Source organism: Chanodichthys erythropterus, chromosome 18 (assembly GCF_024489055.1).
Source record: "Chanodichthys erythropterus isolate Z2021 chromosome 18, ASM2448905v1, whole genome shotgun sequence".
Classification (NCBI taxonomy): Eukaryota; Metazoa; Chordata; class Actinopteri; order Cypriniformes; family Xenocyprididae; genus Chanodichthys; species Chanodichthys erythropterus.
Window position 1 is genome coordinate 34,483,270 of NC_090238.1, and position 128,224 is coordinate 34,611,493.

Below are 128,224 nucleotides of genomic sequence, written 5' to 3' on the forward strand. Positions count from 1 at the left end.
TATAGTCCAATCAGCGTCGAGTCACGCTCTGTGGAGTACCGCCTCTTTTTGGGCAATTCAGTCTGGCGGAACTTTGCCCCGAGTGCTCCCATAGACTTCCATTCAAATAACTTTTTTTTTCGAACTGCAGGCACTGCAATTCAATCTCTATGGGTTCCGGGAGGGCTCGCACTAACGTGCTTTCGTCATCATACGTAACCTTAACTTGTGCAAGCGATTGGTGGAAACAACCATACCTCTGCTAATAATTTGTTTTAAGCTGAAGTGGCATTTAATAATTTCCTCAGTGCATAAGTTACATTTCACAGACAAATTCTCCATCTGTAAAAGTTAGAAAGTCGAGAAAATATTTCCATTTTGCAGTCAGGCGTGGACGAGCTTCAGCAAGCACAAACTTCCGTGAACGAGCGCCGCCGCGCGCCGAACAGACAGAGTGCAATCTGAGTAAAATACATTTTGCTCAAAATATTTGTTGAAAATTTGTTTCTGTTGGCGAACATAATTATGTCATATGTAGAATTTCGAAGTGTATTTGTACGATAGAAGTAACTGTGTAAAGTGACTATTCTAGGGTAATCAAAATAATAATAATTATTAGTCTGTTCTTTTGTTCTTATTTATTTTCATTTTTAGTTTAGTGTATTTAATTTCTGCTTCAAAAAAACATTTTGTTTTAGATTATAAAGGTACAATTTTAGAATGTAGCCTAGGCCTAATGTGATTTGACCCCTTTTTTAGACATGATTTATAGCATATAGTACAGTTACATTCATGTTTGTTTTTATAGCCTTCAATATGAACATTGTCTCTAAGACAATATTGGGCAGGATCTTAAATATTATATTTTTTTAATTAAATACAGATTTTTTTTTTTTAGATCTCAGCCCTATGGCATGCTTTAAATACTGAATTTTCCATGTTTTAGATAGATACATTATTATATCATTTGTTAAATGGATATTTAACAATTAGCCTATTCATTCCTGCATTTCTAAATAGTTTTTTTTTTTTTTGCGCCCCCCCAAATATTTTTGCACCAGCCGCCACTGACAATAAGGTCTCATTTATTAACATTAATGTATTAACCAACATGAACTAACAATGAGCAATATATGTGCTACAGTATTTATTCATCTTTGTTTATGTTAGTTAATAGTCATTCATTGTTAGTTCATGATAGTTCACAGTGCATTAACTAATGTTAACAAATGAAACCTTACTGTTTGTACTTAAGATTAAGAGAAAACTGTTATTCATTTTTTTTATGGTAACACTTTACAATAAGTGCAACCAAAGTGCAAATAAGACCAAATTTTTCTTTGATACAGAGATGAGAGATAGTTACAACTACACTGCCCAGACTAAGATAGCTTTCATATTGAGAGATATTTGCATTCATCAGGGAGCCGCTTTAAAAATGCGGGGAATTGACATCGCGTTTGAATGCGCGCTTATGTTTACTTTCACTTTCATGATCGCGCGTAACTCTGTAAATATGGAGCGGCGGCGACCGTTATCCAACTGAATTAAATGTTTTTTATTTAAATACAAAGCAAAACGACAGTGGAGGCGTAATGTAAACGTAGCGGTGGCATATTCTTTCCTAATCATCCTAACACTCTGTCATGGCAACAACATCCCGAGACTACTTTTCACCTGGACCAGAAATCTCGTCACATATTAGTCTCGCGAGATCTCATGTCCCATCCCTAATAATAATAATAATAATAATAATAATAATAATAATAATAATAATAATAATAATAATAATAATAATAATAATAATAATAAATATGATATATTATATATATATAAATCACCTTTAAATCACCATAATAAATAGTTATAACAATTATTTCTTTGATCTATGAATGGCTAATGTTAGGACGTCCAAAAACGTAAGTCTTTCATCAAAAAAAGGAATGAAAGAAAAAAATGGTAAAGGAAAACAAAAAGAAAAGAAATGCAATGAGAATTTTGACAGGAAGTTCATCCTCTTCAGATTGAAGTATAGCGATCTGAACACGGCAAAATAAAAGACGTTATTGGACTGCAGAAAGAAAAGCAACAGCTCTATACAGAGTAAGATGACGTAAGAGCACTAGTCATTTTTATGTCAGGAAGGGCTTAAAGATGCAGTCACTTAAATATTTTACACTTTTTCATTTTATAATATTTTAAAGAAATGTGTAAATATATTATATATATATTTTTATTATTATTATTATTTTTTTTTTTACAGGTTTGGAATGTCATGAGAGTGAGTATGGAAGCTTGTTTTCGCCACTGAGTAAGAAAAAATTAAAAAGAAAAAAGGTATAATTGCGATGATATATGCGTGAAATAAACTTGCAATTCTGAGGAAATTGGACTTTATTCCTCAGAATTGTGAAATATAAACTCACAATCGCTAGTTATGAAGTCGAATAGAGAGTTATAATGTCAGAGTAAATTATTTATATCTTATAAATTAAGATATAAATAAATATACAATTGAAAGAAAAGTCAGAATTGCAAGAAAAAAAGTCAGAATTTCTAGTTTACATCTCGCAATTCTGACTTTATAACTCACAATTCTTAGAAAAAGAGTCAGAATTGTGAGATATAAACTTGCAATTACCTTTTTAATTTTTATTTAGTGGCGGAAACAAGCTTCCATGGGGTGAGTAACTGATGATGCCAAACATATTTTAACTCCATGCCTTGACCCACCTCCTGTTTTTGGGCACAGCTGTACGTCTTCAGTCTGTTAGTGGCTTCTTCAAATGACAACTTAACTGGAAAACAGTTGATGTTATTACGCTTGCCCATCTCTGTGAATATTTCCTCAAGTGTGATTTGCTCTGGGAGTGTGAGCTCATTCTCAAAGATAAGGACAACATATTTCTCCTTTTCATCTGAGGAGAGAAAAGAAACCATTTTACATAATTTAAATCTCAAAGCAAGAACATCAGTCACACTTTATCACGGATAGACCGCTGCAAGTTCACATTTGCGACTCACTCCTGCTCTGGCAGTCACACCGCACACTTGAATCATCTTCAAACATGTCAAGCTGGACCTGCAGGTGAAGGCATATCTCAGGTGTTGTCTGTAGAAACAGGGCCGACAGCTTCTTCACGGTGCACCATTCACAAGCGATCACATTTGATGCTTCTATTCGTCCTGAAAATGTAATATTATTAACACCATGAATCATTGCATATTTGGAGTTTGCAGTTATTCAAATAAGTTCTCATCACTTTTAGTATATGTTGAAAAGTTAAAACCCACCCCAAATGTTAATTTCTGAGTGTCTAAACAAAGCCTGCTGTTTGGGAATGTGCACATGCTTTACCTTCATTCGCAAACTCAATGTAATCCACTGAAATCTGCAATAAAATATAGTATATGTGATTATATCACATGTTGAATTCTAATCCTCGAATTATGAATTTGGTAAACCTCTAATCAATATTACAGTGCATTGGGTGGTCAGAGCATCAGATCTTCTGAATGTCTTGGTCAATGTTCCAACTTTAAAACATCTGATGTTGAACGTAAGACTGTTCATTCTCTCTGCAACGGGTCTCTTTGGGCATTCTGGCGACATGGCCTTCTCGCCAGTTGGATTTTTCACTCCGACACGACGGATGAGTTTTCCAAACTGTTAGGGTAAAAAAAAAAATCTGTTTAAAACTAAAAACCAATAATAATCATCAAATCAAAATATTAAGAGCATATATTTTTATATCTTTTATACCTCATCTCTCATTCGATATTTTCGCTGGAGTTGTTTTTTCGGAGACGAGTCATCGATAAGTTCCTTAAAAGTGCTTTTCTTGAGATCCACAAAAGCATCTATTAGCAAATGAGACAAAAGTAAAATGTTTAAAGGGTTAGTTCACACTAAAATGAAAAGTCTGTCATTTATTACTCCTCATGTTGTTCCACACCCGTAAGACCTTCGTTCATCTTCAGAACACAAATTAAGATATTTTTGATAAAATCCGTTGGCTCAGTGAGGCCTGCATTGACAGCAAGATCATTTTCTTTTTTAAACACCCAGAAAGCTACTAAAGACATATTTAAAACGGTTCATGTGACTACAGTTCAACCTTAATATTATGAAGTGATGAGAATACTTTGTGTACAAAAAAAAAAAAACGAAATAACGACTGTATTCAACAATATCTAGTGATGAGAGATTTCAAAACACTGCTTCATGAAGCTTCAAAGCTTTAAGAATCTTTTGTTTTGAATCAGTGGTTCAGAGCATGTATCAAACTACCAAAGTCACACAAAACACTGAAATTTCAAAACACTTATGACGTAACAAAGCCTCGTTTACTGAAATCACGTGACTTTCACGCTCCGAACCACTGATTCGAAACAAAAGCTTCAAAGCTTCATGAAACAGTGTTTTAAAATCGCCCATCAATAGATATTGTTGAATAATAACATTGATTTGTTTTGTTTTTTGGCACACAAAATGTATTCTCTTCACTTCATAACATTAAGGTTGAATCACTGTAGTCACATGATCTGTTTTAAATCTGTCTTTAGTAGCTTTCTGGGCACTGAAAAAGGAAATGAGCTTCCTGTCGATGGAGGCCTCACTGAGCCATCGGATTTTATCAATAATATCTTAATTTGTGTTCCGAAGATAAACTAAGGTCTTACGGGTGTGGAACGGCATGAGGGTGAGTAATTAAATGACAGAAATTTCATTTCTGGGTGAAGTAACCCTTTGATAAGAAAAATTAAAATATTTGGAAAAAAAGTTGACAAAAAAAAAATCTTTGAAAAGTAATACATGTGACCCTGGACCACAAAACCAGTCATAAGTCACATGACTATAGTTGTAGCAATAGCCAACAACACATTGTATGGGTCAAAATTATAATTTTTTCCTTTTATGCCAAAAATCATTAGGATATTAAGTAAAGATCATGTTCTATGAAGATATTTTGTAAATTTCCAACCATATCAAAAATGTATTTTGCATTGCTAAGGACTTCATTTGGACAACTTCAAAAGGTGATTTTCTCATTATTTTGATTTTTTGCACCCTCAGATTCCAGATTTTCAAATAGTTATATATCAGCTAAATATTGTCCTATATTGTCTATCAATTTAAAAAAAATGACCCTTATGACTGGTTTTGTGGTCCAGGGTCATATACAGGTGCTGGTCATATAATTAGAATATTGTGAAAAAGTTCATTTTTTTATTGTAAATTATTAAAAAAAAAAAATGAAACTTTCATATATTCTAGATTCCCTACATGTAAAGTAAAACATTTCAAAAGTTTTTTTTGTTTTTTTTTTTTAAATTTTGATGATTAGAGTGTACAGCTCATGAAAGTCCAAAATCCAGTATCTCAAAATATTAGAATATTTCCTAAGATCAATAAAAAAATGGATTTTCAAAACAGAAAAGTTCAAGTTCTTTAAAGTATGTTCATTTGTGCACACAGTACTTGGTCGGCAGCACATATTACACCAAATGACTTGCTCCTAGCACAAATTACAGCATCAGTGAAGTGTGGCATGGAAGAGATCAGCCTGTGGCACTGCTGAGGCACTATTGAGCCTTCAGATCATCTGTATATTGTTGGATCGACTGTTTCTCATCTTTCTCTTGAAAATATCCCATAGATTCAGGGGTCAGGCATGTTGGCTGGCCAATAAAGCACATCATGGTCAAGGTCAGCAAACCATTTGGAAGTGGTTTTTGCACTGTGGGCAGGTGCTAAAGTCCTGCTGGAAAAGGAAATCAGCATCTCCATAAAGCTTGTCAGCAGATGGAAGCATAAAGTGCTCCAAAATCTCCTGGAAGATGGCAGCATTGACTTTGCACTTGATAAAACACAATGGACCAACACCAGCAGATGTCACGGCCCCCCAAATCATTACTGACTTCAGAAACGTCCCACTAGACTTCAAGCAGCTTGGATTTTGTGCCTCTCCAGTCTTCCTTCAGACTCTGGGACCATGATTTCAACATGAAATGCAAAATTTACTTTTATCTGAAAAGAGGACTTTCGAGCACTGTTCACTGTCCAGTTCTTTTTCTCCTTAGCCCAGGTAAGATGCTTCTGATGTGGTTTCTGTTTCAGAAGTGGCTTGGTAGTCCTTTTCCTGAAGATGTCTGAGTGTGGTGACTCTTGATGCGCTGACTCCGGCTTCATTTGACTCATTGTGAAGCTCTCCCAAGTGTTTGAATCGGCTTTACTTGACAGTATTCTCAAGCTTGTGGTCATCCCTGTTGCTTGTGCACCTTTGCCTACCCAATTTCTTCCTTCTAGTCAACTTTGCATTTAATATGCTTTGATACATCACTCTGTAAACAGCCACCCCATTCAGTAATGACCATCTGTGACTTACTCTCTTTGTGGAGGGTGTCAATGATTGTCTCCTGGACCATTGCCAAGTCAGCAGTCTTCTCCATTAGTGTGGTTTGAAAGAACAAGAGATACCTGGAATTTATACTGTAGGGATGGTCATTTAATGAAACTCAAATGTAAATTTTCTAATATTTTGAGATACTGGATTTTGGACTTTCATGAGCTGTATGCTCTAATCAACAAATTCAAAAAAAAAAATTTTTTGAAAGGTTTTACTTTACATGTAGGGAATCTAGTATAAATGAAAGTTTCATTTTTTTTTTAAATAATTTACAATAAAACTTTTTCACGATATTCTAATTATATGACCAGCACCTGTATATGCGTCCCGTGGGGTATAATCCATGTTTTTTTGGTAAAATTAGCATTCCAGGGGCTAAACATCACGCTATTGTTGTCGCTTCAACATGCAGACATGAAAAACAACCCACTGCAACACTGTTAAAGTAGCCGTGGGAAAACCACAAACTTTGCCAACACTGTTGCTGATATTTATATGGCCAAGAAGAAAGATGAAATTAGCTTGTAATGTAAATCAATGACAGCTTTATGGAAGGCATATAAATAGAATTTGTCACTCTATAACTCCCAATAATAGGCAAGTAAGATTATATTTAAATGCTTAGTTTTATGTAATTTTATTGTGGGGGGAAAAAATGTTCCTCAAAAGCATATTTGATATTTTTTAACTTGATTTTTCTGAGAAAAACAAAACAAACAAAAAAAAAGTATTTCTAATCAAATAAACCTAAGTTGCTTCAGTCCAGCAAGTGTTCATTACAACCAATATAAAAGTTTAAAAATAAAAATAAAAATATAAAAAAGGTAAAAGTCATGTGTACCATGTGTACCAGCAAAGTCACGTGTACCATGACATAAAGGAGAGACTATGTACAACAAACCTGTACAACAGCAAAGTTTTGATAATGTTGATCATTCGGAGGCCTTAGAAATGTGCCTATCAGTATTATTGATTCTGTGATGGTGCTTAACCTAAGCTACCTGTGTCAACAGATGAAAAAAGTCCTTCATATTCAGTGTCCATCAAGCTGTCTGCCAGTGTTTCTCTGGTCTCCTCGTCTGCATTACTGGATAATGCATCTGTACAGATCCAGTTGGGTTAGAATGACCACAACAAACAGCGATATGGGGGGAATATTACAACCAATGACAGGCAAAGCCGTCCTTACCTACAGAATGACTGTTGGTAATTTGTTTCCTGTTGGACAAAGAGTCAACATTCACATTAATCGTCTTCATCAAATCAATACAGTTCATTCCCTTGCCCTTGTCGATGATGTCAAACCTTGCGTCACTCCTCCAGCTGGACTGCAGCGCGAAGCTGAAGCGTTTGAATGGTTCAAAACATCGCGTGTAAGGTCGAGCTTTGCTCTTAATGTTGACCGTTGAGTGAGGCTGGACACTAAAATACACATGTATAGGATTAATTTGATGATTTATACGAATAAATCCGTGTTTGTAGTTTTAAAGATACGCACTTCAGTATTGTTCGCAGATTGAGTCCGATGGCGACTCCTTTCAGCGGTTTGATTTTACGGTCTTGGCCAAGTGTACGTACCTTATCCAAACACAAAAACGTGGAGATGGCATAATTTACAGTAGTTAAAGTGAATGTGAAGCTTACCTTGATAAAATAAAATACGTTAACTAGAAAAAGATGAAACATTTCGGTTTTGGCTTCGCTGTATCTTCAGTGATTCGCCTGAGAACTGGCGTATAGTAATTAACGAGTTTTCTAACACTCACCATTTTAGAGTATTTGTTCTTTAGGTTGATCCTCCGACCAACAAATTAAAAAAAAAAAAAAAAATTAACGTGACGTAAACGCATCAGTTGCTCTGATAGTTGACAGGTGTTTGCTGTAGCGGTAGGGATTTTGATTAAATCCAGTGAATCGAGACTTTTGAATCTGTTCAGTGGGCGAGTCATTGAATTCATTCGAGATGCAGACCGATCGGCGTATGACATCAAAGTACCGCGAGAGCGATTGGAGAGCAAACGAATCCTTATGATTTTGAATCGCTCTCGCGGTACTTTGATGTCGAACACTCGATTCTTTAAAAAGCGCCGAATCTTTTACGACAAAAACAAACATTTCCTTTAGGTCTACAGAAATAATGTTTAACCATGTGAAGCCCACTGTTGCAGAATTACAACATCACTTTCAACATTTTTTTTAAAAAAAAAGGCTTGCAAATGTTTTTTTCTCTCAGGACCACATTTACATAGTTAATGGGTTCTATTGTTTGTCCTCAAAATGCTATTGGATAGAATAAGTGTTTATAGGTCCAGTCATCTGGCCATGAAGTTACTCTACCTGCAGACTTCGCGTCAATCTCCTTTTTTTACATGACTGGATTTGTCAAGATTCAAGTAAGTAAATTTACTTACATATTTTTTTGTGTGTTTATTACAATGTCTAGAACACAGATATATTTAGTTATTTTGGAAAACTTGAAATTTGATTTAGAGCTTGTTAAGTCCATGTTGTAATTCTACAACGTTGGGCTAGAGTGGTAGTCAAAATAGCCTGCTCCTACATGTTACATAAGGACACTGCACTTCTCACATGGTCACAAATCGAAATTTAAACTGTTAGATTCATTGTAACTAAGTTCTAAATGTGCTTTTCTGTTGAATTTGTACTTAGTTTAGTTTAGACCATAATTAAACACAGGAATAAACTGTATGTGGGATTTAGAACTCCATCATCCAGAGCAGTGAAACTCCCTGTATCTATGTAGTTTATTTGTTCTTTAACTTCTAAATGATCCTGAGATTTTGTTTGAGTGTTGGCCAAGTAGCAGTTTATAGCATTAGGAGCTCTGAATGATTTTGGGGGGATGCCTTTTGCATTCTTCAGGGACAGGTGTGAATGGTCTTGAACATGAACCTGTAAGTGCTCTGGGGGGATGCATGTGTTCCTTTAGTATGATAAGTAGAGAGCATAATATGCCAGCCAGACAGTATTGTTTGAATGTAGTAGTGGAAATTTGATTAGCATTTGCATTGAAATTATAATACTTTGATGGATAATATACTTAGATCTCTACCCTCAACACACATGGTCTACCACCCTGTATTCTTTCAGTTTATCTACTACAATATAAGACCCATTTGTATTATTCACTCATTAATTTTTTTACTTTTTCCATTTCAGAATGCCAAGATGTCATCGGAATACCCCCCACTGGATGTACGCAATGACATGATTGCACATTTCCCAGTAAAGAAGAGAGGGCGCTGTAGACACTGCAATAATGGATACACAAATACATTGTAGCAAGTGCAATGTTTGCCTGTGCTTCTCAGATGAAAATAACTTAGGGACAGTCTTAGGGACTATCACTGTAAAACACAGACTTCATTCAAACCAAATTGAAAGTGATAGAAGAAAAAGTTTTATAAATACACATTTTTTAAAATATTTTTATTAATAAATGCTTATTCATAAAAAATGATTGTTGTGTGATTATTACTCATGATATATACTGTTATGGGGCTATGTAAGCAATCAACCCTGCAAATTAATGCTTAAATGCTCTGTATATCTGTTCAGACAAAGTGAGCACAAATACAGAAATTCTGCTCCTATCTAGGCCCAACGTTGCAATATTACAACATTTCCCTAAAAACTTACCAAAAAGTAAAAAAAAAAAAAATGAAAAATCTTTAATTTCTACATCAGAGGCCTCCTAAAACAATATCTGAGAGGTCAAAAAAAGTTTGCTTTTTTATATATATATTTGGGTTTTACAGGGTTAAGCATCAAATGTTTCCCCCTTAACTGAGAGCAAAGCAGATCTATGGATTTCCTTCATTTTGTCAACTTACTTTTATCAAGCTATGTAAAAAAGACATCAAAATAGTATGATTTTGCTAGTTCAGTCAGTGGATTCTCGTTTTGTGGCGAACCGAGTCTCGTTCAGATTCAAAATAGCGACTCACTCGTTCATTTAAGGGGGTGTTTAAGGTCCAACCGATGAAAATGCTCATTCGGAGCCAACATTGGATTTAAATAAATGAACAAATAAAAATTCCAGGGGGTACATTAGGATAACTAACTAACTAATTAAATAAATAAATAAAATAAAACATACAACTGCTAGTTGGTATATTAGGATAAACAAAAAAAAAAAAAAACTGTCAAAAGATAAATAAACAAGAGTTTAAAATTAAAAACATTAAAATGTTTACAAATACTGACACATTTTACATCTTTCCTTTTTAAACTTAGTTTTTAGAAATTTTTGAACAAAAAAAACAATGGTTCACTCTAAAAACAAACAAAAAAAGGGTGCTATATAGCACTAAAAGTGGTTTATAATCATAGGGGAACCACTTTCGGTGCTATGTAGCACCATATCTTTAAAGGCGCTCTACAGCACCGTTGTCAAATGGTATATGTACACTAGAACCTATAAGAGGTGCCATATCGCATTTTATTTCTTCAACAAAAATGGTGCTAAACAGCACCAACAGTGGTTCTTTGGCTCGTAAAGAACCTTTAAAAGGGTTTAACAGGTTCTCTGAACAGCAGTGGTGCTATATAGCACCTTAACCACCCCAAAGAACTGCTGAAGAACATACAGGGGCTTAACATGTTCTGTATATGGTAGTGGTGCTATATAACACCTCAGTCATCCCAAAGAACCAGTGAAGAACTGCTGAAGCACCAAGATTTTGTGCTATACAGCACTTAAAGTGGTTGATTACAAGCCAAATAACCACTTTTAGTACTAAATAGCACCAATTTACCAGATATTCAGATTTGTTAACTTAAATTTGTTCAGAACGTGAATTCGATTCCTCACCGAAGCAGCAGCCAAGCCATACAGGTTCGTTCACATCAGACAGGTGTCGACCATATGTTACGTGGTATCAGAGTGAACATTTATCACCTGTTAGGTCAGTGACCTCTGAAGTTTCCAGTTTTGCACAGCTAAGTTGCTTTTATGTGCGTGACCTCCTTGTTCCTGATGTTTTTTGGGTTGAGTGGATGTAGAGCTGAAGGTAGCAGGTGGTAAGTGTCCTTGTAGGTCAATGGTCTGTTGTACTTTTGCTTTGTATTCTGCAAAGTACAGTCTTATTGCTGGTAGTCAGCAAATCATTGTTTTCAAACAGATGGGCTAAAGTTCCCCCAGAAAATAAAATGTTAATTTGAAAAAAATTGGTTGAATCTCAAGAAATGCCCAGATCATATTTCACTCCAAAACAAACAATATTTTGCATAAAGATTGTTTACATTGTGACATTTTTTACATTTTTACCCTTATTAATAAGCAGTTTTATGAAATGCATAGACAAAAATGGTTTTCATTAATGTTTATTTACTCAAAACAATTTATGCAAACACAATTATGGCCATACTGAGACAATACAAGATGACAGGTTCTCTACACAGAGAGAAGCAGATTCAAACCAACGACTGGAAATCTAGCATCTCTGTTTAGTTTAATCAGGGCCTTTTACAAATCCGTTATCTTTTACAGTTAAGAATGCACAGCCCATATGCTATTCAATAGCTGAGCGAAATAAATACAAAACAAAACACATAAATGCAGCAACACTAGCAGCAAACGTCAGTTCAATTCGACATGACATCATCTGATCAGTAGTATCACGTGTTTGATTGCCACTAAAATAAAATATACACAGTAACAATGAGTCTGTCCCTCATGCTCAATGGTGTCATGAATATGACAGTAATACCACTTTCCATACTGAGTTTCTGTTTTTCAGTCTGAAGTGTCAGAATAACGTCACAATCAAGCCCAACAGAAAAATATAACAATCACTCAGTTGTCAATGTATAACATTCACATGCTCCCTGGTTATAAGCAAAACAACCTGTGCCATAAGTTATGTTGTCTCACATATTTTAAAGCCTTGTTGACACATTTTAATGTCTTTTTTATTTACCCTGTCACTGGCCCATCCATATTTAAAAGTATAAAAATCCTCTCTACAGCTCAGCATTTATCTCCATCACATCACTGACGAAATTGACATCAATATCTTTGCAGATACACTGTAAAATATTCATGAGTTTAATATTACCAGGATTCTTCCTGATGGTGCCTGCTTTAGTTCACCTAAAAATGAAATGTGCCATTATTTACTCACCTTCATGTTGTTCCAAACCTGTATGATATTTTGGTTGTACAATGAATGGTTATTAAAGCATTCAAGCTTCAAAAAGGATGCAAAAGCACCATACAAAAACTAAAAGTTCTATTTCAAGTCTTCTGAAGAATTGTTATTCAAAGAAAATTTTACAGCTCTCCTTGATGGAGAATGTAATGTTTGATTCTTAAATTAATCATTACTTTTAATGAATCAGTTTGAATGAATCTGACTGATCATTGACTTAATAATCCAGTCAAAGGTGTATTTGACACTTGGAAGAAGCTTTAGGAAGATGTATAATGTATTAATAGTATGGACTGCTTTAAAGGGTTAGTTCACCCAAAAATGAAAATTATGTCATTAATGACTCACCCTCATGTCGTTCCAAACCTGTAAGACCTCCGTTCATCTTCAGAACACAGTTTAAGATATTTTAGATTTAGTCCGAGACCTTTCTGTGAATTGATTCCATTGAACTGATTCCATTGAATTGATTCTATTGAATTGATTCCATTGAATTGATTCTATTGAATCGATTCATCTGTCGGTGTTGGTAATGCACTTTTATGTCGCTGTGGTTGTTTTTGGTGATTAGGACATCCACTACATGCACACTTACGCACCATTTTAAAAAATATATCAATACCAAAATACAAACAATGTAGAATAGCTTGAATACAGCGTGCGTCTCCCTCAGACTGTAAACGAAGCTCTGGCGCACCGGATAACACGTCAGCAGCGTCTTACATCAGCAGCCGAGCAGAAGGGGGCGGTAATGCGCCAATAAGCTGGATGCCAACCGGGAAACTCCAAAACAGGAAAGAAGAAGAAGAAGCGGAGTCGTGAACGCGGATTGACAACAGACACGGAAGAGAAGACAATGCTGAATAAAGCCGTAGTTTTTGTTATTTTTGGACCAAAATGTATTTTCGATGCTTCAACAAATTCTAACTGACCTTCTGATGTCACATGAACTACGTTGATGATGTTTTTATTATCTTTCTGGACATGGACAGTATACCATACAAACATTTTCAATGGAGGGACAGAAAGCTCTCGGACTAAATCTAAAATATCTTAAACTGTGTTCTGAAGATGAACGGAGGTCTTACGGGTTTGGAACGACATGAGGGTGAGTCATTAATGACAGAATTTTCATTTTTGGGTGAACTAACCCTTTAAGGTGCATTTGTGTTCTTTTTGAAGCCTTAAATGCCCATTCACACCAAGAATGATAACTATAAAGATAACGACAAAGACTTTATATAGAAAGACGGTGCACTCGTATTATTATGAATGGGAGACAGTGCAACGCGCAATATGGCGGAATAAGTCCCGCCTTCTAAATAAGAGCCAATCACCGATCAGTAAAGTCATCACTGCAACGGTCGTTATAAGCTCCGGTTCCTATAGAAACAGACGCGCACTTAGGACTGTGTATGTTCATTAGCTTGATCCAGCCTGAAAAATGCCTTTTTTGTCATGATTTGAGAGTTTAGAAACAAAATTCGAAAGCTGCTGTCAGATTTCTTTGGTGATTTTAAATATAAAATCTAATATTTTAAATATAAAATTTAATTAAAAGCTTTGGAGAATTTGATTTAAAGAGACTGCACTTGCATGTCCGAGAGGCGTTTCAAAGATGGCCGCCGAGTGAAATGACTTGTCTTAAAGGGACTTTGATAACGATATAGTTCTAAAAATCGTTCTAAATATAAAAGAATAGCAGTGTCTACACCGCAGCTATAATGATAAAGATAAAGTGAAACAATATCGTTGGGATCACTTTCAGATGGATTTGCTAGTGAACGATACTGACAGCCAATCAGAATCCATTATAATCGAAGGGCTCATGCATTTGGGTCCAGAAAAAGCCACAGCTGTTTGACAAGTCAAAAAATTAGATCATAATGCCAGGCTAGCAAACAGTGTAATATAAAATGATCTCAGGTATCCAGTGCTAGTTTCGACAACATTGTCTTGCTTCCTTTTAAGTTACAGTGAAAAAGACTAAGCGCTGTTTTTATTTCACTATATTGACTTTGTCAGCTAAATTCACAGTTAGATTAGAGTGAATCTCAACCGTTTTTGAGTAATGGACTCCTGTCGTATTTAGAACCGTCCTCAAGGACCCCAGAATAATATTGGCTCATTGGTATCATTAATGTCTTTGTGACGACCAAATCAAGCATAATTTACTACTACGTTAGTTGACTCGTCCAATATTAAGTCATATCGTCAGTTATATATTATCTTTTTTATGGGAACATGTCAAATGTCAAAATATACAAATATTCAATGCCAGGACCCTCTGGCATTACTTCAAGGACTGAGAAACACTTCGAAACATAGCATGCTGAGGACATCTGCTGGTTAAAGCCGTGTAAATGCAACAAGAAAAGGAAAAACATGTTGTAAACACTTTGAAACAGCAGCGCCTGAGCTTACAATAAACAGACTGTTATCGTTTGTTGGTGTGGACGCAAATATATTTTTCATTATAGTTATCGTTCTTGGTGTGAATAGGCTTTTATCCACATTCACTGGAATTGTATGGAAAAGTGTGACCTTTTTATACAAATTGTTATTTTTCATTTGTTCCACAGATGAAAGTCATACAGGTTTGGAACGATGTGAGAACGAGTAAATGATAACAGTGTACAGTCAGTGAGAGAGGCAGACTGAAGCTGGAGGCTCAAATGGATGGCGTGATACTGATCATTTCATACTGAATGGAGCCAAAACAGACCTCAAAGAAAATGCGTATGAAAATCTCACAATGAATAACTGCATTCCAGGAGACGATTTTCTTCCCTATTCCCGTCAAAATATTTACATTTTTTTTTCAGTCCGTTGTGCTACCCACAATCTATGATACCTTTTATTTTGTTCATTCTCTATGTCGATATGTAAAACATGCTGAGACGGCTAGGATGTGTCATTGTTGGTGCTACAGTCTGGATGGGGGTGAGAACGGCGAGTGTTTGTTGATACCTATGTAGTGCATAAATCAGCGTCGGAGGACAAACAGATAGAGTATATATGGTGAGCCCAAACATTTGTAGGAAACTGAGGGGATATTAACAGCGTGCGAGAGGGGGGGGGTCATTCAAAGTGGTGGGGAGAGGAAATGGTAAAGGATCACAACGATGTGGAAGAGAAAAGGAGGCTGCTCAGTATTCGTCCTGGTCCAAGTGGGCCTGCTCGTCTATTTCATCATCTTCTGGCGGTGCAAAGCCATCCTGTATGAAAAATTAGCATTTCTTTTAGAATGATCACTAAAATTGCGTCCCAAATAATGCACAATATGCTACAGTAATACACTATGTACTTATGCACTCAACTGTGTAGTGTATGAAAGGTGATTGTCGTCATCATCTGAGTCTGTTTGCTAATTAAAACTGAAACATCTGAGTGCATGAAGTGTCCAACATTACACACTTTTTTGGATAATTAAGTGCATAAGCATTTTTTCCCCCCAGTGTGAACACACTACTCACACTATTTATACTACAAAACAGCATAGAATAGTGCATAAGTACATACATTTGGGCGCACTTTATATTTAAACATTGAATTCTTCCATGCTTTCATAAATATACAAGAGGTCAACTGATGTTTTTTGTTTTGTTTGTTTGTTTTTTGCAATCTCTAATGAGAAGCAGGCCTGGGCGATATAGAATATAGGGTACTTTTACAAGACAACAAGGTAAAAAAACATCAAAGTTTTTCTTTGTAGTGATGACAACATTCACAACGATCCACAAAAACAACTAAAAATGATGTATTGTGCATGCCAGGCCAGTAGTTGGCAATGTCCCTTTGTAAAGAAACACATTCTTTTACAGAGCACTCGCTCCAAACACACATGCCTATAGAGTAAACATGTAATACGCATGTGCATGGCATCAGCGGTTTCACAGATGCGGGTTTTTTTACAGTAGTTTAATTCAATTCAATTCACATTTATTTGTATAGCGCTTTTCACGATACATATCCTTTCAAAGCAGCTTTACAGTGAATGCATGTCAACATTACAATTTAGAGAATGCAGTTAGCAAATAATTTAATAATTTAGGCAATTTAATTTAATTACAATCACTGTTAGCAGTTTAATTGAAGGTAGAAGCAATGAGCTCCTGGAAATAATGAATTACATATTAACAATAATTAGGATATATAGAAATTTGGGAATGTGCATGTTGATCCAGATATTGCGTCATCTGAAGTTTACAAGGAGAAGATAACGGTATCGTTTTTAAAAACTTGTACTTTGAAAAATTTCAAAACGCATAAAAAGTTTTCAGTTTTCAGCCCCATACTGAATATCAATGGCAGTATAAAATTAAGCAACATTTTGAATAATGCAAATGTTTTTAACTGCCCATTATGGTTTCTGAAGACTGTTATTAGACTAATTTTGTTAATTTTAGGTCACAATTTAATAGTGGCTCTAATGAAAACATAAGTAGCAACAGTAGCATTAGGACTGGTATGTTAATTTCCGAGAGTCATCTCGTGTCTGTTTCAATTCATTTAATCTGATTCTGAAGCCTCAGCTTGGCATTTTTCATATATTCATATACTGTTGGAACTGACAATAGCTTTTGCCTCATTTCAGATAGTTGAATCTCACTCAAATTCAAATTCCCAAGATGGCGACGACTAACAAGCATAATATATTACATATAATTTTGTGTTAAGATATCTGTTGGTCAATGCAGTGAATCTGTGTGACCTACTTGAAATCTGCATGGGGATATCTTTTGCCCTGACACAAAATTCCCAACAGCATTGATTCCTATTGAAATAACTGGATATTACGTGTAAAAACTGTAAACTGAACACGGTTAACATCCGTCAAATTACTATCAAAGAACATATAAGGAAATGTCATTGGCAGTACCTCTGTGGCATACAGAATGTCAATTATCCTACTGATAATGGGGTCGTTTTCGGTCTCGTGTTCTTGACAGATCAGTTCAATGTCTCGAAGTTTGCTGAAGTAGAAATCTCTCTCCTTTTCCAGACCGTCCACAGTTAACTTCAGCTCCATCAACTTCAAACAAACAAAGTAAAAGACAAAGAACAAAATGTAAGTCACTACTCATCAGAAGATGACCATTCCTTAATGGGAAAAAGTTAGTATGCTTATTATGACAAGACAATCTATATCCAGAATATTAAATCAAATGCGATTATCTGAACAGATGGGATAGGAGATCAGGAATGGTCTGAAGAAAATGAAAGAAAAGAAAGATAAAAACACTCTTCTTTCTATACAAATTTATATCTTCAATCCAAAGTATTCCAAGGTAGAGTAAGACTTCCTTACCCTCCCGGGGACTCTACCTGTTGATTAAGCTCCATGATTTCAGCATCGCTTGCCCCGTTTCGGGCATGTGTGGGGTTCTTCCTTATGGTGGTGGTCACCCTCTGTGGTGTGGGCATGTTTTTAGGTACTGTTGGCGATGTTCTCTGAGGACCTGAAATTGGTAATGTTTTATATTTAGCTACAATAGAAAGCTGTTCAGTGAAATCCATGCAATTTTAGGTTTTTGCCATTTCTTTCAGCTTCTTTAAACACATTTACTGAAGCTCTGTTCCAAACCATAGTGGGCCAAAATGGACCCTCATAAGTGACTGATCTGAAATGTTGTATAAAAAACTAATGGTTCCCACCATCTTGGGTGATTTTTTTTTGTCTTCGTGTGCTTTTCACATTGAATTTTGGAATTGCCTTCACATACTGTATAAGGAGATGTACAATAACTTGTTTTGGCAAGCGTTGCATACTCACCCCCATCATGTCATCCAAGATGTTTATGTCTTTCTTTCTTAAGTCGAAAAGAAATTAAGGTTTTTGAGGAAAACATTCCAGGATTTCTCTCCATATAGTGGACTTAACAACAGTTACCAACGGGTACCTACCTTCCTAGACGAGGAATAAGGGTCTTGTCTAGTGAAACGATTGGCCATTTTTTTTTTTTAAATAAAAAATTATATATTTTTTAACCACAAATGCTCATCTTGCACTAGCTCTGCAATGCGCCACGCATTACGCAATCACGTTGGAAAGGTCATGTGTCACGTGTAGGTTTTTTTTTAAAATGGCCAATTGTTTCGCTGGATAAGACCCTTATTCCTCGTCTGGGATCATTTAGAGCTCTTTGAAGCTGCACTGAAACTGACATTTGGACCTTCAGCCCACTGGTAACTGTTGAAGTCCACTATATGGAGAAAAATCCTGGAATGTTTTCATCAAAAACCTTCATTTCTTTTCGACTGAAGAAAGAAAGACAAACATCTTGGATGACATGTGGGTGAGTAAATTATCAGGAAATTTTAATTCTGAAGTGAACTAATCCTTTCAATGCGGTCTAGGGTGGCAGCGCACTAGGTTTTTGAACAGAGCTAATGATTCACTAAAATGAGTTAAGAGGTTCAGTAAGATCAGCCTTTAGTAAGCTCCAGCTTGGGCAGCTTGTTACCCCATTACTTTGGTTAAGCCTGTGTGTGTGTGTGATCAAACATTAACTGTTTCAAAAGCCTCTTTATATCTGGCAGGTTTAACCAAAGTCAGGGAAGTGTGACGAGATGTGACTACAAACTAAATGGAGGTCACATTCCCAATCCACCCCAACGATCAAAAAAGCAGTCGATTGTCAGCAAATTAGGACGCCACTTTTAATACCTCTCTGGGGACTGAATGTTTCCAGTCATTGGCTATTAACCCTCTATTGTGCACTGTTGCCTCAGGGTAACCAAACCTTTTTCGTCACTTTGCAAGCATAAAAGATCAATAAAGTGTTGTTGATGAAGGCATGATTTTGCTCTGCCTCTCCTATCAAAATATGATTCACATTTTTTAGAGAATAAAATGTATTTTAAAACAGTTATATAAGTTAGATAAATAACTAAACAGTTATATAAATTATTTTCTTTAAAAATTGGTGTTTTTGATGCTCACAGGCAGCATTTATTTGATCAAAAATACAGTAAAAACAGTAATATTGTGAAATATTATTACAATTTAAAATAACCATTTTCTATATGCGTGGGTCTTTTTTTAATGTAATATATTCCAGTGGTACTTTTTTTAGGATTCTTTGACAAAAATTTATTTGAAATAGAATGTAAATGTGTTTACTGTAATTTTTATTATTATTTTAATGCATCTTTGCTGAATAAAAGTAATAAATAAATAAAACTCGTACTGACCCCAAACGTTTGAATGGTACATTGAACGGGAAATTGCGGAATTTTTTTTTGTGTGTGTGTGTTTGTATAATGGATATATAGAAAATACTGCAGTGATGTATTATTAACTATTAAATACCTATCTTTTTTAATTTACATAAAATTTAAGTACATTTTAAATACAGTGCTAACTAAGGAGAAAGTTTTTTTAATCATATAAGTGTATTTTTGTCTTTTTATAGATTTTTTTGTTTTATCATTTTATTTCTTAAAAGATTTTAATTAAAAAATGTTTTTTTTAAATATATATATATATATTAGCTATTATTATTATTATTATTATTATTATTATTATTATTATTATTATATATTTGTAAGGAGATCCATTTTATGCAAAACAATTTAATTAATCATGTTTTTACTGCTTCTTAATGCATGCAATAGAGGGTTAAAATAAAATGCATGGCTTATGTAACTCATTCCGGGTGACCAACTTTACAATGACCAATAAAATTTTTTGGAGGGACTGGGGGATGAATAGGTCTGACCAAAGTCACACTTAGCAAGCAATGACCCTTTTAAGACAGCACATGAGAGAACACTGAGGAACTGATTTTGGAAAACTGTTTGTTAATACTGATATTAATAAAACAGTTCTTTAAGCAGTAACACAGAGCTTTTTCAGTACTGAATTCCTTGTTTTCTCATTAATGAAAGCTTGGGCATGGAGTAAATCATTCTGAGGCCCGTGCACAATCAGCTGCTTTGCAGAGCACGCGGTCAGTCACTAGAAGCTCAGCAATCAATGCAGCAAAAGGGGCGGCAGAATCTGGAGGTTACCTGAGGGACCAGTTCTCTTGGGTTTGTGGGAAAAGTGTTCACCTGGATTTGGTGGAGGTGCCACATCTTGGCCCTGTCTAGCTTGAAGGGGATCATACTCTTTTCCGTCATAGTTGGCATCAAAGAATTTTTTAAACCACTGGACAAATTCAAAGTTGTCCTGGAATTTTCCTTTCACTAATCTTTCCACAGGAATTATCTGGATAACAAAACAGAAAGAAAAAAAAAAAATCATTAGATCGATATTATACTGAGCTGTAATCTAGAGGTGTAATTTTTATGTTCAAATCACTGATCTAATATATATATATATATATATATATATATATATATATATATATATATATATATATATATATATATATATATATTAGATCAGTGATATATATATATAGAGAGAGAGAGAGAGAGAGAGAGAGAGAGAGAGAGAGAGAGAGAATTTATATAGATCAGTGAATCAAATCTTTTCTCCTATCCTAGGAATTTCTGATATATTTGATACATGAAAAAGAATATTAGAAACCTTCACTCGTTTCAGTAATATTTTCAGATAACCTGACAAGCGGCACCAAACACCAGCAGACCTGACTGATCACCTTATGAACATCTGATAAACAAAAATATACATTTAACACTTTAATAACTTCCAGTAGTTAACAAACATTATACAATGCATTTTACATACGTACATTATCAGCCAAGCTTGTAGAACTAGTTTTAATTTTAAAGGATTAGTTCACATTTCCTGATAATTTACTCACCCCCATGTCATCCAAGATGTTCATGTCGCATCACAGAGCAGTGCAAGATGAGCATTTGTGATTAAAAAGTATATAATTTTTTATTTTTTGTTTCACTAGATTAGACCCTTATTCCTCGCCTGGGATCATGTAGAGCTCTTTGAAGCTGCATTTAATTTGGACCTTCAACCTGTTGGTAACTGTTGAAGTCCACTATATGGAGAAAAATCCTGGAATATTTTCCTCAAAAAATGTAATTTCTTTTCGACTGAAGAAAGAAAGACATAAATATCTAAGATGACATGGGGGTGGGAAAATTACATGAAATTTTAATTCTGAAGTGAACTAATGCTTTAATAACTATTTTAAATAATGGTATGTAACGCATTATCTAGGCCTAATGTTCATGTTATTGCTGATAATAACATCTCATTTTTTATTAGAGATGTCTATATAAAAAAATAAATAATAAAAATAAATAAATAAGGTGAAGGACGTGCTCATGTAAAGGAATGGTTCATGAATATTAACTGATGGATGTTCAAACATCTAATTGGCCCAATTAATCACGCAATAATCTTAATTTTCATTACTACAGGATGCTTTTTGTTCAAAAACATAACTTAAATTACAAGCAAAAAATGCTGTATGTATTTTTTTCTTTAATCCTGCTGATTTCACTTTATTATATTTCTGTATAATTTTCCTTTTATTTTTTTTAAGTTTTTTGCTTCTCGTGTACCTTTTATGATTTTATGCAAAGCATTTTGAGTTTTCATTTCGTATAAAATGCCTTCTTTCAATCAACTGTCATTGTAGCTGATATTATTTTAATAAATGAGCTCATTTATACTTTCTATTTGAGTAAAGATAACTTTATTAACTTTTAGGTCAGTTATGAGATGTATATAAAAGCAAATGTGCAAAAGCTAAAGGACCCACTAACTTTATCGACGTTCATCCTCTTGAAAGCTGCCTGCAGTACTTTGAAGTTGTGTATAAACTCATGTTCCAGCTTTGCTTGAAATTTCACTTTCTTTAAAAGAATACACCCTGGGAACAACATGTCCATGAACTGACAATATGCCGCCCCTGAAGACAAACAGCAAAAGAGAGCATAGGTCAATAGAGCTCATTCATTGCATGATGAAAAAAGAAAAGAAAAAAGTCTTTGATCAGCATCCATCTGATTGGTTAACTTTATTAGTGTCAAGTGATAAAGAGTGCAATGTAAATGCTTTTCTTTGACTGATTACGCTGGAAGAGATAAAAACACTGAACATATGTGATCTCTCAATATGATCAAAAGCAAAGTAAAAGCCTTACTGTTGTGAAATTAACAGTGGTGCTGTATAATCTACAAGAGTATGCTAGGGCAGCTGAGTGCCATTCATGACATAAAAGACAGAAACCCTTTGTGAAATAAGGCAGTGTGACCCACCTGAACATAACTGCTCTATTTTGGTGTAGGTGAGCTGAAGCGAATCGTTCACCCATGCCAACATGTCATGTCGGCTCAGGTTCTCAATTGTTACTGACGTGGAGTAAACATTCACTGCCATCTCCTGCAAAGAGAAACAATAGGAACAAAGTCACTATGGATCTAAATGCACTTCATTCATTTCAATCTGTGACAGTGTATATTTTAAAATATCTGAATTTTCATCATTTCAAGTTATATATATTATATACATTTATATTAGGGCTGTCAAACGATTAATTGCGATTAATCCCATACAAAATAAAAGTTTGAGTTTGCATAATATATGTGTGAGTAATGTGTGTAAATAATATGTATAAATACACACAAATTAATGTATATATTTAAAAGAAATATGTTATTTATGTACAAAAAAATGTATTTATATATAATATAAATTATATAAAAATATAAATACATATACTTGTAAATATTTCTCAAATATTTACATGGATGTGTTTGTATTTATATATACATAATAATTACACACAGTACACCCACATATATTAGGCAAACTCAAACTTTTATTTTGTATGCGATTAATCGTTTGACAGTCCTAATTTACATTTTATACCCTGAAATTATATTTTATATAATTATATAATTTTATATATAATAAAACATATTTTATATTGTTGTATTTATTTTATATTGTTAAAATTATATTTATTTATTTTATATATTATTTATGTATTAATTTATATTATATTACATATATTATATTTTTTATATAATTTTTTTAACAATTTTAGGGCCACTTTTAGTATTTTATTTAAAATCTTTACAATTTCTTTACAATTTGTGAGGAGTTGACATCATGGCTGTGACACAGATAATATTAATATGATATTACCTGATCATAAATGTTTTTATAAATTGTAATATATTACAATTTATTATTATTTTTTAATCTAATTCATTTTTATATAATTTTATATAAAACATTAATTTTATAGCATAGCAGGTCACTGAGTTGTGTTATGTGATATTCAGTAGTCACTGCGTCAATGCAGAGCTCAAACTGTAATCACAATATAAGTTTTTCAATCCTCCAAAGATTATCCATCCAGATTAAAGTGTTTCTGAGATGTTGTTGACCATGCACATCTGCTGCGCCCTGCAGACTGCACGATGAAAATGATATTTGTAAACCTTTAGCATGCAGAAAACACACACACACACACACACACACACACACACACAGAAACAATATGTGTATATTTCACAGCATGACGTTTCTAAAACTCTGATTCTTAAGTACTGGAACAAAACAGCCAACAAAACTAGTTCTTCAGCTTCATGTCAGCACGATATAAAATACAGTGTTGTTGACTATCATGTTAAATGCATAATGAAGTTTGTTTTTGGTGTTCTACTAATAACTAATAATAACTTTTAGTGTTTTATTTAAAATGTATACATTTTAGAAATCAATGTACAATTTTATTTAGTTGACATGGCTGCGACAGAGAATATTAATATACCTTTTAAATGAATGATAATTTCCTTATAATTAATAATTATTCATTATATTTTTAATGATTATATTTTGAAAGAAATGAAAAATGCATTTAATCCATTTGTTTTACAGTATGAATTATAAACATGTAAACACATTACTCAAATTAATATTAACTCACATTAACTAAATTCTGAAGATTAAATTAATATTTCTTAACTTTATGAATGTTATTAATTCATAAAATTACTATTAATATTGAACATCAAACTGGTTTCTTAGCATTTTCTTTACACAAAACCCAAATCCAGTGCATTTTCTTGCCCTCTTTTGATTGACAGGATACATCGGCCCTGACTATTGGCTGTTTTTAAACTATAAACAAATACTCAATAGTATGAAAATTTGCTTCTGTTAATATTTATTAGAGATGCACCGAGATATCGGCCAATAATCGGATACATAGGTGCATCTCTAATAAATAACATATATTACTATATTATATAAATGTTTTATATCTGACTGTGTTGACAAAAATTAGAGTAAAAGCTTTGAAACTTCATAAAGGACACATTTTTATTAACCTCTTTATTTCTGTCAGGACATAATAGTAATGTTTAAATACTTTAAAAGATACATTTATATTACATACTTTAATCTATATGAAGTTACAGTCAGAGAACAGCTTGTTTTAGAGATATTTATCATTTTATAATAATTTAATTAAGCAAAAAGCAGTCATTTTGTTTTGTAACATTCCAGAACATTCTTAGGTCATCTCTGATTTATGTTGCTATGTTAAAAACTAATGAAAGATGTTTGGTTTTTTATTTGTTTTGTTTTTTTCACGTCCCCAAAAACGTGAAAGGCAAAAAAAAAAAAAAAAGTTTTTTAAATTTTTAAAAAAATATTATTGCCGCTAATAATGTCCATTTTCTAAATAAAGTTTTAAGGAGTGTAAATTATAGGCCAACGCATTGCATTACTTAAATATGAAGAAATGGCAGTGATTGACAGGTGACAGGCTTCGTTTACAGTCAGCTGCATAAATTGTAAACTGTCTCGTGCGCGTTTTACTGTCATATGACTGTCATATGTCTATCCTATAATATTCGTATTTATTACAAACAAATAATTTTTGTTTTACGCTTATTTATCGTTTGCTGCAAACGATGTCTTAAACTATATTACAGTGTCCTATAATGGGAGTCACAGGCCCTATAATAACGCGTTCTGTTTATCATTGAAATTGCTCCTTTACGCCTAAACGTGTAGATAAACTGTGCGTTTTACCCTATAAAACAGCATACTAGAGCCTGAAGTGATATGTAATACATGCGAGTTCGTTGAACAAACGGTCCATTATTGTGACAGTTTCTCTGCAGGCCCCGCAACACACACACGCTCGAGCCATAAACACACAACACACACACAAAAGACGCCTATTTAATGTCACACATTATGAAGAATTCCGATGAATTATGATATTTTAACAATGTTCTACTCACTGTATTTGGACTGCGTCCTTCCCAATGTTGATTTTACACTGGCAGAAGGCAATCTGCTGCTGGCCGCTGCTAATCTGGGTTGCCAGATATGCGCTGCTGCCTAGTTACGGGCAGCCCACGACAGCGCCACGCTCTCCTGCAACAAACTGGCCTTCTCTGCGCATGCGCCAAGCACCTACATTAGACGCATGTCTTTTTACTGTCATAATAGCACGTTATTTAAAGGGTTAGTTCACCTAAAAATGAAAATAATGTCATTTATTACTCACCCTCATGTCGTTCTAAACCTGTAAGACCTTTGTTCATCTTCAGAACACAAATTAAGATATTTTAGTTGAAATCTGATGGCTCAGTGAGGCCTGCATTCACAGCAATGACATTTCCTCTCTCAAGATCCATTAATGTACTAAAAACATATTTAAATCAGTTCATGTGAGTACAGTGGTTCAATATTAATATTATAAAGCGACGAGAATATTTTTGGTGCGCCAAAAAAACAAAATAACGACTTATAACACTTTCAAAACACTGCTTCATTAAAGGATTAGTTCACTTTCAAATAAAAATTTCCTGATTATTTACTCACCCCCATGTCATCCAAAATGTTCATGTCTTTCTTTCTTCAGTTGAAAAAGAAATGAAGGATTTTTCTAGTGGACTTCAATGGAGCCCAAATGTCAAAATTACTCAATTACAAAGTTTCAGTGCAGATTCAAAACGTTCTACATGATCCCAGACAAGGAATAAGGGTCTTATCTAGAGAAACGATCATTTTCAAAAATAAATAAATATATATATATATATCTATATATATATATATATATATATATATATATATATATATATATATATTTTTTTTTTTTTACCATAAATGTTCATCTTGAACCAGCTCTCTTCTTCTTCTTCTCTATTTGAATTCCGACAGTGTAGACGCTGCTAAGTGTATTACTGCCCTCCACAGGTCAAAGTTTGAACTAATTGTTATATACTTGCACCAGCATATTGTACATGACAATTTAGTTCAAACTTTGACCTGTGGAGGGCAGTAATAAACTTAGCAGCGTCTACACTGCTGGAATTCAAATAGAGAAGAAGAAGAAGAGAGCTAGTTCAAGATGAGCATTTATGGTTAAAATGTATAAAATTTTAATTTTTTTTAGAAAATGAGCGATGGTTTCTCTAATTTTTGGGTGAACTAACCCTTTAATAGTGTAATTATAAAGTGTGTTTGTTAAACATTATATGCATGCATATGAATATTCAGTGTCTAAACTTTATTCAATAATACACGTGGACATGAGGTTGAATGGGGTTTATTTGCACTTTTTCATGAGATAAACATAATACGTTAACACGTACAACTGTAGTGCATACACAGCTCATATTAAAAAATTGAAAAGCATACTGAAAATCCAGAATAAAAAATACATGAATATTTAGCACCAACAGAAATGTTCTTGCCATTCTACTGCTTGTGTCACTGGAACACTGAGTTGTACAGCTAAAGTTACTGTGTTTCAAATGGTCTCTACAGAAGGTCATCAAGTGCTTAGACATACATGTACATAAAGATCACATGCCTCAGTTAGCTGTCTTTCAACTAGGGTTGGTTAGTGGTTGTGGAGCTCATTGATCAGACGTGAAGCAGAATTTTTCTGACTAGCTTTGGACCATGCAGATCAATAGTCACTAATACACAGTGTTAATGTCAGTGAACAACCGATGAATTACACTGTCATTACAGTTCAGTGTTCAGCTAACAGTTCGTTCTAGAATAAACATGAAGCTATACTGCAAAATTATGGCATTGTTGTGGAGAATTACTCGTAAGTTCCAATAATGGTAAAAAGGGAATGTAAAAAAAAATCAAGTCAGTTAAAAATTAAAAATCAATAAAGTTTTAGATTGGTTACACAACTTAATTTGATATGTAACAAAGTAAACAATATTATTCTTAATTCACATTTTAGGAGGTCAGGTACGTGTGCTTATAAACGACATTAAGAAAATTGAAAACGCTTTATATAAATTATTTTTTAAATGCTTAAGCAATACAACTGGCCTGTGTCATGACAGAAACAATTAAATATCTTGTATTGCCTTATTATCTGTGTGTCAAACAATATGAACACCTCAAAACAAAGCAAAAATGTCTTTTTTTTAAACTGTACCTGCGGTCAGAAAGTGTTGTCAAATGGTCACTGTAAGAGTGTAAAGAGGCAGAGAGCTAAGTGTAACTCGAGAGATAAACACTGAGGTAAATGTATAGTCATCCGCCAACACATAAAAACAGGTCAAATATTAAATAACTTTACAATGGTTCACATTTTCAAGCCATGACCAACTACACAAACTAATAATGTTCCCATTCTCAAACAAATTTCCAGTTGCTATCTTTAAAATGGTTCAAACGCCAACATATGTAAAACGTACTGTATATGCGATAACAAAAACAGTCAGTAAAAGGGTCTGTCATGTATTTAGAACTACAACAGTGTTTTATTTGAACACAACCTTCACCAATTCATTTCACTGAATATGAAGAGCAAAACACCCTGTAACATTTTGTATAACCAAATCTCTTACAAGCGTTTCCAACGCATACCTTGTTTTCCAATTTCCACACAAATATATTGTTTTTTTCCCTCGTACACACACATATAAAAACACTGGAGTTTAGGTGCAAGTGATTAAAATTAAATAATGTTCATCAGATGTGAGAGGTTGTCAAAAACGTAGGTGTTTAGTTTCAGACTTCTATAAGTGTTGATCCAGAATGTTACCAGATTCCACTAGAACGACCACCAGGTGGCGCCAGAATCCGTGCGGAGGCTCTCTTTGGAACATTATCATCAATTTGGGCACCTATAAAAAAATAAAAAATAAATTTGAGCTACACACGTTACATATACTATAAATATATATATATAAAATTATACCTAAATTATATGTATATTTAATATAATAATATATAAATTAAAAGCATTATTTATAATCATCATAACATATTTTTATTATATTAAATTGTTTATGTAAATTTTAATTATTGAAATGTATATATATATATATATATATATATATATATATATATATATATATATATATATTTGTGTGTGTGTGTGTAATATGTATATATATATATTTGTTTTCCTGAATTATTATGTAATTTTAATAAAATAATTAAAACAATTTTTATGTACTTAAAAAACATTGTGTCCAGACAGAATGAGAATTACATTTTTCATAATTAAGTATTAAGACATTTGACAATTAAATTGTCAATTAAAAATATTTTTAATAAAACAATTTTTAATAAAATTGTACTGGCCTTAACACTCTGGTGCTCCTCACGTGGTGGTCAGAAATTACCAAATAAAAATAAAAAATTAAATGAAGTGAATGTACTATATTTTAATTCAATAATGTTTTTTTTTTTTATTTAATATGTTGTATCTTTAGGGGATTTTTATGGTACTAAATTATATTTAGTAGTTATAATATCCATTTATTACCACTTTAACCACTGAACCTGAAAATGAAATTTCCAACTTAAACTCATAAATCTTGAATGCTTTGGAGCAATGACAACACTTGGCAGATTATTACTGAAGTAAAAAAAGGAAAAGAGAAAAAAAAAAGGGTGAACTTAAAAAAAGTTATAGAAGTTTAAATTTATTGTTATAAAAATGCACAAAAATAATACTTTTGATTTTTTTTTTAAATATTTATTTGTTGGCGTTTTTGCCTTTTATTATGACAGGACAGTAAGTTGACAGGAAGCGAAGTTGGAGAGAGAAAGGGGGATGGGATCGGGAAAGGTCCACAAGCTGGAACTCAAACTCGGGACGCCCAACTCTGCTGTATGTCAGTGTGCTGCCCACGAGGCTATTGGCACCAACATATTTTCACATTTTCACCAACATGAAATACATATAAAACATGTTTTACTTTAAAACTGTGAGAAAAACAAACCCATAAATCTAGTTGTGTTCCAAATTTGAGTTTGATAGCTCCAAAAATTAGCTTTCAGTAAGAATTTGTTTGAGCGCAGTACCAAATGTTTCCACTAGGTGTAATTTGTTTCCCATTTGTTAAGCGGTCATGTTTGACTATTTTTGAGTGTGACTATTTTTTCTAGACTAATTAACCTTTTCAAATCACGTCCATGATTTTGTTTTTTGTGATCACAGCCATTCAGATGAAGTACAAAAAAGACTTTTTTTCTGTCAAAAATGAGCACCAGAGGGTTAAATATTATTTTCTTAATGCATTTTTTTTTTTTTTTTCTGAAAGATTTACCCATACAGTCTTTAGTATGGGTTAAGGCAGGCTACTGTACCAGACAAGCTAAAGCTGGACTCATGTAGGTCTCTCATTCCCCCATGGCGCGTGCAGGGTCGTGGATTCATGTCTCCATCTGAAGGGCCCAGGTCCTTCTTTCCTGAATTTTGCACTGCTGCTACATCTCCAGTGTACGGGGTACGCTCCACCCCCTTGAGTGCTTGACACTGAGGGTAGAGGGTCACAAACAAACTCAGTCGAGGCACTGCAATACACTGTCATAAAAACATGATACAATAATGGCGAGAGTACCTTCTCCCGCTGCACCATTTTCTTGTAGAGGTAGTCAGGAAAGGTTCGGAGAGGGTAGAACTTTCCCGAGCCCTCAGCACAAGTGAAGATGCCATTTTCATAGACCACGCGACCACGACTGATGGTTACCAGGGGGACACCGTGACAGCGTAGGTTCTCGTACAGATTTACATCACCACCCTGCCATTGAGTTGTCACAGAGACGGTCCTACAGACACACAAATCCAGGTCAAAAACTAAGTGCACTTTCATCAGTTCTCAGCCGATTTGAATTCAATCCATAATTTTTCATACCTTGTTGATTCTGGATCCCAGACTACCACATCCGCATCAGCTCCAGGGATGATCCTGCCCTTCCTAGGGTAAAGATTATAGATCTTTGCAGCATTGGAGCTTGTGACAGCAACAAAACGATTCTCATCCATCTTGCCTCCAACCTATTAATAAAGATAGATAGAATGAGCTAGAAAAGGTTTATTTTAAACTTTCTTCTCAATTATATTTTGTCCTTTTTGCAACATAACTGTCTATAATATGAATTATTTTATTTTTATATCAATATAAGTATAATGTTGTTATATCATTTATATATTATTTGTATACACTACCATTCAAAAATTTGGGGAAGATTATTTTATTTATTTTTTTTAGAAAGAAATTAATACTTGTATTCAGAAAGCATGCATTAAATTGATCAAAAGTGACAATTAAGACATTTATATTACAAGAGATTCATATTTTAAATAAGTGCTCCTCTTTCTTGAGCAGCAAATCAGCATATTAGAATGATTTCTGAAGGATCATGTGACACTGATTACTGGAGTAATGGTGCTGAAAATTCCGCTTTGCATCATTCCAAGTCACATAATGTAACTAATATTCATGACCTACACTTTCAGCATGTGTGAATATTAATGAATATCATGAATATTAATTATGTTACATGACTTTCACCCACTTTATCTGCCTAATTTAAAACCGATTTTAAGAATCCTAGGTTCTCTCTTAATGTGCATACGATCCGTACTATCCCATTAGTGCAAATATTATTTTTTTAAAAATGGTACATTCCGAAGTATTCAATCATGCATAAATTTTGGCCTAATATTACCCACAACCATTAAGGAAGAGATTTATGAAAAAGTTCTAGCCAATTCATAAGATAAGTAATTATTCACTTATTATTAATCAAAATGTATTAAAAATGTAATCATTAAATTAATTATTACTCTTTGACATGAGTAACTTTTAGGTATTTGAACAAAGCAACTTTTCATAACAGAGACCGGGAATTACAGTATTTTTATGGACAATATTAGGCCAAAATGTGCAAATTAATTCTTAAACACTATTGACATGCCTTTTTATGATACTTGCACTAATGAATTAGTATGGATCTTATACAAATGTGTCTGAAATTTGGTGACAAGAAGAAGACACAAACTCGGTTACGGGTATCTGTGTCAGTTTCTGTTTTGTCAAGTCAAGTCAAGTCACCCTCATTTATATAGCGCTTTTTACAATGCAGATTGTGTCAAAGCAGCTTTAAATTGATAATTGGTATATAATTTTTCCTTTTAAAGAATAGTGTCAATGCAGGCGGATCAGAAGCACTGTTGAATAAATGTCAAGGATACTGTTGAATATCAAATGTCAAGTCAAATTAAATTAAATTAGGGCTGCACGATTAATCGTATTTTATCACGATAACGATATCTGCTTCTCTCGATTGATTTTAAATAATCGTCACGATATTGGCCCGCTCTATGAAAATGAACATAATTTGGAAATATTGGAAGTAATATTAGGAATTTCACTGTTTTATCTTTTGAAGTTCCTAAAGGTTTTACCAGTTTTCATAATGTTGATCAGCTAGAAATGATTTTTCTTTGCTTTACAAATTTGCCGGGCAATTTGAATCTGGTTTGTCTTATTGCAAACGAATTGTGTTGCTTTAAAATCTAATGTGAATACATATTACAAAGCGCTCATCAAAACCATGTTTTGTATTGATTTACCATCTAACGAAGTTATCATACCGGTAGTTGGTTAAATTTAAGTCTTTGTGCCACCTACAGGCCTTTTGGGTGAAGTGTAGGTTGGTAAAGAACTTGCAAAATAGCCATAGTTACATTACTCTTTTGATAGAATAAACATGATTAATAATCGATTAATAATAATTTTGTGTGGGTTTGTCATGTGTAGTTCAGATTCCTGTGTTTCAGTTTGTTTCTCTTTGATTTGATCATCATGTGCAGCTGTTATTCATCTAGTTGATTAGCTTGCCTTGTGTATTTAAACCCTGTCTTTCTTCAGTTCATTGTTCGTTCTCGTCTAGTTAAGTTGGTTGTTTTGTTCCTGTGTTTTTAAGATATATTGCCTGTGTATTGTTTCTTCTCAATTTTATAAATGAAACTAACCACCGCGACTAAATTCTGGACTTTATTTTCATTGTTTGCAAACACACACAGACAATTACTACTGTATTTCACAAATAAGTGCAGTTACTAATAATATTACATAAGTTGTGACTAGGGCTGGGTACTGAACTCGATACTTTTTAGGTACCGATCGAACTGCCTCGATACTATCGAGTATCGAAAAGTGTCTTGTCATTCGGTACCAAATTTCGGTACCTCAGAATGGAGCCGAGGAGAGGGGCAGAGAAATGCTTTCGCTGTCTCGTTGAGGAGCAAGTAACGTTGCGCTACATTATTATATCTAAATATATAAAACTATACGCGCGAGAGAGACCCTATGTACGAGAGGGCGAGTGAATCAACGGTTTCGTTTTTAGTTTATCTCCGAATGGACGGGTGAGAAACGGCTGTTTATCTGAGCAGCCGGTTCACTACAGATACTGTTAACAGGAAACAAAAGTGTCGCACTGCCTGCAGAAACAGCGGAACGCGCGATGTTTTTTAGAATAGTTATGGACAGGTACAACACACAGCAGCTTTACAGCTTTCGTCCCTCAAGTCTATGGAAACACGCGACCAGTTCGTGACAGGCTCGTTCGCCTGCACGAGCACAGGCTCTGCCTCTGGCTCCAGAACGCAAACAATTCTGCTGAAAAAGGGGTATCAGCGTACTCCTGATACTGCGGATAATCTGCGGGTCGGGCCAAGTGATACAAAAATAACATTCAAATTAATTGCGGGTGGATGAGAGATGAATCATTAATGTGTTGATTTTAATAAAGACACAGAACTCTTATTTCACGGTAAGACGCAACGAACTTGCGTCACTCTTACTTCCGCTTTGATCTTGTTAATAATAATTAATTTTTTGAAGAAGAACATTTGCTGAGTGATTTAAAAAGAGCCTCACATACTGAATGTTTGCACTGAAAACTAAACTTTATTAAAACTATTTGCACTGATTTATTGTGTTGGGTAAATTTTGTTAATTTGTGCTTTTTTATTATTCCCCGCAGTGGCTCAGGAGATGAGTCTTTGAGTCTGAAAAAAAGTCAACAAAGTTAAAATATAAAACCAAAGATTTTTTTTGAGGTTATGTAATCTTGTTTAAACAGATTTTATAAAATTGGTATCGTTTAGGTATCGGTATCGAAGTCAAGGTATCGGTATCGTCTCGGTATCGAAAATTTTTTAACGATACCCAGCCCTAGTTGTGACAGTAAAGATATGTAAGAAGTGTAAAAAAAAAACTAATTTTTAAAGGGAAAAAATTAAATGTTCTGACAGTGTGGCTGAGTTGGGACTCTACAGCTTTTGATTTTTACTTTGTATTTGCTCATTAAAATTCACCACTGTTCTTTCATATATCATACATTTGTGGGTCATGGTAACCGCAAGTAAAACAATGCATGGCTTATCAATTTGACTGTAAAAAGTTATAAAGTTTAGTTATAAAACTAGGCCATATGTTACAAAAAATAACATATTACTGTAATATTCCACTATTCCTGTAATACATTTAATATATTATACATGACTATGTTCATATAACAACATTAATTACAAATATACCACATTTCGCCAAAATACCATGGTTACAGTTAGTAAATCCATGGTAAATGTTGGTGATTTATGGATAGAAAAGCCTTCTAACTGGATCATAGTGGATAGTTTTCCACGTTAGTGTTGTTCATAAGCTGATAAAGCTGATAAATTGTCCGTGTGGAGCTGTTCAAACGAGTAGCGCTGTTAGGTTCTGCTATGTTTCTCAATAAAAAAAATCAGTTCAACCTTCAATTTTAGTCGCACTGGCAGGTAAAAAGTTTCCCTGGTCAAGACTGTGACTTAAGAACTAGGCTGACCAACTAGAAATTAGTTAGGGCTAATCACTCTTCTTTTCATGTAACTGATGTAAAAAAGTTATGACCAATCTTGAAGAAAAAAAAAATAGATGACTAACCTGTAAGACCATTTATGCCATTTATGCAATCAGCCACTTGGTTGATGTTAATTTTTTTTATATTTATGCAAACAAATGGAGGTAATTAATGGACATTCTATTTACAATTCATAATTTCTATTTCACAAGTACCGGCTACAGAAATGTTAGTATTGTAACAACGCTAGTCAGCAGTGTAGCTTCCGTCATGAAATAAAACCTACCACTCCCCGCTCCCACATAACACTCATGCGATCCTGCACCCCGGGAACACCGTGAGGGATTTTAGTGAAGTCGTCTTTGCCCATCGCCTTCTGTTTAGTGGTGAAAGGTCGGTGGTCCGATGTCACGACGTTCAGAGTGTCACTACATCACAGAAAAAAAAACTGTTATGTGCCTGCACAGGTATATGACTAAATGAAACTACTCAAATAGCGAAGCCACTTACTTTCCTAGAAGGCTGAGCAGGTAATTGGGTGTGTTGGGGTCAAGTCTGAGTGGTGGCACAGTGACGAAAGCAGCTGCATGGGCCCAGTCCTGGTGGTAGTACTGCATCCCATTTAAGACAGCGTGAGCAGTGGTGGTCTCTCCATGCACCACTTTCCCTGCCGACCATTCACATATTCAGAGTCACCTTATGTCAGTATTCAGAGTCACCTTATGTAATTCACTTATGAAGATTCAGGTGTCATATAGAAGTTCAAATAAAGGTTTATAAGTAAGATGCAGGGTTTTGTGCTTACCCTGCATTTTAGCCGATGCTAAAACATCCCCTGCTGACATGCTGGACACATTCACAAGGTATATGGGACAATGGGCCTATGAGACAAAAACCAGAAACACTGATTATGAACACATTTAGAGATCTTAAAAGTAGTTAATCTGTAACTAAACTGTATGTTTCTTCGCAGAGTAATGCTGGGGAAATCATGTTTCCATCTAGACATTCTTTTTCAGACATGTTTACGTCAGAACGCCAGCTCAGTATTGGCCGATGCTGTACACGTGTGCAGTACGACACATGCGTGTGATGCTGATGCAGGAGCCGGCCAATAATGAGTCAGCGTACAAGGAAGCCTGCACTGCGTTCACTACATCAATTGCGTATGACAACAGTTCAAATTGTTAAATAAAGTTTTGTTTTTGCGCACAAAAATTATTCTCGTCGCTTCACAACATTAAGGTTGAACCTCTGTAGTCACATGGACTATTTTAACAATGTCTTTAAAGGTGCCCTAGAATAAAAAATTGAATTTATCTTGGCATTGCTGAATAACAAGAGTTCAGTACATGGAAATGACATACAGTGAGTGCTAATGTACTGTTAAATGTGGTTAAAGTTACCATCGTTTCTTACTGTATTTACGGAGACAAGACTGTCATTATTTTCATTTTTAAACACTTGCAGTCTGTATAATGCATAAACACAACTTCATTCTTTATAAATCTCTCCAACAGTGTGTAATGTTAGCTTTAGCCACGAAGCACTATCAAACTCATTCAGAATCAAATGTAAACATCCAAATAAATACCATACTTACGTGATTAGATATGTTGCATGACGAACACTTTGTAAAGATCCATTTTGAGGGTTATATTAGCTGTGTGAACTTTGTTTACGCACTGTTTTAGACAAGCGTGAGCTCCAGGGGCGGGGAGCAGGAGAATTTAAAGGTGCCGCAGCCTGAATCGGCACATATTTAATGATGCCCCAAAATAGGCAGTTAAAAAAATTAATTAAAAAAAAGCTATGGGGTATTTTGAGCTGAAACTTCACAGACACATTCTGGGGACACCTTAGACTTATATTACATCTTTTAAAAAGATGTTCTACAGCACCTTTATTACCTCTCTGGACTTCAAAATGTGCAATGACGTTGCTGCCTATGTGTCATTCAGAAACACTTGCATTTCATCAAAAATATCTCAATTTGTGCTCCAAAGATAAACAAAGGTCTTGCGGGTTTGGGACGACATGAGGGTGAGTAATTCATGACAGAAATTTAATTTTTGGTTGAAATAACCCTTTAAGTGCATCATACTCACTCTGTTAGCGATGGTGATGGCTCGGTGGACGGCCTCTGCTTCCAGCTGTACATGGAAAATTCCCAAGGCAAGTGAGAAAACACAAATGTCACCAGTGAAACCTAATGATAAACAGACGCTTAAGAGTATTAATAATCCATGGAAATGCAATATGGAGACGGGAAAGACTAGGAGTTGGAGAGACAGTGGCAGTGTGACTGATCGTAAAAGAAAACCATTTCATGGTTACAGGATTTGAATGGTTATTTTACCTCCTCAGGTCTGCTTATCTCAATGCCCTCCGGTCCACTAATACCTAGATCCAATGCTTCTCTGGCACCCTTGTGTGAATAAATACAATAAAAACATGAGATAACATGATAAATAACGAATATGCAGGAAGGAAGACATGATCTTACCTAAACAGCATTTTTAAGTCACTGTAATAACATTATGCCATGATTATTATGAATAATATTTGAGGCATCATGTGAAGTTGCTGCCTATGTGCTGCTCACTAAGTTATGGAGCAGATATAACCCCTCCTTCTCTGGCATGGGAGTCGGGCACTCTAACAAGGAGGCTGAAGACCGCAGTCTCAGCTACTAAAGCGCCTCTTGAGATCAGGGGAGTGAGGCTTACACGCACAGCTCTTATCAGCCTACATCCATTACACTCACCCCCCTAAACCTCACTCCAATCCGGGTCACGGCACCAATGTAACCCCTCCTGTTCAAACCGCACGCTCTAAGCAGGACTTTATCCCATTACACAGAACTTATTTCTATGGTACATTATACCTCAGCAACCAGCTCTCCGTTCTCCGCATGGACACGGGCGACAGCACCGATGTCTTTACAGTTCTGCAGGGCCTGGAACAGCTCACTGTCCCTCAGCATGTACATGTCCTTATATGCCATGAACATCTGGAAGGAGTTCACCCCCTTGTCCCGCACCAGCGTTTCCATTTGAGCCCTAACCTGTGATGCAAAAGGGACATCTGTCTCAGAATGAAGACGAAAGGTGTAATAGGACAGTAAATTCAATTGAAATTGTTTAGCACATTTTTCCTGTTCCTGTTCTTGTTATACAAAGTTTCAAACTCAGCAAACACAGATTCTGTACCTTTGGTCCCCACCAGGTCACTCCAACATGAAGAGCGTAGTCACAGCAGGCCTTGGCATCAGCGTGAGAGCGACACTTTTCATAAGCATCCAGCAATGATTCATTCTTCTCTGGCAGCACGTGACCAATCACCATAGTGGTGCCACCAGCCAGAGCAGCCTGGAAATAAACAAACAACAGACTCACTGCTGTGGGATCCATGCAGCATCAATACCAATCACTTGGTTTAATGGGCCGACAACAACATAACAGAATAGCGACATGTTCTCAAAAGCCATGCATGAAATGAAACGTTACATAACAGCACTCAGAAAACATTAATCAAGGTTAAATTACACTTGTATTCGAGAACTGTATTCAAAGGTATTCTGAATGGTTTCTAAGCCATCCCTGCATGGTTGCTAGGGTGTTTGTTAGGCTTTTATAGGATGTTCTGTTCATTATTATGGTGTTGCTAGGGAGTTCTAGGTGGTTGCTAGGATGTTTTGGTGTTTGCTATGATGTTTTGATTGTTTCTAGGTCTTTGCTAGGGTGTTCCAGGAGTTGCTAGGGAATTGCTGTTTAACGCTCTGGTGGTTGCTAGGATGCTCTGATTGTTGCTAGGGTGTGCTAGTGATTGCAAGAGAATTCCTATGCTGATTTAAGGAGGTCTGCTGGTTGCTAAGGCAAAACTGTGCTATTTGGGTGTTATGGGAGGTTGCTAAGCATTTAAAGAATATTATGATCATTACTAAAGCATTGGTTGGGTGTTCTGGGTGGTTGTGAGGGTGTTGCTATGTCACTTCTAGGATTATGTGGTTGTTGCTTGAGAATTATGCTGTTTGTAATGTTCTGATGGTTGCTAGGATGCTCTGATTGTTACTAGGGTGTGCTGGTGATTGCTAGAGAATTCCTATGCTGATTTAAGGTGGTCTGCAGGTTGCTAAGGCAAATCTGTGCTATTTGGGTGTTATGGGAGGTTGCTAGGCATTTAAAGAATATTACGATCATTACTAAAGCATTGTTTGGGTGTTCTGGGTGGTTGTGAGGGTGTTGCTATGTCACTTCTAGGATTATCTGGTTGTTGCTTGAGAATTATGCTGTTTGTAATGTTCTGGTGGTTGCTAGGATGCTCTGATTGTTACTAGGGTGTGCTGGTGGTTGCTAGGGAATTGACAGAGTGATTTAAGGTCTTCTGATGGTTCCTAGCGCATAGCTAGGCCGTTTGTAACATGTTTTGGGTGGTCTCTACTCATTTAAATTATGTTCTGGTTACTACTAAGGCATCACTAGAGTATTCTGGGTGGTTTCTAGAGTGTTGCTAGGATAATCTGATTGTTTCTGGATCATTGCTAGGGTGATCTTGTGGTAGGTTATTCTAGCAGTTGCCGGGATGTTGTGAATGTTGCTAGGATGATTTGGTTGTTTCTAAGGCATTATAGACATTACTAGTGTGTTCTGGGATGCTCTGATTGTTGCGATGTGAATTGCTAGAGTGTTGTTAAGATGTTCTTCTGGTTGTTAGAACTAGTTGTTTCTAGGCCCTTGCTAGGGGTGTTCTGGTGGTTTCTAGGGAATTGCTAGGCTGTTTTTACTGTGTTCTGGTGGTTGCTAGGATTCTCCGATTGTTGCTATTGAATTGCTAGGCTGTTGTTAAGGATTTCTTCTGGTTGTTAGGACTTGTTGTTTTTAGGTCTTTGCAAGAAATGATCTGATGGTTTCTAGGGAATTGCTAGGCTGTTTTTACTGTGTTCTGGTAGTTGCTAGGATTCTCTGATTGTTGCTATTGAATTGCTAGGCTGCTGTTAATGATTTCTTCTGGTTGTTAGGGCTTGTTGTTTCTAGGTCTTTGCAAGGAATGATCTGATGGTTGCTAGGGAATTGCTAGGCTGTTTTTACTGTGTTCTGGTGGTTGCTAGGATTCTCTGATTGTTGTTATTGAATTGCTAGGCTGTTGTTAAGGATTTCTTCTGGTTGTTAGGACTTGTAGTTTCTAGGTCTTTACAAGGAATGATCTGATGGTTGCTAGGGAATTGCTAGGCTGTTTTTACTGTGTTCTGGTTGTTGCTAGGATTCTCTGATTGTTGCTACAGTAGGGTGTTCTAGTGGTTTCTAGGGAATAATGAACATTACTAAAGTGTTCTGGTGGCTGCTGGGATGCTCTTATTGTTGCTAGTGAATTGCAAGGCTGTTGCTAGGATGTTCTGATCATTGCTGGGGTCTTCTGGTGATTGCTAAGGCATTGTTAGGCTGTTTGCTAGGCTTTTCTGGTGGTTGCTAGGAAGACTTGATTGCTTCCAGGGTGTTTTGGTGGTTTCTAGGCAATAAAGGGCATTATTAGTGTGTTCTGGTGGTTGCTGGGATGCTCTGATTGTTGGTAGGATGTTCTGATCATTGCTGGGGTCTTCTGGTGATTGCTAAGGCATTGTTAGGCTGTTCTGGTGGTTGCTGGGATGCTCTGATTGTTGGTAGGAAATTGCAAGGCTGTTTTTAAAGTGTTCTGCTTGTTGCTTGGATGTTCTGATTGTTTCTGGGTCATTGCTAAGGTGATCTGGTGGTAGATAGACAATTGCTAGGCTGTTCTGGTAGTTGCCAAGATGTTGTGATTGCAATGATTGTTGCTAGGGTAATTTGGTTGTTTCTAGGGCATTACAGACATTACTAGTGTGTTCTGGGATGCTCTGATTGTTGCTATTGAATTGCTAGGTTGTTGTTGAGGTTTTCTTCTGGTTTTTAGGTTCAGGTCTTTGCTAGAGGTGATCTGGGGGTTGCTAGGGAATTGTTAGGCTGTTTTTACTGTGTTATGGTGGTTGCTGGGATGCTCTGATGTTTGCTACAGTAGGGTGTTGTAGTAATTTTTAGGGCATTATGAACATTACTAAGGTGTTGCAGGAGGCTTTTGGGATGCTCTGATTGTTGCTAGGGAATTGGCATTGCTAAGCTGATGTTAGGGTGCTCTGGGTGGTTGTTAGGGTCCATCTTTCAGTGTAAGTCTATAGGAGTTTTTCAGCTGTTTAAAGTCTGTTGCAAAAAACAGTGTGGGTTCTAAGGCATTATTAATTGTTCATAATGCCTTAGCAAACACCACCAATTAATATCCCACCTTATCTGCCTGAGCATAATGTTTTACAGGGAAATCCACAATTAGTAGAACGCTGTTTCTCAGTACAAGAAAACAATGATAAATAGTAATTCAACCACAAAAATGTTCCTCTATAAAAGCATCTCTCAGCTGACACATGCTGGGCATCCACATCCACTGAAGGGGCGTGTATTTGTGCACCATTGTCTTCTAGCACAATGGCACGAGTGAAAAGCTTTTGCAGCAGTCTTTGCAGCAGTGCTCCTGTATCTATGGAAACAGAATCTGATCTCCATTTGTCTTTGCGCCTGGCGAGTCTCATGGCGGTAGTGGAGGGGGAGGGGGAAGAAAATGCCACTTGTGTTGCCAAGGCTAACAATAACAGTGGCGATAACAACTCTTTATTTGTCCCACAGCACTCTCGGAATGGGAGTGGGTATGTATTTGTGATGATGAATCGTGCCCTGCGGTTGACGGAGGCAGACTGTGAGTGTGCAATGCTCACTCTTGCATCCCAGTGTCTGCTAAGTGACCCATGGGATTTATTTAGGCAGGGCAGCTTGAAGCGAGCACATCTCTGCTTTTGAAGTATTTATAAAACATGAACAAATGAATGTGACATTAAATTGATGTTACATCACACATCTTTTGGTTTTTATAGGGTTGCATAAAGATCTTTCATCTTTCATCTTCAAAAAACTCACACTGCTAAAATATATCATATAATGCATGGAAAATCAAAACACATTTTAGAAAAAAACTATTTCACGTACAAGTAACTTTTAAGAAGGAGAACTTATTGAGTTGTTGTGAAATAAAAGGCCCCTGGCAGATGGCGGGGGCCACTCAATGTGTGGGGTCCTAAGTCTAAAATCGATCTTTTGCTTCTTCTTCTTTTCTCTCTATATGTCCCAATTGGAAGCTCATGTTATTTCATCTAAAAAAGCTTCAATTTCTGAATCCATTTCAATAACCTGCCTTTCTTTACATTAGATTGAACTAATGTATGCAAGGGGAATGCATGCAGGGGGAAAGAACAACGTATTGTGGCTATGAATTAAGAATTTGTTCTAACATCTTATTAGTTTTTGGGTTAGTACATGCTCCAAGTGCCATAATGCTCACGTGGGAAACGTAGGTTTGAATCGAGCTTGCGCCACATATTGATGCTATATCCGCTTACATTCAAACAATTTTCTTTCCATCTCGTCTATCACTAATAACTGTCAAAAGCCCCACAAAAATCTTGTTTTTTATTGTGGTCATAAATTAAGAATTTGACAATTTGCAATTAATAATGTGGCCACGTTTTATTAATTTGTTCCCTCATTTTAATTCAGTTACATCATGGCCACGATTTACAGAAAACGAGGGAACAAATAAAAAAAAAAAGAAATTAATAAAACATGGCCACAAATTATTAATTGCAAATTGTCAAATTTTTAATTCATGGCCACAATATCTTCTTTTTTTTTTCTTTTTTTTCAAACAATACAAAATAAGATTTTTGGGGGGGGTCTTTGACCGTTTTTCTATTTACGATTCACTATTCGTTCCCTCAATTTACTAAATCGTGCACATGATTAACTTTTCTCAATTAAATTTCCTCGATTTATAAATCATGCGTACAATTTAGCAAATCAAGGGAATAAATTAGTATTTTGTGCGCACGATTTAGCCTACTATTTTTTTCCTCCGTATTTTAGTGATAGATAAGATGGAAAAGTACATTTTTTGATGCAAGTGGATATGGAATCAGGATATGGCATCAATATGTGGTGCAAGCCCGATTCAAACCTACGTTTCCCACATGAGCACGGCCACAAATATGGCACAAATATAGGGAGCTGGTGTCTGATTACATAAATTACTTTAAAACTGTATAACATTGAATGCTTTTTAAAAAATAATTTAATAATGCTGAGATATTATTTTACTGGGAAATCAAAATATTCTTAGCCACAGCAACAGTGGTACAGTTAGCTAGACAAGTATCAGTCAACATAAATCAGCGTTTTAATTCTATAATTTGACATATTTCCAAGTGAAACAGGATATTTAAAAGAAACAAAAGTAGGATGGGACTTGATTTTATCCATTGGGAATTGAATGGATTGTGAAGAGCCTGAGGTTTTGATGATGTCAGCCGAATAGATAGTTATAAATACACCAAAAATATAAATAGTTATTAAACAGAGCAAGACAAACTTTTTTTTCTTTGGAATAACATGCACTGATAAATAATTCCCAATAACAAGTATTATGAAAGCATGTCAATTTTAAATTCATCCTGACTTTAGTAGTCCGTAGGTAATACCTTGGTGCCGCTGTAGAAGTCATCCACTGTACAGGCATTCATGAAGCTCTCGTTCAGGTGAACACTGGTGTCAATGCCACCCGGAAGTACCAGTTTTCCTGTGGCGTCTATAACCTTGGCCCCACCTGGGATCATCAGCTCCTTGCCCACCTGCTGGATAATCCCATTTTCGATGTACACATCTGCTTCCTGTGTGAAGTCATCGTTCACCACTTTACCTCCCTTTATGAGGATGCGCACCGTTGCTGAGCTGGAAGACATGGTTCAACCTAAAAGAATCAGAGGACAGAGTGTTAATGTGTATTACATAACCCTACTTACTTCATATAGGGTCTACACACCGTTTGACCACAGAATTCCCATGACTTACAGATATATGATTACAGGTTGTACATAAACGTTTACGTAGTATTTATAAATATTGCATTTGTTATAAGAAAAAAAATTACTTTTATTCAGCAAGGATGAATCAAATTGATGACAGAAAAAAAGATTTTTATCTCAAATAAATGCTGTTTTTTTTTTTTTTTTACTTTCGATTTTTCTATTTATCTAAGAATCCTAAAAAAAAGCACCAAATCAGCATATTAGAATGATTTCTGAAGGATCATGTGACACTGAAGACTTCAAAATATATTAAAACAGAAAACAATTCATTTGAATTGTTACACAATATTACTATCTTTACTGCATTTTTTGATCAAATAAATACATGCAACCTCAATAAGCACTTCTTTCAAAAACATTAAAAAAAAATCTTACTGACCCCAAACTTTTGGATATACACACTACACCACTTTACTTCCTCATGACTGTGGGAAGTGGGAACCCTGTTTAACATTCACCCCATACTTTTGGAATGACATCACATATCTCAGCGAAGACTATGTGCTAATCCATTTTTCCACATTTGGGCTATGGAAACCAGCTATACCCTTATTGACATCCAAATAGGATCAATCAGGCATATCACAGCCCAAATGTTCCACAACATTAGTTTAAAGAGGTTACAAACCATTACGGCATTCTAGAATCTCACTTGAGTGGGTAAACTGACACCAACATGTGTGATTATCAACAGCTTGGCACGGGTAGCCACATTATCAACTCCAGCTCTTAACATGATAATTACATGTGAACATGTTAATTATTCATGACACATTAAAGGGGACCTATAATGCCCCTATTCACAAAATGTACTATAAGTCTCTGGTGTCCCCAGAATGTGTCTGAAGTTTCAGCTCAAAATACCCCACAGATCATTTATTATAGTTCGACAAATTTACCCCTATTTGAGTGGGTGGGAGCAAAAACACGCTGTTTTTGTGTGTGTCCCTTTAAATGCAAATGAGCTGCTTTCCAGAAGAGGGCGGAGCTTTAACAGCTCATGCTTTGGTTGCTCAACAACAACAAAGCTGGAGAATCTCACGCAGCCAAAATGAGGATTGTCAGTAACGGTGTTCAGCCTTACATTGTTCAAACCGGAGTCAGACACTGATGGAGAGACTCGGGAAGAAGTTACAACTTTTAGAATGAAACTGGACGTTTCTGAATGGTTAGTGGATAAATTTATGTAGTTGCTGTGGAGTTGAATCAGCTCATCGACTAGCATGTAGGGCTGCACGATTAATCGGACGATTAGAAAAAAAAATATTGAAATCGCGTTTAAAAGATTTGGCTTAGTGCGATTTTGAAATCGCAGAGCTGCGATTATTTTTTTATGCACGGCTTATCAATGAACTATGGCTTCAAATGCTAATCCATCTGAAATCACTGCGAGTTTGAATCTTTTATAATGTGCATTTGAAAAAGCAACGCGTCAAACATCTTTCCAGACATAAGAAGCATTTATAAACATCTTTTTTTTTTTTACTCCAAACTCACTTCATAACGACAGTTGAGCGTCCTCCTGTGAGATGATGTGGCTTCTCACACACAACAAGGCAGTCGTGTGTTTATTAGTCATGTTTAATCAATCTGTTTATTCAGCGACAGCGATAGTATGGGATTTCCTGGAATGACGCGTGTTCTACTTCGGCAGCAGGGCATATTTGCAGTTTCTGCGCAAGAGCGCCTTCTGGCTTTCAGATGGAGAAGTATTTACTACTGATCACAGAGCCGTACAGCTCTGACAAGCTGCGCATAAAACAATCACAGCCTTTGCCAAATCATGTGCGATAAAAATGCCGATAAATCATGCAGCCCTACTAGCATGTGCCGTCATGCAAATAAATTGACGGCATGGCAACAACACTCTACAACAACTCTTCCTCTTCTCTAAAGCAGCCCAACATGACGACTTACATAGTGATGGCCGATTTCAAAACACTGCTTCCTGAAGCTTTGGAGCATAATGAATCAGCGTGTCGAATCATGATTCGGATCACTTGTCAAACCGCCAAACTGCTGAAATCAAGTGACTTTGGCACTCTGAACAGCTGATTCGACATGCTGAATCATTATGCTTCCTGAAGCAGTGTTTTGAAATCGGCCATCACTATATTAGTCGTTTTTTTTTTTTTGGTGCACCAAAAATATTTTCGTCGCTTTATAATATTAATATTGAACCACTGTACTCACATGAACTGATTTAAATATGCTATGCAGGCCTCACTGAGCCAACGGATTTCAACAAAAATATCTTTTTATCTAATTAAAATATCTAAATTTGTGTTCTGAAAATGAACAAAGGTCTTACAGGTGTGGAACGACATGAAGGTGAGTAATAAATGACAGACTTTTCATTTTTGGGTGAACTAACCCTTTAAAGCAATTTCAGCGCTGCAACAACATTCCAGAAATGTTGAATCAACAAAACCTCAACATCCATCCAAAACACTATATAACTAGAGGGTGTAGTAAATCATATTAAATGCTCAGAAATGATCCGAGCAATTCTGACCCAGATTTTCCAGTGTTGCATGCCCAGGGATGTGGGATTGTTAGCAGGAAATATATGTAGGCTAGCAGCTGTTGCTGTACATTCCCTGCAGCACTGCACTTCCTTATGATCTAATCTCAAGTGAAAGCGTGCATGCGAGTCTATGCCGCAAAGTGAGTCGGGGGCAGGTGGGTGCGGCATATTCACAGTATGGCGCTGCCCAGGGTTCCCCCCTGATGGTGAATGGCGTGCGTATGTGCAAGGAGGGGCTACTATGGAGCTGGAGAATAAGGGTGTGTCCTCAGACATCCTACTATAAAAAGAAACAGTACTGTGCATGAGCTACATCTGTCCTGTCCTCACAACACAGCCCGAAGAAAAATTATTGGAGCATTTGTTCCTTCACCATGAATCATGAAGGCCTTCCTCAGGAATGACCCAGTTTTGAACCATGCCATATTCCATGAGATCCAGATGGCACTCTTCTGGGTAATATGAAGTAGATGAAAACTTCGGATCTGTCTTGTGGAAGCAACTTCCATTCAATAAAATGGACCGGATTTAGTGCGATTTGAACCATTGGAGAAGAAATAGTCAATGCCATTATTTAAATAATTGTACAATAGGCTATATTATTTATATTTTCATTCAATTAAGATATGAATACATTGAAATGAATGGAAGAAATTAATGTAATGGAATACAAATAAATCAACAAACAAATAATGAAATATAACACATAATGGGGAGGAAAAAATACAGTAAAATGTCTGTTAGATACAATGCAAGTACTTTGTTTTTCAGAGAAGCATGCAAAGTCATGTGAAGTGTAAACATGAGGACAAGAGGTATTTTATGAACATGCAAACATCCATAATGTCTTCTGATATGTAATTGCATGCACGAGGCTTCATTTAGAGGCTGATGATGATGATGGTGATGATGTATTCTCATCCCATTTGGACCTTATCGAGGGTGTCACACAAAGGGGCGACCAAGCCCTTACTCCACACAACACACTCAATATGTCTCAACTCATTTCATGGTAACATAACGGATATTACAACGGCTTCATAACGGAAATATCACATATCGGGTGTGAGGTCGCGTTTAATAGTGTTTATTGCTAGTGAGCTCGAGCTGTTTATGGACACACGACATCCACATTGATCGACTAGATTATGATACATCGTTCAATCGATAATTAAACTATCATCATATCACATTAAGTCAAAACACGAGACACAAAACTGGGAAATTCTTTCCATACCACAAAATTACACGATTCCGAGTCGAGCGATATATCACTGTGCTAGTCAGTGAGGAGTTTCTTAAAATAGCAAAGGCAAAGAAGTCCACTTACTTCCTTTGTTATATCCTTAAAAAGAGATTTTCCTTCACTTTCAGCACTGGCGGACAATAAAGCCTGTTAGACGGGCAGCAGGCAGATGCTTCGGTTGGTCCAGCCCGGTAAACCTTACGCTTGCAGCAGCATCCAGACAGTGAGAGCCGGGCGTTGACCAATCACAGGCGAGACACACGGCGATGGCCTCAGCAGCGGCCAATGGCGTTACAGGATGGGCGTGTCCTGTGGCCAGTGGTACGTACCATTTATACAGATTCACAGGGGATGGAAGTGGATCATTATGCCAATGTGGCAGCCGTGCAAACCAGACTATGAAGTACTACATTTTATTTGCTGTTTTTTTGCGTAAATAAATATGAATATATATAAAAAAATACAAATATAAAGTATTATGCATAAATATACATTTACAAAGTAGCCTATTATATATAATTAAAATAACATAAAATATCTATCTATCTATCTATCTATCTATCTATCTATCTATCTATCTATCTATCTATCTATCTATCTATCTATCTATCTATCTATCTATCTATCTATCTATCTATCTATCTATCTATCGCTCTCTCTCTCTCTCTCTCTCTCACCAATATAGATATATATATATATATATATATATATATATATATATATATATATGTGTGTGTGTGTGTGTGTGTGTGTGTGTGTGTCCAAATGAGGTCCTTAGCAATGCATGTCCACTCACAAACATACAGTTTTTATATATTTACAGTAGGAAATTTACAAAATATTTGCTAAAATATTTGCTATACTATTAGCTATTTGCTAAAATCATTTAAGTTCATTTTTTTCCTCATTAATGTACACACAGCACCCCATATTGACAGAAAAACACAGAATTGTTGAATTTTTGCAGATTTATTAAAAAAAAACTTGAAATATCACATGGTCCTAAGTATTCAGACCCTTTGCTGTGACACTCATATATTTAACTCAGGTGCTGTCCATTTCTTCTGATTATCCTTGAGATGTTTCTACACCTTCATTTGAGTCCAGCTGTGATTGATACTGATTGGACTTGATTAGGAAAGCCACACACCTGTCTATATAAGACCTTACAGCTTACAGTGCATGTCAGAGCAAATGAGAATCATGAGGTCAAAGGAACTGCCTGAAGAGCTCAGAGACAGAATTGTGGCAAGGCACAGATCTGGCCAAGGTTACAAAAAGTGTTTGCTGCACTTAAGGTTCCTAAGAGCACACTGGCCTCCGTAATCCTTAAATGGAAGACGTTTGAGATGACCAGAACCCTTCCTAGAGCTGGACGTCCGGCCAAACTGAGCTATCGGGGGAGAAGAGCCTTGGTGAGAGAGGTAAAGAAGAACCCAAAGATCACTGTGGCTGAGCTCCAGAGATGCAGTCGGGAGATGGGAGAAAGTTGTAGAAAGTCAACCATCACTGCAGCCCTCCACCAGTCGGGGCTTTATGGCAGAGTGGCCCAACGGAAGCCTCTCCTCAGTGCAAGACACATGAAAGCCTGTATGGAGTTTGCCAAGATGGTGAGAAATAAGATTCTCTGGTCTGATGAGACCAAGATAGAACTTTTTGGCCATAATTCTAAGCGGTATGTGTGGAGAAAACCAGGCACTGCTCATCACCTGTCCAATACAGACCCAACAGTGAAGCATGGTGGTGGCAGCATCATGCTGTGGGGGTGTTTTTCAGCTGCAGGGACAGGACGACTGGTTGCAATCGAGGGAAAGATGAATGCGGCCAAGTACAGGGATATCCTGGATGAAAACCTTCTCCAGAGTGCTCAGGACCTCAGACTGGGCCAAAAAGACAATGACCCTAAGCACACAGCTAAAATAATGAAGGAGTGGCTTCAAAACAACTCCGTTACTGTTTTTGAACGGCCCAGCCAGAGCCCTGACTTAAACCCAATTGAGCATCTCTGGAGAGACCTAAAAATAGCTGTCCACCAACGTTTACCATCCAACCTGACAGAACTGGAGAGGATCTGCAAGGAGGAATGGCATAGGATCCCCAAATCCAGGTGTGAAAAACTTGTTGCATCTTTCCCAAAAAGACTCATGGCTGTATTAGATCAAAAGGGTGCTTCTACTAAATACTGAGCAAAGGGTCTGAATACTTAGGACCATGTGATATTTCAGTTTTTCTTTTTTAATAAATCTGCAAAAATGTCAACAATTCTGTGTTTTTCTGTCAATATGGGGTGCTGTGTGTACATTAATGAGGAAAACAAAATGAACTTAAATAATTTTAGCAAATGGCTGCAATATAACAAAGAGTGAAAAATTTAAGGGGGTCTGAATACTTATTATTAATTATTGTTGTAATTATTTAAATACAAATATTGTCATTTCCAGAATAATGTACTAAAACAATAATTAATTGTGGCCAACGTGTTTTGGAGAAAAACATGTATTTCATAATGTTATTTTCCCCCCACTTTCAATTCTTTTTCTTCAATGAAAGGTTAGATTTTTGCTTATTTTATAAATTAAAGATCAAAAGGATAAACAATGCAGTTTTATTTTTAGAGTCATCTTTGATCATATTTATGAAGGGGGCTAATAATTCTGGCCACAACTGTATATATTATAAGTCTGGAATCGCCCTAGAAAAGTGGGGTTTTGGACAATATTGGCATTAATCCTTTTTAATTTGTGATAATTTTGCACTGTTAAGGAACAACACAAATTATGAAAACGTATTTTATCACATAAACATTTTATACATAGAAAAAATTTTAATTTTTCGAATTATCAAAATATCCAGCATTAGCAGCTATCTGACCTAAACTGGGTTCTGATTGGTTCATTGTATTCTAAACTTAATTGGCAATCAATTGTTGAAGCTATTAAGGTGTGCTGACCCAAAAATCTTTTCCAAACCTGGGCCAAGTTTAAACAGTAACCAGGCATCACAGCTGGCAAAGGGGAATGTCTGTAAATATATAAAGTTGTTTCCACATACAGTACATGGTTGTAATAAATAATATAAATTAATATAATATAATATAATATAATATAAATTATATAAATTATTATATTGTACATTTTCTTTCCAGAATATTATACAGAAACCATAGATGTAAATTATATATTTTTAATTAGAATTTTAATTAATAATGTAATCATATGAGTATGGTATGGTAAACACTTATAAAAACTTATGGTAAATACTTATGAAAAGAAAAACAAACAACATTTTCACAAAAAAACAATACATTTATTCAAGTGTTCTCCAGCACAAGTACATAAGGAGCCTTTTTTTCTTCGTTCTGGGCACATAACGAAAGAAAGGGGGAGAGGTGGCGAATGATTGCTACATTTGCTGTATGAGCTGATTGCAAAAGAAGAGAAGGCCTGAAAAAAAAATTATATGACACAACAGAGGTCACAAATATCAACAGTGTCACTGAGATATACAGAGAACCTGTCAGGAGAGCAAACAAGAGGCTGTTACAGCCAAATATATATATATATATATATATATATATATATATATATATATATATATATATATATATATATATATATAACCAAATAAAGCAAATTAAATTTAACAAAACAGAGAAGAAATAAAATTAAAAAATGAAGAAAAAAAAAAAAGAAAAAAAAGAGGATGGAGGGCTGGATATATGGCATGGAATGTAGGACTTAGAAGCAATTCTGCCTGGATATTAAGCAAGTACATGTTAACAGCAAAATTTATTACAATTTTTTTTTTTGTTATTTCCCATTATGAGTACATGATTTCCCACAGATAAGCACCAACTACAGCAATGTCTATTCTAAAACAATATAAGAATCTTTCATCATTTATCATTTTTTCAAGTACAAAGTTAAAATGCCTTTGTTAATATCTTTATATGAGAGAGTAAAATAATAGTGCTTCTCCAATACTACAAGAAACAAATGGAAAAAAACAATCATTATCAAGACACGTTTATTTCTTTCCCAAATAATATATTTTTTCTCAATTAGATAAAATGTTTAGCACCTTAGGAAACACCTACAATCCCTCTCTTAGTACTTAAAAAAAGAATTAAAAAGCAAATTGAAACACACTTTTGTATGTAGGGCTGTGCAGTAAAGATGGGACTGTTAAAATCACTAAGCGAACTCATTCTTTAGTTTTATCCCCCGTTCGACACATATAAATATGAATTACAAAAGACACCCTGCTGCTTTATAGCTTATGTCAATTAGCCTGTTGCCATTTTGTCAATTACCCCCCTCTTGCGATTTTAGTGCTGTTTTGATTCTATGATATATATTAGCAAAGAATTATATTTGTACATCTCATAGGTCATTTAAAAAAAAAAAAAAAGCAACAGACAATTTCTATGTACAAAATGTACAAAAAGAAACAAATCTGGGCATCGATAAAATTTGGAAAACAAAAGAAGAAACTTTGCTGAACATGACAAATGTTAAGGTATGTAAGCAGTGCAATGCCTTAAAGGATCAGTTCACTTCAGAATTAAAATTTCCTGATCATTTACTCACCCCCATGTCATCCAAAGATGTCTTTCTTTCTTTTTTCTGAGGAAAACATTCCAGGATTTTTCTCTATATAGTGGACTTCAATGGGGACCAATGGGTTGAAGGTCCAAATGCAGTTTCAATGGGTTCTACACGATCCCAGACGAGGAATAAGGCTCTTATCTAGCAAAACGATCCATCATTTTCTAAAAAAGAATAAAAATGTATATACTTTTTAACCGCAAATGCTCGTCTTGCACTGCTCTGCATCATGTGTGATCTTTCCAACATGATTACGTCATGCGTGGCAGTGCAAGACAAGCATTTGCGGTTAAAAAGTCTATAAATGTTTATTTTTTTTAGAAAATGGCCGATCGTTTCACTAGATAAGACCCTTATTCCTCGTCTGGGATCATGTAGAGCTCTTTGAAGCTGCACTGAAACTGAAATTTGGACCTTCAACCTGTTGGTCCCCATTGAAGTCCACTATATGGAGAAAAATCCTGGAATGTTTTCCTCAGAAAAGGAAGTGTTTTTTTTTGTTTTTTTCGACTGAAGATAGAAAGACATCTTGGATGACATGGGGGTGAGTAAATTATTAAGTGAAATAATCCTTTAAATAAAAAAAGAGCCTAACAAGGATTCCATTAGAGCCCATTTCTAACCAAATTTAGCCTATATAGCTTGTGTGATAACTAAAATATTGACATGGTCAACATCCACCATTTGCAAACATAATAATGTTTTCAGATCTACGCTAGGGACCAGACGTAGTTAACGACCGTGCGATGTCATATACCGACACCCCATCCGACTACTTTTCCTACAGGGATATTTAACAAGCACACTCACTTTGAGATTATATAAGAACCTATTTCTCGACGCGAGTTATGATAAAGCGACTCCGTAGCACATGGAAACATGAGAGGGGTGCTATTTGAATTCGTCCCCTTCACCACCGGCACGACAGATGGATTTATTCTATCCTAGCTCATTCATTCACATCTATTGGCACAGCCCTACTGTACACAACAAAGTATTACCTTATATAACGGCAAGAGTTTCACATCATTTAACAGAACCAAAAAAAAAAAAAAAAATAGAGAACAATTCACAAGAATCAAGGAGAAAGTTTAAAAAAAAAAAAAAATATCAAAGAAATAAAGAAGTATACATATACAAAAGTGCTCGATATTGTTGGTAACACAGCACAAAAAATTGCTATAAAAAGGTAGAAGAACATTGTGAAGCCGCACCTTTAAAGATTTGCACCTGACTGAGAATAGCACGCGGGCGCCGCAGTTGAAGGTCGATTCACCTGGCCGACGAAGGACCGACGCCATCCTCCCCGCGGACGCCACGCGCGCTAAGAGTTGTACAGTAATGATTCTGGTCTGGGTGACACTAGAAAAAAAGTAGCTCACCACAGCCTTTGATTTCAAGGAATAGATGACAAAAACATCACCGCCCATGTGGCTGGTTCCATGCGTTCAGACTGCAGGCATACTGAAGGAAGCAGACCTCAAAGATTGAAAGGCTGAGGCGTGTTTTGTTTTATTTTTTAGTTTTTTTTTTTAAAAGAGCACCAGAGAATATTGTACAAAAAGGCTGTAAAAGATATAAAATGAGATGTGGCAGACCTGGCTTGACCTGACATATTTTTTTTCTTGAATTTTTCAAAGTTTCAGTCATTCGTTTTACCTGGCGACGCTACAAAACATAGTAGCACCACATGAGTTGCAATGTTTTTCACCACCTTGAAGCACCATATTGTCACCTATTACAGTAGTACCTTTATTACCTTCAGTCGTGTATAGAAACTGTAAACAAAGAGGTATTTGTGATCTGGTGTTTTGGATTGGTTAAGACAAAGCTCCCCTGACACTGAAGAGAAAGCCTTTTTTCCCCACTCTCTCACCAAGGCTCAGACGCTGGAGGAGAGGAAAGACGCGCACCGTGAGAATAAGATCGATCCGCGACCCGACAGTCGAAAAACTCAGGAGTCGAAATGTTTAAATGCGATTTCCGTCTCATTTCTGCCTCGAATTGTAACATCGTCTCTCAGTGCCTTAAAAGGAGGCCGTGTCTCAAGTATAGCTTGCACACATAATTCAAATACTGGATAACACTGCTAAAAAGTAAAATGGATAATAAAAAATTAAATAGAATTTAAAAAAAAGAGAGTCAATTAATTCCAAACCAGAAGAAAAAACCCAAAACAAAACATGAAATACCTTTTTTTTTTGTGTTGTTGTTGTTGTTGTTGATGTTGAACTTGCAAATAACATATGAGAGCTCGGTTTCAAAGCTCTTGGTATAACATCGGTTTAGATTTTTCTCATCTGTACTGGGTTTGAGTTCAGACGCAGGCAAAGTACTCTTTGAGTGGTGCAAACAAGTGACGGATGACCGGGACGCTCCAAGACCTTCCCAGCAGCCTCTGCCTGGCCAGACGACTCATGTTCGACACGTCTGTGTAATGGACAGGGAAGCCGAACACCCTGACGTCCGGGAAAAAGAGAAATGGGCAGCAGTTTAGTTTCAATGTATTCACAAATGCGACACTCTTGTGATATGAATAGATTATGAATAATCTAGTACAGCTTATTATAATTGTTGTATTATAGATATGGAATATCATACAGGATGCATTAAAGAACGTTATATTGATAAAAACGTGAAATGCTGTTCTTTTATTCATCAATGAATGAATCCTGAAAATCAGTTTCCACAAAAATACATTGAAAATAATATGAAACCCTCGTGATTTGAATCAAAATATCTTCCCCTCCTTCTTGCAGCGTCATCTCTTCTCTTCTCTGACGATGTGTTTACTGGCGTGAGGGCGGGATCAACCTGTCACTCACAAGAGATCCACCAATAGCAATCCACAATGATCCTACCATCCAATCAGTTCCAGATGGACAAAATCAAGTCTTCCCAATATTTTTTCTTGCTCAAAAAGCCCTTTCACTTGGATACACACTACCGCTCAAAAGTTTGGAATCTGTAAGATTTTTAATGTTTTTAAAAGAAGTTTCGTCTGCTCACCAAGGGTGCATTTACTTAATAAAAAATACAGTAAAAACAGTAATATTGTGAAATATTATTACAATTTAAAATAACTGTTTTCTATTTGAATATATTTGACAAAGTAATTTATTCCTGTGATCAAAGCTGAATTTTCAGCATCATTACTCCAGTCTTCAGTGTCACATGATCCTTCAGAAATCATTCTAATATGCTGATCTGCTGCTCAAGAAACAATTATTGTTTACAATTGTACAAAATATTTGTGTACAATATTTTTTTTCAGGATTCTTTGATGAATAGAAAGTTCAAAAGAACAGTGTTTATCTGAAATCTAATCTTTTCTTTCTAATCTTACTGTCACTTTTGATTGATTTAATGCATCCTTGCTGAAAAAAAAAAAAAAATTCTTTAATTTCTTTAAAAAAAAATAAAAATAAAAATTCTTACTGACCCCAAACTTTTGAACGGTAGTGTATAATGCTACAGAAGCTTTGTATTTCAGATAAATGCTGTTCTTTTGAACTTTCTATTCATCAAGGAATCTTAAAAAAAAAAGTACACAACTGTTTTCAACACTGAAAATAATCATAAATGTTTATTGAGCAGCAAATCAGCATATTAAAATGATTATTGAAGGATCATGTGACACTGAAGACTGGAGTAATGATGCTGAAAATTCACCTTTGCCAACACGAGAAGAAATTACTTTGTAAAATATATTCAAATAGAAAACAGTCATTTTAAATTGTAATAATTTTTCACAAAATTACTGTTTTTACTGTATTTTTAATTAAATAAATTAAGCCTTGGTGAGCAGACGAAACTTCTTTTAAAAACATTAAAAATCTTACCGATTCCAAACTTTTGAGCGGTAGTGTACCTCACAAAAGGTTTGTGTTTGTCAAACCATTTCATGGTGTTTTTATACTGTTGTTTATATCAATGTTATGAATTACATGAGACATGTATTGATATGCGGTGGTCATTTTCTGTTCTACTGAGTAGGATATGGTTTCAGTCGGCCAGTAGATGACAGATGATTCAATCAATATGAGATCAAATCACTTTTTTCTGCTGATAAATGTCAGTGGCTATGTTTTCATCCAAAGTGGTGAATTTAACTTATTATATATATTAATATTGCATAAAACACACATGTTCAAGAGAACCCTTCCTGGGAAATTGGTGCAAAATATCTGTAATACAAACGGAAGTTGCTGCAATCAGGGAAGCCACTGAGGCTCTTTTTTGTACATCATAAATGACTTGCACCTCAAATAAACACAATAAACGTTGTGATATCAAGCATTCAAAGGCGTATCTCTGGTGTTTGGGAACACAATTGTGTAAGATCATTTCAGAATGACCAAACCAACATTTAAGATGCTGTGCGATGAAATCGGTCCACTGGTTAATATTTCCGGTCACATCCTCTGTTGAAGCGTGAGTTTTTTTGGTGCGCATCGAGGGAATTATTCAGTAAATGTGTTTTCATCTGATTTTATGAGCATGTCTTCTTCTCGGATAAAAAATGATCAGCCAGATGATTTTTTATGCACATTTTTAAATGTATGTGCATTTTAGCTCTTCCATTCAGTGTTTATTGGGAAACACTTTACAATAAAGTTTCATTAGTTAACAAAAGTTATACTTTAGTTAACATAAGCTAAGAATGAACAACACTTCTATAACATTTATTAATCTTAGTTAATGTTCATTTCAACATCTACTAATACATTATTCAAATCAAACGTTGTATTTGTTAATGCATTGTGAACATGAACAAAGAGTGAACAGCTGGATTTTATTAACTTACATTAAAATTAATAAATACTGCAACAATTGTTAGTTGATACATTAACTAATGTTACAAATGACACCTTATTATAAAGTGTCATTTGTTTTATGTGATATCCCAAAATTTGCATAAAAATAGGTGGATGGAAACATAGCTAGTGTGATCTTTCACATTTACATTTGGGCTTATAGCACATATATTTTCTTTATAAAGGCATCTGGTCATACCTCTCCATCTCAGTGCACCACAAGATGTCCTCTTTGTCATTCATGAATACGGGGAAGTGCTGGTCTTTGCCCTGCTTTATGGAATTTGACCGTGTGGTGATGGTCCGCACTTTATCAAACTGTAAAAGATGTGAAAAGAAACTGCTGTTTGTGTTGCTGTATAAAGCTTTATATGGAAACAATCGAGGGTCACTGTCCTGCAGAGTTTAGCTCCAGTTTGCCTCAACCTGGAAGTTTCTAGTAAGGCCTTGATTGGCTTGTTTAGGAGTGTTAAACTGAGATTAGAGCTAAACTCTGCAGGACTCTGGTCCTCCAGGAGCAGGATTGGACATCCCTGGTCTAATGGGTACCTTAGCTGTCCTGCCATGCTCCAAACAGTCTTGAAGGTCCAGTTTATCAGTGCACATGGCAGTCAACGGTCTGAGAGAAGAAGGAAATAGAAGGTGAAATGATAAAGTGAGAGATTAAATAAAGAATATAATGTTGAGTCCATGTCTAACTAACCTGTTCATGCCAGGCAGGTTACCCCAGAAATAGCGAGCTCTGTGGGCAGCAGACACCTCCTTAGCATCGATCATCACTGGGTTACACTATGATACAAAGAAACAAATGTGCATAAATAAACAAATAATAAAATGCCATATTGGTTTAAATATATAATAATTAATGAGCTTTTGTAATCTAGCAAGCATTTGAGGGCTTAATTTGTTCCTACACAGCAGGTCACGTTACCACTAGGTGGAAGCAAAACCTACTGGTTTATTGTAAAGCCCCACTGACAATATGAGTCTTAATCATCATGGTAAATTGTGGCCGGCTGCATAAACTGCTAAGATTAGTCTTACAAGTTAGTAATCTAATGTTGTTCTTCAAGACCAGTCATAACTTTGTTAAGGCCGTTATATAAAAAGGAAGATTAAAATTAAATTTGAATCTGATTAACCCTAACTAACTGACTAGATCTTAAAGGGATAGTTCACACAAAAATTATCCCATGATTTACTCACCCTCATGCCATGCTAGGCGTATATGACTTTCTTCTCTCACACGAACACTATCAGAGTTAAATATAAGCTGGGGTATGTATTTTTTCAACAACACTGTTTGGAAGTTAGTCGGGCCGACACCAACAACAAACGTCTAACCAATCAGCATTAGAGGGAGATTTGAAAAAAAAAAACAATGCAGAAAGAGAGATGATGAGACACAATACAAAACAGCACAAAAGAATATCACTGCAATGAAGACTGGGCAAGCACTTTAGGACCCACGTTTAAATTAGAAAATCTTTCCAGTGCTGGAGAGAGCTAAGCGGGAAGGCCTGAAAACAGACATGGAGGCTTTGAAACAAATCGAGTGATGAATGCGGTTGGACAAAGTGGTGTATTAGAGTTAAAAAATGATATAAATACTGTTCGGTTTCTCACACAAACCGATCGTTTTGTGTTTTAGGACATCAATGTGTCGTCACGAGCCGCAGGGTTTAATTTGGATTTGTCTATGCAAGTTTTATTTACTCTTATAGTAGAAGTTCCCATCCACTAGCATTATTTGACTGACAGACGGCAACGGTTGGAGTTAAAAATCATCATTTGTGTTCTACTGAAGAAACAAAGTCACCTACATCTTGGATGCGCTGGGGGTAAGCAGATAAACATCAAATTTTCATTTTTGGGTGAACTATCCCTTTAATAAGGTCCTTCTAAAAAGTGACGGGTTTTTGTAAGGAAAAAAATCCATATTTAAAACTATAATAACCAGCTCCAGGCAAACATCCATATACAAGTCGACTTACGGCGGAAGTGTAACCTCTGACGTGACACATGATGTAGGAGTAGGTGAAAGTAGACGCCTCTCACGGTTCAAACAAATAGGGCTGGGCAACAATCTCAAACTCCTCTACTCTTATATCGAAATCCTCTGACATTTCCATTTCAAAATTCTCATTTTAGATTTGTAATTCATGACTCTATCCTTTGCGCTTCCAGATCCGTCAATACGTCATGCATCGCGTCGGAGGTTATGCTTCCGCCGTAAGTCGACTTGCATACGGATGTTTGCCGGAAGCTGGTTATTACAGTTTATAAAGTCGTAAATGTGGAAATTTTTCTTACAAAAACCCATCATTTTGCTTCAGAAGGCCTTTATTATCCCACTGGAGCCGTATGGATTACTTTTATGATGGATGGATGTGCTTTTTTGGGCTTCAAAATCGCACCCCCCATTATAAAGCTTGGAAGAGCCGGGATATTTTTTAATACAACTCAGATTGTGTTCGTCTGAAAGAAGAAAGTCATATACGCCAAGGATGGCTTGAGGGTGAGTAAATCATGGGATAATTTTCATTTTTGGGTGAACTAATCCTTTTAACTTAGTGACTGTGTTTAATGCAACTGGCCCTTGGTCATTTGTGCACCTCTAAAAAGCGTGAGATGTCCCTCTTGTCACTGACGCCCATGGCCACCACATTCTCAAAGAGCCAGAAAAACGGCCTGTTATCTCCCTCTTTCGGTCGGGCCTCATGTAACAGCCGGTAAAACTCGAAGAACAGCCGACCCGTGCCCTCTAAAAGAGAGAGATGGGTTACAAAAAAACAAGAAACACAGAAACACAATATGACAATTATCATGAAACTGCACACAGACAGATATGAGCTGTGTTATAAACATATGTGAAACACTTACTATTTGGTAATTTAACATTAAACAAATGTTCATTTTAAATTTTCTCGAAAGAACAAAAAATACAGTAAAAACAGTAATATTGTTACTGAATAAAATGAATATTTTATATATTTAAATATTTTTTTAAAGTGTAATTTATTCCTGTGATCAAAGCTGAATTTTCAGCATCATTACTCCAGTCTTCAGTGTCACATGATCCTTCAGAAATCATTCTAATATGCTGATTTACTGCTCGAGAAACATTTATTTATTATTTATTATTATCAATGATGAAAACAGTTCTGCTGCTTAACTTTTTTTTATAAATGTCTTTACTGTCACTTTTGATAGATTTAATATGTCCTTGCTCAATAATAGTATTAATTCTTCAACAAAAAAAATCGTACTGCCCCTAAACTTTTTAATCCTAGAGTAAGTTTGAAACACTTATACTACACCTAACTGATATGACTAAGACTAGAAAACACATCAGCTAAAGATACTCCTACCGTAGAGACCTTTTCTTGCTGGATTCACTATGGACAGGTCATTGCACGGGCTTCCACCTATGACAAGATCAAAAGGACCCCATTCCTGGATCTGTGAAATATTGATATAAACATGAAATATTGAATATAGTGATGAACAGAAGTGTGTTAAGTATTTTGTCAAGTATGAACATAGAAAGTACATAGAGGAGAAAGACCATTTATTTAAAAAAGCTGATCAGTTTTAACCTAGTAGATAGTTTTCGATAATTGCCTACAGTTATGAAGATTTAAGTCTTTGCGAATTAGATAAAAGCTGCCGCCAGGTTTCCAAGATGGCAGATAAATGTGCAGACTTTTAAATAACTAAACTGAGGTGAAAGATCATACTCACATGTTTACGGGTGACGTTTCTCACGTCACCCACGTACATGATGCGTCCCTGGTGCCGAACGAGGCCAACGGTAATGGAGTCCTCACACACTTCTGAGGCCACGTAACGCTCCACCTGGATACCCAGCTCCCTCAGAACCAGCAGCCCTAAAATAATCACAAACCCCATTATTGCTTATTATTGGACAATATAATTGCATCTGTTGCAATATGTCTACATAATGTAGAAGGTTTCCATTCTGTGTATAATGTATAATGTGTAGTGCTAACTGTATGTATGTACATATTGAGTATCATGTGTAGTGTAGTGCTAACTGTATGTATGTCTAATGACTATATATACAGTACAGTCCAAAAGTTTGGAACCACTAAGATTTTTTATGTTTTTAAAAGAAGTTTCGTCTGCTCACCAAGGCTACATTTATTTAATTAAAAATACAGTAAAAACAGTAATATTGTGAAATATTTAAATTGTAATATTATTACAATTTAAAATAAAAGAATTTCACTCTCCAAGGCACATGTGCTGTGGTGATGTGACAATAAAATTGACTTTGACTTTGACATTATGTCAAATTATTATTCATATGGCATTTATGGCTCAAACAGTTGCCTCAAAACGACCCGGCTGCAGAACTGAGCGCCCATGAACAAAGATGGCGGAATTCAAATTGCATTCTTCCATGAGATCTAGCACCAGCCGAGACATGGGGATTGGGAATGCTAATGAATAATTTTCTCCAGCTATAATTGCTTCATACACACCTATAATGCCCAAATATCCTGTCAAAGTTGACAGCTCACTAGGTTTATAGGTGCAGTCACACCTTTTGCTGGTTATCCATTGTCACTTTCCCAGCGTGGGGAAATATTTCACACATGAAATTCCTGATCATGTAAATTCCTATTGAAATTGACTGGATTTTGACCATGAAAATTCACAAAATAAACAATGATAAATGTGATGCTCCTTAAAGTGTTAGTTCACCCCAAAATTTAAAATTTGTCATCACTTACCCTTAAGTTGTTCCAAACCTGTATGAGTTACTTTCTTATGTTGAACATAGTAGAAAAAAAAAAAATACAATGGAAGTCAATGGCTACCATCAGCTGTCTGGTTCAACATTCGAAATATCTTCTTTTGTGTTCAACAGAAGAAAGAAACAGGTTTGAGGGGGAGTAAATGGAGATTTATTTTTGTGTGAACTATCCCTTTAACAACCAGTTTCTCGATGAATTTAAAATGATTTTATAGTGAAAGTATTATTAGTAGTAATGTCACCAGACAAATCATTCTTTTGCCCACCAAATATGCATACGCCACATATTAATCAGGCTTTAAGTACGAATAAGAACCATCCAGAGGGTCAAAACTCTGATTACAGTTAATCGTCGTTGTACAATCACACATTAGAACATGAGCAGTACAGCGGTATCGATGGGCGGCCAGTATAACAGTTAAACTAATTGCACTTTAAAAGCCAGGATGAGTGTAATGTGATCAGCACTATTTTCTGCTGAGAGGATGAAAGGAAGGGTGGACATTCTTCACTAACCTGTTGCGATCCCATCAAAAAGTGACAGGACACGAATGGGTTTTCTGTTCTCTGCCAAAACCGGAGGGTAGAGCCTTGGTGGTTCCTGAAAGACAAGAAAGAAGATGGAGTGAAGGAGGAGGGGTGGACGAGAGACAGACAAGAAGGACAGAGAGAGAGACCTTTAAAGCACACTGCTAATGAAAGAGCGCCTGTCTGTATATACTGTCTGTGTCGAACAAAGAGGCCTTTACGTTAAAGCAGTTCAGAAACAAGGGGTTATTGTTGAGCACCTGTACAATAAACGCAGTATCACCGGACAGTTTCATTAAGCATTTTCATGTGATTAAGTGTGGCTGCTTATCTGTGGTCTTTGTTAAACGCTGTAGTATTCAATAACGCTAACAATAGCAAACGCTCTTTAACCTGTACTGTAATCCATTTAAAGAGTGGAGTGTGTAAGCTAAAACTCTATGATGTTAAGATGTGTACTCAATGCACAATGCACTGTGACTGTAACACTCTTTGGCTGCTCTTCCAGAACACTGGCCGTTAGCCAAGCTGCTCTTTCACATGGTCTGGAAAGCAAATGGTTTAGGAGTCATATAATTACATAATAAAACTCTCAAACCATTCATGTTTACACTGTAAATCACACTGGGTTTGATTAAAATTGTCACAGCTGCTCAAACAATGCTAACATTGAAGATGGTGTGATATTTATGGCTGTAATGTAAACTTAACTTTTTTGCTCAACAGCCACTGTGGCTAGTGTTTTTTTTTAAGTTTCTAGCCACTCAGCATTTTCACTGGCCACAATTTTGACATTGATACCATGGGGATAAACTGTCATATAGATATTTTTAATAATTTGTCAGCGGGTGTATTAGGCTGCTGTCACTTTAAGATCTGATGCACGGATCCAATATACTGATACACGTGCGTTTTCTTTCCCAACTGTTTACGTTCACTTAAAACTTAAATGACTGTGGTTACATGAATACTCACCAAGGACAGCATTTGACATTATTTTGTGTGTATTTGACTGTTTTAAGTGCAATAAGCAGTAAAAAAAAGAGCTTAATTTAGTAGAGGTGGCGTTTGTGTGCACGCACTTTAGGTAAAATTATGCGCTGTAACATCAACAATATTCATCCAGAGCAAATGAAACAAGTGAGTGAGGGGAGGTGGGTTTGTGTGTCAACGGAAAGATGAGAGCGAGAAAGAGCAGCTGGTGTTTTTGTGAAAAATAAGTATTGGAAGCGTTTCAGGTATTTCAGTATTGATATGTATCAAAACATCTATACTTTTTCTGAAATCCACCCGCATTTGGCAGGTTTTCAGGTGTTAATCTCAAGCCCTGAATGTGAATAAGAAAAAAAATATTTATTAGGGTTGGGAAATTTTAGACATATACTGTAGCAATGCTTTCACAATGTGATTCCAAAAAGGTTTTTCATTTCCTTTGTTACTTTTAAATGACTTTTCCAGTCATTTATGATAACTGGATAGGCCTTTTTAAAAATCATTTTATAGAGACTGTACTCAAAAATAGTCATTTCAAGCCATTATCATTTCTAGAGCTGAACATACTCTAACTAACTAGAATAACATATACTGACTACAGAAATTTCCATAACTTTTCCAGGCCTGGGAATCTCAAATTCAAAATGTAAAAAAAGAAAAAAGGCAAACATATCAAATATTAATTAGTATTGAGGAAAACTGGGCATACATGATTGAAAGAATGCATTAAATTAATCAAAAGTGACAAGAAAGATGTGTGCAATCAATGTTCACTGAAAGATCATGTGACTGAAGACTGGAGTAATGATGCTGAAAATTCAGCTCTGCCATCACAGGAATAAATTACATTTTAAAATATATTAAAACAGAAACCAGTTCTTTTAGACTATAATAATTCCGCAATATTTCTGTTTTCACTGTACATTTGATCAAATAAATGCAGCCTTGGTGAGCATAAAATAGCATAAAAGACATTTTTAAAAACAGTTGGGTTCTGTAAACACTTTTTCTTCAAAGGGAAATTGATTTTGAATGATAACTTATAAACCTTTAAAGACTTACTGAGCTACAAGGTTGTTAATCCATGGTATTTGCTTCTGCTGAATCCGTCAGCACACATTATTTAAGCTTATTTTTTAAATAATAATTTTTAACAGCGGAATTCCTAGTGAAAAACTACATTACCCAATACTACATTACTTAAAATACTTAAAAGTTTATATATATATATATATATATATATATATATATATATATATATATATATATATATATATATATATAATATATGCATATTTTGCAAAAAAAACTATATATTAGAAATATATTGTTTATATATGCGTATATATGCGTATATATATATATATATATATATATATATATATATATATATATATATATATATACACGCATATATGCATATGTACGCATGTATAAAATCAAGATTTGTAATTTTTGCCGCTAATGCACTCAATATTGAGTGTAACAGTTGCTAAGGTCGGATTGGCTAATAGGGGTTTTAAGGCGGGGCTTAGCACAGGGAGCGTTTACTCTCGCAGTCTTCAGCCGTCATAAATGTTTCACTTACAAAATCCTGGTCGTGATTGTTGGCAAAGAAGTGCTGCAGTCTGCATGGCCAATCTGCCCGGCGCTCTAACAGGCCGTATTGAGCCTTCGACCCACACATATAGCAGTTCCACGGGTCTTCTTTAATAGCTGCCTGCGCCGCACCGGGCCCCACCAACAGATCCACACATTCCACACAGAAACACCTGCAGGAGACCCAAAAAAATGATGGAGACACCAATGGCATTGATGCAGGATTAAAGTGTAAAATGTAAATATTACATCATAACTCACAGCCGACAGTCTGTCTCACCTGCAACAGTTATTGTTTCCGCACATGAGCACTTCCCTCCCTCCACAGCAGATAGTACAATAGGACTGGTAGCCATCGTCATCGTATTGATACGCACATTCTAGGAAGCAGTTCTATGAAAGAACAAACACATAAAATATTAATTAGTTTGTAAAGAGGAATACATGGTTGACAAATAAAAATGTGGAATTACAGAACTGTTCAAGAACAGAGCAGAATGTTTTGTGGCAGTTTATTTTTTATTGCGTTTCATTAATTTAAAACAGAAATCTATACAATATACTTGCAAGATCAACTATTAAAATATTTAATCTTTTACACAGTATTTTAAGAAATCCTCGATGAAATTCATGACTAGAAAAAAGTCTGCAGGTGCATTTGAGTATATATACACTATATTTACAGTATAAATAAAAATGAATTAAAGTTTTCTCATAGTCTTAATAATTGCAAACAATAAGTGCAACCATAATCAAAGTACTCTCAATAGTCAAAGCGCAAATAGACTTAAAATCAATAGTTTTGTCAATCCCCTTTAGAATTAAAAGCAATATAATGTACAGAATAAAATATGAAACTATTCATTTTGATTTCTGTTAAAGAAATACGTTTAAGATAGCACTACATAATGACAAAATAAAATCTAAAAAATTTTTTTTAGTAAACAACACCTTTAGCAACCACTCATAGCAACATAAACTCTTTGTTCTCAATTGATTTTGTTCATTGAAGCTTACTGTATTATAGTAGAGTATTGTGAGAAAGAGATCGAGAGAGCGAGTTTATTACCTCCATACAGATTTAGCATTTTCCTTCAGGCCAGTCCTATGTTCATAATAAAAATCTGTTTAAATGTCCGCTGCGATATCTTGTCCTTTTAACAGTTAAGGGGTTTTCCCGTGACTGACAGCGCAAGTCAAAGCATTTATCAGTTGCATCTTGTTCCGTGTTCACAACAATTCAGTCTTTTCAATGTAAAAGTCTTCGCTACTGACTGACACACTCATAAAGACAGTCTTTGCCGCCATCTAATGGCGTAATAATGTAACTTCTGTTGCTGTTCACGGTCAGGGACTATTTTTTCCGGTGGAAGGAAGGCGTTTAGAAAAAGTCGTGCCTAACAACACCCTTCAGCTTATTCACGATACAGCATAGCCTCTCATACCTTACTGCTTACTAATATCGCCTGATATCTGGTATGCTTTGAATACTAAACACAATCAGTTCCAACAAAATATTTAATTTAATAAAATTGCTCACATTAACTTTACAATTATTGTACTTCACTAGCATAATTCTGTACAGCTAACATCTTTTACTCCACTAACAAACAAACTGCATTAACTAAAAACTGCATTAACTACTAAATAACTAACTGTATGTGTGATACCTAGTTTGTTGACTCACTTTGTCTTTGTACTTAATTTTTATCTGACCTACTGGCACAATGTTTAGCCTTTATATCTTCGCAAATGATCACATACAGTATGTAAAATTTGTTAGAAGCCACTAACAAAAACAAAAAACAAAAATAAATCTCCCAATAACATAAATGGACATGCCAAAATTACAAGCGGGCAAACAAAGCAGCGCTTCAGGAAGTAGGAAGCAGGAATTTCCTGGCTTTTACCTTACAGCTTTGGCACATTCCGCCAATGAAGAGCGGGTGCTCCAGGGAAACATTAAGGCTGCCACAGGAGATGCAGATGTCTGGAAGTGTTCAAAGAGAGAGAGAGATTTTAGCAGAGACTCTAACACTGACAGTCAGCGATGAAACACACCTCAATGTGTATGTGTAATACATGCCTTCAATGTTTCTACATTTTTGACGAACTTCGAATACAAGCCTCTCTGAAAAACAACAGACAATAAAAAAACATTTAAATATTGGAAAACTTCCCAGGGTTTCAGACATTTGGCCCATTTCAACTTGACTTCTTGTTTAATGGAAATTCTAGTGGTTTACATTTACATCACTTTGACAGTTATTTAATATTCAAAACAATGTTTTACTAGCATGCCATGAATTTTATAAACTGAAATAATTTTGCTTATTGTAGTGGTACTACATATTAAATTTGTCAGAAATAATTAATGACAGACAGCTGAATTATTGAAAATCTTGAGCGATGAACTGAATTAAAAAATTATTGCAAGGTTTGGAGGAATTATTCCAGATGCCACAACGACATGTGTTAATCTCATTTGACATACTAGTTCATCTTACTAGTTGACACTAGTTCAGAGAGTTGCACAAGAGTTGACACAAGAGTTGCCCAAGCATGGGAGAATCAAGCATTCAGTTAAATGTATCTAAATTTTCTATTTCAATTTGCATAGTGCCTTTTACAATAAACATTGTTCCAAAGCAGCAACAGTGAATGAATGAATGAATGAATGAATGAATGAATGAATGAATGAATGAATGAATGAATGAATGAATGAATGAATGAATGAATGAATGAATGAATGAATGAATGAATCATATATTTTCTACAATTCGAAAATTTGAGGGCAGTAATGTTTTTTTAAAGGAATACTTTTTATTTTAAACGTTATAAACTTTTGGACAGTATATTATATTATATTATATTATATTATATTATATTATATTATATTATATTATATTATATTATATTATATTATATTATATTATATTATATTATATTATATTATATTATATTTTTATTACATTTAATGCACCACTTCTTTGTTTTTTTATTAAACATCAAGTGTATTATTAATTTATTTGATTAAATATTATGTGTTTATGATAACTAAAGAGAATATTATATTATATTATATTATATTATATTATATTATATTATATTATATTATATTACATATTTTTGTTATTACATTTAATGCATCACTTCTTTGTTTTTTTAATTAAATATCAAGTGTATTATAAACTTATTTTATTAAATATTAGGCATGTTTGATAACTAAAGAGAATATAATATAATATTATATTATATTATATTTTTGTTATTACATTTAATGCATTACATCTTTGTTTTTTATTAAATATCAAGTGTATTATACGTTTATTTTATTAAATATTAGGTGTGTCTGATAACTAAAGAGAAAATGATATTATATAAACTATATTATATCATATTATATGATATATGAATTAGATATTTTTGTTATTAATACTTTTATTTAAATGTTATAACTTTTTATTAACTTTTGGACAGTGTATATTATATTATATTATATATTTTTGTTATTACATTTAATGCACCACTTTGTTTTTATTAAATATCAAGTGTATTTTTAATTTATTTGATTAAATATGAGGCGTGTCTGATAACTTAAGATTATATTATATTATATTATATTATATTATATATTTTTGTTATCACATTTAAAGCACCGTTGCTTTGTTTTTTATTAAATATCACGTGTATTATAAATATATTTTGATTAAATGTTAGGCGTGCCTGAAAACTAAAGAGATAAAACTAAGACTAAAATATAAACCCATTTGTATGAACTACTGAACTTTTATGTAACCCACAAAGGAGATGGTGCAAGTCTGCTCCAGTTTACCTCTATTTGATTGGTTAATAAAGCTCCATGCTGGTTTAACAGCTCGTCTCTTTATTACTACTGCTAGCTTTTCCTGCCTTAGAACATGGGAATGCATTTCTTTAGCATTTATTACAACAATAAAAGGATAATGTGGTGGTAGAAGTTAGTTATGTTTGAACATGTGCCATAATACAATACAAAACATGTCTCTTTAAACTTGTAAGATTAGCCGAGACCCCTGTCATAGTTCCAGACACACCCTCCTGTGTTTACTCTGCCGGCTGAGGAGATGAGAGCGCTAATCCTGATTTAGCATGTGTGGGTGTGTGTTTACGAGCGAGAACTCTTTGAACTCACTGACCTCGTTCAGTGAGAGCTCACCTCGAGTCCGCTCGTCGATGATGTCTTTGACCTTGGGTTTCTCTGTGGCTGTGCTCTTGCGGGGCTTTTTTGCTGGTGGGGGCGTGTAGGCCGCCGCCTCCGGCTCCACCCACATCTCAGGATACACTTCCTTGTAGGGGTTACGCTCCTCTGAAAAAGGCACAATGGTACATATAGATATTTATTAATGGATTATGTAGTGTGTCTATGTACACGTCCAGTGGTCAGGATTGTTTTGATATCACTAGTATTTTCTTACAAGCTTAATTCCTGGAGGACTGGCATGTGTACAGGCTTATGGGATAAACATGTAGTAAGCATCAACAACTGTACTCAAAAGCCAAAATTCTTAAAAATCACTGAACCGAGGAACTGTGACCATCTGAAATCTCACCAGATTGCACATATCTGCTTAACAGAATGTTTAGGGTTGCCCACTGATATTCAACTAATCGTTAGAGGCTTAGTCGGTTAGTCGCAGAAAAAAAAAACCCTCATGGCGATATCACGCAGTTGGTAAGGGACACATCGTTAACGACGGGTCCTTGTGGTATTTATAGTATGTCAGGCAGGAAATCCAAACATTTGCCTATCATCCATCGACCTCAAATGTGGTCCACAAAACCAGTCATAAGTCGCCCAGGTATATTTGTAGCTATAGCCAACAATACATAGTTTGGATCAAAATTATAAATTTTTCTTTTATGCCAAAAATCAATAGGATATTAAGTAAAGATCATGTTACATGAAGATATTTTGTAAATTTCCTACTGTAAATATATCAAAAAAAATATTTGGATATGCATTGCTAAGGACTTCATTTGGACAACTTTAAAGGTGATTTTCTCAATATTTAGATTTTTTCGCACCCTTAGATTCCAGATTTTGACATATATAGTTGTATCTCGGCCAAATATTGTCCTATTCTAACAAACCATACATCAATGGACAGCTTATTTATCGTCTTTCAGATGATGCATAAATCTCAATTTAAAAAAATTGACCCTTTGACTGGTTTTGTGGTCCAGGGTCACAAATATGACTCATCATTTGAAACATGTAGTAGCTGGCACAACTCTAACTAAGATAAATGTGTGCTATTATTAGGCACATATCCAAGTGTTTGTGTGGAGTGTGGAAGTCTGAAGTTTACTGCAAGACAAAGAGGCGCCGGCGCAACCACTTGCATTTTTTTCCTGATAACAGCGGAATCAACTTAAAATACTCCGTCATTTTTGGTCATACAGGTAAGAGTAATACATCATGCAAACCTGTAAAGGAATGTGTGGATTAAAGGGTACTTTTATTTGTGTAAACTCACAATAACAAGAAAACCTTGTGCCTTTATAAAATAAAGAAAACAAACAGGATACGCTTTCTGCCGTCTCGGTCTCTGTGAACTGGAGCGCGTCAAAAAAATTCAGTGTAGATACAGTGTATACTTGCCTCTGTATCTACAGAGAGCTTGAAATGTCAAGCGATTGTCAACCAAATCAAGTGGAAAACAAATATTCTCCGATTATGCAATCGAATGAAATGTGCATTTAAGCATGTCCACTACTGCGGAGATGACAAGTCAGCTGAAAAGATAATAAATAAATTATTAAAATGTTTAGACAGTCTCCTTGCTGGACTTTCACGACACATTTATAATCATTACTTTTGCCGGTGCGCTGTGGCAAACTTTATGTGTTCGCTTGAGCACTGATTAGGCTATGTATTATATATGGGCAATTAAAGGCTCATTATTATGACTTATATGGCTTATTAACATACACGTGTGAAAAGATAAATTATTACAGCATGGAGAAACAAAACATGATATTTTAGATAGAACAAAACATGATATTTTAAAGAATCTACATGCACGTCTTTTTCATTCAATACTTCATAGTAATCATGACGGTCAGCAACATCAAAAAAGGATCATAAACCTTTTCATTCCCTATACTCCAAGACTTCTGAAGCCATGAGCAGGAAGGAACATGCAGAAATTGAATTCATGGATCACTGATAACCTTCCCCTCCATTGAGCTGTCGACATGTGAATCCGTGTGAGCCCATCATTGAGTCATGGAGTTGTGAACTAATCAGTTCAATCTGTGAACCCCATTAACTGGTTCATTGAGAAGAACCAGCTCAAATGAATGATTCATTCACTAATTCAGTTCTCAAGTTCAACTCAGCTGTATCAGTGATTTGTTCACAGAGTTAACAGCTCACTGAAGAGGAAGTTATAACGGCTTAATTTTTATCTTGATTCTCACACAAAGCAAAATTTTGAATTCAGAAGATTTTTGAGTCAAATGGACCACATTCATGGTGCTATTTTTGTCATTTTTGGAGCTTAAACTCAGTCACTATGAACTGTTGTTGTAATAGAGTTGCATGGCAATTCTATAAGTTTGTGTTTCACTGAAAAGGAAACAAAAGTCTCTGTTTGTGTCCCGCTGAACAAATAGCAGCACATGAGGCTGAGTAAATGACAGAATTGTAATTTCTGGGCAAACCATCCCTGTAAACAAGCTTGACATTTTCCTTTGCAAAGCAAGCTCTCTATATGTATATCAAAGAGAAACCGCAGCAGTCTTACCTTCAGGCGGCTCTAAACCTTTAGGTCCTGTGGGTTGAAATCCTGTCATGGCCCATTCAATCATCTGTTTGTTTTGCATGTCTACTGACTTAGAAGTGTCAGTGTCGTCACTCTCCGGGCATGTGAGGAAGGTTTTCCCCGCTCTAGTGCTGGCTACCTACAAGGCAGGGCATTCAAAAGTTTTCTTTAGATAGATTTTTGCTGATCCGAGTTATTAATATGGAACACAAACAATAAACTAGAGACAATAAGCTTTGTTTAATCCTTAATCTGTACCACAAATGAATTCCTACCTGTAGCACCTCAAAGATGGCTTTCTTGTACATTGGTTGCTTATTGTAGGTTGGCTGGTGAAAGGCGTTGTGGAAGGAGCTCAAAGGCAACAGTTTCTCAACACAGACCTACCAGAAAACATTGAAACAAAACATGTTCCACGTTACAATGCAAGCTCTCTTGACAGCAATAATGTTGAGTACCAGATAATTAATTTTTTTTTTTTTTTTGATTCCACCAGTTTGCATTCTACAACTGAATTAACTTCCAAAAAATGCAGGTAGTGGCAACCGCATATATACAAATTACATGCAGTGTGTGCGGAACTGAACTGAACAACTAGTCGTTAATGAAGCAGAATGCATCAGAAATGTTTCTCTCTTCATTATATGTGGTGCATGAAATCACTGGGAAAGTGGTACAGGCCATGACTCATTCATGTTGCCAGATCTAGATAGAAAAGAACAAGCCCACAATAAACCGAAATAAATCCAAATGCTTTATGCTGAACATAAGACCAAAACATCATGACCTGCGCCTGCTCACTTTAATAACTCCATAAACTTGATAGCTTTCCACATGGCTCCAGGGGGTTAATAAAGGCCTTCTGAAGCAAAGCGATGGGTTTTTGTAAGAAAAATACACATACTTATAACTTCATAGACTATAATCACTGGCTTTCTGCAATTAGTTCCAGCGGAAGAGTGACCTCGACCAGACACATGACGTATTGACGAACATGGAAGCGCAGAGGATAAAGTAAAACAAAACACCGGTCACAAATTAGAAAAAATGAGAATTTTTAAAATGAGAGAAATGTCAGAGGAAGGATTTTGATATAAGAGTAGAGGAGCTTGAGTTTGTTGCCCAGCCCTATTTGTTTGAACCGCGAGAGGCGTCTACTCTCACCTAAGCTTACGCCACTCCTACATCCTATGTCATGCGTCGGGTCAGAGGTCACTCTTATGCTGGAACTTGACTTGTGTATAGCCATTGCTGGAAGCTAAGTTTTAAATATGGATATTTTTCTAACAAAAGCCCATTGCTTCACTTCAGAAGGCTTTTATTTGAGCCGTATGGGTTACTTTTTATGATGGATGGAGGCACTTTTTTGGGCTTCAAAACTGTGAGCGCCATTAACTACCATTCTAAAGCTTGGAAGAGCCAGGATATTTTTAAATATAACTCTGATTGTGTTCATCTGAAAGAAGATAGTCATATACACCTAGGATGACTTGAGAGAGTGCAAATTAAGGGATAATTTTCATTTTTGGGTAGCTATCCATTTAAAGGTGCCCTAGAATGCTTTTTCCCAAGATGTAATATAAGTCTAAGGTGTCCCCTGAATGTGTTTGTGAAGTTTCAGCTCAAAATACCCCATAGATTTTTTTTAATTCATTTTTTTAAATATGCACCGATTCAGGCTGCGGCCCCTTTAAATGCTCACGCTCCCCGCCCCCGAGCTCTCGACTATAATACAGTGCATAAACAAAGTTCACACAGCTAATATAACCCTCAAAATGGATCTTTACAAAGTGTTCGTCATGCAGCATGTCTAATCACGTAAGTATGGTATTTATTTGGATGTTTACATTTGATTCTGAATGAGTTTGATAGTGCTCCGTGGCTAAAGCTAACATTACACACTGATGGAGAGATTTATAAAGAATGAAGTTGTGTTTATGAATTATACAGACTGCACGTGTTTAAAAATGAAAATAGCGACGGCTCTTGTCTCCGTGAATACAGTAAGAAACGATGGTAACTTTAACCACATTTAACAGTACATTAGCAACATGCTAACGAAACATTTAGAAGGATAATTTACAAATATCAATAAAAAATATCATGCTATCATGGATCATGTCAGTTATTATTGCTCCATCTGTCATTTTTCGCTATTGTTCTTGCTTGCTTACCTAGTCTGATGATTCAGCTGTGCACAGATCCAGACGTTCATACTGGCTGCCCTTGTGTAATGACTTGAACATGGGCTGGCATATGCAAATATTGGGGGCGTGCATATTAATGATCCCGACTGTTACGTAACAGTTGGTGTTATGTTGAGATTTGCCTGTTCTTCGGAGCTCGTTTAAACAAATGAGATTTATATAAGAAGGAGGAAATGGTGTTTGAGACCCACTGTATGTCATTTCCATGTACTGAACTCTTGTTATTCAACTATGCCAAGGTAAATTCAATTTTAATTTCTATGGCACCTTTAAACAACAAACCCAAAAACTCTTATAATAAGTGGTCATGGCAACACTGCAAGAGTGCACTCTGTGAAGCAGATTTTCCAAGCATAAGCAGCAAAACACGATGCCTCCGTCGACTGTGCTTTAGTTCAAATTACTGAACATAATGAGTCTTTTGTCGCTGTAATATTTCTTTGGTCATAAAAGTGGATACAAAACACGCGAGACGGCAGAACGTTGCTATGGTTACCACGTTGTCAATCATCTCAGATTCGGGAGTGAGTTGTGTTCCATACACACATAGAATGATAATTTAGGGAACTTTACAGGGTGTACGTGGCCATTATGCAACAAATGCTGTCAATAAAGGTTAACTTTTATTTTTTCCTGAACTTTAAACTCATTCCTTTAAAGTGTTAATACACCCAAAAATGAAAATTCTGTCATTAATTACTCACCCTCATGTAGTTTCAAACCCATAAGACCTTCGTTCATCTTTAAAACACAAATTAAGATATTTTTAATGAAAGCTTTCTGACCTCCCTATGGACAGCTTTGTCATAACCATAATTTTGTTTCATTTTTGCGCAAAAAAAGTATTCTGGTCGCTTCATAACATTAAGGTTGAACCACTGTAGTCAAGTCAACTTGAAATTGGTTATGATGCTGCTGTCTATAGGGAGGTCAGAAAGCTCTCGGATTTCATCAAAAATATCTGCATTAGTGTCTTATGGGTAGGGAATGACATGACAGTGACTAATTAATGTCAGAAATTTCATTTTTGGATTAACTAACCCTTTAGAAAGAACTTCTTCTACCACAAAAAAATGAATACAAACTTACCACAGAAAACTTGCCGTCACCAAACCACATGACCCATCTGGTTCCTTCGGCCGCCCGGCTGCGTCCAGTCATCAACCAGGATACAATCCGTCCAGGCCACCAGGAGAATCCTCGTAACTTTCCCCACACAAGCTCACCGATGCCGAAACCTCGGCCATCCTGCGATATACAATCACAGAATAGATCAACTAGTGATTTGAATCACTTTACATAAATACAATAAAATGTGTACTGTTAATAACCTAACCTGTGTCTTCTGAATGGTCTTTAATTTTATTTCTTTTATTGCCTTGACTTTCAGCCTGTATAATAACTCTATGGTGATTGCTATAAATAGGCAACCTTGAATCCCGACACTTTAACTGCAATTGTTGTGCTAAAATGCCTAAGGTGCCTTTGAACTTTTAAGTCTAAATGTCACATTTACTGTTTTTTTGTGGGTGGAGAGGCTGAAGGATATCCCCATGCAGATTCTGCAAAGAGATCACGGTGATCACGCGGATTCACAAGCTGCTTGGTTTGAAAGTGTCTTCTGTGTGAGCGGTGTTTCATCTCTACACTATTGACAATACACAATTGACCTTTTTTGCCCACAAAATTTTGCAGAAACTATGCAAATGTGACCAAACATTCATGGGTTACTTCACCCAAAAATGAAAATTATGTCATTAATTACTCACCCTCATGCCGTTCCACACCCGTAAGACCTTTGTTCATCTTCAGAACACAAATTAAGATATTTTTGATGAAATCCAAGAGGTATATAATTCATTCATAGACAGAAATTTAATTACCACTGTCAAGGCCCAGAAAGGTACTAAAGACATCATTAAAATAGTCCACGTGACTACAGTGGCTCAACCTTAATTTTAAGGACGTACAACCTCAACAGCATAGGAGTCTGACAGGGAAGAGATTATTGAATCAAGTAGTTATTTTTGATTTGTTTTTGCACACAAAAAGTATTCTCGTCACTTCATAAAATTAAGGTTGAACCGCTGTAGTCACATGATCTGTTTTAACGATGTCTTCAGTACCTTTCTGGGCCTTGACAGTGGTAATTAAATCGCTGTCTACGGAGGAGTCAGAAAGCTCTCGGATTCCATCAAAAATATCTTAATTGTGTTCCGAAGATGAACGAAGGTCTTACGGGTTGGGAACGACATGAGGGTGTTTTCATTTTTGGGTGAACTTACCCTCTAAGCCAAAGAGCTGTACTACTATAGTATTAGTATAGTTTCAAATTACTCCTAATCTCCACATAAAACAAACCCTTCAGCAAAAGACAGGCCCGATTGTTTAAACCTGTTTTTCAAATCTGGTTAGCCGGATAAGTTCCAGGATAACTTCTAATCCTGTGATTTCTCAAGGAATAATTAGCCTATGATCGAGCAGGTGTCAAAAGTTGGATTTTTGCTTCGATATCGAAACTAAATACACTTCAAGCTTTCTTTTAAGAAAGAAAATCTCAATTGGATCCTGGAACTTATCCGGCTAACCAAGTATGAACCACACAGAGCAGAATATCTACAGCAGGGATAGGCAACGTTGGTCCTGGAGTGCCTGATGTCCTGCAGAGTTTAGCTCCAACCCTAATCAAACACACCTGAACAAGCTTATCAATGTCTTCAGGATTACTAAGGCTACAGTCAGGTGAGGGTTTTTTTCAGGGTTGGAGCTAAACTCTGCAGGACAGCGGCACACCAGGACTGACGTCGCCCATCCCTGATCTACAGCATACTATTTCAAAATGATCAACCCCAAGCCACCATGACGATGAGCTTCTCGTACCTCGTACTCGGACTCCGTGTCAGTGGACTTGGGTGAGGTCTTGTCTCCATCCCCTATAGAAACGGGCTCTGGGGTGGTGGCAACAGTTGGAGAGGCTGGATCCGTAGGCTGCTGCTGCTGCTGCTGTTGGAATGGTGGAGGTTGCTGCTGGGGAGAAGGCTGGGGTTTGATGTTGGTCTGAGGTTGAGTTTGAGGCTGTGGCGGTTGCTGCTGCATTGGCGGCGTTGGTGGAGGAAAAAGCAGTGGGACGGTGATTATGGAGCTGTCTTTTTGGGGCTCCGACTCTACCTCGCCATGGTCCTCCATTGAGTTCATCACAGACACCAGTTTCGCCTTCTTCTCTGCCTGCAACGTAGGGAACAGCGGGACAGGAAGAGGAGGAGGTAAAGCACACAGAATAGCAGTGGCTTTCCTGAGAATAGCACAGTTCAGCACTTGAGTAATGGTGACTGCTCAGTTTGTTTATAGTTCTTTAATCCCACGTGCCAACACAAATATCCACATCCTCTTGATAAAGCACAAGTGCCGCCCCTTTGAATGTGATAAGTGGCAGAAACCTGTGAAAACAGTCCCCTTTTCATTGCAGTGAAAGCTGTTTGCGATCACTTCGTAACAATGAGTGCTCCCCCCGTGGCTGAGATGGATGCACGCTGGAGAGTTCAGCGAGTTTGTCCAACCTGACTCTAAGCTATTAGGTCAAAAACAGAGGACACGAGCCAAGCCATGACTTAAGCTGCTCACAGCAAATCCCCAACAGCTGCACCTCTCTCGTCCTCTCGTTCTCTCTCACTCGCACGTGAATCTCTTTCACAGCTGTACTTTCTCTGCTGCTGGGGTCCGACTCCATCTCCAATTACACTCACACACACGTGAACCTGGCAGAGTCGCCCGTGTGTGTGTGTGTGTGTCTGTGTGTGTGCAGAGAAAACGGTTGGATCCGTCCCCAGAAAGCTCTCCCTATGTCTCTCTTTAGCTCACTCCCTCCATTATGGTGGCTATACATTCACATAAGCCCGCAAAAGGGGGAGAGAGGCTCTGGAGCCAAGAGCTTATGAGTGTGCATGAATAGACGGTATGATGGTGTGGAGTAGAAACATGTGGCCACAAATCAAGAAGCCCCACTGTAGTTTATAAATATCTGTATGGCTTCACTGGCTGCTTCGATGAGCTGGGCCATATGTGCCAGGCTGTTTGTCTTTGACAGCGGTTGATGGTGGAAAAAGTATTTAAATGTATGCAAGCTGTTGTGTGTGCATTTGGGCAATTGGGCATGTATTTATCTGTGCAGGAATGGGCGGTACGATGGTATATACCAGTGGTTCTCAACCGAGCCTAAGTAAACTTCCAAGGAAGCTGCAAGATGTATTAAATTAGTCATTTTTTTAATTTGCATACCGCTTTTCATAATTCATGTTGTTTCAAAGCAAAGCATGTTTTAAACTTAACAAACACTTCTAAAGTTGAAGAATACTGATCTAGACGCAGATTGTATTTGAGCTGCAATATTTATAGTTTCTGGTCCAATGAATACAAGCTGTTTTCTCAGTATAAAAAAAAAAAAAAAAAGGAAACTGTTGTCCACTTTACACTGTCCTTAAAACAACTTGGATAATTGAGGATGTGGTATAGAGGAAATATAAAGCTGTGTCATCTGCATAAGAATGAGAAAGCTAATCCCATGTTTCCTGATGTCTTCTAGAGGAAGCCTGCACAAGGAAAACTACAGAGGACGTAACACAGAGCCTTGGGGGACCCCACACTTGTTAGATCTGACAGTTTCTCAAGTACACAAACAAAGTGGTAGCAGTCAGAGTGGTAGCAATATTGAAAATGAATTATTTAAAATATATAACTTTGTATCATTTTTTACACTTCTAAACATCTTCTTTGTTCATTTTTTTTTTGTTTAAAGGAACAATGTTTTAAAGTTTAAAACCATTAATCAGTATTAATAATTTGCCAAGTACTTTTTTTTTTTTTTTTTTTTTTTAAATAAAACTAATCGAAAACAAGCACCTTTTAATTTCAGCAGATTTTCAAGAGGAAATATCACAGACTTTGACAATGGGGGACCTCAGAGTCACAAAAGTTGAGATCCACTGTTACATACCACGCAATGATAAAAACGTTTAAATGCTGCTACACCATATTAGATATTTTTGTGTGGCTATCAGAGGGCTTTTCATTCCAAAAGTATAAATATAAATAGAGTATTCAATACTAGACACTATGGTCATGGTTATTCAATATATATATATATATAACCATTTTTGCATTGAATATCCATAAAAAACAACTATATTGTGATGTCTACTGTTACTATCATTTACAATTACCTATAATATGCATATAAGATTTTCTGTCATACTCCAGTGGCCAGATTAATGTAATCTTTGTCCAGACATTTCAAGCCAAGCATATAAATGGAATTACATCAGAATAAAACTGAAATCTGAAACTCTTGTCTAAGTAAAATATTACCTTGAGCTCCCACGACTGATTTCATCTCACATGCTTGCGGCTCTGTTCACTCTAAATGTACACAATTTAAATTCCACACAACGAGCTGAAGTCACCATATATGAATGGAGAATGATAAAAACACCTGCTTTTTATATAAAACTGACACATAACTTCTTACTATCTACGCCTTAAGTCGTCAAAGCTATCATAGATACTCCAAAACCGACCATAAATATTGACAGAAGCTCCCAATACTGCAGGCAACTTATGTGTATCAAACCGTACAGTGACTGGGAGAGAAGAATGTCAACACTGGGGGAGGGAAAGGGTTATATGTGAATGTCAACATCGGGGGAGGGAAAGGGTTATTTATATTATATATAAAAAACTGACTCCCCAAAAACTGGGGGAGGAGAGGAAAGCACTGCGGCTATAAGTGGAGATTTGCTTCTGGACGTGTGTTTTTTTTTCCCCCAGCTGTAAATGCCCCTCTTCAGGGGCCTCACTGTAGCAAGTCTGGCTCTTGAAATTGAGGAAGGGGGAGATGAGAAGGAAGGAAAGGGGGAGGGTTCCAGGAGTACAGTACTTTACAGTCTTTGTCGGACACAAATACACAGCCCAGCTCAGGAATAACAACATATATAAGCAGTATGTCATTCACAAGTCTCAGCTTAAAATAACCAAGGTTGTTGTGCAAAAGTATAAATTAAAGTAATATATGATACTCCGAAGTAAAAACACAACAAACAGCAACTACTAAAGCAAGCTGTTGAAATTAATAAATACATTTAGTAAAAATTAAGATTATTAACAATCCTGAAAATAGAAAGTTTCCCATTTGATAAAGCAAGAAATAGGGAACTGTAGATTAAAAGCAAGTTTAAAAACAGATCTTCAGATGTATACAGAGAAATTGTTTCTGAAACTAGTACTAGTTTTAAATTATTTTAAGCCATCTCTCACATACACTACACTGCCAAAAGAATTGGGACACCCCTCCAAATCATTGAATTCAGGTGTTCCAATCACTTCCATGGCCTCTTCTCAGGAGCTCAGTGAATTCAAGCGTGGTACCGTGATAGGTTGCCACCTGTGCAATAAGTCCATTTGTGAAATTTCCTCACTACTAAATATTCCACGGTCAACTGTTAGTGGTATCATAACAAAGTGGAAGCAATTGGGAACAACAGCAACTCAGCCACAAAGTGGTAGGCTACGTAAAATCACAGAGCGAGTCAGCGCATACTGAGGCGCACAGTGTGCAGAAGTCTCCAACTTTCTGCAGAGTCAATGGCTGCAGACCTTTAAACTTCGTGTGGCCTTCAGATTAGCTCAAGAACAGTGTGTAGAGAGCTTCATTGAATGGGTTTCCATGGCCGAGCAGCTGCATCCAATCCTTACATCACCAAGTGCAATGCAAAGCGTCGGATGCAGTGGTGTAAAGCACACCGTCACTGGACTCTAGAGCAGTGGAGATGTGTTCTCTGGAGTGACCAATCACGCTTCTCTGTCTGGCAATCCGATGGACGAATCTGGGTTTGGTAGTTGCCAGGAGAACGGTACTTGCCTGACTGCATTGTGCCGAGTGTAAAGTTTGGTAAAGGGGGGATTATGGTGTGGGGTTGTTTTCAGGGGTTGGACTTGAACCCTTAGTTCCAGTGAAAGGAACTCTTAATGCTTCAGCATACCAAGACATTTTGGACAATTTCATGCTCCCAACATTGTGGGAAGAGTTTAGGGATGGCCCCTTCCTGTTTCAACATGACTGCGCACCAGTGCACAAAGCAAGGTCCATAAAGACATGGATGAGCGAGTTTGGTGTGGAGGAACTGACCTCAACCCGACAGAACACCTTTGGGATGAATTAGAGCGGAGACTGCGAGCCAGGCCACACCACTGCCTGACCTCACAAATGCGCTTCAAGAAGAATGGTCAAAAAATCCTATAAACAAACTCCTAAACCTTGTGGAAAGCCTTCCCAGAAGAGTTGAAGCTGTAATAGCTGCAAAAATAAACTCCATATTAAACCCTACGGATTAACACTAGAAGTCCCAGAGAGCAGCCATTTGGCTTTTCTACCTATAAAACCCGCAGGACAGCCGATGGGCTGGACGTCTTTAGGCTAATATCCTTAATCAGCTGTGAACAGTTGCTTTTGTTATGTAAACAATGTGGGGCCATGCTGAGCCACTTCAAGGAAACTTGTGTTTCACTTTGCCATCTTAGGGAGAAATCAACACACATGTTTTTTTTCCTTTGTTGCTGAGATCTATTGATAAAAATAGTACAAAATAAAATAAAGAAACCAACCATTTGTACACATATTTACAAATAATATTAAAAAGTGAGTGAGTACATTCCAGCAATCACTCACAATCCTGGCACTGCCTGGCAATATATTATAAATACATTTTGTATATATTCATTATATATTAGTCTTATATTTGAAATACATCATAAGTCCATTTTTAAAAGTGTTTGAAAGATGGGTTCAAGTGTACTACAAGTGGTAACTAAACTACAAGTGGTAACTAAATACATTTTTCTATACAGATAGTATGTTAAAAGCACATTTTAGTTCAAATTCATGGTGTCTCAAAATAGCACAGTTGAGTACACTTAGATGTTCTTAAGATTATCTTAAGAAGTACTAAAGAAGAGCTTTTAGTATATTAAGTACAAAATAAGTGCATGGAAATAGAGCACTGGACATTATGGAAGTGTAAAAGTGTACTAAAATAAAAGTGTATTTTACTGCACTTTTTTTTTCACCTGGGTAGACACTCCAACACTTTCCGTTTGCATTAAGATTATTTTTATTACCACACTGGCACTTAATTTAGATCCCCCCAGGAAACAAGACTAAATATCATATATAATTTTCTCCTATAGAAAATCCATCTTGATTTAAGATTTTTTTTTTAATTTACTTGAAATAGGATAAAAAAATACTTAGTATGAAAAGCATTTTTGCAGTGTGAATAAGTGAGTTAACTTTTTAAACATCACTTGCACTCCCTCATTTCAGGGTTAACATACTCAGAGTTTTCACTTAACCTCCTTTCTGAAACCGGCCCATGGTCAATCAAGTTCTCTGCTTTTAGCAGCCCTCCCTCCCCCACACATACAAACAAGCCACCAGCAACCATTCACACACACACACACCCCCAACCCCCCTGCAGATTGCTCAGGTAATGACCATATTTACACATGAATTGATGCTAATGATAGCCAAAAGACTAGCCAGTTAGCATCCACTTGGCTAAAGGAGGGTTACAAATCTCTGGGACTTCTAGTGTTAAGAATGGGATGTCATTAAAGTTCATCTGCACGTAAAGGCAGGCGTCCCAAAACTTTTGGAAATATAGTGTATCCTCCAGCCACTGAAGTAATGAGATGTAAATCTCTGGCTTTTAATTTTCTACATCAGCATCAGCACCAAGAAAACTTACTTTTAAGCCACTATGGGACTAAAAATGTGAATGTACTATAATACAGTACTTTCACTTAAGCAAAAAACACAACATAGAATAATACAGAAGCTTACAGTACTGAGTGATAAACAAACCTTTTCAGTTTCAACTCTTATATATAGTGCACATTAATCCAGTACTGAATGGTACAAAGGGTAACGTTATGATAAAGTGTTTTTTTTAAGCTCTATGTTAAAGCTGTATAATAGGATAGGATGGTCTTTAGGAGCTCTACCTATATCTGAAAGGAAACACCCATGGCCTTAAGCTGCTCTCCACATTACAATGATCAACCAAGCCTCTTTTCCAAGCAACCTCCTCTGGCAAATTCCTTTTTCCAACCTTATTGTAATTATTTATATACAATGACGTTTCAAGTACAAGCCAATTCCATGGTCAACTAATGCACATGGATGCCTGTATTTAAGACCTTCATGCATAGCCATTACTTAAATAAACAATATTCTTTTATGATTAAATACAGGGCTCACTATAATAAGAACTGCCTGAGGCCAGTGTGAGAGTTTCAGGCCAGCTAATGGAAGTTTCAGGTGAGTGTTGCGCTGTCACTGTCATATGTACATGTATGTTTAGGTCTTACAAATTTGAACATTTGGTTTTCTGTGGCAAAATGAATATTGTAGTTGCAAATTGTGCTAATATAAATATGTCAACAAGCTAATGTTATCAAGTTGGCAGACATGGATGAGTTTTTTTGAGCAAGAATGAATGTGGTAGTCCCAAAATTGCAAGAACGATAGTCTTGGAAGCATTACTTTGGATTGAAAATTATAAACAACTATTAAAAAAAATATATATATATATTGATATTTTTTAAGAGTAAAAAGCCAAGTTTGTTGAACACAGCTGATGGAGAACATAAAAAGTTTCTGAACCAATAAATTATGTTTATCTTACACTTTGAACTATATGAGGAAATTTTTCACTTACAATATGAGGAATTAATTCACTTAAAATGCTGGCGGCACAGCAGTGCACACTGAAACTCCACCAGGCAGGGGATGAATGGCTATCGCCACTGTGTGACAATCGCATTTATTTTGATGTGACTTTGTGAGTGACTGAACAAAGGCTGTTCACTTTTTAGCCTCTCAAGTCCAGAGAATAGAGGATGCATTTAGTTTGCGATTGTGCTGGGTGCATTAAAGAATCCAGTAATTAGTAGTGCAGCTGAGGTCAGGCATGCTAAATGAGTCTTCATGTTAGTGCCTTAATGTTGAATCTTTTTAAATGCTTCTCTTTATTTGTTCACTTCAAGCTGCTAAAATGAGTCTAAAATCTGTTACTTCCTTAAAACTGCAAAGCAATTGTCAAAAGCTGAAGTGTAAAAGTCTGCCTGCTTCAGTCTGTGCAGCCTTGACTCAGAGTACGAGCGAGAGCTGGCAGCGCACTAATCGCACGCGGTTCCCGGGTTCATTCGGTTCATTCATATTTGCATATCCTTAAAAAGACACGCACCGCATTTCCGTTTCAACACAAGCGACAACTGCTGCCAGTTTTAAGTGTTTACGGTGCCGACCCAAATCTGACAGATGGAAAAAAGCATATGATCTTTGTTTTCAAGCTCAAAAAGCAAAACTTTCCTTAAATAACTCTTAAAGCATTAGTTGGAGCTCAAACATGCTACGTCTCTCTGCAAGCTGACTGTATAAATAGCCACAAAAAACACAATGTCGGATCACAGCACTATTAAAAACCAAGTATAATGTGAACAAAGCCAAATATATGCCCTGTGCACAACATCCTGCACAGGCAGTAAAACAGGAAATACATTCAGCTCTCTGCAATCCCCCTGTGATAACATACAGGCTAGAAAAAGAACCTTTTTAGGCAAACCATTTTGTCTTGTACTTGCAATGTTTTTAGCCCGGTCCGGCACTCTGGTTTTAAAGAGATGGGTTTCCTTTAAGCTACCCGGGGCAGATGGTCCGTAACAAGTCTCCTGGAAATACCTGAAGTCAGCATATTCCTCCTCCAGCAAGTCTACTCAGACATGCACACTGTCCCCTGCGCTATCAACAACAAACAAGTCAGCCGACCTACCCATACACGCCTGCACTCGGCACTTTAAATCCAACGTGTGAGTAGCTTTTTTTCTTGCCCCACTCTTGGCTCAGTGGAGACCGCTTCAAAAAAAAAAAAGAAAAAAAAGGAAAAAAAAAAAACAGAAAGCATGAACATTTCTTTGTCTGGGAATTCAGGGTCAGGTGGTTCCCAACAGGAATTCTGGTTGGCTAGAGAGGACTTGCAGAATGTTGGCGGCTGTCCAGGAGGCTGTCTTGCAAGCAGCGCTGGAAATTCGCTGTAAACCTCATCTTCACCCTTATATCCATAGTACGGAGTTCATTTCCACTGCAGAGAGAGTAGTGAGGGGATAGGGGGAGGAGTGAAGGGAATGGGATGGGGGTGGGAAAGAGGAATCTACTGTAGCGTTGGGTACTTATTAAAAAAAAAAAAAAAAAAAAAAAAAAAAAGAGAGAGACATGATCCCCCTCGCTCAAAGAAAGTGAAAGCAGGCTGGGTTTTATCCCCCCCCCTTAGGGCCAACCCTTCTACGCTAACAAAGCTCTGCTGACTGTATGCGGCTCAGGCCCTCGTAGCCAGAGGAAGGAAACATGTCAAGGCCCCTTTCAGTAGGGTTTCCTGCTGCATTGTTGTGTCCGGTGAGGAGCGCTTCGAGAAAACATGACTGCATCGGAGAGCAAACAGAGCTATGACATGTTACGATCTGCGCTCATCCACAATGTGCCTATTCAGAGAAAGAGAAAATTCCCAGGCTCCTGACGGAGGATTCCAGCTCTCTGCATGAAGAATGCGAAACGCCCATTCCTCTGGAATTTTACGACGTCCACTCACAAGACAACTGTGTGTCCGGCTAATTTGGCCGTATTTCTGGGATCCCTGACAGTTTTATGGCTTATCCTCAAACACAGTGTGGCGAGGGGCAGAGAAAAGAAGATGGGGGCGGGGGGAGCTTGATGTCGATTGGTTGGCCTCCTTTGGTTACCGAGGAAAAAGAGCATTATGTAACAGAGCAGTTCTCACCATACAACACAAGCACCATTAGGAAAACTGTCAACCACCTGCACCGGCAACGGTACTTGAGCTTCGCCACAGAGGTGGGTAATAACTGAGGGCTAAATGAGTCTTCCAACATGTTTTGCACCCCCACACCCCTCAGTAAAGGTTCATTAAGAATGATAACTATAACAATAATGATAAACATAACCATAATGTTTTAATAATCGCTCTAATTCTATGAGAACAGGGAAGTCCACACCACAACTATAATGATAATGACACATTATGGGCCCTATCATACACCCGGCGCAATGCAAAGGCAGGCACGACGCTTTTTGCTAGTTTCAGCCCGACGCAGTTATCATTTTCACATCCAGTGGCCACGTTGTTTAAATAACAAATGCACTCGCACCCATCTGTTCGCCCATGTGAGTGCTGGTCTGAAAATGAGGTGTGTCCAGGTGCATTGTTGGCGTGTTGCTATTTTGAGGAAACTGAAATCTACTGGTCAATGGCGCAGAATTTTTTTTATTAATTTAAGGGCACGTTAGTGTCCTTAGTTAGTAATATGCGTCTATAGGTGGGTGCACAATGCGCATACACTCTCCTTGTTACACACACACAGGGACATGCAGCAGCACACAAACATGCCAAATATTAAAAATAAAAGGATTAAATGTAAAAGACTATCATTTTGCACATAAAGATACAAATGCCTACTTTTCATATTGAATAGTCATTGCATGTATCAGAACTACGCATTTGCAGTAATGACGAATGAAATTGGCTAATTATTTGACCAATCCTGGCAATACCCACATGTATTTAAACTGACTCGTCAGGTTGAGGGTGTCTATATTCCGCCATGTAAATAGCGAATCCGCCATGGTGCAAGCGCACCTGGCTTTTAAAAGGAAATGGGAGATGACACTCTGATTGTTTTATTGCACGTTACACCCAAAACACAACCATGACTCATCACTTTTGGACCATGCGCCAGATGCGCCGACCATTTTTTCCGTTGTTAAACTAGTAAAAGTGAATTCAGACACGCCTTAGGTGCACCTACGTCATGTGCTTTAGACTATGTGCTTAGATCGTTAAAATAGGGCCCAATATGTTTTAATATTTTTTCAAAGATGTTTTAATGTTTTTTCAGCCAATCAGAATCCACCCGGCAAAGCTTTAGCATTTAAAGCAGAAGATATTAATAATAAACTATATGTTATCATCTCCTGGTGTACGCACTAATAGTTATCTTTAGATATATTGTTCCTTAAGGCTCCAAAACCAGAAATGTGTTCCTTTAATTCACATTAAACTGTAATTTCTTTAAAAGTAACTTTGCGGTCAGAACTATCTGTTTGATCTACCAAAGGAAGTGTTCGGAAAACCTGTTTTGGTCCCATTAGAGAGGCAAAAATCACACACACTTCACCTTCAAGTCAAGACACATCACAGCAATTTCAGCCCTGCACGTGGTTGTAATGTGTAAACAGATTCACCATGGCACAGACTACTGATCTAAATAAAAAAATGAAAAGATGATATAAAGATGATTTTCTTACTGAAAAGCCACATTCTTGATCTTGGATTATTCCAGATGTCTCCGATAATCAGTAAAATGGATCATTAAGTGTTACAATACAATGGTACAGTGTCGTAACCGAGGCCGTTTTTAGGGCAATGCAACCATTGCGACCTCACCAGGCCCCGCCCTTTAAGCGGGACCCGCATTATATACATGACTAAGCCCCGCCCCATACTAGGGATTGCCTTGGTCCTAACCTAGAGGACCTTTTTTTTTTTGTCTGCACAAGAACACTCAGCCAATCAGAACTAGATATACATGTACACCAATACAGATAAGTTGATAAATATTTTAATCTTATGGCCAATATTACAATTCTATACTATTTTCTATAAATAAATTCTAAATCAAAAATCAAAACTGTTTTAGGTTACTAAGCTGAAAAATACAAGAAATAAGCATGCACAATTAAATACCAGATATTTAATACAGATACATTTTAAGACGCCCCCTTTTACAAGATGTAATATAAGCCTCTGGTGTCCCCAAAATGTGTCTGTGGAGTTTCAGCTCAAAATACCCCACAGATCATTTATTATACCATGTTATAAATGCCCACTTTCGAGTGGAAGGAAAAACATGCTGTTTTCATGCATGTATCTTTAAATGCAAATGAGCTGCTGCTCCCCACCCTGCTTTTCAGAAGAACACACTCACGTGACATTGCAGTTCTTCATCATCATGAAAGTTTATTATCTGCATGCGTTTTAAAGGCATATCATTCTAAACTTCTGCTATATGGTTTTCTGAGCGCACACACCTAAAACACTCGCACAGGAAGCTGGATGTCAGACGGCGCTAAGTTCTAGAACTAAGTTCTCTTTCACGTCTTATTGCACTTAAACTGTCAAATGCACACAAAGTTATGTCAAAAACACACAAAGTGCACATAAACACAAATAGCATGTACATATTAGATCTGTGTATTAAAGTGACAGAAGCGTAATATACAGTACCTACTGCTATATATGCTGTTAATATGAATCAAACAACAAAAGAAAAACAGAAAATCACTCACTGCTCTTGACTGAATAACTTTAGTAGCTTTAATAAGAATACATTTATTACTTAAATGCTGCTGTTAAATGCTCTGGCGAGGAGATAAACATGGCGGACTGTGTACAGCTCACTCAGGGCGGGGTTTATGCTAATAAGTCTGTCAGCAGTTGTGGGCGGGGCCTAAGCATTTGTGACATCACATTGCTAGAATCTGCAAATGGCTTGTTCTGAGACACTGCTAATGACGTATGGGGATTAAAAAAGAGAAGTGTGTGGATTTTTACCATTATAGGGTGGTTGTATACACACACTGCTAACAAACATTTATGTTCAAAAACCATGTGAAAGTGAATTTAGCACAATAGGTCCCCTTTAAAGGTGCCCTAGATTGTTTTTTTATGAGATGTAATATAAGTCCTAGGTGTCCCCTGAATGTGTCTGTGAAGTTTCAGCTCAAAATACCCCATAAAGTTTTTTTTATTAATTTTTTTAACTGCCTATTTTGGGGCATCATTAACTATGAACTGATTTTTCAGCACGGCCCCTTTAAGAGATGCGTTCCCTCTGCCACAAGAGCTCTCAACTATAATACAGTGCATTTACAAAGTTCACACAGCTAATATAACCCTCAAATGCATCTTTACAAGATGTTCGTCATGCATGCTGTATGCATGCTTCGAATTATGTGAGTAAAGTATTTATTTAGATGCTTACGTTTGATTCTGTGTGAGTTTGAGGCTATGCTATGTGGCTAACGTCTAATTCTACACTGTTGGAGAGATTTATTTATAAAGAATGGAGTTGTGTTTAAGAATTATACAGACTGCAAGTGTTTAAAAATGAAATTGAGACGACTCTTGTCTCCGTGAATACAGTAAGAAACGATGGTAACTTTAACCATATTTAAAAGTATTAGCAACATGCTAATGAAACATTTAGAAAGACAATTTACAAATATCACTAAAAATATCATGATATCATGGATCATGTCAGTTATTATTGCTCCATCTGCCATTTTTCCCTATTGTTCTTGCTTGCTTACCTAGTCTGATGATTCAGCTGTGCACAGATCCAGACGTTAATACTGCCTTTCCTTGTCTAATGCGTTGAATGGGCTGGCATTATGCAAATATTGGGGTCGTACATATTAATGATCCCGACTTTTACGTACTTCCGGAAAACACGCAGATCTCAACATAACACCGACTGTTACGTAACAGTCGGGATCATTAATATGCATGACCCCAATATTTGCATATGCCAGCTCATGTTCAAGGCATTAGACAAGGGCAGCCAGTATTAACGTCTGTGCACAGCTGAATCATCAGTCTAGGTAAGCAAGCAAGAACAACAGCGAAAAATGGCAGATGGAGCAATAATAAATGACATGATCCATGATAACATGATATTTTTAGTAATATTTGTAAATTGTCTTTCTAAATGTCTCTCCAACAGTGTAGCATTAGCCGTTAGCCACGGAGCATATAGCCTCAAACTCACACAGAATCAAACGTAAACATCAAAATAAATACTTTACTCACATAATTCGAAGCATGCATACAGCATGCATGACGAACATCTTGTAAAGATCCATTTGAGGGTTATACAGTGTATAGTTAATGATGCCCCAAAATAGGCAGTTAAAAAAATAGATTAAAAAAAATCTATTTTGAGCTGAAACTTCACAGACACATTCAGGGGACACCTTAGACTTATATTACATCTTGTGAAAAAGCATTCTTGGGCACCTTTAAAAAAATCTCTTATACCAGCCAATAATCAAACTGAAACTAAACAACAAAACACTTATCTGTAATCAGACTGCTTTAAACTCCATTACTGATAGGCAACCTCTGATTGGCCACTGCATTTATAACAGACAAGTCTGTGATTGCTTACAATGAGGAAACCATTGGATTTTCATTGAGAAGCAGCCAGATGTCTCATGAAATAAATGGTACCTTCATGCAATATCGACTGACTCATCAAATACACTTGGCTTTCGCAGAGTTTATTCGGCACGCTGTCGCTCTGGCAAACGTTCCAGCTATAATAGAAATGCTGACAGGCTCCCTATCGCTCTTCTTCTGGGACAGTGGTGAGCAATGGTACTCACCTCCAACTTCCACTTGGCCAGCAACTCCTCCCTGGTCCTCTTGCTAATGTAATAAGGGTCACCGGCCTGGAAGGTTACTCTGGGCATGGGTCTTTGACGGAGGCTGATTTCCCAGCCCACTCCCCCACGGAGCCTGCCACGAGCTCCCTGTTTAAAGGGACAAAAGCAAAACAAAACAAAAAAAAGGAAAAGAAAAAATTAACGACTTTGTCTCTCTCTGTTTTAGTGTGCTTATCTATCTGTTCGATCCTAAATGAAGGAAGGAAGTAGGCAGTTAGTCTGCGAATGATTTTGGAGCGTTTTGCGAATGGGCTGGTGGGGGACTGGTGCTCATCTTTGCAGAGAGGGTTCGAGTGGCCCGACAGATAGATAGCCTCCCATCTGGACATGGCCAGTGGAGAACAGGGACCCTCGTTTCAAGCAGAGGACCAAGTGTATTTGATATTTCACCATTAGGGTACCATTTCTTTCATAATTAAATGGCTGAAAAACAGGTTCCATGGTAAAAGTCATCTTCCTAGGAATTTTCTTCAGAGATCTTGAGCAATTTTTTTCCAAAAAATGGAAAAGGTTGAATGTTCACAGACAGAAACACGTAAACATACACACATATATCACAGACAGGCACACAACAGGAAGACAGTTTTACCTCATTCTTTGCAGAGTCTCCACCCTCGTCCTCCTTGTGCTCCACGTCTAGAGGGAAACAGCCACAAGAACAAGCAATTACCTGAAATGTTTCTGAGAGTCCGGATTTGTTGCAATGGAAATCTGTCTTCATCAATCTGCAGCATGAGACCTCGATGATATTTTTGCATCAACAGAACGTTTCACAGGGCTTTTATGTAGAAGGGCAAGCATGAAATAGCTTTGAGCCAAAATAAACGATTCTCATTTGTGTGCAAAGTTATTAACTTGTAAAAGTGTTTAAATAAAGAGCTGAGAAGCAAAAAAGCAGCTGGAAGAAGGACCATTGTAGCTTGAGGGCTTTGTGTTACTAAATGAAAGTCCTAAGAGAACTTTAGAAACTGAGTATTAGTGTCAATCAATCACTTTCAAAAAGACTTATTGGGTTACTAGACATGTACTGTGAAAAATGCCACAGGGCAATGTGTAATTACATATAGTATGATGGTTTCTTGTGCAAGGAATCAGAATATTACCTTTTAAAAAATACCACTGCATATGTTACTGCCCAGCATGATACTACTAGAGGCAGTGTAGCTGTACAATCTCTCCTATGATTGACTGGACTGTGAGCATAATATCTGATTGACTTATTAAAGAGGAAATGGTTTAAAAATGCATTTGTGATTTAATATCTGTCAAAAGTGTAAATATTTTTGAATGCAACAATCAGTATGTACATACAAAAACATTCAAATGTTTTGCACACACATCCTATTTTAACGATCTAAGCGCATGGTCTGAAGCACATGGCGCAGGTGCACTTGGGCGTGATCGAATCCACTTTTGCTAGTTTAACGACAGAAAAAATGGTCAGCGCTCCAGGTGCATGGTCTAAAAGGGTTGTACCTAGTCTCTTAATGAGCCATGGGTGTGTTTTGGGGCGTAACGTGCAATAAACCAATCAGAGTGTCATCTCCCATTCCCTTTAAAAGCCAGGTGCGCTTGCACCATGGTGCATTGCTATTTACATGACGGATTATAGACACCCTCAACCTGACGAGTCAGTTTAAATACATGTGTGTATTGCCACGATTGGTCAAATAATTAGCAAATTACTGAAAATAGGTAATTCTGATACATGCAATGACTATCCATTATGACATGTAGGCATTTTTATCTTTATGCACACAATAATAATAATCTTTTACATTGTAATCCTTTTATTTTTAATATGTGGCATGTTTGTGAGCTGCTACGCATCCCTGTGTGTGTAATGAGCAAAGTGTACAAGCGTTGTGCATCCGCCTATAGGCGTATATTAATAACGTGCACTTTAAATAACAAACGCCATTGACTTTAGACCAGGTTTTTGTTGGTCAATGGTGCAGTCGTTTTCAGTTGCCTCAAAATAGCAACATGCCAATAGCGCACCTGAACACACCTCGTTTTCAGACCAGCACAGCCATGGGTGAACAGATGGGCACGAGAGCATTTGCTATTAAAACAACGTGGGTAACTGATAACTGCGTCGGGCTGAAACTAGCAAAAAATCACTTGGCGCACCTGGTGTCTCATTGCACCGGGTATATGATAGTGCCCATAATGTGTGTATTTATGAATTGTGCTTTGCATGTCACATTTTTGAATCCGTCTCTAGGTTACAATTATTATTATTCATATTATTTGAATGATTGTGAAGCTATTCTGGTTCCTGTCTCAACACAACAGCTTTATTTTTCTGTAGCTATACACTTAAAATCTTCTCCACACCCCATAAGTTGTTTCAAAATATTCCACTTAAAATGTAAAAGAAATTTTAAAAAATCAACCAAGGGTCAGTTCAGAGTAAATATTGTATAAAATAAGTGCTCATATTGGCCACACTGCTCTAGACATTAGTATCGAAATGAGCCATTGACAGTGTCATATCACTCACCCACTGCTTTTTATATTGATTGACTCTGACAAACAACAGAAGTATTTCAAAAGGTATCAAATCAAACGATTACATAACTTCATTTTTGTAATGGTCAGCGCCTTCATAGACTCCTAACAACAAAAAATTGTAATCACACTCAAAAACTAAATTATTGCAGGCTATCAAGGTCTATCAAAACACTTGCAGGACATGACGTCAACACTGAAACTAGCCAACAACCACTTTGACTCATTATCATAGCAGTTTTGGCATCTCTGACATTCACTTTGTTTTCGCTGTGGAGGAGCCCCCATCCCACCAATGCCATATATACAGAATATGAAGTACTTTACATGAACTTTAGCTGTCGTTCTGAAATATTGCATCATATACCAATTATATAACCATACACATTTAAGCCCTGTTTACACCTGGTATTAAGATGCGTTTTGGTCGACTGGATCACAAGTAGATGAGGGAGACACATTCCCATTTACACCTGGTGTTCTCTTTTGTCCACTTTCAACCACTTCTTGTCCACCACTTCTGTCCTGAAGCGGGTAAATATATGTTTTTTTTTTCAGATCTTTTGATATAATAGACAAAATAAGCTTGCGCATTTTACATATGAATGTGAAACGAGATGACGGAAAACATACAGAGAGCATCAGCTTTCATTTTTGCTCTGAAAGTCACAAGACCGGCCGAACGTGGTGAGTGTGTGTTAGAAATCAGGAATGCTGAGAGAACATTGTGCTTGTTTTTCGTCTTCAAACCAAACTTGTGTCTTCAGCCGACAAAGTTTAAACCCCGTCTGGCTAGCACACTTCCCATAATGTTTATGCATTAGGCCAGTAGGCGGAAAGTAGACAATCTTTAGTGGCTGTTCAAATGCATTCGACTACATGAGCGTTTAATTTATGAAAGCAATCCGGTCGAATGCATTTTCGACTATCTCTGGAAGTGGTCAAAGTTGGACACTTTTTAGACCCCGTTTACTCATGTATTTAGCGTCGTCCACTTGAGATCCGATTGACGAAATCACTTCTTAATACTAGGGGGAAACAGGGCCTCAGATACACGACTTTCGACATTGCGTTGTGCAGTCTTACAGTTCAAACAGTGCCAAGAACTGGGTTTGATTCTGAAGAAATGCATGAATTGGTGAAATGTATACCTGCAATGCAAGTGGCTTTGAATAACATTTTATGTACACTTCAGCAATAAAGTAAAATTTCATTTTGTGTTGTGTCTCACTGTGTCTCTCACTGTGGCAGAAATATTGTTTTTAATGGTGTGTCAAGTTAAAAATAGCCTAATTCATTTTATTGTACTTTTTTTGAACTTTTTGAACCAAAAACGTAAAAAATCTGCAGATTCAATCCAGGCCTAATAATGATTAATGTGATAACTAACTAGTCTGTCTGAACAAGTAAAGCATTACCTTTGCAGTCAATAAAAAATAATTAGTAACAGCCTACTACTTTGGAATAACTTCCCCAACACTCTAATACTTTCTTCTAATGCTGTTCATCTTCTGCACATTCCACAGTGCCACAATCAATCCTCCCAAAATTCTCCTTTTTTGCCCTGGCATTGATTTACACTCCTGACATCTCCACATACAAAAGGATGTAGATCATGCCTAAACAGCTTTGTCTTGGCTGGGTTCAGCAGGTTAGGTTGAGGTTAGCCAGAGGCTATGATTACCAGTGACCTGAAACACTAGCTGGGCTATCATGATGATTCATGATTCAGGAGTACTGAAACTCCCTTCTAACTAGGGTTTGAGAAAGACAATATTACTGAGAGCTCAACAAAGCTTTCTAAAACACAACAACAATTCCAATCCAGCATCAATAAAATGTGGCCCCTCAAAGGCCTTTGGAAGATTCATTCCCATTCAAGTCAAAAAACAGCTACAAAACAGATATTTGTATAGAGAATCTGACAGAAAAGTCTATTTCAGCAAATGTTTCCTGAAACCTTTTTTAGGTTGAAGCTTGAAGCTCAACATTAGCATGATATTCAGGTCATAAGTAACGTTCACCCTTAAAAACTTTCCCACATCAAAGTGCTAGTGAGCTGTTCGTAGAGTTCTGAGAGGAGACAAAATTATGAGCTGTTAACGCTGCAAGATGCATAATAAATGTGAGCAATTAAAGAGATATATTTTTAAATGTTATTAAAAAAGATCTTTCTTTAATGTCATTTGCTAAATGTCAATCCTTAATAAACCATGTCATTGTAATCCCAGTAGAGATGTGTATCATTAAAAATGTTTCAAAGTGTGTGTAAACGTACTGTTTCAAAAATGACAACTTCCACCTTAGTGCATCTATTAAGAGTACACTGCAAAATGTCCTCTTGTCGAAAACTGACAAGCATTCTTATAGTTCAAACAGTGGAACATGGCGCAAGCAACGCCAAGGTCATGGGTTTGATTCTGAGAGGGTGCATGAATTGGTGAAAATGGCTTTAAATATGCATCAATACTAACTTAAATTTTATGTGCATTTCAGCAAAAAAAAAAAAAAAAAAAAATCTCTCTAATACTTAGCCATGCACATTTAGATGGACATCTTTGGCCGCTGAGTTTATTTTTAAGGTACAGGCAAAAGTATTGTGTTTTTCAGACAGTGTGTCATGTTAATAAATAGCCTGCTCTTTTCCAAATTAATTAAATTAAATTAAATCAAATAGCTACTTTTTTTTGCAATTAAGGCTTGTTCACATCAAGCCGAATGTTCAGTGCATAAAATTTGGTGCAATAAACATTTTAATTTGAATCTTAGGGATGTGATGGTGAGGAAATTTTCCCACCGGTTGGAGTTTTTCCCTCTTTTTCCCCCTCTTCTTCCACCAGAGCGAGCATTTTAAATGAATTCCTATGGAAGGAATAAACTGGAAACGCTCGCTTTAGACACGCACCATTATGAATGCCTGTGCGCATTTTACTTTCGCTTTAAAATTAGCGGCAAACCAGTGGCGGCAGTTGCTTGAATAGTGGGTTCAATATTTCTTAATGAAAAACACAACAACAAAAGAGTACAATGACAAACTTGCTTAAATAGGCGCTTTTACATTTCCCTTTGAAACCAAATCTTCCGCCATCGTCTTGTCAGTTAGGAGTGAGGCAAAATGGGCGAAGTGAGGTGAAATCTGACTCCTGCTGCTGATCTGTGCTACGACTCTTGTTCGGCTCACGCTGAATTGAGCCGACGTGTTTAGTTTTTAATTGTAGTGTCTGTTCTCCAACTGAACAAAATTATTTTTATTACTATTAAAAGTCAAAATGGTCAAAAGCCGGCGTTGCGGCTGAACACCAGTAACACTGACCATCGCAGCAACCCTATTGGATCTACATCAGTTAAAGGGACAGTTCACTCACAAATGAAAATTCTGTCATCATTTAATCATTCTCAAGTTGTTCCAAACCTGTATGAGTTTCTTTCTTCTGCTGAACAATAAAATATGGGTAACCAAACAGATGGGTCCCATTGACTTCCATCATACTAATTTTCATTTTTGGGTCAACTATCCCTTTAATTCAGATCAACCTGAACATGTGCATGCTGTCAATGCGAACATAAAAAAAGTCAAATAACTTACATACTTCACTTATTAAATTGCATTATGAAAGCACATTTCTGATACATGCCTAAAGCACCAAGGCATGAAAGAGCATTAAATGATGAGTGCATAAATGAGTCATAAATACCTCATTTTGATAATCATTAAGTATGGCTAGGCTAATGAACAGGGCAACTTCATATAAATAGATATGTGGGATTTATACCAGGCTTACAGGCATTCTGTGACGGCATATTCACAATGTCTCTATACTGACATGAAGCCAAAAGAAGTAGACAGCACCCATTTTAATAACCCACTAGCCTAAGGAGGATCTGTTTGAAGTCTATCAAAGCTCCATCACCCAGCCACATCACAACACTTGAGCGTAGAGAGGCCGTGGGCAAAACCTGAGAGCTTGTTTTCTTCACAAGAGCCATCAAAAGCCTTCCAGTGAAGTACCACACACACCCAGCCAAAACAAAGCGCCCCGACCCCCGAGTCCTCTTCACATTTACAGCATGTGCAAATCCTCTCTCGCTGCATCTTTCTTTCTCTTCCTCTTTTCTCCGTCACTCGACAGGAATAAGCAACCCGTCGGTGTGGTGAGGAAGGGGTTCATTCTGTGGAGACAGTTAAGGTCAATGGGTTTGTGAGCGTGGTTGGCACGCTGTGCCCATCGAACCTCCAGCATGCCAGTTTGTGCACATGCCAGCCTGCGTGTTCAGAGCGTTCAGTTCCACTTCGCTGGACTGAAGTCCGTCCTGTGCCCTCTAGGTAGAAGGTATAAAAACCACACAGGTACTGGCTGATTTGCCTATTCTCTATCAATCAAAGCAAGATTGATCTTTTTGACTCTAAGGAGTTCATGAATCAGTAAAATCTTTGGTGGGACTGAATTAATGATTGGCAGAGGTGTGTAGCTGGGATTATCTTTTAGTGATGAGTATTGATTAGCATCAGTGTTGAGTTAAAGGGATAGTTCGCCCAAAAATGAAAATTGGCTGTTAAAGGTGCAATATGTAAGAATTTTGCAGTAAAATATCCAAAAACCACTGGGCCAGTGTTATTTATTTTGTTCACTGGAGTACTTACAATATCCCAAATGTTTCCAACTGTTTGTAAATCGTGAGAAAATTGCAATTTTCACCAAGGCTCCGGGACGTGTGAGGAGTCGCCGTCATACCCGCGTTACCCTCGGTTTCCGGTTTTATGTTGGTAGAAACCATGGAAACACCAAAGACGCTTTAATATTTACATGTTTTAATAGACAAGGGAACAACTGTTTTGATATATAATTATAGTCAGAAAACTAAATATTGTTATATAGCTCAACACGTTTAGTCCTATAGTTTAAATAAAAAAATTTTGCGAGTACCATGTTTTACCGTGCCTCAGAGAAAAACACTATTTTGTGAAGTAGCTAACATAGCATAATCAGATGCAGCTTTATTTTTAGTAACAGTAATACAGCATTTTCTCCATCATACAATACGTTAAAATTAATTGCATGCCATTTATCAACACAAGCCATCCAGCATTTAATATGATATTCTAATATCGATCTATCTTACTGCAGTGTGTAACAGTGTCTCACAGCAGCTGCCGAGTGAACGCACAGAGAAACGTTGAAACATCATTTTCAACACACTCAAATGTATCTAATATGATAAACAGAGCTGTGTTACCTCATACTCATGACCGGAAAAGCGAAAGCGGCGCCGGCGACTGTGTCATAATAAAAGTCCCGCTGCTCGTGAGGCGTGTTGCACATTTGCTCCAGTGGTCTCGTTCAGTTCCCACAACACTCTGTCCTGCTCTGCTTCATACTACAGTAACATTAATAATCGCATCCATGAACATTATTTCTTCCCGAGTCCTATCCCAATTCTTCTCCACCATCCGTTGAGGTGAAGACCACACGTCCCAAGATTCCGAGCTCAAACGTGGCATCATCAAACTATGCCTTTGTTTTGAATAGGCCTCTAGCGGACAGAAAATCTTACATATTGGACCTTTAATTTACTCATCCTCAGGCCATCCAAGGTGATTTTACAACAAAAAGGAAAGACTCACGTGTTTTGTACTTAGTTGTGGTTACCCTGGATGTAGCAACCTATATATGCATGATATCAATTGGGAAGATTGACTTTTTATAGATTCTCAACATTTTAGCTCCCTTGCGTTCCTCATTATGCAGCAGGAAGCTCGTACTGCAGTCGTGAATGTGCTCAGGACCGTTTGCCAAGGCTGTGGATTAGAGGTAAAAATGCTGTAAATAATGTTCAGTTTCTTGCACAGACCAATTGTTTCACTTCTTAAGACCTCAATGTATTGTCATGAGTCACGGGTATTAATTTTGTGCTGTCTGAATATGTTTTTTTTTTTATCTCAAAGTGGCAGCACCCATTGACTTCCATTATATGAATCACTTCCATTAAATGAATCACTTTACTGTTCTACTGAAGAAAAATGTCAAAAGTTGCCTGAGGGTGAGTAAATTAACAGCTAATATTAATTTTTGGATAAACTATCCCTTTAATGAAGTCTGGAAAATGGAGGTAGTGACTTTAAGACAGCTTTGTTGTTGGTATCTGGGATTGTACTGATCTCAGGCAAAACAGATCGGCTTTATGTGGAAACTGTCTTCAACACATTGATCAGGACCCAAGAGCTCCCCTTTTTATTAGAGATGCACCGGTTGACAGGCCATCAATCGGCCGGTTTTAGCTCCAAACACACGATCAGCAACCAGACGTTTTCTTTTGGTTTTACTTTGGCCAATCTCTGTTCCAGGCCTACACATAAACTGCATCGCAATCATTTACCAAAATGTAAGTTGTGTGGAAATATTATGAAGTCTGAAAACAGGATGAAAACACAGGCCAGCCATGCAAGGTAATACTGAATGAGGCACAGAAAGCTCACTATTCATGTATCGAAATATGAAATATTGGAAGAAAAATACAAATATTTAATTGGGGGTGGGGGTATCTCTGAAGGGAAATGACTGTCTTCAGAAATGTTTATAAAACTCACCTGACCGTAGCCTTCTAGTAATCCTAAAAACATTGATTAGCTGGTTCAGGTGTGTTTGATTAGAAAATAAGAAATAAATACTTTGAAGTGATATGAACCTGATTCATAACAAAGCACTGTTCGCCAGAGGAGAACTGGCCCCCCGAATAAGCCTGGTTTCTCCCAAGGTTTTTTCTCCATTTTAACACCTATTTGCCACTTGTTTGCCACCTGATGTCACCTGTTGGAGTTTGGGTTCCTTGCCGCTGTCACCTTTGGCTTGCTTAGTTGGGGACACTTGACATTTGACTTGACATTTGATATTCAACAGTGCTTTGATCTGCCTGCATTGACACTATTCTTTAAGAGCTGCTGTGCAGCCAAAATTATGTACCAGTTATCAATGTAAAGCTGCTTTGATACAATCTACATTGTAAAAAGCGCTATATAAATAAAGATGACTTGACTTTGATTAGGGCTGGAGCAAAACTCTATAGGACAGTGGCCCTCCAGGGCCGAGTTTGCCCATCCCTTGGTTAGAGTAGTAACCCAAAGTCAGACTAGTAACCTGAAGGTTGCAGGTTTCGATTCTCAATACTGGCAGGAAATGACTGAGGTTCCCTTGAGCAAGGCACCTAAACCCCAATCACTCCCGGGAACCACAACAAAAATGGCTGCCAACTGCTCCAGGTGTGTGTGTCCACAGTTTACATTTTGAGTGTGTGTTCAGTACTCACTACTCCTAATGTGTGTACACTAACTGGATGGGTTTAATGCAGAGGTTTATGGGTTAACAAACTTGCCTGTCACTTTCACTTTAATCTGAAGGTTGAAAAATTATCCCAACAGTGCAGTTAAAACATTCCTGCAAAACACTTTCTTTATCCCATATGGTAACAGTCTTTACCAAAGGTTTCTCTCTTTCTAAAAATCTTTATTTATTTTAATCTCAAATATTTTGGTCAAAGATTGACCACACTATAGTCCGACGATCCTAGTGGGAAAAAGCCAATACTCTTGAGCTGCCACATGAACAGTTGGAAAATAGTCTAAAATGACAATTGGGACACCTACGGGACTGGCCATGAGTCCGCAAGTCCATATCAAGTGTGCCATCTGGTACATGTGTGACCGAAAAACCCTTAACATGGTGATTCAGTCAGTGTAAATGCACCTTTATAGCATTGTTAGCAGTGCTAACAAACAACACATGCATTGATTATTTGATATATGACGTTTTACTAGATTTTCAAAGTATTATAAATGGAGTGTCTAGACTTTATAGCATTTTACATAGGCCTACAAGTTGGCGTCTATCATTATAAAGTGGGTTAAGGCAGACTGATGTAGGATCAGTGTGTAAGTGCCCTGGGCATTGTGCCATTCACCTGGCACGACCCCCACTGAGAGAGTGGCCACAACACAGACCTGCTGTCTCTCTGTGCGCTGCAACCAATCAAGGCAGGCTGCCAGGATGGAGACGGCTCTGTCTACCCAGCCTTCACTTACTGCTCTCATCAAGGTCAATGCCTGACCCCAAAGTATGTAAAGAGAGAGAGAGAAAGAGGTCTGATAATTGGTATCCCCATCATACTGGAGCACACTGATATTCAGGAGTATCGCTACACCACTGATGAACCTGCAGTGTCATGACAAAAAAACTAGGGTTGCCCCCTAAAAGTCGACTAATCGTTATTCGACTAGAAGAGACTTAGTCGACCAAAATTTTATTAGTCAGTTAGTCGCAGAAAAAAAAAATCCTTGTGGAAGTCACGCAGTCTGTGAGTGAGAGATAGTTAATGGTAATTACAGTACGTCGGGCAGGAAATCCAAACATTCGCCTATCATCCATCAACCTCAAATATGGCTTATCATTTGAAACATGTAGCAACTTTACATGGACGCTTGCTCTAACGTTAACCTAAATAAATGTGCACTGTTATTAGGCACATATCCAAGTGTTTGTGTGGAGGCTAAAGTATAGCACTCTTACTCATAGACATAGAAGCACCGGCCCAATTGCTTGCATTTCTTTTTTTTTTGATAACAGCGGAAACAACTTAAAATACGTTTTTGGTCATACAGATAAGAGTAATACATCATTCAAAATACATCATTCAATGTTATTCAAAATAAAAGGTCTTTTGTGTAAACTCACACTAACAAGAAAATGTCATGCCTTTGTAAAATAAAGAAAACCAAAACTCAATGTTTAGGCTACTTGCCGCACACACATGAGAAATATATGTATAGAAAGTTTGAAATGTCTGCTTTCGATAAACCAATTCAGAGCGAAAAGAAATAATCTCTGCTTATTTAATCTGTATTAAAAGTGCATTTCTCTCTATAGGCGCATTCACATTTCCGCCGGAGATGGTGAGGCAGCATCGTCAACTTCATCTTTGCAGCTGACACTGACTCAGCAAACAGTTGTTTATTAATAAATAATTTAAATGTCTTCTTGTTATTTTTTTCCCCGACACATTCATAATCATTACTTTTGCCGGCGCTTTAAGGCAAGCTTAATGCGTGCGCTTGAGCATGGAATAGGCTATGTTATGAATATATATTAATGCTTATTATGGTTTAGTATTCTCCTCAGTATATATTTAATAAAAACATGCGATTAGTCAACTAATGGTTTAAATAAACAACTAATAGTTGACTAGTAAAATATTTAGTCAGGGGGCATCCCTACAAAAAATACATATTACAATTCACAAGCTCACAGCTTGTCTAAAATATGTGATAAAAATTTAAAAAAAAAGATGCTGTGCAACAACTAATAATCAGCCAACACAATTTTCTATTGTGTTGTCTTATGTGACAGCACACAAAACAAACATACAGCACAACAATTTAATTCACAAACAAATCACTTGATTCGTGCCATTTTTAAAAAAAGAATCAGCCCAATTATTAGCTGAATTTTGTATTCTGTATTTATTTTAAAGGGGCTATATGTAAGAATTGTCATGTATTAATCGCTTATTTGATGTTCAATGATTGAACATTTTGTAAAGAAACTTAAAAAACTAGGATTTCCTCAGTTGTTTATGAAAGCCTGTAGACTAGGGGTGTAACAATACGCTCAGCTCACGATAAGGTACGTATCCCGATACGGAGCTCACGATACATTATGTATCACGATATTTTGAACAAAATGAAACTGAAATTCAAATGAGATTTATTTAAAAAATTAACAAATTTCAATAATTTTCCTTGTACATACAAGATCAAATTTCAACACAATGCATGCACGTCGCGACTGCGTTGCTCCCATTATGAGCGTGCCCACCACGTGGCTACATTTGAAATAACTGACTTGCACATGGAAAAGACACAATATGTGAACGGCCCACAGAACTTCTTAAAGCAAAGCATTGCAAGCATCTTTTGCTTTTCTGTGAGCACAGCTGTTGCTGTGGCACTGCGGTGAAAGATAGCCATGACTTTTCTCACGCGACCAAGCAAGAGACTGACAGGAGAAACGTTTAAATCTGCTTGCAAGATTTGATGTGTGCCCGAAACACTTACTGAACTAGAGAGCTGATTGAGATGCACCCTTAATATGCGACGACGACCCGGCTTCTCTCACTGCCACTGTTGCAGACTAGGTAACGTCGGCAGCTCAACCAATAAGATTAGACTGCCGTCATATCGTAAAAGTATCGACATCACTCTACGATACATATCGTAACATTTTTGCATCGCGAAATATCGTACTGCAATATATCATTACACCCCTACTGTAGACTAATTTTTATGTGAAGGACACAGGACTTTTTGCTGAGAAAATCAAAAGGATGTAACGTTCACACACTCGCGAGAGCCTCACTTTCATTCTATGACAGATGAAATGAATGCTTATACAATGTTCAGGATGATAGTGCGAACATGAGCAATAAGTTGTTCACTTGACGGCCAGCAGTGTCGCTAATAACAAGGATTTCTGAATTCTACAAACACTTTTTTATGTAAATTTTTTTTTTTATTTAACATTTCACTAAATAAATAAAATGAAATAAAGCGAATATAGTGAAATTTAAATTGGTGTGATTACTGTCTGGTTGCTCATAATGACAAAGTATAAAGATAAACATTAAGAACAGTTTTGTGGTGATAAATGATATTAAAAAAAACAAAAAAACAAATCCAAACAAAAACATGCTGGAAAATATGGATATGTGGCAGGGATAGTTGGTGCCCTCATTGGAAAAACAAAATCTTATATGAAACGCTGCTGGAAAGAGACTCTTGCCAAATCGGTTCTGTACACAGTGTGGGAGGCTGGTGTCTTTTGTTTGCAAATTTAATTTTTGGGAGCGTAATTACCCTGATTTACATATTAATGCCCTCATTTAACATTAATTTTTGGTCCTTCAAGTCAATGGTAGCTGCAAAGCCACCAAAACCGTTTTACAATCCCCCTTATTTTGTGAATAAATATTGCTTTTTTTTTTGTCATTATGATGACAGGTTCTTGGCCTTGGGCCCACAAGTGGCTCAGTAAGCAGACAGCTGTGAAACATGATGCTAAGGAAGGTTGAGTATAACTCACATTTAGTCGGCCGCTCCAATTTCCGTCTCCCTCGTTTCTTGCGAGGCAGAGTTGGCAGTGTCTCCTCTTCGTACTTCTCTGAGTCCTGGCTGGTGACAAATCCGTTCTCCAGGGATGGGCTCAGGCTTGAATCAGAGGAGGACTCAGCCCGACAGCCTGACTGGCGTGGGAGCCCATTTTCTGCAGCATTCTTGTCTAGTGTTGGGTGGCGACCTTCACACGATTTCTTCTCGTGCCTCTCAACATCTCCATTCTGAGACTGGAGCTCCACCCCTTTGTGCTGCTTAGCCACACCCACCAGCTGATTCACTGGCCCGTAACACTCCACCTGCAGCAGAAAATTACATAATCCGATTGGACTGTCATGCATCGCTAACCTGTTATTAATCAGAAGCTCAGATAAACAATAGCAGCTCCCTATGGCACAATGGATTCAATATTTCAATTATATTTGCCCTATAGCACACAACAAACCAAATGTACCAAAAACAATCTTCTTTTCGTGATTATAGCTTCATTAACAGAATAGCCAGAATCCTATATATATAGTCATGATTTGCAAAATTGTTGGCACCCTTGATAAATATGATCAAAGATGACTCTAAAAATAAAACTGCATTGTTTATCCTTTTGATCTTTAATTCATAAAATAATCAAAAATCTAACCTTTCATTGAAGGAAACGAATTGAAAGTGAGGGGAAAATAACATTATGAAATAAATGTTTTTCTCCAAAACACGTTGGCCACAATTATTGGCACCCCTAGAATTTTTTATGAGTAAAATATATCTACATTTTTTTTTTTAGCTCACCAGGGTGAAAATTGTCCAGCACAACACAAATGCCAAATTCTCTTAATCATTTATCACAGAAGAATATAGTTCTGATGTGCAGCAAAAGATTGTTGAGCTTCACAAAATAGAAAGTGGCTGTAAGAAAATACCTAACGCATTGAAAATCCCCATTTCCACCATCAGGGAAATAATTAAGAAGTTCCAATCAACTAAAGATGTTACAAATCTGCCTGGAAGAGGATGTGTGTCTAAATCATCCTAATGCACAGTGAGGAGGAGAGTTTGAGTGGCCAAAGACTCTCCAAGGATCATAGCTGGAGAATTTCAGAGATTAGTTGAGTCTTGAGTCTCAGAAAGCCTAAAAAAATTATCATAAGCACCTAGATCCCCACAAGTTGTTCGGGAGGGTTTCAAGAAAAATCCTCTACAATCTCCAGCATATTCAGTTGTCAGACAAGACTGAAACTTCAAAAGGGACCAGCTTCTATGGTCAGATGAAACAAAAAAAAGGGCTTTTTGGCAGCAAACCCACCAGATGGGTTTGGTGCACACATGGATAAAAAGTGCCCCATGCCCACTGTTAAATATACTGCTGGATCTTTAATGTTGTGGGCCTATTTTTCTGCTGGAGGTCCAGGACATCTTGTTCAGATATATTGTATCATGGATTCTATCAAATACCGACAGATAAAAAATCAAAACCTGACCACTTCTGCTAGAAATCTTATAATGGGCTGTGGTTGGATCATCCATCGGGACAATGATCCAAAACAAACATCTTAACCAGCACAAAAATGTGTCACTGAGCACGAAATGAAGCTTCTGCCATGACCATCTCAGTCCTCTGACCTGAACCCTAAAGAAAATGAGTGGAGTGAACTGAAGAGAAGAAGCACCATCATGGAGCTGGAATCTGAAGGATCTGGAGAGATTCTGTATGGAGGAATGATCTCTGATCTCTTGTCAGGTGTTCTCCAAACTCATCAGGCATTCTAGAAGAAGACTCAGAGCTGTTTTCTTGGCAAAAGCAGGTTGCAAAAAGTATTGAATAAAAGGGTGCCAATAATTGTGGCCAATGTGTTTTAGAGAAAAACATTTATTTCATAATGTGATTCCCCCCACTTTCAATTCTTTTCCTTCAATGAAAGGTTAGACTTTTGCTATTTTTATGAATTCAAGATCAAAAGGATAAACAATGCAGATTTATTTTTTACAGTCATCTATGATCATATTTATCAAGGGTGCCAACAATTTTGTCCATGACTGTATATACACAATTTATTTTTTGCTTTTTATATTATTGTAAACTATTATTAACATTATTATAATATATACAGCTATGGAAAAAATTAAGAGACCACTTGGTCTCTTAATTTTTTCCATAGCTGTATGTACCAGAAGGGGAAAAAAAATAAATAAATTAGGGCTGTCAAGAAGATCATTTAAAGTCATTATCGTGTTAACTGAAAAACGAGCATTAAAAAAACATTATAAAAAGTAGCTTTAGAAAACTATATTTTATTTGATTCAGCATAGAATATATAACACATAAACTTTTAGGCTTCAGCAGCCATGAGGGTGAGTAAATGATGATTTTTGGGTGAACTAATTCTTTAATGGGTTTTTTATTAATATGGATTTTTTTTTTTTTTTTTTTTTTTTTTAAATGATACTCTAAATAAGAAACTAAAATTACCAGTAGGTGTCTAAATGAGTATGTCACTGAGTTTAAACAGCTGATTCATTTAGGAATGGAGTAAATGGCTCTGTTTATGAATGGGCCAGTGAATCATTGATTCACCAAACTGATTCGCTCAAAACGTGGATTCATTCAGAAACAGCTTTGGTTGCTGGAGACGCACAAAAGTTCTTCTCTGGCTTTATAGGTAATGTTTTCATTGGCAAAACTGAGCAAAAACAGTCTAAAATATAACACAATATTAACTTCTTTTCTATTGAACTTTTGAATGAAATCAATATCACATTTGTACTCGTGCTATTCGGGACAAAAACAGCACTCGTGTGATATTGCGCTCGTTACTCGTGTGATATTGCCAAACTATATAATGATATAAATATGCGATAAAGACTCAAGATATCAGGGCATTTTTGCCATGATATCTTGAATTTTAGTGGATTTATAACTGCATTCTATAGGCTACATCATGCAGTGTGTTGTTGCCCTGCTTCATGTTTGTGTAAAATGAGCCACGAAGGTCTGGGGCACAAAATCAAATAGTCAGATGTTATTCACCAACCACTCTGGCATATCAAGCAAATAGTAAATAATTTGCCTCATTCAAATCTTGTGACTTGAGAAACGATTCATTAGCTGGTTCATTAAAAGTATAATTTGTTCATGAATCAGACTACACTGTCTGCTCTGTATGTTTATTTTTGCATGCAGCCCGTGAAGACAATGCATTTGGAAGGTGTGCTATTGTCGTGTTGCAGAGGGATGTGCACATGACATATAAGAGCTGTTGGCTCATGGGGACCCAGGTTTGAGTCTGACCTGGGTCATGTCTCGGTCCCATTCCCATCTCACTTACTTCCTTGTCAATCCTGTGCTATCCTGTAAATAAAGGCAAAAAGGCCAAAAATAAAATGAAATCCTTGAAAATGGTTATGAATCACAGAATAGAAGAGTAAGAGTAAGACCCAATTTGCAGTAAAAAGTCAAATCTTTCATTTGCAGTCTAGACTCCATCTTTCATCTTCTCTATATGAGGCCATTTCCGATGTCCTTGCCTTGACATCTAAACTACCTATCTGAACCATCTAATCTAATCTGAAACAAAGACGACACGGAAGCTCTCTTCCTACACATTAAGTGTAATGTGAGTACAGTGTTTCTATGCATCTGTCTACAAAGAAACACAAAATAGCACAATAACAAAATACTAATATTACTGCAGCATGGGCATAGAGAGATTTGAAGCTTCATAAACTACACATTTATCATAAAAGTGGCTCACATGATGCCAAATGTCAAGTCCTCAGAAGTCTTTGCTTGGTGTCTTCATGAGAAGACTGAACCATGAATGAATCATTCTTTTGAGTCAGATCTTATCATTTAATAAGATTATCAATTTCATAAAACTGACCCATTATATTTTCAGTTTTCCTTTTCATTTTAGTTTAAGTTTTATTTAACGTTGTTATGTGCTTTTTGTTCCTATTTATTTGGCAAGGCAACATTTCTAATTTTTACATTTTTATTTAATTTATTTTATTTCGGCTTTATTTCAATGAACAAAAAATTTTTAATAATTTTAGTTTTACACTGATGATTCATTCACAAACAGTAAATTATTTGTTTCTCATTGTCAAAACAGTTAAAGCTCACTGGAGGGACAGATTTTAAATTTGGTTTGTTTCTTACATAAAGCTGTCGTATCACTTCAGAAGACTTGGAATAAAGCACACCAATTATATGAACCATCTTCATAGTGCCATTTTGAAACTAAACTTTATTCCCTCAGTTGCATGGAAATGTGTGAGTACATTTGTAAAAATGTCTATGTATTTGACAGAAAGATTTGTGTCTGTTATATGGAAAAACTTCACAATACACATATTTTTCTGCTTACTTCTATTGCTGTGACCTTTGTGACCTTATCATTTTGTGCACTTCCCAGACACATTTCTCATCAACACTACTGTTCAAAAGTTTGGGGTCAGCAAGATTTTTTTATGTTTTTGAAAGAAGTCTCTTTATGCTAACCAAGGCTACATTTATTTGATCAAAAATACAGTAAAACAGCAATATTCTGGATTTTTTTTTTTTTTTTACAATTAAAATAACTTTTTTCTATTTTTATATATTTTCAAATGTAATTTATTCCTGTGATGCAAAGCTGAATTTTTCAGCATCATTACTCCAGTCTTCAGTGTCACATGATCCATCAGAAATCATTCTAATATGATGATTTGCTGCTCAAGAAACATTTATGATTAGTATAAATGTTTAGCTTTTTAGTATTTTTGTGGAAACCATGACAAATTTTTTTTAAAGGGGACCTATTATGCCCCTTTTACAAGATGTAATATAAGTCTCTGGTATCCCCAGAATGTGTCTGTGAAGTTTCAGCTCAAAATACCCCACAGATCATTTATTTTGGGTGTGAGCAAAAACACGCCGTTTTTGTGTGCATCCCTTTAAATGCAAATGAGCTGCTGCTCCTGGCCCCCTTTTCAGAAGAGGGCGGAGCTTTAACAGGTCAACAACAACAAAGCTGGAGAATCTCACGCAGCCAAAATGAGGATTGTCATAAAATTTTAATTTTCTGTCTTAAAATGAAAATCTGAAATATTTTATAGAATATTTCAATAAATAAACAAGATTCAATATATAAAACTATTTTATTTTGAATATGTTTTAAATAAATTAGTATTATAGTTCATATTTTCTGAATTTCATAGTATGTGTATGAATTTTTTTATTTTACCTTTAAGTGCCATCTCAACCATTTGATAGAGGCCGATATTTTAAAAATTATGGGATGTATTGAAAAAAAATACAGTGAGTGTGGTAACTAGTGATATAATGAGATAAAAAAATGCAAATCAAATGCTTTTTTCTTGGTGGGGCAGTTAAAGGGTTAAGATTCTTCAACAAATAGAAAGATCAAAAGAACAGCATTTATTCTAAATAGAAATCTGTTACAACATTATAAATGTATTTACTGTCTCTTTTAATCAATTTAATGTGTCCTTGCTGAATAAAAGTAATGATTTCTTTTAAAACAAATCTTACTGACCCCAAGCTTTAGAACACTAGTGTATGGATAGATGAAAATGCTGTCAAGTCACCTTAAATACACAAAGGCCTTGTGCTGTATGTCTATATATACTGTACAGCAAGCCATTAATCTACAACCTCGACTACCATCACTCATCGGATCCAACCACCTGCTTAGCATGTGCGCAGGAAGCCAGACTGACACGAGAGGCTGGCGATACAGAGACTAACAGACTGGGAGCCCGTGGAGAGCTGAACCGCCAATCTGACAGTGGCATTTCTCTTTAGAGGAGCAGCTGCCGCTTCGCCTCACTGCCTCGGATGTCAAAGCCATTCTCATGAAAGAGAAAACGAACAGTGATCTGACACAACACAACCGTTACTCTAACCTAGTGAAAGGAAAGACACAATCTCCCTAAACAGCTGCTGGATCGTTGGATCTTGTGTACGTTCTCAATCAGGAGCGATTGTGTCACTGTCTTGTGTCATGTGACAGATGACAGAAGATTTAAAAACAGTGAACAACATACCTTTGATGTTCTAACTTGTCGTAGCAAGACTCTGGGTGGCTTTGAAAAACTTCTCTAACAGCAGGGTTTACAGTGGATTCTGATTTTCTACTTTCTTACTGTATATTCTTTCAGTTTGCCTCATTTTTCATTCGACATAACAGAGGGGAGGAGGTATTGGAGGAATGTTATCCGTCTGAGGGGAGTTGGTTGGCGCTGTGAGAAAAAGTTTTTAAGACCCCCGAAATCTCTTTAAAAAGAAAAAAGGACTTTCTGTACATTCTATGTGTTAATGAAACAGAAATTATGGCTTATTCATAAAAGTCTGTTAGCATCACTTTTACTATTGCTCATAGCTACAGTTATATTTAAATGAGAATTAAATACAACCGACATGAAAGATACCTTAAATCTTGCAGCTTGTTGAGGAGAGGCATGATATTGTTTTTTAAGTGATCTATGGACTAATTTATGATTCTTGCCTGACGGAAATGGGGGGAAATTCCATAGACCTTTAATAAGGGACCCGAATCATTCTAGAGACCAAAATATCATTGAGAGGCTCTTGGGATCGAAAGCAAGGCTCCAGACAAAAAAAGTCAGTGGGAAACAAATCTGTATGATTTGTGAAGATAAACTGATTCATCGAAAATATCTGTCTCAGAAGAATCATATTCCATGATGATATTTCAGGAACCAGGAACCAGATGTAAATTCTTCTCATGAAATGTTATCTATTGTAAATTTGTACCAATTTGATGATTGCACTCTAGAGATCATTACTGAATGGGAAAAAATCCATATTAAAATTATGCTGATTTTGGTTTAAAAATGTAAAAACAATTGTTCACTTACATACAAGTCAACAATATATATTTTGTAATATATTTACGTTTTTAGAATACTATTATTAACTGAACACAGCAAAAATATGTTGTGAATATGTATCTTTAATTACACATTGTAATATGAACCACCAGTCAGTACAGACCGATGTAGGTCAGTCTCAAAAACCTGAAGTATACGTCACAGTTTGGTTTCAGGTTCATTTCATTCAAATCAGTCAAAATTGCTGTTTTGTGAATCTTTTTTACTGACTCATTAAAAACTGATTCATAAGGGTCTTTTTTTTTGTGGGCACTGCAACTTTGTTCTTTCTACAGAGGTGATGTCTAACGAACCACATATGGACACACAAATCTTCTTTTATGTTCCACAGAAGAAAGTCAGTCGTGCAAGACTGGAACGACATGAGGTTGAGAAAATGATGAACTTTCATTTTTGGATGAACTGTCCCTTTAAGAAGACCAAAGCAACACCCTAAAAACCACTAGCAACCACATAGCAACGTCCTGGTGTAACCTCTCAGGTCCTACTCGCCTCACTCTGTGTGGGCCTTGAACTCGGGTCGCTGGTGTTGGAGCATGTAACAAGGATGCTAAAGACCACAGTCTCTAGCGTCAGTCGCTAGTGCACCTCTTGATGCCAGGTGAGTGATATTTACTTGCACAGCTCTCACTAGCTGGCATCCATTAAACTCACCACCCTAAATATCACTCCCATCTGGGTCACGGCACCAATGTAACCCCTCAGGTCCTACTCATCCCACTCTGTGCGAGCCTCGAACCCAGGTTGCCGGGTCAAGGGATCAGGTGAGTGAGATTTACTTGCACAGCTCTCACTAGCTGGTCTCTGTTACACTCACCCCTAAACATCATCCCCATCCAGGTCACGGCACCAGTGTAACCCCTCAGGTCCTACTTACCCTGCTCTGTGAGGGCCTCGAACCCAGGTGGCCGGGTCAGGGGATCAGGGGAGTGAGGTTTACCTGCACAGCTCTCACTAGCTGGCCTCCGTTACACTCACCCCCCTAAACCTCATTCCCATCCCAGTCACGTGTAACACCTCAGGACCTACTTATCCCGCTCTGTGCGGACCTCAAACCCAGGTTGCCGGGGTCAGGTGATCATGTCAGTGAGATTTACCTGCACAGCTCTCACTAGCTGGTCTCTGTTACATTCACCCCCCAAACCTCATCCCCATCCGGGTCACGGCACCAGTGTAACCCCTCAGGTCCTTCTTACCCTGCTCTGTGCGGACCTCAAACCCAGGTGGCCAGGTCAGGGGATCAGGTGAGTGAGATTTACCTGCATAGCTCTCACTAGCTGGTCTCTGTTACATTCACCCTCCAAACCTCATCCCATCCGGGTCACGACACCAGTGTAACACCTCAGGTCCTACTTACCCCGCTCTGTGCGAACCTCGAACCCAGGTGGCCAGGTCAGGGGATCAGGTGAGTGAGATTTACCTGCATAGCTCTCACTAGCTGGTCTCTGTTACATTCACCCCCCAAACCTCATCTCCATCCGGGTCACGACACCCGTGTAACACCTCAGGTCCTACTTACCCCGCTCTGTGCGAACCTCGAACCCAGGTGGCCAGGTCAGGGGATCAGGTGAGTGAGATTTACCTGCATAGCTCTCACTAGCTGGTCTCTGTTACATTCACCCCCCAAACCTCATCCCCATCCGGGTCACAACACCAGTGTAACACCTCAGGTCCTACTTACCCCGCTCTGTGCGGACCTTGAACCCGGGTCGCCAGGTCAGGGGATCAGGTGAGTGAGGTTTACCTGCACAGCTCTCACTAGCTGGCCTCCATTACATTCACTCCCCTAAACATCACTTCCGTCACGGCACCAATGTAACCCCTCAGGTCCTACTCACCCTGCTCTGTGTAGGCCGCGAACCCAGGTTGCCAGGTTAGGGGGTCAGTTGAGTGAGATTTACCTGCACAGCTCTCAATAGCTGGTCTCTGTTACAGTCACCCCCTAAACCTCATTCCCATCCAGTCACGGCACCAATAACCCCACAGGTCCTACTCGCCCTGCTCTGTGCAGGCCTCGAACCCAGGAGGCCGGGTCAAAGAATTAGGGGAGTAAGGTTTACCTGCACAGCTCTTACTAGGTGGTCTCTGTTACACTCACCCCCCTAAACCTCATTCCCAGGTCACGGCACCAATGTAACCCTTCAGGGCCTGCTCGCTGCCAGGTTAAGGGATCAGGTGAGTTAGCCTCCGTTACAGTGGCAACCACCCACCTCACCAAGCATTGCGGTGGCACGTTTTGCATAGGAAAGGACATTGTCTTTAGAAAATATAAAAATCTGGCCCTTAAGTCCAATTGAATACAGAAATGCCCGGAAAACTGTGAAACAATGGCGCTGGCTGCAGTCCAGTGATCAAAACAATGTGGTATGCTTTGATATTAGCACCTTCCTTATGTGACCTAGAAACAAATCCTCCCCCCCCCCCATGTATATCTGCTGCACAGAAGTTTGGAAATATGGATGGGGTGGCATGGGGGGGTTAGACTTCCATGTCTAAAAATTGCACTGTGGAAAACAATGTTCAAGATGAAAAAAAAAAAGTGTATAGTCAGTTGTCCAAGTACTGGTCATCACTCTTAATACGTCACTTAGAGCCTCGTCTTTCTCAGGCACCTTCACAACTCCTAGACATTTCATTGAGGCAGTCAAACAAAGTGCTAACAAAGTTCCACACATCAGCAGTGAGCCCCTCTATGAGAGATGACTCAAACATTATTCTATCTGTCTTCACATGGCTTACATTTCACAGAGTAAGACATCGCTCTCCTTGCAGGACCGCAATTACCTGTTGAAGGAATGGGATAGGAGGATAATACAATCAGAAAGTCCTCAGGGGAAAAGGCAGGAGAGGATGTGGGGCAACTGAACATCCACATGCCCTAACATGCCCTCACTGGATTAATTATGCAGGAGTGCGGATTATTTTCAAAAACAGGAATACTGGCTCCGGAGAAGCTGGGGGGGGGGTTTACCTAGGGACTGGACATAAAAAAAAAAAAAAAACTTACTCCCAGCATTCAATCCACAACTTTCACGAGGTCCGGGATTTTATGACTTCCTAAGACCCAATGAGTAGACTAGACTGTAGAGGACCTTAGTTAGGTACCAGGAACTGGGACAACATTTCCCAAATGGTTCCTTCCCTAACGACGGTCCTGAGTGGTTTTTCAGGAAGGTGCAAAACAAGCAAGAGCACAAACATTTAGGTCCACAATGACTTTCTTTTTTTTTGTGACATGTACAGCTTTTCATGTCAGACTGTATGATAAATTGTAGCCGAGACATCTAGCCACAATTCAGCACTGACAAAGCTGGTCGCACACTGTACAAAAAGCAGCGGGAGCATCATTCTGTACTCGCGTTCTTAAGTTCAAGGAGACGGAAATGGAGACATTTTAAGAAATGTACAGAGTTTCACAACATCAAACACGTTCCACTCTTTATTTTCTCATTCATGCATGTTTCTTTATCACTCTTACGTGTATATAACTTTAAGTAGTACTGTGCGATAGACACTTTATACCGTGGTCACGATTTATACCATGATATTGCCCAACCCTACTAAGAGTTATCGCAAACTCCATTCATTTGCGGTCGGTGAACATGTCAAACTAAGGCGATCAAAAACTTTTGCCCTCTGACAAAATAAATAATTTATGATCGCAAAATTATGGCTAAAATGTTTTTTAGTGCATTGCTATGTGGTTGTAATGCCCAAGTGAAGAGCGATATTTTAATCCCTATATTTGGCTCGGGTCTCCTCTTCAATCCAAGTCTATAGGATTCTTCATCTGTTTGGTTGTCTGTCAGGTGCAAATTGCAAGTATGATCAATTTCAAACAATTTGTCTGGTGCCCCCGTGTCAATAGCAGCAACCACATGTTTGCCTGTTTACCCGTTCCCAACCACTGCCAAGACTAGCGCCTGGTGGATAAATGAAAATAAACTGAATCCCAGGGGAAGTTGGGTGTTTTGTGGTTTGGTTGAGTGTTGAGAGCTCAGTCTCTAGGATACTCACGGGGAGGTGCTTGCGCTTGCGGCCAGGCCGTCCAACCTTGCGGACAGGAGTGCAGAGCGAAGGCATCTCATCAATAATCATGTTGTCCATTCTAGAGCTCTCATTCTAAACAGATAGAAATGCACATCATTAACCATTACTGCTCAACCAGACCCTTTACCGGCTCAAAATCAAACTCTCCTGGCATTAAGTTAGGTGGGAGTTGAGACTCTTCATAGACCAATATATTGTTCAGAATGATTAAGTGGCTAATATTTGTCCATTTTTAAATTGTTGGCCACCGATCAATGGATACTAAACAAAATTTTAGTCTTTGTTTCATTCCAAAACTTCTTAGAATACAAAAAAATTACTTACTGACCCAAAACGTTTGAACGTATAGTATAGTATATTTGTTCTTTCTAATTTCTCATAATTTCGCATTCATCTAACACTCGCTTAAATGTAATCTTTAAAAACACTAATAATTTGGTAACACTGTTAAATGTAATCTATCTCAAAATGAATATCCATTTTATATACTATAAATTATAATGTTGTAAAGCATAAATTCACTTTAAAACAACTGATTTTAGCAATATATTTAGTGATTTATTTTTAATGTATTTAGACAGTTGAATGAATGAGATTGTTAAATGTCATACTACACCTTTCATTTTTACAACAAGGTTATTTAGATAATGAGAAAAGCCAGCTTTTGAATGGCATCTTCTTTTTAGCCGAGATAAAGTGAGGGGTGATACAGCCGTGGAGAGATTGCGAACTCTCTGGGCTCTCTCTTGACACAGTTACAAAGACATTCAGTGGTTCATTCTCTCCCCTCATTCACTTTCTCTTTGTTTAACACAACCGTGTCTTCCCACCTCAACAATAGCCACTCTTCAATCCAGCCAAGCACCCTAGGGTGGACGGGAGAGAAAAGATGATCCTAATGTAGCTGCAGCTTCAGGGCTGGACTGAATGAAACCACCGGCTCTAAATCAGAATGCTAATGAGGATGCTGCCCCTGTCTGCCATGACTACTGAGAAGTCCAGCGTGGCCGAAAGATGGCAGGACTCACCACTGGAATTTCTTATTAGTGCATAATGAAGTTGATTTCAAGCTAAATAAGCAGAGTACGAATAGTATCTCAAGATTCAAGATAAGCATTAGACAAAGATGCCAATAAATGTACAATAATGTACATATATATATAAATATATGTAAAATTACAATATAAAAATATATTAAAAACTAAAAGTTAAGTGTGATTAATCGCGATTAATTACAGAAAAATGTGCAATGAATTTTTTTATCAACTGACAGCTCTAATATATATGTGTGTGTGTGCAGTCAAATTGAATAATCGTAATTAATCGCATCTAACATAAAAGTTTGTATATATGTGTGTATATATGAACTGTTATGTTAGATGCAATTAATTACAAAAAATGTGCGATAATTTTTTTCATTGATTGACAGCTCTAATATATATATATATATATATATATATATATATATATATATATATATATATATATATATATGTGTGTGTGTGTGTGTGCACTGTCAAATTGATTAATCGCGATTAATCGCGTGTGTGTGTGTGTGTGTGTGTGTGTATATAAACCTTTATGTTATATGTGATTAATCGTGATTAATTACAGAAAAATGTGTGATAAATTAATGTTTTAATCGATTGACAGCTCTAATATATATGTGTGCGCTGTGAAATTGATTAATCGCGATTAATCGCATCTAACATAAAAGTTTGTAAATATGTGTACATATAAGTAAACTTTTATGCTAGATGTGATTAATCGCGATTAATTACAGAAAAATGTGCAATAAATGTGTCAAACATTGACAGCTGTAATATCTATGTGTGTGCGCGGTGTCAAATCGATTAATTGTGATTAATCACATCTAACATAAAAGTTTGTAAATGTGTGTGTGTATATATATATATATATATATATATATATAAATATATATATATATATATATATATACACTTATGTTAGATGTGATTCATCGCGATTAATTACAGAAAGATGTGTGATGAATTGGTAAATTTTTTAATCGATTGACAGCACTAATATATAATTGCTGTCAAATTGATTAATTGCAATTAATCGCATCTAACATAAAAGTTTGTAAATATATGTCTGTATATATATAAACTTACGTTAGATGTGATTAATAACAATTAATCGATTTGACAGTACTAATACATACATATATATATATATATACACACACTTTTAGGATTGATGCGATTGATCACGATTAATCAATTTGACAGCATTTTTATGTTATTAATTTAAAAAAATGTCTATTCTTTAAAATCATAGTTTTGGAGAGTAGTGCTCTTTTAGCATTCTGCTTTTCCTGTGAATGTCTTCCCGCATATTTTATGACTAAGAAATCCCACTAGCCTCACATAATGTTCTCATTACAATATACAAATAAACGAACAAAAGGTTTAAACAAACAAAAACAAAGGGTGTGCACAGAAATCGACATTGCCTTGTGTGAACTCAGTAACACCGTCTACATCTTTGCTCTATTTCTGTCGGCAGCCGGTTATTTAAGGCAAGAACTGTTGCCAAGCAACAGGACTACGAGCGTAGCGAGGGTCCATGGGTGCAGGGGTGGGGAAGAATGAATTCCCCTGTAAGTCAGGCTTACGGCAGCCTCTCCTACACAAGCCAACACCCACGTCACTAAACACTCGTACGAAACAGAGGAGACACTATCGCTCATAACAGTTCACTCATGGTTACTAATTATGTTCACCGAAGCCTCTACACTGACACCTGATAGCCCCACGGTGGAAATGAATCATGTCAAATTATACCGATACACTGAATGAAATATTGTGTATGATATTGATGGATTTGAGGAGAGAGTTAAAGCTATAGTTCACAACCAAATATTATTCTGTGGAACATAATAGAAGGTATTTTCAGAAATGTCTCAGTAGTTTTATTTTTTCATACAATGGAAGACAACTGGCCACAAAACTCTGGTTTTTACAAGTAATCCATCTTGTATAAGGTGGCATGCTCCACATTTTGTAATTTCTCAATGGGGGTTTCACCAGTGACTTCATTAACAGAGGAGTAGATATTACTATACATGGGGACATCACCTCAACTTTCAAAAAATTTGCAACTTCACCTTGTTCCTCTATTTGGACAATAGTAATTATATTTTAAGAGATTTGCTTTGGTTGGCCACAGTAAGAAGGAAACAAATTATAGTTGGACGCATAAAAACAGCAGCTTTAAGACTAAGCTGTAGCAGCTGCCAAACCTTCATCGATTTAAACAAACAAATGAACGCACAATCGGTAAGAAGTTCAACTAATCCATTTCAACTACCGACCGAATGTTATACTGTGTTCACGCTACTCAGAGCTGTTCACATCCTCGAAATTATGCATTTCTATAGCAACACTAGACAAAAAAACAAGTAAAAGTCATTATGCAAATGAATTAATAATAATCATGTTGTTTATTTAGCGTGACATCAGATAAGTTATTCAACTCTGTGCAAGCTGCATTAAATCGTATTGTATGTATTTGTTTATTTTAGATTATTCTTGCATTAAGACATTAATAAGAGTTCATAATATATGACTAATTAAATAGTATTTGAATTATTAAACAGAAATATAATGAAACGACTGCTTAACTACATTTTACTGATGAAGCGCCCACTATTTTGACTGTTTGCAAATGACATTGCAGCGGTCAGGTGGTACAAGTCGGAAGTAGTGCTATCAAATCGATTAATCGCAATTAATCGCATCTAATCAAATCGATTAATCGTGATTATATATAACATATATATATATATAGCTTGTATAGTATATTATTTAATATTTTTAATAGTAGCATAGTATAATATATAGTAATCTAATTACTGTAATTTAATTAATTTTCCCTTAAAGTGAGGGATTACTCTTATTTTTTTTAGTACCGGTAATTTAATTACAGTTACTTTTGATGTAATTGCATTAAATAATGTATAGACTATAGAACAATTCTATATAAAACAATAGTGGATTTAACATCAAAATTAATTAAATTAACCATCTCCTTTTACACACTTTGGTCAGCTCAAGAATAATTTATGCAATTGTATATTGTTTATTTGAAATAATTAAAAGTGCAGTTTCGTGTCTGTCCTTGTATTGTTCAACTGGTTGGAGCTGATACAGGATTTACAAAGTAATTAGTAATAAGTAATCCAATCATTTTTAGACAGAGTAATTAGTACAGTAATCTAATTAGAAAGTTGAAGATGTAATTAGTATTAGTAACTTACCTAACACTGCACACACATACAGTATTTTGTGATTGTATATATTTACAAACTTTTATGCTAGATTATTTGATTTGCATTAGTCGGAAGCTCTCAGATCGAGTTTTACGAGGACATGAACGCATTTTACAAGTCAGAATCTCGTAATTACGGTAATTCAATTTTATGCCACCTAATTAATATTTAAAAAGATCATGAATATTAATTAGGCGACATAAGGATTCCATGCTGCATGAAGAGTTATAACGTGACCACCACTTTTCAAATCATTCCAACGACCCTGTTCATCAGCATTGATGCATAAATATACAAACAGTTTCTAATTAAGAAGGTTTTGGTTTCATTGTCATTTTCTCTTAATTTACAACATAAGGGTTTTAAAAAACCTTGACACTTCAAGTGACAGATGTGGTAACTAGCCTTAGTTGAGTCAGACCACAGCAGGCCGATCATAAAAATGTCCAAGGACTCATTAACCTCTTACCATTTGATTTCCGTTCGTGTCACAGTTGAAGTCGGAGCTCTTGAATACGTTGGCGGTGGTAACAGTGTTGGACGGCATCTCCAAATGAGTGACTGTTGAATACAATGCAAAAGTCGAAAAAGGTCAAAACAAAAATAAAAAAAAAAATAAAAAATGACCCTCCTTCTTTAGGATCCCCTGTGAAAAGGAACACCATAATCAGAAGAAACAGCACTCAAACATACCATTCAGAATAATACAATCATTATGAGATGTTCTCAAATAAGTGAGATGAGGTGCTTTTAAATGCAGATTGCCAAACATCTGATAAGTGCTTAAAACATTGACGTGTATGCAAATAATTGGGAATAAGACATTATTAATAAGATGCACAGTCATAAACAACCTTAATCAAACTTAATTTTTCAGACTAATACACCAGAAAATGACGTATTGTTGAGTTGACTGAATGCATGCAAAATGTATGCATTCTCCTACTGCTACATGAAAACCCTTCTCAAGGGGTGAAATATGAACTCTTCGCTTTATGGTATTTCCTATTTTCTTCCTCAGAGCAGTTTTAAAGGCATATGTACATTATATTCTTCACTGTGCTTCAACATGCTTTCTGTGCAAGTAGGACACCAAAGTCCCATGAAATTAGATTTAGAGGTCAATAAATTAGGCGAATCTATCGTTAAAGGAATAGTTCACCAAAAATTCTTCTGAATACTTTACTTACTGTACTGTCGTTCCAAACATGTATAACATCCTTTCTTCCGGAGGAAAACAAAAGAAGAGGTTTATCAGAATGTCCGTGCTGCTCTTTTCCAGACAATGAAATTAAACAGGGCTGTGAAGCTCCAAAAATGAGTATTTCAAATGACTTGAGCGCTATATACCAAGTCTTCAGTAGTCATTTGATAACTTTCTTTGTGAAACTTTCAAATCTCATTAACGTATATACAGTATGAAGCAGTAAGAAGCAGGTTTGACATCAATGAGGACAAATGTCACTGGATTTCATGTCTTGTAATCAGTCACGATGCCGAAATTTAAATATACATATACAAATGAGATTTGAAAGTTTGTTCTTTATGCAAATCGATATAGCTTCAGAAGACTTGAAATATAAAGCAAAAGGGCCACTGATCACCATTCAAAGCATAACATGAGGGTGAGCAAATGACAGTATTTAAATTTTTAGATGAACTACTCCTTTAACTCTTACAAAAAAATCTCACTGGTAACCATACAGTAGTTTTTACAGTAACAATAACTGGCATTTTTGCGTCTCCATGTGCAATGGCGAAAGTCATGAATATTCAAGATTAGATGTGTCACAGGTACCCATTCACTAGGTGCTAATTGATCACGTGTCTGTCATAATCTATAAATGCATAAAAAGCATTTATTTTAATCATCCGCCTATTTGTATTATTAGGCCCTTATAAATGACAGTCATTTCCAACAGGCCACGGCGGCTTACAAATCAAAACCTAGGTGAGCTGCCTACCTAGACAGCACTTTTGGGCATCTTAAGCCTGTCTTTTACTCATTTTTGGGCATCATTTGCTCGTACGGAACGGAATGATGCCCAAAATGCTGTCTAGGTAGGCAGCTCGTTAGGTTTTGAGACACAGCCATTGTTTCAAATCGAGCGGATTGACGAGGCGTTACAAATGAACGCTCATCAAGTTCAAGCGCAAATCGCGGTGTATTAATCGCACATCTGTAGGACCAGGAAAAACCACTGGAGACATCGAGCCGCCCCCCCGTCCGTATCGAACCCCCAAAAACGGCCAAACCCACGGCGGAGACTTATTTCGATGGCGGCTTTAGGTTTTAGACAAGCGGATCGCAGTGTTAATTACCCGCTTCGCCAAGTTCCAGGCCTGACCCCTTTTTTGTTTTCGCTGACTCCCGGATCCTCCTTCTGCTTCGCTCTCCCCGTCCTCCACCACCTCCCCAGCCGGCCAGCTCTCCTCCAGATGCTCGGCTCACACTGACTGCAGAGGCCAGCGCTCCGACAGCAGCTCCGCGCGGGTCCTAGAGACAGTTGGCTTACGGGTACAGAGAGTCAATGGAAAAATTCAGCCTATCTATTTTCTAAATGTATGTTATAGATCTTATTGTGAACGATGTGTGTTTTTAATGAACATGTCATACCTGAATCTTCCAGTGAAAACAACAGAGTTCTCTCTGGTGACGTATGCAAGACATATCCAATCAATTTGTCTGCTTTAACCCCACCTTTTTCAGTAATCCGTTGCTGAATGAATTGTTTTAGGGCGCGTTCACACTTGTAGTTCGGTTCGTTTAGTTCATTTGGTCCGGACCAAAGAAGAAAAAAAAAACATTTAGTCCTGGTCCTATGGAGTCAAATTAATGCCTTAAAGTTTTGCACAAAAATAAAGTTTTGCAAAACACAAAAAAGAATTGAGCAATAAAAAAATTTTTTGCAAACAAAAATAAAGAATTGCAAAGGGAAAATAAAGTAATGCAAAAATAAAAATATAATCAATTACAAAAATCAATGACAGCTGTAATCCTATTTTATCTTTGCCACATATTTTTCATGCTCAAACTAAATCATTTGCAACGCTAGTTTTATTCTGCGTTTCAGTCAAGCGTGCGCTCACGATACCGGTTTTCCTTTGCGCTGCACTTTTCTGCGCGGATCTCTTTATGGCACTGGTTTGACGTGGGGGTGGAGTCAAGAAACGGGGACACGCCCCCGTGAAATGCATTGGAGGGGAACCTAATCGGCGACAGGTGAAATAATTCTTTGACATGGTTAAAAATAATGAATGGGTGGTTTTTGTTGGTTTGTTTAGCATATGTTGTCGCCGATTACGTCCCCCTCCAATGCATTTCTTATAGTAATATGACTCCTTGCGCTCTGTCTCGCTGCCTGTATCCACTTTTGTATCCTTAAACATTAGTTTTTTGGGGTTGACAGCTTATAAAAATATATTTCTGGGTTTTTTAGCTTGTTAGCTGTACACCTTGTCACACAGCAGCTTTTAGGCATTGTTCTGTTTTTTGTAATGAGTCAGAAAAGACAAGGCGGCAGCCTGGACACGGTTGGATTGTTTTTCCCCCAGTGTGGTTTTCAGATTATAATAACAGCGCTGTTCTGTTCTGATCTGCGTCTCCTGCCGACGACGTATTTCACGGAGGCGTGTCCCCGTTTCTTGACTCCACCCCCACGTTAAACCAATGCCATAAAGAGAACCGCACAGAAAAGTGCAGCGCAAAGGAAAACCGGTGTCGTGAGCGCACGCTTGACTGAAACGCAGAATAAAATGAGCGTTGCAAATGATTTAGTAGGTTTGAGCATGAAAAATATGTGGCAAAGATAAAATAGCATTAAAGTTGTCATTGATTTTTGTAATTGATTATATTTTTATTTTTGCACTACGTTATTTAATTTTTTTATTTATTATTTTTGTTTGCAAAACTTATTTTTTCTGCTCAATACTTTATTTTTCCTTTGCAATTCTTTATTTTTGTTTGCAAAAATTTTTTTTATTGCTCAATTCTTTTTTTTTGTTTGTTTGTTTTGCAAAACTTTATTTTTGTGCAAATCTTTAAGGCATTAATTTGACTCCATATGGTCCGATTAGCGTTCAGATTGGGTGCGTTCACACTTGTCATGTTTGGTCCGATTAAAACGAACCCTGGTGCGATTGCTCTGTTAGTGCGGTTCATTTGAACTTGTGAACGCTGCCATCTGAACCCTGGTACGCACCAAACAACTTCCAAACGAACTCTGGTGCGGTTCGAATGATATATGAACGCAACACGGACCAAATACATGTAACCGAACCAAAAACAGGAAGACAAGACCCTGACAGAATCCTCACGCAAGTCGGTTTTTCTCATCTTAGTCGCGAGTTTGCCCATCACAGGCATCAGACGCGCGTCTCCATGCAGCCGTTTGTGTGTGACGGAGGGATTCCTGCCGCTGTTTTGACTCCTTTACACATTTTATAAACTCTTCACGAGTTTCCAGCTGGCCAAAGTACCATCACATGCAGGCTTCACACACACAACAAACACATTTACCTCAGCACACAGCATTATTTTGGATAGTCGGTAAGGTCAGTCTCAAAATAGGCAATACGTCATAAAATCCGACCAATCACGTTGTGATTGTATCCCTATGCCTTTAGGTTCGGTGATAAAATTTCCAATCTGAACGCTAACAGGACCAGGACTAAAAAATTTTTTTCGTCTTTGGTCCGGACCAAATGAACCAAACGAGCCGAACTACAAGTGTGAACGCACCCTAAGAGTGCTGCATGATGTTCACACACAGTTCGGTTACATCATCAACTAATATGCCATATTTACTTTTTCACAAATAAAAACGAGGCTGTGACATAGTTATTCAGCTAATGCAATATTGAAAAAAGGTAACTTTACAATAAAGTTCATTAGTTAAACATTAGTTAATGTATTAACTAACATGAACTAACTATGAGCAATGCATTTGTTACTTATTAATCTTCGTTAACGTTAGTTAATGAAAATAGTTCATTGTTTTTTCATGTTATGCATTAACTAATGTTAACAAGATTTTAATAATGTAGCCTATTAGTAAATGCTGAAATTAACATTAACAAAGATTAATAAATGCTGTAGAAGTGCAGTTCATTATTAGTTCGTTAACTAATGTAGTAAACTGTTAACTAATGAATCTTATTGTAAAGTGTTACAAAAAAAAAAAAAACATCTGGAAACAAATTCTGGAAAAAAATTTTAGTGAAAATTAGACATGCTAATTTACCTTGAAGTTGGCATGAAATGGAAATTCACCCTATTTTCTAATGATGATTTAAGATAATTTAATTGACTTTTTTTTATCACATTACTCAGTCTTCTGGAGAAATGACTTCTTTAGTGATATATTTTGGACTTCTCCAGTAGTTCACTTCTGAATTAAAATTTCCTGACAATTTATTCACCCCCATGTCATCCAAGATGTTTATGTCTTTTATCTTCAGTCGAAAAGAAATGAAGGTTTTTGAGGAAAACATTCCAGGATTTTCCTCCATATAGTGGACTTCAACAGTTACCAACGGGTTGAAGGTCCAAATGTCAGTTTCAGTGCAGCTTCAAAGGACTCTACATGATCCCAGACAAGGAATAAGAGTCTTGTCTAGTGAAACAATAGTATATATACTTTTTAACCACAAATGCTCGTATTGCACTAGCTCTGCAATGCGCCACACATTAAGTAATCATGTTGGAAAGGTCATGCGTGATGCAGGTGGAAGTACCGCAGTAGGGCGAAAAACTCCTCCAACTTCAAAATCGTCCAACATCGTTGTTGTATATTTTTTTGTAAAGGCCGTTTGAATTAGTCTTTGCACGATTGCTCGGTAAACATTTGCTCGGCACTACCACCTACGTCACGCGTTACCTTTCCATTGCGTGGCACATCGCAGAGCTAGTGCAGGATGAGCATTTGTGGTTAAAAGGTAAATAATTTTTTTGTTTTTTTTAGAAAATGACCGACTGTTTCACTAGATAAGACCCTTATTCCTCGTCTGGGATCATGTAGAGCTCTTTGAAGCTGCACTGAAACTGACATTTGGACCTTCAACCCGTTGGTAACTGTTGAAGTCCACTATATGGAGAAAAATCCTGGAATGTTTTTCTAAAAACCTTCATTTCTTTTCGACTGAAGAAAGAAAGACAAACATCTAGGATGACATGGGGGTGAGTAAATTATCAGGAAATGTTAATTCTGATATGAACTAATGCTTTGAAGCCCATCCCTTTCTCACATTCAGATCCGTCTCCATCCAATCAATAGATAGAACCAAGTCTCAATCGTTCTTTTTTTCTTTTTCTTTCTGGTATATTTCTGTTTCATTTGGATGTACATTCAAATACAGAAGAAAAGTGTCGCTACTTTCATCAGAGCTTTAATATGAATAATAGAACTATAATAATAAGACTTTACGAATAAATACATTATAAATCGATTTTCTTTTTTCTGTATAATCAGGCAATGAATAAAGTAAGTTGTTTCAGTCAATGGAATGTTTTTATGTCCGCTCGTACACTGTAAAAAAAAAAAAGAAAAAAAGATTTTTCAAAGTTGTAAATAAAACAAAGATTATTGGAATTACATTATACAAGAAAATACTATTTCAGGGGACGTTTACACGACAACATTTTCATCTAAAAATAGAAATCTTGCTACTGTAAACAGAAGCTCGCAATGCTTGCCCCGCCTCCGAGTTCTTCTGATTGGTCCACTGTTTTGGAACTGACATTGATGAGCGGCACTGCGTGTAAAAGTTGAAATTCTTTTAACTTGACACGGCGTCTTAAAAACGTGGCAATCATGTGCGAGACGCTGCAAAAGACGCGAGACGCGAGCATAACGGTCATTATGGAAGGCCTAAAGGGCCAAAAACACGTGAATTTTAACACGTCAACAACACGTTAAATGTGTGTATTTCACGCATAACGCGTGAAATACACACAGTTAACGTGTTGTTGGCGTGTTAAAATTCACATGTTTTTGGCCCTTTTGACCTTCCATAGTCATACACTTCCGTGTAGTGCGGTTACATAGAAAAACAATGGAAAAGTAGCGCGTTGGAATAAAAAAAAACGCATTCTGTGTGAACGGCCCTTAACTTTTACAAGTCTCGAGACCCTCGCGTTCTACGCTTATTTCAAAACCATTCCTGAGTGCTGCATCTCGTGTTTTAAACGCAAAGACGTGTTCTGTGTGAACGAGCCCTTACGCGTTCAGTCTATAGACACGTAGTGTTTCTTTACAAAGTGACATGGCCACCTACTGGCCTGGCATGCATAATACAGCATCTTTAGCTGTTATTGCAGATCCGTGTGAACAGACATTGTTTTGACAATGTTGTCGTCTGTACGCGAAAAACGCGAAGAAAAAACTTTTGTTTTTTTAGTAGCCTACATCGTTATTGTGAAAACATATCCCTAGTCTTCCGTTAAATCAATGTTACTTGCTGTTTCTTTGTGAAATGTATTAGCAATTTCTGAGTGAAAATGGATTCTACACCAAATTTTCTTTCAGTGTATAAAAATTAACAAGAGAAAACATTATAAGCTTAACATTAAAAGAGCCAGTCACATTTTTGATTTACACATTAGCTGGAACAGGCTTAAACAAACAGGCCTGGAAAAATATGGTTTAGCATGATTGAACTAAAGAAACAATCTGTGGCAGCTGTACTTACATAACTGGAAATGGCTGCCGTGTGCATAGACTTAACTTAAAAGTGATTTATAAGGTCCCTGAGACTTTTTCAGGACAACCCCATTTTAGGTAAACATTGATAAAATTAAATCTCACAGAAAATTGCTTTAATTGCATATTTTTTTTTAATACAATATAAGCTATTCTGCCTAATTTCTACCTCTGTGCTGCACTGAAAAAAATAAAGTCATAAGGATATGGAATGACATGAGAGTAAGCAGTCAGGAAAGGTACAAATTTCATGGTTGAAATGTAAATATGTAACTCATACAGGACCGCTGCTTAAATTCACATTCAATTTTTATGTGTGGTTTCTTTGACAACAGGTCTGAACTCAATCCCAATGGAGCTGATATACCGAATATTTTTCTGTAGACACACACACACACACACACACACACACACACACACACATTCATTGTCCTTTGAAGTTTTTCATATATTTTACCCTTTAATAGTTTACAAAAAGACATTGGGTTGACGTAAACATAAATTTGGACGTAAACCATTGCAATAAATGATTGTATACAGCAGCAAAACCCTCAAATGAATGAATTAAACAGTGTTTGTAGCTTCAACTGACAGTTTTGGTTTTTAAAAACAATAAAATCACAAGTTGGATAAAATAAAACTTGACGGTGTACATAGGAGGTCCTCTGTTGGAGGTCCATCTGTAACGTATAAATCCGCAGTGATGTTTGAAATTGATTTCAAGCAGGGTTCCTTCCTCTTAAACTGTATTGTATTTCAACCATTTAAGGCACCCCGTTATTAGTTACTCTCTCTGTGGACTGCTTCAGTAAATTAATAATCAATAAATTGTGGTTAAACACACACAAATACACAGAACAAAGACCTAAAGGACACACTACAGGTTGGCAAACAGTTTGGCACAACTTTAAAGGCAGAACAATATTTTTTTTTTTCCCCAAAGATCACAGGTAAATAAAGACTGCATTCCGACTAAGTCACATACTAAAACTCCTATCTAAGGGCTGACTTGCACATGTGCAGATTTTTATTTTATACAGCACTTTATACAGTACATCTAGGCACACACCTACATCAGAAGATTGCATTCATATTTGTAGCAAATGTTGGAACATGATCAAACTTTCAAACTTGCCATCCGAGAGTATTTCGTACAAAGCTGTATTGTTTCTTGCAAATTTAAAACAATGACAGTAAATTCCCAACTAGATTTTATATTCCTTTCATTGAAAT

General features: G+C 36.7%; 3 protein-coding genes across 6 annotated transcripts; all 3 read right to left on the minus strand.

Annotated features, from left to right (window-relative positions):
• Positions 1 to 11,778: 11,778 nt before the first annotated feature.
• mapre3a (microtubule-associated protein, RP/EB family, member 3a) lies at positions 11,779 to 25,894 on the minus strand. Of its 2 annotated transcripts, none has more exons than XM_067367048.1 (7): positions 25,766 to 25,894; positions 22,760 to 22,883; positions 22,265 to 22,410; positions 20,621 to 20,777; positions 17,891 to 18,024; positions 17,445 to 17,597; positions 11,779 to 15,780 (listed from the first exon to the last, which is right to left on the minus strand). In XM_067367048.1, exons 2-7 carry the CDS (start codon positions 22,878 to 22,880, stop codon positions 15,712 to 15,714), a joined length of 780 nt encoding a protein of 259 aa, XP_067223149.1. In that variant the 5' UTR covers positions 22,881 to 22,883; positions 25,766 to 25,894; the 3' UTR covers positions 11,779 to 15,711. The 2 variants fall into 2 exon arrangements, with proteins under 2 accessions (XP_067223149.1, XP_067223148.1); XM_067367047.1 differs by having other exon boundaries at positions 20,579 to 20,777.
• Positions 25,895 to 27,082: 1,188 nt separating this feature from the next.
• Positions 27,083 to 47,614, minus strand: dpysl5a (dihydropyrimidinase like 5a). Its single transcript, XM_067366992.1, has 13 exons — positions 47,490 to 47,614; positions 43,246 to 43,514; positions 37,868 to 38,026; positions 37,543 to 37,722; positions 37,015 to 37,083; positions 36,764 to 36,808; positions 35,461 to 35,536; positions 35,166 to 35,322; positions 34,942 to 35,083; positions 30,653 to 30,795; positions 30,359 to 30,566; positions 30,105 to 30,273; positions 27,083 to 28,630 (listed from the first exon to the last, which is right to left on the minus strand). The coding sequence occupies exons 2-13, from the start codon at positions 43,504 to 43,506 to the stop codon at positions 28,545 to 28,547; spliced, it is 1,695 nt and encodes a 564-aa protein (XP_067223093.1). The 5' UTR covers positions 43,507 to 43,514; positions 47,490 to 47,614; the 3' UTR covers positions 27,083 to 28,544.
• Positions 47,615 to 54,297: 6,683 nt separating this feature from the next.
• dnmt3ab (DNA (cytosine-5-)-methyltransferase 3 alpha b) lies at positions 54,298 to 121,694 on the minus strand. 3 transcript variants are annotated; one of them, XM_067366495.1, is made up of 23 exons: positions 121,614 to 121,694; positions 119,761 to 119,852; positions 114,965 to 115,069; positions 104,013 to 104,340; positions 90,962 to 91,008; positions 90,313 to 90,459; positions 76,629 to 76,973; positions 74,838 to 74,996; positions 71,817 to 71,924; positions 71,524 to 71,680; positions 68,931 to 69,080; positions 66,819 to 66,863; positions 66,643 to 66,722; positions 65,013 to 65,125; positions 64,722 to 64,905; positions 62,129 to 62,213; positions 60,574 to 60,719; positions 60,210 to 60,291; positions 59,445 to 59,593; positions 57,533 to 57,618; positions 57,379 to 57,448; positions 57,029 to 57,147; positions 54,298 to 54,471 (listed from the first exon to the last, which is right to left on the minus strand). In XM_067366495.1, the coding sequence occupies exons 2-23, from the start codon at positions 119,836 to 119,838 to the stop codon at positions 54,330 to 54,332; spliced, it is 2,925 nt and encodes a 974-aa protein (XP_067222596.1). In that variant the 5' UTR covers positions 119,839 to 119,852; positions 121,614 to 121,694; the 3' UTR covers positions 54,298 to 54,329. The 3 variants fall into 3 exon arrangements, with proteins under 3 accessions (XP_067222596.1, XP_067222595.1, XP_067222597.1); XM_067366494.1 differs by having other exon boundaries at positions 60,201 to 60,291; XM_067366496.1 differs by lacking the exon at positions 90,313 to 90,459 and having other exon boundaries at positions 60,201 to 60,291.
• Between the last annotated feature and the right edge of the window lie 6,530 nt (positions 121,695 to 128,224).

Excerpts from the sequence above, each read along its gene's own strand:
- mapre3a (XM_067367047.1), bottom strand. The coding sequence starts at position 22,880 with ATGGCAGTGAATGTTTACTCCACGTCAGTAACAATTGAGAACCTGAGC. Across the intron at positions 20,778-22,264 it reads AGAGGATGAACGTCGATAAA|ATAATTCCTGTGGAAAGATT; the intron begins GTTAGTGGGTCC and ends TTTGTTATCCAG. Across the intron at positions 17,598-17,890 it reads TCATGGAGCTTAATCAACAG|TTGATGGAGCTGAAGTTAAC; the intron begins GTAGAGTCCCCG and ends GTTTGTTTGAAG.
- dpysl5a (XM_067366992.1), bottom strand. The coding sequence starts at position 43,506 with ATGTCTTCCAGCTCAGCAACGGTGCGCATCCTCATAAAGGGAGGTAAA. Across the intron at positions 36,809-37,014 it reads AGATAAGCAGACCTGAGGAG|CTGGAAGCAGAGGCCGTCCA; the intron begins GTAAAATAACCA and ends TTCCATGTACAG. Across the intron at positions 28,631-30,104 it reads GTCCAGCTTTAGCTTGTCTG|GTGCCCAAATTGATGATAAT; the intron begins GTACAGTAGCCT and ends ATTTTTTTATAG.
- dnmt3ab (XM_067366494.1), bottom strand. The coding sequence starts at position 119,838 with ATGCCGTCCAACACTGTTACCACCGCCAACGTATTCAAGAGCTCCGAC. Across the intron at positions 69,081-71,523 it reads AGGTTTAGAGCCGCCTGAAG|AGGAGCGTAACCCCTACAAG; the intron begins GTAAGACTGCTG and ends TGCCTTTTTCAG. Across the intron at positions 60,720-62,128 it reads TTTTGATGGGATCGCAACAG|GGCTGCTGGTTCTGAGGGAG; the intron begins GTTAGTGAAGAA and ends TGATTATTTTAG.